This window comes from Pecten maximus, chromosome 10 (assembly GCF_902652985.1).
Source record: "Pecten maximus chromosome 10, xPecMax1.1, whole genome shotgun sequence".
NCBI classification, from domain to species: Eukaryota; Metazoa; Mollusca; class Bivalvia; order Pectinida; family Pectinidae; genus Pecten; species Pecten maximus.
In genome coordinates, this window is record NC_047024.1 from 3,724,086 (window position 1) to 3,846,097 (window position 122,012).

The window sequence follows — 122,012 nt, forward strand, 5'->3', positions numbered from 1 at the left end:
CCATTTAGGAGTAATTAATTAACTCGGCTTCCGAACCAAGTTAATAGTCAACAACAGAATAGGTCTGAATGTTCTGATACACAAAGACTCTCACAAGAACCTCATATCAACGCGGATACATGTCAGACTGCAGGTTCATATGATTTGTATGATGCGGATGACGATACGACACAGAAGGAACAAGACGATCCGTTGGATGAAGTGGAAAGGTTTTTTTCCAGTCGGACAAACAGACGGCTGATGACATATCCCCACGGTCAGCGAAATTGGTCAACAGCGCGATCGGGGTAAGAGTACACGAGAAAAAGAGATTGGAACTTTTGGAAAAGTACCTTCACCCTAAAAACTGTGGATTAGTGGTGACCTAACTAAACAAAGGCGTCTGGCACAATTTGAAAAAAAAAAACCTATGAAGGAAATGTGATGTAAAATTCCAGGCAACGCAACAAGCATTGGCGAAAGGGATGTTCCCGATTCTCCCACTTACGGACATACTCATAAAGGCGAGAAGTGATCCAGCCAAGATCCTTCTTCCTGTCGATTTGAAAAATTGCATGAAGCTCGCGAATGGCAGCATAAAACTACTGCAGATGTTGTATACTGACATGTCCTACCGCCAAAGGTATTTATTGAAACCTGAAATAAACAAAGATTTCCGGGATCTCTGCGGCTTTGATCATCCGGTGGGAGAAACTTTGTTCGGAGGTGATCTGGATCAGACAATAAAACAGTTGGAGGACGACATGGAAGTTTCAAAGAAAGTCGCAGGCTGGACAAAATCTGATGCGAGGAAATGGGGAGAGGACAAAACACGGAATATGTATCGAAATGGGGTTCAGGACTACGTCAACAAGGTGGACACCAGTACTCGAAATTCCACCCCTCCCATCAGCGTACTCGTTCATATCAGCGGTTCAATCTATATTAGCGACCACAGGGACAACAAGTTCCAGAAGAAAAGCAATGAGGCTTTTCATGGAAACACAACGTCAAACACGGGAAGTTGGGCTAATAAATTAATCGGACCCTCCTCAAGACAACACTGTTGCTCAAGTACATTTGTACGTGGAAACCAGTTTTATGTGAAAATGTACCTGGACATTTTGTGGGAGGTAAAATTAGATATTTTATGAGAAACTGGACGAAGATTACATCTGATGTGTGGATTTTGGATGAAGTGAAAGGTTATTCAATAGAATTTGAGTCAGAACCTAGACAAAATCGATTGCCATGAGTTTTACCTTTGAATGAGGCAGAAAGGTCAACCATTCAAACAGAACTGCATAAATTATTGGACAAAAAGGTCATAGAGATAAGCCAAGATGCTGGTGATGCTGGGTATCACTCGAATATTTTTGTTGGATCTAAATCAGACGGAACTCATAGACTTATACTCAATCTAAGTAATTTGAAAGAGTCTGTAAAATACCATCATTTCAAAATGGATACACTGAAGTCAGCCATTTACCTTATCAAAAAGGGATGCTGGTTCGGTTCTTTGGACTTAAAAGACGCCTATTACTCAATAGGGATAAGACGATGTGACAGAAAGTATTTACAGTTCCTTTGAGAAGGGCATATTTATCGATGTGACAGAAAGTATTTACAGTTCCTTTGAGAAGGGAATATTTATCGATGTGACAGAAAGTATTTACAGTTTCTTTGAGAAGGGAAGATTTATCGATGCGACAGAAAGTATGTACAGTTCCTTTGAGAAGGGAAGATTTATCGATGTGACAGAAAGTATTTACAGTTCCTTTGAGAAGGGAATATTTATCGATGTGACAGTATTTACAGTTTCTTTGAGAAGGGAAGATTTATCGATGTGACAGAAAGTATTTACAGTTCCTTTGAGAAGGGAAGATTTATCGATGTGACAGAAAGTATGTACAGTTCCTTTGAGAAGGGAAGATTTATTGATGTGACAGAAAGTATGTACAGTTCCTTTGAGAAGGGAAGATTTATCGATGTGACAGAAAGTATTTACAGTTTCTTTGAGAAGGGAAGATTTATTGATGTGACAGAAAGTATTTACAGTTCCTTTGAGAAGGGAATATTTATCGATGTGACAGAAAGTATGTACAGTTCCTTTGAGAAGGGAATATTTATCGATGTGACAGAAAGTATTTACAGTTTCTTTGAGAAGGGAAGATTTATCGATGTGACAGAAAGTATTTACAGTTCCTTTGAGAAGGGAAGATTTATCGATGTGACAGAAAGTATTTACAGTTCCTTTGAGAAGGGAAGATTTATCGATGTGACAGAAAGTATTTACAGTTCCTTTGAGAAGGGAAAATTTATCGATGTGACAGTATTTACAGTTTCTTTGAGAAGGGAAGATTTATCGATGTGACAGAAAGTATTTACAGTTTCTTTGAGAAGGGAAGATTTATCGATGTGACAGAAAATATTTACAGTTCCTTTGAGAAGGGAAAATTTATCGATGTGACAGTATTTACAGTTTCTTTGAGAAGGGAAGATTTACCGATGTGACAGAAAGTATTTACAGTTTCTTTGAGAAGGGAAGATTTATCGATGTGACAGAAAATATTTACAGTTCCTTTAAGAAGGGAAGATTTATCGATGTGACAGAAAATATTTACAGTTTCTTTGAGAAGGGAAGATTTATCGATGTGACAGAAAATATTTACAGTTCCTTTAAGAAGGGAAGATTTATCGATGTGACAGAAAGTATGTACAGTTCCTTTGAGAAGGGAAGATTAATCGATGTGACAGAAAGTATGTACAGTTCCGCTGAGAAGGGAAGATTTATCGATATGCCAGAAAATATTTACAGTTCCGATGAGAAGGGAAGATTTATCGCTTCACATGCCTACCAAATTTACAAAATTGCTAAAGCCTGTTTTCTCCTCACTAAGAAAATTTGGACATAGCAATGTCGGCTATATCGATGATAGTTTATTGTTTTCTTACTCTTATGAAGCATCCATGACTAACATTCACGATACAGTCTACTTGTTCGATAGCTTGGGATTTACGATACTCCCAAAAAGTCCGTTCTGAAGCCATGTCAAAAGATAGTTTTCTTGGGATTTTTACTCAGTTCTGTAGACATGACGGTTCGATTGACTGCCGAGAAGGCGGACATGATACCGGAACACTGTAAAATGATGTTAAAGAAAAGAGTGGTTTCTATCCGGGAACTCAAGCAGGTTATTTGCAAGCTTATCGCTAGAGAGCCATTGGTAGAATACACTTCTTTGCATACCAGGCCTCTATAAAAGGAAAGGGACAACGCATTGTAAGCCGGCAAAGGGCGATATGATGAGAACATTTATCTTTCCGTCGAGGCGTTACGCGAATCGCAATGGTGGATTTACAACATCAAAGTGGCAAATAAAAAGTTAATCAGGGCCGACCCATCGGTAGTCCTTACGACTGATAGTTCAGGACACGGCTGGGGAGCAGTGATGAACGGTTCTGAGAAATCTTCTGGTGGACACTGGTCGTATTCTGAGAGACAATATCACATACATTACATTGAGCTTATGGCTGCTTTTCTAGCTCTGCACGCCCTTTGTTCAACATTAACTGACGTTCATGTTCGGTTGTATTTGGATAGTGTGGTAGCTATCGCGTACATTAACAATCAGGGAGGCAAATGTGATAATTTGGATAGGTTAGGAAGGAAAATATGGCTCTGGTGTATAGTGAGAAATATTTGAATAATTTCGGCTCATATTCCAGGCGTTGCAAATGTCCAAACAGATACTTTGTCTCAAAAACTTAATGACGATATGGAATGGGGATTGCAGAAACGTATTTTTTAGGAAAATCCAAACAAAGTATGGTGACATTCATACGGACCTTTTTGCATCTCGATTAAATCATAAACTAGATCGATACGTGTCGTTTCTGCCTGACCCAAATGCTTATGTAGAAGATGCATTTCCCATGCACTGGGGAAATAATAACGAAGTACATTATATCTTTCTACCTTTCAGCATTATCGACAGGGAATTGAGGAAAATTCTTGGAGAGGACCAGTCAAGAGCAGTAATGGCAGCTCCTCTGTGGACAACGCAATTATGGTTTCCAGAAATTCTCAGACTCGTGTCCGGTCAGAGTTATGTCTTACTGCCTGTGAACCACACGTTTATTCACAGCAGCAACCCTCATCTAATTCATCCATTACAAAAAATGCGACTTAGTGTATTTCGGTTGTCGGGGAAAAGCTCAATGGCACAGGCATTTCAACCAGGTTGCAGAACTCATACTCTCATCGTGGTTGGACTTAACAAACCGCAAATATGTATGGGTCATATTTCTAAAAATGGACGTTTTGTGAGTCAAGGAAAATTGATCCATTTGAACTACCTATAAATGACGTGTTAGAGTATTTGACTGATTTGTTTAACAATTGCATTGTATAGAGTGCTCTTAACACAGCAAAATCGGCGATATCCCCAATCATCGGAATTATTGTAACGATAATATTGCTAATAGTCCGCTAATTAAGCGGTTTATGAAGGGGGTGTTTACAAATAGTATTAGATTACTTGAACACACTTTCACGCGCAAACGAGTTGTCCTTACTTGACCTTTCATTTAAGGTGACCATGCTTCTCGCGCTCGTAACTGGACAAAGGGGTCAATCACTACATTCACTCTCATTAAAAGATCTAGACTTTCAGACTGATAAATTGACTATTAGGTTTTCTTCTCTCATGAAAACTTCTTAACCTGGGCAGCATCAGTAGCAATTCAGGAAATACCAGAAGAGGCATTATGTGTAATTAATCAGCTTTTTAAACATGAATCAATTGTTGAGGAAAGGGGAGGAGAAGCTATTCGTCAGTACAGTGCCACCTCGTAAAGCGATTTCGCGGGGAAACCTTATCGAGATGGATAAAGGTTATTCTAGACAAAGCAGGAGTGGACACAAACATGTATACAGTGCGCATAGTACCAGATCAGCTGCTTTTAGCGCAGAGGCGAGGAAAGGATTACCGTTACAGACCATTATGCAAGCGGCAGGTTGATAAGAGGAAGGCACATTCCGGAAGTTTTGTGACCGCCCCAGAGGTGTCGCTCGGGGCTATGATTGGCCATTAATGATGGCAATAAACCAGAATAAAATGGGGAATTATGGAGTTTTAGACTGGCCTCGGTTGATATGGGCATCCTACGGAAGAGTGTGAACACGTGTATTGATATGTAAATGGTAAATTACACTGTAAATATTGTAGACCGGCCTTGGTTAATTAGGGCATCCTACTGAAGGGTGTGAACACGTGTTTTAATATGTTAATGGTACATTACACTGTAAATATTGTAGACTGGCCTCGGTTGATATGGGCATCCTACTGAAGGATGTGAACACGTGTATTGATATGTAAATGGTAAATTACACTGTAAATATTGTAGACTGGCCTCGGTTGATATGGGCATCCAACTGAAGGGTGTGAACACGTGTTTTAATATGTTAATGGTAAATTATACTGTAAATAGTGTTGACCGGTGTTTTGTGGTTGTTTGTATTATTTTCTCAAATATCTATTAAATTCATCAGCTCTAAAATCTCGTTTATTGCCTCAGCCTTGTTGATAAGAGAAAATAAAAAATTAAACGAATTGATAAAGTTTGATGTTAATTTTCTCTTAACTAAATGCTGAGGGATTAAATGCCCTCCTCGCCCATCCAGTGCCGTCTGAAGTCACGTGATTATCGACGTCATGTCATTTAATCCTTCAGCATTAAGTTGACAAGAGAAAATTGTTATCAAACTTCATATATTTGTTTAATTTCTAATTTACTTGGTTGCCTTTTGCACACGTCAATGAAGTTGATTCACATGGCTGATGTTGGTGGAAACATCGTACACACAATTGGATGGATGCTGTCATTGTGTTTTCTATAGTTTAGGACTGAGCCGTGTGAAACATTCAGAATGAAAAAGAACAGATCATGTAGAAACAATGAATTAGTATAATGTTTTTATTTTTTTACCCGTGTGGCATAGGTTTTTGGCGATGACGCCGTTTTTCGAATTCCCAGCGGACCATTCATGATAGACCAAATAATCAAAACCTATTAGCTATAATAGATTTTAAAGCCATTTTGATTATTAATAAATACAACAAAATTACAAAAAAACACCTTCCGTGACAATACATTAGACAGGTAGAGGCACTGATATCAGAATAAAATGATGATTAATTATTCTATAGTTGAAATAACATGGTGCTGTAAACAACTTGTTTATCCTCACAGTAAGTTGGTACCACAAACGTGACACAAACATAAACAGGAAAGTAACATTCACACGGAACATTCCTCCATTTCTCCCTCGTACGGTAAAAACATTTCTACCTCATACAGTAATAAACCAATCTCCCCAACACCACAAAAGATGGTTAAAACATTCAGATACAAATAAGTTCGGACTGTGAAACTCTACCCTCACTGGAGCGCAGCGATACAGATACAGACTTGATGAGGAATGCTAAAGAAGTTGTTGTTTTTTCTCACTCGGTCGTGTGGGTTGTTTACCTCATTCCATCGTTTAAGATGTTGGTATCATTCCGCCCTTTGACAGGTTAGTCTATTCTGCCATGTGAGATGTTAATCTATGCGGCCTTGTGAAATGTGGCTATCGTACTTGTAAGTCTCATTCAATCAACTGACTTGTTCCCCTCCGGAACTGTAAAATGCATTGTGGATCAAAATACTTTTATACGCCAACCCTACGGAAGTGAACGGATCCCCCTTTTGCATGAAGAGTGCATCCAGGACGACTCCCTGATTCCCCAGTAACTCGTCGAGCGTTGAACGGACGGAGGTGTTTGTGTAGATATGGGACAACATAGAACACCTAGATATGTGACTCATCATCTTCATAACTGCATGGTCACCCATGGCGCCTCGATACCAATGTATATCAACGTTGCTATCCAGGACCCGGGCCTCCACCGGTCTCTGGAAGAACTCGTTACTGTTTGGACTTAGCTTCTGTAGGTACTTCGACAGGCTCTGTACAGGACACCTCGGACTATCAGTGACCTCATACATCCGTGAGAACCAATACCAGTCCTTCATTTCAGAGTAGACTTCCTGTTTTGGGAGCTCCGTGTCATGATTCAGATGGTAGTACCGTCGGCCAGCCTCGTCTACCTCCAACAAAAATGAATTCTTGGTTAGGGACCACATCGCCTTGTTACCACGAAGACCGAAGTGAAGAACAATGTCCAGCCACACCTTCTTCTGCAGTCCTACTGGGAACGAGGTATGTAGAATCTTGGATGACATCAACTTCTTCAGATCATCTGGAGAGATAGGTACAGTCTTTGGTGGTCTATCTCTGTTCCTCTCTTCCGTAGATTTCCGACTCATAATTTTGTTAGATGAGGCAAACGCTGGATGTTTGAGTATGGATCTCCACTGTTTCCTTTCAGGTGGAAGTGAGAGGAGGTAGCGGTTTAGACTAGCCCGAAGTCCTAATAGGCTGGTCCTGGTAAAGGGTTTATCATCCTTTGTTCGGGCATCGAGGTAGAATCGACAGAGTTGCTCATTCAGATCTGTCTCGGACATCGTCTCGAAGTCTGGTAAACACCCATTTGATCGGAACCATCCTGAAATATATAATACATACATTTGATTTTCTGTACAATTTTATTTTGCACAATTTTGATGTTGGTACTGAATAGGAAACACGTGTACAAATTGTCTAACTGAATTTCGTTTATAGTGTACTACAGTATCTCATAGGATGAAGAGTAGACGGATGGTAATCATGGGCTACCAGAGACGAAGAGGTGTAGGCGGATAGTAACCATTTGCTAGTAAAGATGGAGAGGAGTAGGCGGATCGTAATACTTGGCTAGCGAAGGTGGAGAGGAGTAGGCGGATCATAATCCTTGGCTAGCGAAGACGAAGATGAGTAGACGGTGGTAACCGTTGGCTAGCGAAGATGGGCCTACATGTTCTGCTTCACTGACTGTCGTCTGACATTTTAACGAGAATGCACATTTTAGAGATAGTGTATATAACGTGATGCTGCATATCACACGAAATATACACGTAGTTCTAGAATATCACCTTAAAACAAAGTGGCGAAAATATGTTTGAATAGCATCTAGGTTCTTTAATGCTTCGAGCTGTTATCGGAATGAGTCAAGTTCGTTTATGTCGTAAAGATAACACGGACTTAATGAGATACATAATACACCTGATTTAGTTTCAGTGTCATTAAAATATCAATTAACAGCAAAATTAGACTTGATTACCTGCCGTAGTACCGTATCTCTCCGCTAGGCTGCGCTCATGAATACAAAGTTAAGCCTAGTGGAGAGCAGAAAAGACACTGAATGGAATGCAGTCTACAGCAGAGTGTTATCCTCCTCAGTTACCTCCCTTGCGTAAGCTGCAAAGCGAAGCGCTAACGTTAGCGACAGTAGAGAACTATGGGAGGGAACCAGTCTAAAACAAATTATCCTTTAATTACCTACCTTTAATGAAATTGACGTCCCGGACGGTTCTCTTGCGTGTGCCGACCAGGTAACGGTGCCCGGATGGAGACATGGTCAGTTCAGGTGTCTGTGACGTCACATCAGTCAAGGACGTGTCGTAATGATTAAGCATGGCCATCTCGTCATCTGTTACAAGATTCAAGGAAATGTTACTATTTGGAGTAATTTACCGAAACAAGAATTACCATTGAGTTTTACAGAGTAATGACGACAACGATTCGATCAAAGTAGTGTCATTTCCAAAGACAATGTAATTAGCGAAATTTATACTGTATTGTTTGGGAGATCAGTTACAAAGAATAGAATTTAAACAAAGTACACTCCACATGCTTTAATGATACGGAACGGCATTGCAAACCTTGTATATATATACGTTCTGTTAAATGGTGGCCGAGGATTAAACAATTTCATCGAAAATTCAAAAGCGTCTGAAACATAATCCCGAGTAAACTTCCAAATACACTCCTCAACTACTATATCTACAAGGTGTAGAATTTCCATGGAGCCCGGTTACAAACGAAGAGTGTTTCCTTCGAGTACAAAACTCCCAAAGCGTGACCCCTGCATCTACTACATGTAGAATACTTTAGAAGCCTGGATACAAAAGACAGAGTTTTCCTCTAAAACCTTTAAACATCGCAAGTACCTCTCCATTGACATTTCATTGGGAATATTCCTGAAGCCTTACTACAAAGGTCGTCATTCATTAGAGACGTGAATCTGCTTAGTATCTGTTTAAGATGAAAGTGACCATTAACATCATATACAGTCTATAATGGAAAGTCTATATAAATATAGGTTGTCTAATACAAACTTTTATAACAAATGGTCCTCCATTAAACACTATCGGCGAATCATATGATTAAATTTTATATTGTGTAACGTCCTATCAACAGATGTGATCATTTTAGGACGGTCTACGAGTGTTTTTATCGTTTAATGTTCTTTAAACAGCTATGGCCATTTAAGGGGGACGTTAACGTCCTATCAACAACTATGGCCATTTAAGGACGGCCTACCTGTGAGGTTCGTTTTGTTTAACGTCCTATCAACAACTATGGCAATTTCAGGGCGGCCTACCTGTGTGGTTCGTTTTGTTTAACGTCCTATCAACAACTATGGCAATTTCAGGGCGGCCTACCTGTGTTGCATGCGTGTGGTGAGTGTGTGCGTGTTTTGGGAAGCTAGAGTAGTTCGTGATTGTCTTCTTGTGATAGCGCAAAACTGATGCCGACTTTATAGTGCGATCTCACTGAAGCCTGCTGCCGAAGTTAAAGGTCAGTCGCTGTTTTAAAGGTCACCTGATTGAAACATCTTTGCTTTGTGTAAAGCTTAATAGACCAAAAACACCATCTTTATGAGCACTGAAATCATAGATTTTAGTTTATTCAGAACACACGAATCTGTGCACTACCCATGCCTTCCGAATGACGCTACCGCTCAGCACATGTATAGTATACTTCCCCCTATTCTACAATATCGTATTCCCTAGTCTTACAGTAGAACATACCTACCGCTCTTTATATAACATATCTAATTATGTTTCTATCGTTTCTTTGTGCTGCCGGACGAAGCCGTCAAAAACAACTAGACATTCAGCACAATGCTGCAGTGCTGTTTTCAATTTTCACGAATTACCCAACATCGTAGTGACGCCCTACTGGCCAGTTTTATCAATATTCTCTTACTTAATCTCTCCATAGGAACGTAACAAAGTATTTACTTAACTAAGATTTTCCCTATGTTCTGTAGTGCTTTCATATGCAGAATTTTAAGTCAAGGAACGTGGACGAAACTTGGTCCTAAAACTTCGTTTACATGAAAGTTGGCGAAAACTTATCTGTTACACAGTTAGACTTTGAAATACTGTATCATATTGTTCCCTTTTGTTTGAGTGGAACGTAAAGTTTATAACAAAGACATACTATAATTACCTTTCTGGGTTACCTATATGAAACACTAGTAGAGACAGAGATCTACTGGTATTACTGTATATTGATATATGATGATGTAATTGATGAGTGTAAAGATGTCTATTGTACCTACACTATCTATCATCATCAGTATCACTGTAAATAACTTTAATATTATATCACAGAAGGACCAAACAGCTGTATGATTTCCCTAACATCACTGACGAGTCCTAGAAGGACAAAACAGCTGTATAATGTCCCTAACATCACTGACGAGCCCTAGAGGGACCAAACAGCTGTATGATTTCCCTTACCTCACTGACGAGTCCTAGAGGGACCAAACAGCTGTATGACGTCCCTAACATCACTGACGAGTCCTAGAGGGACCAAACAGTTGTATGATGTCCCTAACATCACTGACGAGTCCTAGAGGGACCAAACAGCTGTATGATTTCCCTAACATCACTGACGAGTCTTAAAGGGACCAAATAGCTGTATGATTTCCCTAACATCACTGACGAGTCCTAGAGGGACCAAACAGCTGTATGATTTCCCTAACATCACTGACGAGTCCTAGAGGGATCAAACAGATGTATGATGTCCCTAACATCACTGACGAGTCCTTCAGGGTCCAAACAGCTGTATGATTTCCCTAACATCACTACCGAGTCCTAGAGGGACCAAATAGCTGTACGATGTCCCTAATATCACTGACGAGTCCTAGAGGGACCAAACAGCTGTATGATTTCCCTAACATCACTACCGAGACCTAGAGGGACCAAACAGCTGTATGATTTCCCTAACATCACTAACGAGTCCTAGAGGGACCAAACAGCTGTACGATGTCCCTAACATTACTGACGAGACCTACACGGACAGCCTTGTGTTGCAGTAACATGGATCAAACTCTCTGTTTGTATCGATAGGTACTTGTCTTTAATTGTACAATACTTCATGCTAGCAATAATTACCAACAAACTATCACATTAACTTTTTTATTTCAATTTCAATGTTTACAGTCAATATGATGAAACATTCTGCCCAATACAACACAAAAGCATAAGTATATACCTGCATTTCTTACCAACAATAATATAATATAAATGGTGTAACCTACCAGTTATACAATCAAATATCTAATATTGCACTCTAAGAAACATACTGCAAACGTGGTTATTTCCGCTGGGGTTAATTTCGTGATTTAGATAGAAAAACTATACCCATATGGGGTTATTTTCGCGGGTGTTAATTTCGCGATTTAAATAGGTATACTATTATACGCGTGGGGGTTATATCCGCGATTGTTTCCTTTTCACCTGTTCCATAAATATCACGTACGTCACAAAATAATACGCGTGACGGAAATTTTCGCGTTCGCGTATTTAATGTAAATTTACATTAGTTCAACATCACATACAGGACCGATCATATAATAAAACAAAGGACGAGTCCACCTCTAAACATCAAACACAGATCTAGAGGGTATTCCGAACTGTTTAAGATGTGCCTGTACCATTGACTATTATTTCTGAATAGCTAACACAGGGGAGTGAAAAACCACCCAGTTTTTCTGTAACTCTGAATAGCTATATATAGTAACACGCATGTCTTCTTATTTCTAATAAGGTCCTCCTATCCTGGACTTTTGACATATATGGCGTTATGAACCATACAGCTTCTCTGAAACATTTCTTCTGCTGTTGCATGTGCTTGGTTGAAGCCGAGCATGATGTCTAGGTGTCTTGTCTGGTGCAAGACTTGACTATTGATAGTTGCCTTGACACACGTGTTTGTGTATTTATGGGACAACTCGGCCTCCGCGGACATATCCGCCATCATACGCATGACGACCTGGTGTCCCATCGGTCCTCGGTACCATGGTAACTGCTCCTCTAATCCCTGCAGAAACTTAGCGTCAACAACTCTTTGAAAAAACTCATTTCCCGCATCACTGAGTTTGTTGAGATACATTGACAAACTTTTAACTGGACAGTTAGAATCTTCAGGCAGTTCATATAGCCGTGAAAACCAACACCAGTCTTTCATCTCGGAGTATATTTCCTGTTTTGGAAATTCAAGTTCGTGATTAAGACGGTAGTACTGTTTCCCATTTTCGTCTGTCTCTAGAACGAACGAATCTTTTGACAAAGCCCACATGGCTTTATTACCACGGAGACCGAAGTGGATGACGAGGTCCAGCCACACTTTTCTCTGTAGACCGTGAGGACACGCAGTATTCAACACACCGGATGTCATCAACTTCCGGAGGTCGCTCACAGAGATGGGAATGCTTTTGGGTGGTTTGTCCCGACGTCTCTCCTCGGTTGATTTCTGCGCCATAATTCTGTTTGAGGAAGAAAACAAGGGATTTTTCAGGATTGACCGCCACACCTTTTGATCTTGAGGGAGAGACAATAGATAGCGGTTAAGGCTGGCTCGTAAACCCAGAAGACTGCTTTTTGTAAACTGTTTTTCCTCTTTAGTGCGAGCATCTGCGTAAAATCGAGTGAGTTGCCGATTCAATACTGATTCGTCCATAGTCTCAACATCAGGAGACAGTCCGTTTGCACTGAACCATTCTGAAAAGAAATCAGGAAGGGAGTGAATTTTAATGATATGGTATTCCTGTAAGCTACAAGATAATTTAACAATGTAGCACATTAAGTCAGGGACTGAATATATCAGGTCTATATAAATCATTTATAAAAAGATATCGATAAATGAAAACAATATTTTAAAGCTAAACAATTAATTACTTACCCTTTATGAAGTTGACGTCCCGGATGGTCCGCTTGCGTGTGCCAACCAAGTACTTCTGGCCAGTCGAGGAGGCGCCGATGTCCGATACCGATACAGCGAGACTCTGTTGGTACATATCGTAGTGACTGAGCATGGCCATCTCGTCCTCTGTGGTGACACATAGAACAGGAATAAGTATCATACAACAAACACAAAACATACTAACGTATAACTAAAACAGTAATTCTAACTAAGTCAGGAATACCGAGGTATAACCTAAACAGTAATACTAACTAAAACAGAGAATACCGACGTATAACTAAAACAGTAATTCTAACTCAAAACAGAGAATACCGACGTATAACCAAAACAGTAATTCTAACTAAAACAGAGAATACCGACGTATAACCAAGACAGTAATTCTAACTAAAACAGAGAATACCGCCGTATAACCAAAACAGTAATTCTAACTCAAAACAGAGAATACCGACGTATAACCAAAACAGTCATTCTAACCAAAACAGAGAATACCGAGGTATAACCAAAACAGTCATTCTAACCAAAACAGAGAATACCGACGTATAACCAAAACAGTAATTCTAACTCAAAACAGAGAACCAAAACAGTAATTCTAACTAAAACACAGAATACCGACATATAACCAAAACAGTAATTCTAACTGAAACAGTGAATACCGACGTATAACTAAAACATTAATTCTAACTAAAACATGGAATACCGACGTATAACTAAAACAGTAATTCTAACTAAAACAGAGAATACCGAGGTATAACCAAAACAGTAATTCTAACTAAAACAGAGAATACCGACGTATAACTAAAACAGTAATTCTAACTAAAACAGAGAATACCGACGTATAACCAAAACAGTAATTCTAACTAAAACAGAGAATACCGACGTATAACCAAAACAGTAATTCTAACTAAAACAGTGAATACCGACGTATAACCAAAACAGTAATTCTAACTAAAACAGAGAATACCGACGTATAACCAAAACAGTAATTCTAACTAAAACAGAGAATACCGACGTATAACTAAAACAGTAATTCTAACTAAAACAGGGAATACCGACGTATAACCAAAACAGTAATTCTAACTAAAACATGGAATACCGACGTATAACTAAAACAGTAATTCTAACTAAAACAGAGAATACCGACGTATAACTAAAACAGTAATTCTAACTAAAACAGAGAATACCGACGTATAACCAAAACAGTAATTCTAACTAAAACAGAGAATACCGACGTATAACCAAAACAGTAATTCTAACTAAAACAGAGAATACCGACGTATAACTAAAACAGTAATTCTAACTAAAACAGGGAATACCGACGTATAACCAAAACAGTAATTCTAACTAAAACAGAGAATACCGACGTATAACCAAAACAGTAATTCTAACTAAAACAGAGAATACCGACGTATAACCAAAACAGTAATTCTAACTAAAACAGGAATACCGACGTATAACCAAAACAGTAATTCTAACTAAAACAGAGAATACCGACGTATAACCAAAACAGTAATTCTAACTAAAACAGGGAATACCGACGTATAACCAAAACAGTAATTCTAACTAAAACAGAGAATACCGACATATAACCAAAACAGTAATTCTAACTAAAACAGAGAATACCGACGTATAACCAAAACAGTAATTCTAACTAAAACAGAGAATACCGACGTATAACCAAAACAGTAATTCTAACTCAAAACAGAGAATACCGACGTATAACCAAAACAGTAATTCTAACTAAAACAGTGAATACCGACGTATAACCAAAACAGTAATTCTAACTAAAACAGAGAATACCGACATATAACCAAAACAGTAATTCTAACTCAAAACATGGAATACCGACGTATAACCAAAACAGTAATTCTAACTAAAACAGAGAATACCGACGTATAACCAAAACAGTAATTCTAACTCAAAACAGAGAATACCGACGTATAACCAAAACAGTAATTCTAACTAAAACAGTGAATACCGACGTATAACCAAAACAGTAATTCTAACTAAAACAGAGAACCAAAACAGTAATTCTAACTCAAAACAGAGAATACCGACGTATAACCAAAACAGTAATTCTAACTAAAACAGGGAATACCGACGTATAACCAAAACAGTAATTCTAACTCAAAACAGAGAATACCGACGTATAACCAAAACAGTAATTCTAACTAAAACAGTGAATATCGACGTATAACCAAAACAGTAATTCTAACTAAAACAGAGAATACCGACGTATAACCAAAACAGTAATTCTAACTCAAATCAGAGAATACCGACGTATAACCAAAACAGTAATTCTAACTAAAACAGTGAATACCGACGTATAACTAAGACAGTAATTCTAACTAAAACACAGAATACCGACATATAACCAAAACAGTAATTCTAACTAAAACAGTGAATACCGACGTATAACCAAAACAGTAATTCTAACTAAAACAGAGAATACCGACGTATAACCAAAACAGTAATTCTAACTAAAACAGAGAATACCGACGTATAACCAAAACAGTAATTCTAACTAAAACAGTGAATACCGACGTATAACCAAAACAGTAATTCTAACTAAAACAGAGAATACCGACGTATAACCAAAACAGTAATTCTAACTAAAACAGAGAATACCGACGTATAACCAAAACAGTAATTCTAACTAAAACAGAGAATACCGACGTATAACCAAAACAGTAATTCTAACTCAAAACAGAGAATACCGACGTATAACCAAAACAGTAATTCTAACTAAAACAGTGAATACCGACGTATAACCAAAACAGTAATTCTAACTAAAACAGAGAATACCGACGTATAACTAAAACAGTAATTCTAACTAAAACAGAGAATACCGACGTATAACCTAAACAGTAATTCTAACTAAAACAGGGAATACCGACGTATAACCAAAACAGTAATTCTAACTAAAACAGAGAATACCGACGTATAACCAAAACAGTAATTCTAACTAAAACAGAGAATACCGACGTATAACCAAAACAGTAATTCTAACTAAAACAGAGAATACCGACGTATAACCTAAAACAGTAATTCTAACTAAAACAGTGAATACCGACGTATAACCAAAACAGTAATTCTAACTCAAAACAGAGAATACCGACGTATAACCAAAACAGTAATTCTAACTAAAACAGAGAATACCGACGTATAACCAAAACAGTAATTCTAACTCAAACAGAGAATATCGACGTATAACCAAAACAGTAATTCTAACTGAAAACAGAGAATACCGACGTATAACCAAAACAGTAATTCTAACTAAAACAGAGAACCAAAACAGTAATTCTAACTCAAAACAGAGAATACCGACGTATAACCAAAACAGTAATTCTAACTAAAACAGAGAATACCGACGTATAACCAAAACAGTAATTCTAACTAAAACAGAGAATACCGACGTATAACCAAAACAGTAATTCTAACTAAAACAGAAAATATTGACGTATAACCAAAACCGTGATTCTATCTCAAAACAACACTTTCCCCTTCTGCAAACACGTAACGATATAAAGTTTGGAGAGACAGCCATTCTCTGTGGACAGTTATATGCACCAGATAAAGATTCAACTATCTAGGGTGTTTAAGATCAGAAATGCCAAATGAAGTGTGCTTTACTTAACTCTTCAGTCAGAAATTTTCTTTCGAACCCCATTATCGACATGCAATTGTACCATGAAAATCATTTATTTGCCTAAAAGCATGACTGTAAAGCCGGCCTAATCCATCAACGAATTAATATCGTTTGTAAATATTATCAGAAACTTCTTCCTAACGACTCCTGGCGTAGATTAGCATTCACTGTATTTAACACAGCCGTTTGTTACAGTTCTAACAGAAACGGTCCATACTAACTATGGAATGTTACGTAACATACCACACTATTAGGTTAGGTAGCGATATCAATATCGGTTGTAAGATGATCAGTAACATACCACACTATTAGGTTAGGTAGCGATATCAATATCGGTTGTAAGATGACCAGTTCTAGACTCACTTCTAACAATTTCTCCACACTGCATGCCACCTTTTCTCGTGCTGAACGCTATTCAACCCTCTAAAATCGGACGCATCTCTCAGTATAAACCTCGCAAAAACATCATTTTAAATACAAAACTACCACTCAGTGAGGGTATCATAAAGGAATCCTATAGATGTGTGTCATTTGTACAACAATATTACTCCTGGCTCCATTTCTACTCCACATCCAAGTGTCAATGATGTGAGGATTATACGCAAGAACTTATCAGAATAGCCATTTTACATGATTTTAAAATAGAGGTTAGTGCTGAATTACGACTTAATGCGGACCATACAGCCGTCCCGCCATCCCTTTAGGGTCGGTCCATCAGCGACTCCTCGGCCAACCATGAATCAAGGAAACATAAACTGGCTCACACTCTCCTGGATTTTGGATGACAATACGTGCGCCACAAAAGGTAGTTGTAATCGGAGGTTTTCTGTGACGGTTCAGGTAATGGTGTCTAGGTATATGGTTAATGTGTGCTGGCGATGTAGTATATACCTATTCTCCTTGTTGTAAATACTTATTAATGGTGACTAGCCCATTTTGGTTGACAACTGCAACTGTAGTCGTATTAAATATCGGTATACTATATACACTATATAATACAAACCAGCGTCACACTATTATTGCATTATTAGCCGGAAGAAATGTTACTGACCACGGAGTGTTCATTTGAACCAGTGTCGTGTAGAGAAACCGAAATAAATAACTCGACATTGGAGAGTTTATGACAATATTTTACTTTAATGGAATTATCACGTGGAATGTTTGACAGTTACAGTACAACACCAATCTGATTGTACCAGAATCATGTAACTCGCTGTACATGTCTGTTACCTGGAAACATTATATCATTTTATCTTGTTTTACCTGTAACTCGCTGTACATGTCTGTTACCTAGAAACATTATATCATTTATCTTGTTTTACCTGTAACTCGCTAATGTGAATTATATCATTTTATCTTGTTTTACCTGTAACTCGCTGTACATGTCTGTTACCTGGAATCATTATATCATTTTATCTTGTTTTACCTGTAACTCGCTGTACATGTCTGTTATATGGAAACATTATATCATTTTATCTTGTTTTACCTGTAACTCGCTGTACGTGTCTGTTACCTGGAAACATTATATCGTTTATCATCTTTTACATCTGTTGAATGAAAAGTGTCAAACCTGGCATTTGTGTATTTCGGAGATAAGTCTTTTCCAATGACAAACAGATGATGTATCTGATGTTTACACAATCTACTGGTCCGTTAGGAAAGTCGGCGACCTACCTTGACTCCATATACACCAACTGGAACGCTATGATCAACGACATATGATACATCTTTCTCTTTTCAAATACTGTTACATTTATTAAGACATCCCGCCAAAGAACGCTAATGGATTCCCAGGATTTCTCTCATCACTGACCCACCTCAGAACTAGTCATGACGAAAAAGAAAGCTCAAAAGCACAACTCTTCGATTGGTTCCAAACATCAAGACTGCCTTGCTAAAAATGTGGTACATTTTCTTTGATGATTATAAAACAGTAACTAGGATATTAATTAGTTAATTTTAATCAGTACAATCAAGGATGAGGATAACAATTGATTTGTCACTTGTGGAACATGGGAAGAAATTTTAAGCCGCAAAAATTTTGAACAACAGATGTATAATGTCGTCACACATAGTAGTCATTAATTGATCTTACCAATCCGAAACATCGGTACACAAACGTAAGGATGGTTACCCTGACAACTATCGTCCAGTAAGTAACGTGAACATCGGTCGCCAGGAAACGCGTCTGTAAGTATTAAATGATACCAACTAACACGTAGTATAAAGGTAAGGCTCACCAATCCACCTAATCTAAGCAGATAACAGCATCACTTGAGTCGTATCTGACTTTATAAAACGTCTTGTGAAGACGTGTGCTGTGTTTTTCCAAGACATTATCCTCGTGGTGCACAGGTCGGGAATACGAAACAAGCTTGACGTCCATGACCAAGCCTAGCTCGGTCATCATATCCTCTCCTGTAGCCCGCAGGCAGATGTTCGTGTACACTCGTGACAGGCCGGCTCTCCTGGAGATGCCCGCCATCATCGTGACTGCCCCTTTATAACCGAGACCTCCGCTATACCACATGTGGTATCGCCGTAAATCCTTCTCGTTCACCAAAGGTTTCTGGAAGAATTCAGAGTGTCCAGAATCTAGTTTGGACATATATAACGATAGACTTTTTACTGGACAATGTGGACTGTCTGGTACTTCATACATACGTGAATACCAGTACCAGTCCTTCATCTCCGAGTGTTGTTCGACCTTGGCGATGATCTGATCCATGTTTAGATGGTAGTAGGTCTTCCCATTGCCGTCCCGTTCCTGTTTAAACGTCTCTCTCGTGATAGCGCCGACAGCAAACGAACCTTTTATTCCGAAATGGAGGACAAGATCTGTCCAAACCTTCATCTGTAGAGACGTGGGGTTATCGGTTGTTAATGCGTTCGAGGTAACCAGTTGTGTTATATCGTCTGCTGTCAGAGGAATCTTCTTGATTACCTTCTCTCGTCCTTTTTCATCTGCCATTAGCTTTTCAAGGATGCGATTTGACGACACGAAACTTGGATCTTTGATCATGGATATGTCTTTGAGATGCGGACATGCCGATTGCAGATAGCGATTCAGACTTGCTCGTATGCAGACAAGGGTATTCCGAGTGAATTTCTTCTTGTCTTTGGTTCGCCCATTCTGGTAAAATTGACCAATGATTGAGTTGAGCTGAGTTGCGTCCATCTCTTCAAGGTTAGACGGCAATTTTACAGACTGCAGCCAATCTAGAATCCAACAAAATTATGTGTGACCAACATTTTGACAAACAATATTCCGACATCAATATTTCTTTACGCGCGTGAGCAATTCACGGAACATATATTTACATATATTTCGAGTTATCAATCGATCGGGTTTTTTTCTGTAGATATCGATGAACGAATACAATAAATGTAGATTATGTTTTTCCCGAAAGTTTATGTTGTTTTTTTTTCAAAGCAATCGTTTATAACAGAAGAAGGGAAAAAAGAACAGAAACAATCCAGTTCTGTACACCTTACCTTTGACGAATTTGACGTCTCGTATGGTACGTTTCTGAGTAGCAGGTAGGTATCGTTGTACAGAGGCTGGGTTCGGGATAACTGTCGGGGTAGTTGGCGCTGTTAACGGGCTAGCTGGCGGAGCTGATAGAGATGATCTGGGGGAGAGTTCTTGTGATACAACCCCTGTTAAATAACCGAACACACAGTCTTAGATACCAAATAGTTCTTGCGGCAAAGTCTTACCAACCAGTTCATCCGGCAGTGTCCTAAGTTCTTACGAAAATGCCTTAGCAACCGATTGTTTTTATGGCAATGACATACCAACAAGTTCATGCGGCAAAGTCAAAGCAACCAGCTCTTACGATAACATCCTAGCAATCACTTCTTATGGCAGTATCCTGGCAACCACTTCTTGTGGCAATATCCTAGCAACCACTTCTTATGGCAATATCCTAGCAACCATTTCTTCAACAGATAAATAACCAAAAGCAGTCTTTGGTATCTGATCTATATTGCGACTAAAGCCCACACTAATATCTATAACCAAAACCTGATTTACGACAAAGTTTCTCCTGATAATAATACAATCCAATTTTAGTTTCAGTCCCTTATTATCAAGGTTAACAGCAACGTGCCGTCACGGAATACTTGAATTCCCAATGACTGTTATGGTTAACTTATATTCAACTGGTCCAGAGGATAAGGCTTTACAACCTAAAATCTAAATAGTTATAGGACATCAGGTTATGAACTCTCCAGGAGTATAGCCATACTCCTGAGACAAGTGTGATGGCCAAGAGCTCTCGACGTTTCAGTTACAAGGGATATAGCCAGACTCCCGAGACCAAGCATGATGGCCAAGAGCTCTCGACTTCTCAGTTTCCAAGGGGTATAGCCAGACTCCTATGATAGACCAACCGTTGCCATGTAATGATCGAGGTACTAACCGTCAGTGGGGACAGGACGCGCCATGCCCAATCCTGATGAGAATAATAATGTTGCATTTGACAAAATCTCGCCCGGATAAAAGAAACCTTTGAAATGTACCTATAGTGAGCTAATGATAAATACATAGAATATATAAAATCTTGGCTTCTTTGGTTCTATATGGCCTGTTCCAAGAACATAGTTTTGGGAGGACAAACTAAAAGTTGGCATTAATTGTATTGAAATGTCGAAATGAATGTCTACTAAAGTGGTTATGTTGGAGACAAAAACGAAAGTGTACGGATTATTTGTTTTTATTATATATTTCATGCTATATCTGAACTTAGTGTGTGTTGGCCCAGGCATATTACAGGGGGCAGTTTTGTAGGGATATACTAACATGGACATTATTCTTTCATTTTTTTTTCATATCTAAGTACCCTGGATATGTACCATGTGTGGTATCATTATGTTCTAGCTTATCAGTGATCAGACAAACTGGACTTCCGTCAAACTGGTTTAAACAGTAGGGTCAAGTATAATTTCAAAGTAACACGAGTCATCTGGCGGGGTTCACCATCCCATGCTATCAAAAACAGTTGTGGTTAAGTGCTCTGCCCAAGATCAAAATCACACCAACAGAAGACTGACTATGATCTCAACTTCTCGAGAAATGTGAACCGCCCGGGTAGGAATGAAATGTGAACCGCCCGTGTAGGAATGAAACGTGAACCGTCCGGGTAGGAATGAAATGTGAACCGTCCGTGTAGGAATGAAATGTGAACCGTCCGGGTAGGAATGAAATGTGAACCGCCTGTGTATGAATGAAATGTGAACCGCCTGTGTATGAATGAAATGTGAACCGCCCGGGTAGGAATGAAATGTGAACCGCCCGGGTAGGAATGAAATGTGAACCGCCTGGGTAGGAATGAAATGTGAACCGCCCGTGTAGGAATGGAACCACACGTTACATCTTCACCTGGGACAGTCCTAAGATGGCCTGACGATGAAACACATACAACAGAAGTTGATTTCTGTACCATATTGTGCTCCTTCTCTGTGAAACTATGTACTTATTAAACGTATGTGACCTCTTGTAACAGGGTGTGTCAGAGTGATTGTATAAAGCCTTAAACTTTAGGAGGAAACAATGAACAATGTCAACTTTTATATCTTTATTTCTGACAAAAGTCAAAACATCACCGATATCCTACAGGTAATTATTCTCAGAGAAAAAAATACTGGCTTGCGTGTTTGCTTCATGAACAAAGAAACCTAGAAAACATAAAGAGAAAGTAAACGATATACATACAATAGCTAGACGATATGTCAGACATTTATATACAAGCTTTAACCCAGTCACCATCCTCTTAATAGGCTAAACGCCCAGTTTCCAAACTTAACTAGGCTAAACGCCCAACTACCAAACCTTTACTAGGCTAAACGCCCAGTCACCAAACTTTTATTAGGCTAAACGCCCAACTACCAAACTTTAACTAGGCTAAACGCCCAGTCACCAAACTTTTACTAGGCTAAACGCCCAGTTACCAAACTTAACTAGAGTAAACGCCCAGTTACAAAACTTAACTAGGGTAAACGCCCAGTTTCCAATCTTAACTAGGTTAAACGCCCAGTTTCCAAACTTAACTAGGCTAAAAGCCCAGTTACCAAACTTAACTAGGCTAAACGCCCAGTTACCAAACTTAACTAGGGTAAACGCCCAGTTTCCAAACTTAACTAGGGTAAACGCCCAGTTACCAAACGTAACTAGGCTAAACGCCCAGTTACCAAACTTAACTAGGCTAAACGCCCAGTAACCAAACTTAACTAGGCTAAACGCCCAGTTACCAAACTTCACTAGGCTAAACGCCCAGTAACCAATCTTAGCTAGGGTTAAAACGCCGAGCTACCAACTTAAGTAGACTAAACAAAAAAATAAAGCTATAATACATCTATGATCAGGAAAAATGTCAGTCTTGTGTGAAATTTGAGAATGAAACGATAGTAAAACCTTTGAAATCGGAGTATAGATTGTTCTTTAATACAATGTTTTGGTATCGAAAAGAGGATAAAAACATGGTCAATGGCTAACGAACTGGCAAAACCATACACAGTTTGTATCTAAATTGCAAAAGATTGAAACAACTTTGAATTTCCTACAGGTGCTAAAGGTCATCGCTACCACTGTGAATTGATTCTCCACGAGTTTGAAAAATCATCGCTATTACAAGGACAGTCAGAATAGCTATCAATGTAAACGGATTCCTTGTTAGTTAGAAAGTCAACCAGTATCGCCTTGTACATCGCAATGATATGAACTGTGAACAGATTCTCTACATGTGAGAAACTCCACCAGTATCGCTTTGAACATCACAATAACATGCACTGTAAAACAGTTTGTGGATGGTATGACTGCTCGCCTTCTGTTCATCATCTGAGAATGAGAATTTCGGTCCAGCGTGGGACAAATTGGGGAACATAGCATCAAAGGTGAGGGAACATTGCAGCAGCAGTTCGTTGACGGTTGAACGAACAGATGTATTAGTATAGACACAAGACAGATCGCCATCCTTTGAGATATCGCTCATCATACGCGTTATCGCTTGCAGTCCAAGCGGCCTCTGGTACCAGGTAGGTAAGACGCTCCACAGACCAGTCTCCAGGGGGCGCTGGAAGAGGTTGTTTTCGTTGTCACAGAGTTTTGAGAGGTACCATGTCATGCTTGTTACGGGACAGTACGGGGACTGCGGTACTTCATACATACGGGACGACCAGTGCCAGTCCCGCATCTGCGTGTAAGTAGAAGCCTTCCCTATCTCAGCGTCATAGTCAAGCATAAAGTACCGCAGTCCTCGACTGTCGGTCCGTAGGACAAACGAGTCACGGCTCAGTAGCCACATGGCGTGGTTGCCTTTCAAACCGAAGTGGAGAACCAAATCTATCCACACTTTCCTCTGTAGTGCTACAGGGTTTGTCATGGCGGTTATGTTGCTAGAGGTAAGTTTCGCTCGGTCATCAGTAGAAAGGGGTATAGATTTAAGCAGCTTCTCTCGCTGTCGTTCCTCAACGTTTCGCTGGTCCAAAAGATCGTTCGATGAAGCAAATGCACAATTTCGTAATAGGTTTTGCCATCCGGCCCGCCTTTCTGGCAAAGACACGAGATAGCGATTGAGACTGGCTCTGTAGTTAGCTAGCGTGTGTCTGGTGAACTGCTTGTTGTCTCGGGTTCGTACCTCACTGTAGAACCGCATCAGAGCATCATTAATTTCCCGGTCAGACATATACTCAATGTTGTCAGGGATTCCATTGGATCGGAACCATGCTGAAACAGATACAAGGTCACATATCACCAACTTGTTTTTGAGGATAGAACTAGAATATGACTTCTACTCATCAAAGAAGTTAACATGAATTATTATCCACAAGAATTGTATAACAATGGAAAGTAAATTATTACGCACAATTACAAGCCATGACCTTGGAAAATAATGCGTCTTTTGGGAAATGAATGAATCATTCTGGAAATATTTCAGTCTTCATTTTGTGAATTACATTAACTAATCCAGTACGAATCAATTGACTTAAATATAATGTATAACTATTAAAGAATGTGGATATTGTAAATTAAATATAATGTATAACTATTAAAGAATGTGGATATTGTAAATTAAATATAATGTATAACTATTAAAGAATGTGGATATTGTAAATTAAATATAATGTATGATTATTAAAGAATATGGATATTGTAAATTAAATATAATGTATAACTATTAAAGAATGTGGATATTGTAAATTAAATATAATGTATAACTATTAAAGAATGTGGATATTGTAAATTAAATATAATGTATAACTATTAAAGAATGTGGATATTGTAAATTAAATATAATGTACAACTATTAAAGAATGTGGATATTGTAAATTAAATATAATGTATAACTATTAAAGAATATGGATATTGTAAATTAAATATAATGTAAAACTATTAAAGAATATGGATATTGTAAATTAAATATAATGTATAACTATTAAAGAATATGGATATTGTAAATTAAATATAATGTAAATTCCTCTATATATCGCCAGATATTTATTTAACCTATGGAAGAAACAACGTTTAAAAGTATTAATATTTGAGAAACAGCATTTTCGTGAAAATTACCTTTAATGAACTTGATATCGCGCTCTGTCCTCTTCTGTGTTGCCGGAACATATTTCTGTACTGGCCGCTGGATACTGCCTGGAGTGGGCACGAGCTCCTGGTTAGGCAGAATAAATGTGAAATCCTCGTCCCCTGTTAAATGTCATGAATAGCATCAGGTTTCTGTTATCTTAACATCTAAGTATAATACTTTATCGGCTGTCGGCTACATCATATACATCACAAACCAGGCTTATGTCAATACCGACTTACCCACTCGTACTGACGCAATGTAAACAGGTCCTAAGACAGTGTGGACAGAGATAATGATGTAAAGTACAGTAAACGGAGGCTTCTATCGCAATGTAAACAGGTCCTAAGACATTATGGACAGAGATAATGATGTAAAGTACAGTAAACGGAGGCTTCTATCGCAATGTAAACAGGTCCTGAGACAGTGTGGACAGAGCTAATGATGTAAAGTACAGTAAACGGAGGCTTCTATCGCAATGTAAACAGGTCCTAAGACAGTGTGGACAGAGATAATGATGTAAAGTACAGTAAACGGAGGCGTCTATCGCAATGTAAACAGGTCCTAAGACAGTGTGGACAGAGCTAATGATGTAAAGTACAGTAAACGGAGGCTTCTATCACAATGTAAACAGGTCCTAAGACAGTGTGGACAGAGCTAATGATGTAAAGTACAGTAAACGGAGGCTTCTATCGCAATTTAAACAGGTCCTAAGGCAGTGTGGACAGAGCTAATGATGTAAAGTACAGTAAACGGAGGCTTCTATCGCAATGTAAACAGGTCCTAAGGCAGTGTGGACAGAGATAATGATGTAAAGTACAGTAAACGGAGGCTTCTATCGCAATGTAAACAGGTCCTAAGACAGTGTGGACAGAGATAATGATGTAAAGTACAGTAAACGGAGGCTTCTATCGCAATGTAAACAGGTCCTAAGGCAGTGTGGACAGAGATAATGATGTAAAGTACAGTAAACGGAGGCTTCTATCGCAATGTAAACAGGTCCTAAGGCAGTGTGGACAGAGATAATGATGTAAAGTACAGTAAACGGAGGCTTCTATCGCAATTCAAACAAACTTTACGAAGCAACCTGTAAACAAATATTCAGCAAAGTGAACAGAGCTTGCATTACCATACCATTTTAGACTTACAGTTAAAGAGGAGTTTGTAGGTTGACTGTTAATTAGACTGAACGTTACAGTGGAGTCCTAGTTTGACTGTTTAAACCTTTCAGCCATTTTGGCATCCCATTTCGAAGAGCAACAATCAGTGGACCGCACAAGAAAGATCAGAGACACACATAGCTAATGGAAACAATTATAGAGACCATAATAAACACTCATAAACTCCATTGGAAACCAACTTCTCCTTAGAGGATACAAATTTCATCCAACGTATCATACTTGTTTCCTTTAAAATTCAGTAAAGTATTGTGCATCGCTGAAGAGTCTGTATACTCTGAGGAACTAAAATCGAACCGTGAAATAAACTTACCAAGTTTGCTATAGAGTTTAGGAATGCGATGACCGTTACTGTTTACTGAACGTCTGGATATAAACCTATTCATGGACAAAACATCAGTGTATCTGAATGTGTAATGAAAGGATCAGGCAAGCGAATAATCCCTTTAATAAACAAATACCGGGGTTCATAGGAATGCAAAAAACATATCAGAGCTCCAAAGTTGGTTCAGATCACAACAGGCAAAGCCTACTTAAGTCTGGAGTATCTATACAGAAGAGACAATCTGTTAATATTAGTTAGACTGTCTGTGTCGGTAAAAGTAAAGATCACATTTACTGCATCCCAATGTATGGTTCTATACTTCTGTAGATGGTGATCAATGGTGGTTCTCTTATCTGTCGAATTCGAAGTTTTTGGCTTTTCGTCGTCTACTTTTGAGACAACGCAGGAACGACACAATAGTGTACAAATACAGGTGGACAGCATCATAAACTTATGATATGAATGCGGATGTGTTTATGATTGTTGATATGGCCAGTGTTTTTGTTGTTTGGTTGATTAGGTTTAACTCCTATCGACAACTATGCTTATTTTTGGCCAAATAATATTGAGCTTGGGAATATAGAAATGCAAAAAGGTTGGAGTATTTGTTTTTCCGTTATCACTACCCTAACTCTCATCTGAGATTGTGGCCTAACCCGGATTCGATCTAGATTTGTATGACGGTTGTCGTCGATGAATCTTGAGACGCTTACTCTCCCGGAGCGCATGGATTCTTTTCAATGAGTCTCCATACAAATCTATAGTTTTGTTCAAAATTGGCTCTTGTTTAGTCGATTTTGAGTTTGAATGAGTTATGGTTTTGTAAGTATGTCGTTAAACTTTGTTTTAATAACACAGTATAATTATGGTTTTGTTATTATGTCGGTAATCTTTGTTTTAGTAACAGACACAGTATAATTATACTTTTGTTATTATGTCGGTAATCTTTGTTTTAGTAACAGACACAGTATAATTATACTTTTGTTATTATGTCGGTAATCTTTGTTTTAGTAACAGACACAGTATAATTATACTTTTGTTATTATGTCGGTAATCTTTGTTTTAGTAACAGACACAGTATAATTATAGTTTTGTTATTATGTCAGTAATCTTTGTTTTAGTTACCGACACAGTATAATCATACTTTTGTTATTGTCGGTAATCTTTGTTTTAGTAACAGACATAGTATAATTATAGTTTTGTTATTATGTTGGTAATCTTTGTTTTAGTAACACAGTATAATTATACTTTTGTTTTTATGTCGGTAATCTTTGATTTAGTAACACAGTATAATTATACTTTTGTTATTGTCGGTTATCTTTGTTTTAGTAACACAGTATAATTATGGGTTTGTTTATATGTCGGTAATCTTAGTTTTAGTAACAGACACAGTATAATTATGGTTTTGTTATTATGTCGGTAATCTTTGTTTTAGTAACAGACACAGTATAATTATACTTTTGTTATTATGTCAGTAATCTTTGTTTTAGTAACAGACATAGTATAATTATAGTTTTGTTATTATGTCGGTAATCTTTGTTTTAGTAACAGACACAGTATAATTATAGTTTTGTTATTATGTCAGTAATCTTTGTTTTAGTAACCGACACAGTATAATTATACTTTTGTTATTATGTCGGTAATCTTTGTTTTAGTCGGTAATCTTTGTTTTAGTAACAGACACAGTATAATTATAGTTTTGTTATTATGTCGGTAATCTTTGTTTTAGTAACACAGTATAATTATACTTTTGTTATTATGTCGGTAATCTTTGATTTAGTAACACAGTATAATTATACTTTTGTTATTGTCGGTTATCTTTGTTTTAGTAACACAGTATAATTATGGTTTTGTTAATATGTCAGTAATCTTTGTTTTAGTAACAGACACAGTATAATTATACTTTTGTTATTATGTCGGTAATCTTTGTTTTAGTAACAGACACAGTATAATTATAGTTTTGTTATTATGTCAGTAATCTTTGTTTTAGTAACAGACATAGTATAATTATAGTTTTGTTATTATGTCGGTAATCTTTGTTTTAGTAACAGACACAGTATAATTATACTTTTGTTATTATGTCGGTAATCTTTGTTTTAGTAACAGACACAGTATAATTATGGTTTTGTTATTATGTCGGTAATCTTTGTTTTAGTAACAGACACAGTATAATTATGGTTTTGTTATTATGTCGGTAATCTTGGTTTTAGTAACATGACACAGTATAATTATAGTTTTGTTATTGTCGGTAATCTTTGTTTTAGTAACAGACATAGTATAATTATAGTTTTGTTATTATGTTGGTAATCTTTGTTTTAGTAACACAGTATAATTATAGTTTTGTTATTATGTTGGTAATCTTTGTTTTAGTAACAGACACAGTATAATTATGGTTTTGTTATTGTCGGTAATCTTTGTTTTAGTAACAGACACAGTATAATTATAGTTTTGTTATTATGTTGGTAATCTTTGTTTTAGTAACAGACACAGTATAATTATGGTTTTGTTATTGTCGGTAACCTCTGTTTTAGTAACACAGTATAATTATAGTTTTGTTATTATGTCGGTAATCTTTGTTTTAGTAACAGACACTGTATAATTATACTTTTGTTATTGTCGGTAATCTTTGTTTTAGTAACACAGTATAATTATAGTTTTGTTATTATGTCGGTAATCTTTGTTTTAGTAACACACACTGTATAATTATACTTTTGTTATTGTCGGTAATCTTTGTTTTAGTAACACAGTATAATTATAGTTTTGTTATTATGTCGGTAATCTTTGTTTTAGTAACACAGTATAATTATAGTTTTGTTATTATGTCAGTAATCTTTGTTTTAGTAACCGACACAGTATAATTATACTTTTGTTATTGTCGGTAATCTTTGTTTTAGTAACAGACATAGTATAATTATAGTTTTGTTATTATGTTGGTAATCTTTGTTTTAGTAACACAGTATAATTATACTTTTGTTATTATGTCGGTAATCTTTGATTTAGTAACACAGTATAATTATACTTTTGTTATTGTCGGTTATCTTTGTTTTAGTAACACAGTATAATTATGGTTTTGTTATTATGTCGGTAATCTTTGTTTTAGTAACAGACACAGTATAATTATGGTTTTGTTATTATGTCGGTAATCTTTGTTTTAGTAACATGACACAGTATAATTATAGTTTTGTTATTGTCGGTAATCTTTGTTTTAGTAACATGACACAGTATAATTATACTTTTGTTATTGTCGGTAATCTTTGTTTTAGTAACAGACACAGTATAATTATAGTTTTGTTATTATGTCGGTAATCTTTGTTTTAGTAACACAGTATAATTATACTTTTGTTATTATGTCGGTAATCTTTGATTTAGTAACACAGTATAATTATACTTTTGTTATTGTCGGTTATCTTTGTTTTAGTAACACAGTATAATTATGGTTTTGTTAATATGTCAGTAATCTTTGTTTTAGTAACAGACACAGTATAATTATACTTTTGTTATTATGTCGGTAATCTTTGTTTTAGTAACAGACACAGTATAATTATAGCTTTGTTATTATGTCAGTAATCTTTGTTTTAGTAACAGACATAGTATAATTATAGTTTTGTTATTATGTCGGTAATCTTTGTTTTAGTAACATGACACAGTATAATTATAGTTTTGTTATTGTCGGTAATCTTTGTTTTAGTAACATGACACAGTATAATTATACTTTTGTTATTGTCGGTAATCTTTGTTTTAGTAACAGACACAGTATAATTATAGTTTTGTTATTATGTTGGTAATCTTTGTTTTAGTAACAGACACAGTATAATTATGGTTTTGTTATTGTCGGTAATCTTTGTTTTAGTAACAGACACAGTATAATTATGGTTTTGTTATTGTCGGTAATCTTTGTTTTAGTAACACAGTATAATTATGGTTTTGTTATTGTCGGTAATCTTTGTTTTAGTAACAGACACAGTATAATTATACTTTTGTTATTGTCGGTAATCTTTGTTTTAGTAACACAGTATAATTATAGTTTTGTTATTATGTCGGTAATCTTTGTTTAAGTAACACACACTGTATAATTATACTTTTGTTATTGTCGGTAATCTTTGTTTTAGTAACACAGTATAATTATAGTTTTGTTATTATGTCGGTAATCTTTGTTTTAGTAACACACACTGTATAATTATACTTTTGTTATTGTCGGTAATCTTTGTTTTAGTAACACAGTATAATTATAGTTTTGTTATTATGTCGGTAATCTTTGTTTTAGTAACACAGTATAATTTTAGTTTTGTTATTATGTCGGTAATCTTTGTTTTAGTAACAGACACAGTATAATTATGCTAAACACTAACTGTACCATACAGCTGTTTCATCCTGCTTGGACGACTAAACCTTTGATAAGCTCAATACACGCCTTTAAACTTCATCATGTAAGTAGTTTACTTAACATCTGACATGATGGTGGTATTGGAAATCACGTCTGGTTCCACTGACTAAATAAGAAAACTAAAAATGTTCTTTTTTTAGGAATTTAATAAAACACTGAGATCATTAAAACAGTATTGTTTTATATGTATTAATCACATGTCAAAATCTGCATAAACAGCCCAATGATATATATGTATAATATACCAAAGTAATACATTACACCCAATACAGTGAACGTGACCCTTATCACCATGTTTGATCCTCAAATCCTGCCCATGTAGGGGTGGTAGGTGACATCACGTCATGTCCATGTACCTGTGGTAGGTGACATCACATCATGCCCACGTAATTGTGGTAGGTGACATCACATCATGCCCATGTATCGGTGGTAAGTGACATCACATCATGCCCATGTATCGGTGGTAAGTGACATCACATCATGCCCATGTATCGGTGGTAAGTGACATCACATCATGCCCATGTATCGGTGGTAAGTGACATCACAACATGCCCATGTACCTGTGGTAAGTGACATCACATCATGCCCATGTACTTGTGGTAGGTAATGAAGCAGTTCCTGGACTGACAGAGAGGCACATCGCAGGCCTCACACTTGTGTGTTGTGTACACGTACCAGCCTGACTTGGTCTTTACCTTGTTGAGACTGCAGTAGACACACAGTCTCAGCTTCTTGCCTTCCGTGTGGATCATCCTGTGTGCCAGGCCCTGCGGTACACTGGACTCGGTCGAAAACATGCCACTCACCGTTTGCATGTATGGAGGTTCGGTAGCTTGAGCATCAGATCTAGGCTGCTGGCCGGCTTGAGGATCCATGTATCCCATTCTGTGCTGCCCTGTGGTCATAGGCAGAGTGAAAAACTCTGTTGGCATATAGGATATTTCGGGTTGTTTTCTAACCTCTTCAATGTACATCTGTTGTTGTGATCCGAGGAGTGCTCTGGTTGGGAATGTCAGCCCTGGCTGATCCAACGGTAACAACCCCTGCTGACCGTATGTTTTCATGGCTTGTGTCATTGTATTGTGCGACATCCCTTTGGCATCAACTTTTGGTCTCCTTGTCTTATGTGCTGAACCTTCTGAAAAATATATTGCAATCCTTAATATATGCTCAACACACACATGCATCTACATGACTTTTAATAACAAGCCCAATCTTGTTTGGTCAGCAACTCTACCCACTGTGAGGCAATTTAGTTCATTTGGACAGCGACACAGTCCGGAATATACACATGTACACAAATTTCCTTTGAAATCCAAAATCGATAATAATGAAATTTATTTGAATTATTGGGGTAAATGCATTTCGACATCTACATTTTGACATTTTTTGGGCTATTTTGAGTTTCTGTCATCGCCTGGTACATGTAGGTATCAACACTTTAAGCCCCTTACATCATTGGCGTGTCCTAGGAGGACAAAACAGCTGTATGGTGTCCAGAACATCACTGGCGAGTCCTAGAATATTATAACAACTGTATGGTGTCCCTAACATCACTGACGAGTCTTGGGAGGACAAAACAGCTGTATGGTGCAGTTTTATTGATATCTCATTTTACTGTATCTAACTGTAAAAGTGTTGTAATACTGTGTCTTTGTACGATCCTTCATAGATACAAGAGGCCCATGGGCCTTAACGGTCATCTGACAAACACTTACACTTACAGCAGGGACACACCCCTCAATCCAGCATTATTACCATAAATCATTTATCGCAGCCAGTTATGTTTTAGATCAAATTTGGTTTTTATCCATTTAGCTTGTCCAGGAAGAGCAGCATCATAAAGCAAAATTTTAGCCAAGTTCCCATTTTTGGGGCATGCCCCTCTGTGTCCCAATGGGTCAGACAAGACTCATTTATATCAATTAGGATTGCCTTTCCCCAATGATGTTTCATGCTAAATATAGTTGTAATCAATTAAGGCATTAAGGAGGAATTGCATTTTAAAGAAATGTTTAACCTAAGCGCTCCTTTTGCCCCATCTTTTTTTCCCCAGGGGTCAAACCTGTCTCATTAAAAAATATGATTGCCGTCACCTTATATTTCACATCAAATTAGGTTGTAATCCACCAAAAGGTTAGGGAGGATTAGGATTTAACAGAAAATATTCACCAAAGTTCCCCTTTTGGGGCCCTGCCCCTAAGGCCCCAGGGGTCTCACTAGCCTCGTTTATATAAAATATGACCACCCTTCCCAAAGGATGTTTCACACCATATTTCGTATTAATCCACCCAAGGGTTAGAGAGAAGTAGGATTTATAGCAAAAATTCACCAAAGTTCCCCTTTTGGGGCCCCGCCCCTCTGGCCCTAGGGGTCAAACCAGCCTCATTTATATAAAATATGATTGTCCTCCTCCAATGATGTTTCACACCAAATTTGGTAATAATTCACTATGGGGGTTAGGAGGAGTAGTATTGTAAAGCAAAATTTCATCAAAGTTCCCCTTTTGGGGCCCTGCCCTTCTGGCCCCAGGGGCCACACCAGCCTAATTTATATAAAATATGACCACCCTCCCCCAATGATGTTTCACACAATATCTGGTTGAAATCCACCAAAGGGTTAAGGACGAGTAGGATTTTATAGCAAAATTTCATAAAAGTTCCCCTTTTGGGGCCCTGCCCCTCAGGCCCCAGGGGCCACACCAGCCTCATTTATATAAAATATGACCACCCTCCCCCAATGATGTTTCACACAATATCTGGTTGAAATCCACCAAAGGGTTAAGGAGGAGTAGGATTTTATAGCAAAATTTCATCAAAGTTCCCCATTTGGGGCCCCGCCCCTCAGGCCCCAGGGGTCACACTAGCCTCATTTATATAAAATATGACCGCCCTCCCCAAATGATGTTTCACAACATATCTGGTTGAAATCCACTAAAGGGTTAAGGAGGAGTAGGATTTTATAGCAAAATTTCATCAAAGTTCCCCATTTGGGGCCCCGCCCCTAAGCCCCTAGGGGTCACACCAGCCTCATTTATATAAAATATGATCACCCTCCCCAAATGATGTTTCACACAATATCTGGTTGAAATCCACCAAAGGGTTAAGGAGGAGTAGGATTTTATAGCAAAATTTCATCAAAGTTCCCCTTTTGGGGCCCCGCCCCTCAGGCCCCAGGGGTCACACCAACTTCATTTATATAAAATATGACCGCCCTCCCCCAATGATGTTTCACACCAAATTTAGTTGTAATCCACCCAAGGGTAAAGGAGGAGTAGGATTTTATAGCAATATTCACCTAAGTTCCCTTTTCGGCGCCCCGCCCTTCTGGCCCCAGGGGTCAGACCAGCCTCATTTATATAAAATATGATTGCCCTCCCCCAATGATGCTTCAAACCAAATTTGGAAGTAATCCACCCAAGCGTTAAGGAGGAGTAGCGTTTTGAAAGAAAAAGTTTACGGACTGCGCACGGCGCACGGCGGACGGCGAACGACGACGGACGAAGCACAATGACTATAGGTCATCCTGACCCTTTGGGTCAGATGACCTAAAAATATGACCGCCCTCCCCAAATGATGTTTCACACCAAATTTAGTTGTAATCCACCCAAGGGTAAAGGAGGAGTAGGATTTTATAGCAATATTCACCTAAGTTCCCTTTTTGGGGCCCCGCCCCTCTGGCCCCAGGGGCCACACCAGCCTCATTTATATAAAATATGACCACCCTCCACCAATGATGTTTCACACAATATCTGGTTGAAATCCACCAAAGGGTTAAGGACGAGTAGGATTTTATAGCAAAATTTCATCAAAGTTCCCTTTTTTGGGCCCGTCACTCTGGCCCCAGGGCTCACACCAGCCTCATTTATATAAAATATGACCACCCTCCACCAATGATGTTTCACACAATATCTGGTTGAAATCCACCAAAGGGTTAAGGACGAGTAGGATTTTATAGCAAAATTTCATCAAAGTTCCCTTTTTTGGGCCCGTCACTCTGGCCCCAGGGCTCACACCAGCCTCATTTATATAAAATATGACCGCCCTCCCCAAATGATGTTTCACAACATATCTGGTTGAAATCCACTAAAGGGTTAAGGAGGAGTAGGATTTTATAGCAAAATTTCATCAAAGTTCCCCATTTGGGGCCCCGCCCCTCAGGCCCTAGTGGTCACACCAGCCTCATTTATATAAAATATGACCGCCCTCCCCAAATGATGTTTCACAACATATCTGGTTGAAATCCACCAAAGGGTTAAGGAGGAGTAGGATTTTATAGCAAAATTTCATCAAAGTTCCCCTTTTGGGGCCCCGCCCCTCAGGCCCCAGGGGTCACACCAACTTCATTTATATAAAATATGACCGCCCTCCCCCAATGATGTTTCACACCAAATTTAGTTGTAATCCACCCAAGGGTAAAGGAGGAGTAGGATTTTATAGCAATATTCACCTAAGTTCCCTTTTTGGGGCCCCGCCCTTCTGGCCCCAGGGGTCAGACCAGCCTCATTTATATAAAATACGATTGCCCTCCCCCAATGATGCTTCAAACCAAATTTGGAAGTAATCCACCCAAGCGTTAAGGAGGAGTAGCGTTTTGAAAGAAAAAGTTTACGGACGGCGCACGGCGCACGGCGGACGGCGGACGACGACGGACGAAGCACGATGACTATAGGTCATCCTGACCCTTTGGGTCAGATGACCTAATAAATCCCAAAAACTACAAGTACATCATCAGGACAAAGACTGGAAAGAATTTGAAATACAGCAACAAACTATTCCAAACAGATTTACCTCCATTTCATCAGGTTTGTTTGGCTTTAGCTGCGTGATGTTATATAAAATTTATGGTTGCAGTCGATCCAAGCAAACTTTTGATTTTGAATCTGAGATTACCATGAAGATGTGTTGTCGATGCTGCCTAACACCTAATATTTTTTCTCTGTTCCTGTAACATCATCTCTACCTAATAGTCTGTCTCTGTTCCTGTAACAACATCTCTACCTAATAGTCTGTCTCTGTTCCTGTAACAACATCTCTACCTAATAGTCTGTCTCTGTTCCTGTAACAACATCTCTACCTAATAGTCTGTCTCTGTTCCTGTAACATCTCTACCTAATAGTCTGTCTCTGTTCCTGTAACAACATCTCTACCTAGTAGTCTGTCTCTGTTCCTGTAACAACATCTCTACCCAATAGTCTGTCTCTGTTCCTGTAACAACATCTCTACCCAATAGTCTGTCTCTGTTCCTGTAACAACATCTCTACCCAATAGTCTGTCTCTGTTCCTGTAACAACATCTCTACCTAATAGTCTGTCTCTGTTCCTGTAACAACATCTCTACCTAATAGTCTGTCTCTGTTCCTATAACAACATCTCTACCTAATAGTCTGTCTCTGTTCCTGTAACAACATCTCTACCTAATAGTCTGTCTCTGTTCCTGTAACAACATCTCTACCTAATAGTCTGTCTCTGTTCCTGTAACAACATCTCTACCTCATAGTCTGTCTCTGTTCCTGTAACAACATCTCTACCTAATAGTCTGTCTCTGTTCCTGTAACAACATCTCTACCTAATAGTCTGTCTCTGTTCCTGTAACAACATCTCTACCTAATAGTCTGTCTCTGTTCCTGTAACAACATCTCTACCTAATAGTCTGTCTCTGTGAGTGTAACAACATCTCTACCTAATAGTCTGTCTCTGTTCCTGTAACAACATCTCTACCCAATAGTCTCTCTCTGTTCCTGTAACAACATCTCTACCTAATAGTCTGTCTCTGTTCCTGTAACAACATCTCTACCTAATAGTCTGTCTCTGTTCCTGTAACAACATCTCTACCTAATAGTCTGTCTCTGTTCCTGTAACAACATCTCTACCTAATAGTCTGTCTCTGTTCCTATAACAACATCTCTACCTAATAGTCTGTCTCTGTTCCTGTAACAACATCTCTACCTAATAGTCTGTATCTGTTCCTGTAACATCTCTACCTAATAGTCTGTCTCTGTGAGTGTAACAACATCTCTACCTAATAGTCTGTCTCTGTTCCTGTAACATCTCTACCTAATAGTCCGTCTCTGTTCCTGTAACAACATCTCTACCTAATAGTCTGTCTCTGTTCCTGTAACAACATCTCTACCCAATAGTCTGTCTCTGTTCCTGTAACAACATCTCTACCTAATAGTCTGTCTCTGTTCCTGTAACAACATCTCTACCTAATAGTCTGTCTCTGTTCCTGTAACAACATCTCTACCTAATAGTCTGTCTCTGTTCCTGTAACAACATCTCTACCTAATAGTCTGTCTCTGTTCCTGTAACAACATCTCTACCTAATAGTCTCTCTCTGTTCCTGTAACATCATCTCTACCCAATAGTCTGTCTCTGTTCCTGTAACATCATCTCTACCTAATAGTCTCTCTCTGTTCCTGTAACAACATCTCTACCTAATAGTCTGTCTCTGTTCCTGTAACATCATCTCTACCTAATAGTCTGTCTCTGTTCCTGTAACAACATCTCTACCTAATAGTCTCTCTCTGTTCCTGTAACAACATCTCTACCCAATAGTCTCTCTCTGTTCCTGTAACATCATCTCTACCTAATAGTCTGTCTCTGTTCCTATAACAACATATCTACCTAATAGTCTGTCTCTGTTCCTGTAACAACATCTCTACCTAATAGTCTGTCTCTGTAGGTTTACATTTGTATAGTTATTACATGAAACTGATAAATAAATGCCTAATACTTATCAAAAACAACAAACAGTAACATTTTGATGATGATTTATTTTCTACAAACAAAAGCCAACATATTTACATCTATGATACAACATGGATACATATAAGTACTGTCACCCCAGTCCACCATGAACTATAACAGATATTGACAAGTAAACCATAGCACAAATCTAATACACACCCGACATCTCTCTCCAATAAAAAAAAATCCAAGCACCCGCCCCCTCCACTCAAAACACCAGTACATTCCCCATCCACTCAAAACACCAGTACATTCCCCCTCCACTCAAAACACCAGTACATTCCCCCTCCACTCAAAACACCAGTACATTCCCCCTCCACTCAAAACACCAGTACATTCCCCCTCCACTCAAAACACCAGTACATTCCCCATCCACTCAAAACACCAGTACATTCCCCCTCCACTCAAAACACCAGTACATTCCACCTCCACTCAAAACACCAGTACATTCCACCTTCCACTCAAAACACCAGTACATTCCCCCTCCACTCAAAACAACAGTACATTCCCCCTCCACTCAAAACACCAGTACATTCCCCCTCCACTCAAAACACCAGTACATTCCCCCTTCACTCAAAACACCAGTACATTCCCCCTTCACTCAAAACACCAGTACATTCCCCCTCCACTCAAAACACCATTTCATTAATCTTCCACTCAAAACACCAGTACATTCCCCCTCCACTCAAAACAACAGTACATTCCCCCTCCACTCAAAACACCAGTACATTCCCCCTCCACTCAAAACAACAGTACATTCCCCCTCCACTCAAAACACCAGTACATTCCCCCTCCACTCAAAACACCAGTACATTCCCCCTCCACTCAAAACAACAGTACATTCCCCCTCCACTCAAAACACCAGTACATTCCCCTCCACTCAAAACAACAGTACATTCCCCCTCCACTCAAAACACCAGTACATTCCCCCTTCACTCAAAACACCAGTACATTCCCCCTCCACTCAAAACACCATTTCATTAATCTTCCACTCAAAACACCAGTACATTCCCCCTCCACTCAAAACAACAGTACATTCCCCCTCCACTCAAAACACCAGTTCATTCCCCATCCACTCAAAACAGTACATCCCCCCTCCACTCAAAACACCAGTACATTCCCCCTCCACTCAAAACACCAGTACATTCCCCCTCCACTCAAAACACCAGTACATTCCCCCTCCACTCAAAACACCAGTACATTCCCCCTCCACTCAAAACACCAGTACATTCCCCCTCCACTCAAACCACCAGTACATTCCCCCTCCACTCAAAACAACAGTACATTCCCCCTCCACTCAAAACAACAGTACATTCCCCCTTCACTCAAAACAACAGTACATTCCCCCTCCACTCAAAACACCAGTACATTCCCCCTTCACTCAAAACACCAGTACATTCCCCCTCCACTCAAAACACCATTTCATTAATCTTCCACTCAAAACACCAGTACATTCCCCATCCACTCAAAACAACAGTACATTCCCCATCCACTCAAAACACCAGTACATTCCCCCTCCACTCAAAACAACAGTACATTCCCCCTCCACTCAAAACACCAGTACATTCCCCCTCCACTCAAAACAACAGTACATTCCCCCTCCACTCAAAACACCAGTACATTCACCTTCCACTCAAAACACCAGTACATTCACCTTCCACTCAAAACACCAGTACATTCACCTTCCACTCAAAACACCAGTACATTCCCCCTCCACTCAAAACACCAGTACATTCCCCCTCCACTCAAAACAACAGTACATTCCCCCTCCACTCAAAACAACAGTACATTCACCTTCCACTCAAAACACCAGTACATTCACCTTCCACTCAAAACACCAGTACATTCCCCATCCACTCAAAACACCAGTACATTCCCCATCCACTCAAAACACCATTTCATTAATCTTCCACTCAAATCACCAGTACATTCCCCCTCCACTCAAAACACCATTTCATTAATCTTCCACTCAAATCACTAGTACATTCACCCTCCACTCAAAACACCAGTACATTCCCCCTCCACTCAAAACACCAGTACATTCCCCCTTCACTCAAAACACCAGTACATTCCCCCTCCACTCAAAACACCAGTACATTCCCCCTTCACTCAAAACACCAGTACATTCCCCCTCCACTCAAAACACCAGTACATTCCCCCTCCACTCAAAACACCAGTACATTCCCCCTCCACTCAAAACACCATTTCATTAATCTTCCACTCAAAACACCAGTACATTCCCCCTCCAATTAAAAACACCAGTACATTCACCTTCCACTCAAAACACCAGTACATTCCCCCTCCACTCAAAACACCAGTTCATCATTTACAAATAAACACCCAAGCACCCTCCCCTCAATAAACACCCAAGCACATTTCCCTCCACTGAAAACACCAGCGATTATAACCCACACCCCTGACACTTAACACAGCATTCTTGTACCCTTCCACGCCCACAGGCAACCACTTATTAACCCCCAACCTCCTATAACACTGTCTACCCTCATACACCCATACACAACCAACTACACAACCTGTCTACCCTCATACACCCATACACAACCAACTACACAACCTGTCTACCCTCATACACCCATACACAACCAACTACACAACCTGTCTACCCTCATACACCCATACACAAACAACTACACAACCTTTTACAATTCCCATATACTACAATTCAAAAACAAAATTATGTACACATTTCAGCTATCTTACAGCCATATTATAGAATATATTTATGTATTTATGGTTACGGGAGGAATGGACATGTTCAGAGAATATGGACGAAGGAACATAGATAGAACAGTATATATGCATTGGGAGTTCTATTTATTCAGTACAATCATATTTTTCTTTGAAGAATGAACACATATACATTATAGTAAGACTTTTTCCCCATTACGATAAAACCAAACATAACATTTTTTTTTTTTTTTTTTTAAATGAAAATCAAGAGAAATAAGAAAAGTCAAAACACTGAAGAAAATACGTTTCTCCACAACAGAAGCTGATGTTGACCTGTTACCTGTCAGTTGCTGGCCTGTCAATATATATATTTTGTGTATTGTCGAACGTAGACCTGTCACCTAAAAGATACTGGTCTGTCAATATATATATTTGGTGTATTGTCGAACGTAGACCTGTCACCTCACAGATGCTGGCCTGTCAATATATATACAATTGTATGGTGTATTGCCATGAACTATTGGAAACAAATATTTCTTTAAACTAGCAAAGTGGTGCAATGCTGCCTATCAGGGGTGTGATTTCTGTAATACAGACACACACTGCGTATGTGATTCTTAAATCGGTCCATTTTACCTGCATCATCATAGGTATGAAGTTAATTACAACTGTACATAGGGATTCCATGGCATGAAGTGTATTGTACATGAAGTCACATTATAGATTTGGGATGATAACCTTGACCTACATTAATTCACAATAGTGTAACAACCTTAGAGATTTCTAACATTTCTGGTGGTAACATTGACCTACATTCCAGGTGGTAACCTTGACCTACATTTCCATTGGTTACCTTGACCTAGATGGTCAAAATACCATAACCACCAAAGAGATTTCTGGTAGTGACCTTGACCTACATTTCTGGTGATAACATTGACCTAGATAGTCAAAATACCATAACCACCAAAGAGATTTCTGGTGGTGACCTTGACCTACATTTCTGGTGTCTTAATAATGTCTTAAGTTAGGATTAGAAGAGTTAACCAGGAACAATTAATTCAGGTCTTTTATCAGGGTTAAGTGACTGTTCATGCTTTATGGTGGATGTTTAAATGTAGATCAGCACATTATCTGCTATATCCATTATGTTTATGTTTTAAAGTGAATTTTTAAATATAAACCTAAGTTTGTACATGTTTTCATGGCGGAATTTTGGATGTAGATCGCCAGTTTCCTGTGAAGAGGATCTGGTGGTAGGCCCCGAAGCAGTTCCTATTATTTGTACAAAGAGCAACCTGACACTGACTACACCTGTATATTGTGTTAACACGCCAGCCTGACTTGGTTTTTGTCTTATTGGCCTGGCATAGTACACAAAGCTTTAGTCGACGCATTTGAGACTGAACAGGCACGTGCCGCATCCGCTCAGCCTCCGAATCGTATGGTGTGACATAGGTCAAACACTGCTGCTGCATCAGAGGGGGTGCGAACGAGGAGTTGTCACCTAAATATGAACCCAAATCAGCCTGTTCCCGTAGGCCTGAAAGGACAAAGGGAACAAGTAATTAGTTCAAATTATTGATTTGCACACTAAATTGTTTGTTAATTAACTAAAGGTAGTAGAATCATAACCCAACAATCTTACCAAAGATGGTGTTTGCTTTGCCGGAGATAAGTCTGAATATATGCAAACTATACACAAGGCTGCTGTTTACCCTCAATGACAACAAATCTATTGGGAACTATCCTAAATACAGCACATATTAACCCCTCCCCCCCCCATTTCACCACACCCCACCCCCAGGGGTAACACCAGAGATGGCATTTCCCTGCACTGCATCCTTCACACCAGAGGTAGTAGAGTACCGTTCCTGGTGGTAAAGGAAAAAACAGCCCCTTCCTCGACATAATGGAACCCTACACACAGAACAGTGGAGGCGGGTGTCTACGTGTAAACCTGTCCGTGTGCGAATATTGTGTGTCCTGCAGTAAACACACTTATATCTCTTCGATTTTGGTGTTGTCACACTTTCGTGGACAATGTTATTGACGATAAGATCACGTGCATACTGCCGTCCATCTGAGCCAAAGAACGGACCACTTGCCATTGGAAAGTATGGCTTCGTAGAGCGACCATCTACATACTGACTTCCAACACCTGAAACGGAGTAAAAGAGAATTGTCACAACCTTGAATCACAAATAAACATAATACCCTTGATCAATATCTCCTGGTACTAATTTCTTGTGGGCAGACATTAATAAATAGTGATTTAATGCAGTAATCTCCTTGTCTAGACTGTGTATTATCAAACTGAAATTGCCAGCTTAAAGTTGGATTTTTTCTGATACAACAAGACTCCGAAGTCCAGGTGTCTGAGCCACTCTCTGATCACATGACCCAACAAGAATGATTCACCAATCACATGACTCCACTAGAATGATTCACCAGTCACATGACTCCACTAGAATGATTCACCAATCACATGACTCCACTAGAATGAGTCACCAGTCACATGACCCCGCCATATTGAGTCACCAGTCACATGACTCCACCAGATTGAGTCACCAGTCACATGACTCCACCATATTGAGTCACCAGTCACAGGACTCCACCAGATTGAGTCACCAGTCACATGACTCCACCAGATTGAGTCACCAATCACAGTACTCCATTAGATTGAGTCACCAGTCACACGACTCCACCAGATTGAGTCACCAGTCACACGACTCCACCAGATTGAGTCACCAGTCACACGACTCCACCATATTGAGTCACCACTCACATGACTCCACCATATTGAGTCACCACTCACATGACTCCACTAGATTGAGTCACCAATCACATGACTCCACCAGGTTGAGTCACCAGTCACAGGACTCCACCAGATTGAGTCACCAATCACAGTACTCCACCAGATTGAGTCACCACTCACAGGACTCCACTAGATTGAGTCACCACTCACAGGACTCCACCATATTGAGTCACCAGTCACATGACCCCACCAGACTGATCTCTGGTGTTAACAGACTGTAGTTGTTGAAGGAACTGCTGATGGTAGTGGAGGAAACACCCCCTACCCCGACACAAGGGGACGTCACAGACAGAACACTTGAGTCGTGTATCTACATGCCAGCCGGATTTGGTGCGCACACCGTGTATCTTGCAGTACACACATTTAAACTTCTTTCCTTCTACTGTAGGCACACTGGTATGGACCACTTTGTCGATGACAAAGTCACGGCAATAATGCTGTCCCACTGTCCCACCCAACTGACTGGCCTTGTTGAGGTCCTGAGGAAAACCTTCTAAATAAGTACCTCCAAAATCTGAAACGGATCAAAAGAGAAGGTCAGAACCACTGTTTGTTTGCCAGAATTCAATATATGTATCAACCTCATTGACAATACTACAGGACGGACACAAACTTTATCAATGACCCACTGATGTGTAAGGACGGTGTAGAGTTTATGGATCTTTATCTATTCATGTGTGTCTGATGTTCTATCACTTCTTCACCAAAAGATTTACTCCTATATCCTTTAACTTGGTGATCAAATCTCTCTCATATCCAGGATTTCTGGTTTTCTCACCTTTAACTCGGTGATGAAAACTCTCATAACCAGGATTTCTGGTTGTCTCACCTTTAGCTCGGTGATGAAAACTCTCTCATATCCAGGATTTCTGGTTTTCTCTAATTTAACTCAGTGATCAAAACTCTCATATCCAGGATTTCTGGTTTTCTCTAATTTAACTCAGTGATCAAAACTCTCATATCCAGGATTTCTGGTTTTCTCTAATTTAACTCGGTGATGAAAACTCTCATATCCAGGATTTCTGGTTTTCTCCCCACACACTATATATCATGATACCTCACTAGAATTAGGGGGCGTGTTAACTAGCTGGAATCATTATTGAAATAAATGTTTAGTTTAAATTTGGGCTTTGCATTGTAGAAAGCATTGACATCATCATTATTATGAAACATATTTGACTCTGGAAATAATAGTTTACCCCCACAGCAACCAAATATTAGAACTCTAGCATAATTACAAACGGGTTTACTGCTGCCTTTCAACACTTGCACCAAAAACTGAACATCAAATTTGATATGAAAAGGTCGCAAATGTTAAAAACAAACTTTTCCACCAAACATTATTCATTCTGACTCCGGACAGTACTGTAATACATGTAGTAAGCATCTCGTCATCAAAATATTGAAAATGCTCTAGTAAACATCTTGTCGCCAAATTATTGAAAAAGCAATAGTAAACATCTCGTCATCAAAATATTGAAAACGCCATGGTAAACATCTTGTCACCAAATTATTGAAAACGCAAAAGTAAATATTTCGTCATCAAAATATTGAAAATACAATAGTAAACACCTCGTCATCAAAATATTGAAAATGCTATCTTATGTCATAAAAATATTGAAAACCCAAAAGTAAATAAACATCTTGTCACCAAATTATTGAAAACGCTAGAGTAAACATTTCGTCATCTGAATATTGAAAACGCTTTAGTAAACATTTCGTCATCTGAATATTGAAAACGTTATAGTAAACATTTCGTCATCTGAATATTGAAAACGCTTTAGTAAACAAAGACAGTCTGTCATATTGAAATCTTGAGTAGCCCTACTGATGATCTGAAACAAACCCACAAAAGATTTCACAGTTAAAGTAATACTTCCCTCAGTGCTACAAAATTAATGGTTCAGCTATGTAGCCCTCTATACACTTTACAACAATACAAGTTAAAACAAAAAAATTATAGTACAAAATATCATAATAATGAACCAAACCTCAATCACTGTTTATCAAATAATGAATATAGTGTAAAAGAAAAGGATTTCTTAACTCTATATACATATGTACATCACGCCAAGTTCTGTCCAGAATGAAAGTATTCACAGAGAATGCTTAATTGCAATCAAAATTCACAAGAGTCAATCAATTCATTCAATCTTCGTTACTGCATCAGAGATTTTTCACCAGGTGGGACCTGATTGTTTGACCTTGAGGCAGCAAATTCCTCATGGAAACGCTGGAAGCATCCACGTTCTCGACACAGGGCCACGTTACAGATCGAGCACTTGAGGCGTGTGTCGACGTACCAGCCAGATTTGGTACGTACACGCTGGATTTTGCAGTAGACACACTTGTATTTCTTACTACCGATGGAGGACACACATCTGTGCACTAAAGAATCATGTACAAATGTTAGCTCAGGCCCCGACTGTCGTGTAGAGGCCTGGCTCACAGTCGGGTAACTGGAACCCATACCCGGGAAACTGGCAAGGCTAAAATAGGGGTCATTAAAATCCCGTGTAGTATCCGATAAATACATATCTCCAACATCTGAAATCAATCAAAAGAGAAGATCAGCACCAGTTACATGTTTACAGAACTTAATACAGGGCAGTTGTTTTATAATGCATCAACAAATTCCTTATGTTCAAGTCATTGAACAAAAGGAAATAATCAAACACGTGAATCAGAATGCGTTCTCTGTAAACCAATGAAAAATAAAGAAATCCTTAATGTTGGTGGAATCTAATATCATATATATATATAAATATATCATGTTGACACCCCACCTGCTATGTTAGAATGGCATTGACATCCTCCTTATTGATGGTAGAATCGTATTGTCATCCCGCCCATTGATGTTAGAATCATATTGACATCCCGCCTGTTGATGTTAGAATCGTATTGACACCCCGCCTGTTGATGTTAGAATCGTATTGACACCCTACCTGTTGATGTTAGAATCGTATTGACACCCTACCTGTTGATGTTAGAATCGTATTGACATCCCGCCTGTTGATGTTAGAATCACAATGACACCCCACCTGCTATTTTAGAATCACCTTACAGCTCAATCAAAATCTCATCAGAACAATCAGAAGCCTCTTAAATTTTATTTTCAAACACAAACTATTACAGTTCCACAGGAACAAGAGGCTCAATCTTGAGCATTGTGGAGCCTTGTATACACCCCAGATATATTGGTGGAGCATTGTATACACCCCAGATATATTGGTGGAGCATTGTATACACCCCAGATATATTGGTGGAGCCTTGTATACACCCCAGATATATTGGTGGAGCATTGTATACACCCCAGATATATTGGTGGAGCATTGTATACACCCCAGATATATTGGTGTAGCATAATACATAACACTTGTTAAAATGATTCCGACAATTTAATATTTGAACAGTAATAGCACTTTCTAATGGAATTTTAATTGTTTTATCAATAGGATATTTAACAGTTTCATGTTGAATACCAAAAGCATCCACAGATCTAAAAGAGTATGATTTTGCTTTCATAAAAGAACCTTCACCAAACACAGTGGTCTGGGAAAATCAGGTTTGTTAGGTGAGTAACCACCCAGGTAACAACCAGGCTCATTTGAGAGGAAGCTCCCTTGTAGTAGCTGATGGCTACCTCATTGAATATATATAAGCCCGTAGCATGCTCTCCAGAGGAATTGGGGGAAAAGGGTCTCCCCCAAGGACACAACCACGACAGTACACGGCTGTGATTTCATCTTCCCACCCGGGGTAGGGATTGAACACTCATCTCGTTATCTTCACCTGAAGTTATATTGCCATGTGTTCTACCGACAGATGTCGTATAACCAGATCACCCGTACCACCAGAATCTGTTTAGACAGAGTTCAGGGGAGAAAGAGTTGATGACACAGAGATCGCACCGGAACCAGGAACACCAGACAGGCTTGGTCAGTAGGTGTTCTCTGTAAATGCTGAGTGTGGCAGTCGTGAGGTTTGGGTGTAGTTTTATACATGTACAAATAGAATGAACTACATTTACTTGGTAAATCTAATAAATATATTATGGTACAGTGAAAGTTGGGCAAATTTCGTTTCACAGTGTTTTGCAAAATAGTCACACTTTCAGGAGATTCCATGGAGCACTGCAGTCATATTGAGCAGAATATTTAATGCATTATTTTCAGGAATTAAATCATGTAATTAAATGTTGGTATGATTGTCTACATATCTTAACCCAGACAATTAATTTACAGTGTTTTAATTTAGTTAAACATTGCATGGTTTTCATTATTTTGTACAGGTTATAACTACAGACTGATATAGCTGTATCAAGCGACAGGGATTAACAATATCTTAAAGTTATCTCAAGTTTTAACAAATGTGGGAGACATTATCCCCAGCAAGGGAGTATGGTTCAGGTATGTGTATTGGTGATGATCTTGACTGCATGTACATGTGGTGTCCCTGTGTTGTGAACTGGGTATGTGATGTTTATATATATGTACATGTACTTTTACGTTCTGTTTCAATAATCCGTCAGAGTTATGACGTAGACTTTGAACTGGTCCCTTGCACAAGTAAAACACCCTATATTCCTGCCACTATTCTGACTTCTGGGTAAATACTTATTGCCCAGGTCATTCTAGGGAACAACCAACCAATTACATCCCCTGTGCCCCTGTGTATAGAAAGTTGAGCCAAGGATAAAATGTCTGGCAGCCACTGATTGGGCAGTATATGTTATGAAGTAAGAAAATAGATATGTAACCTGATAGGTAACTATCCATAAGAAATGTTGATGTAAATTTTTGTAAGTCCGATTGAATTTTTTTCTAAAAGTTCATGTAATAATAATTAACAGGTAAACATTTCAGATTTTTGAGAATTTTTACTGCGAAATTCACCCATTTTCAAAATGGCTACCCCGGAGAAAATTTGAGCAGAAGGACCCAACTATTTTTTTGATTATGTGTTATATGAGACACTAAACTTTTGTTATAAACCATAATTGTCATATTGAATTCAAGAATTTGAATGAAATACTCCAAAACGTTAACACTAAAGTCTATGGAAAAACAATTGGTTGGTTGGTCCCTTCTAGCAATCCTTGCAATGGAAGGATCTGCTACGGCTGAATGCCAATACCACTTAAGAGAATGTATAACCAGTACAGGAGCAGTACATCGCTGTATTTATCAGAGGTCTGGTACTTGGTCAGCGCAAGTTGTCTTTGGTCATTATATGTGAATGTGAGAATGAAAATGTATTTTATCGTATTTGTAATTCTTTTTGTGGAATGATAAAGAGCAAATAAAACACTTCAGATTGTGCTGTGAATACAGAGCAACTGGTGACATTTCACTGACAAGTAGGATCTTATGGGAAATGTTTCTAATAAAATGTTCAGTATTCATCAAACTACCTTTCCATGGTCTGGTCAGTTTAACATAAGTTACCTGGTCCCAAATTCATCAACATTTCTTTAATTTTCCATAGGAAAGCATGACAGAATTTACAATTAGTTCCTTCAGTAAGATTTTCCCATAAAACCCCAATAATACTTCCTAAGGAAATGGTAAGATTTCCCCCTAGAACCCCAATAATACTTCCTAAGGAAATGGTAAGATCCCCCCCCCCCCCTAGAACCCCAATAATACTTTCCAAGGAAATGGTAAGATTTCCCCCCTAGAACCCCATAATACTTCCTAAAGAAATGGTAAGATTTCCCCCTAGATTTCTCCCAAGATTTCCCCCTAGAACCCCAATAATACTTCCTAAAGAAATGTTAAGATTTCCCCCTAGTACCCCAATAATACTTCCTAAGGAAATGTTAAGTTAAGGAATTATCTAAAGTTAATGAACTTTGATGAAATTGAGGCCAGATAATATAGGGTCTGGTTTATACAGGTTACTAAACTGTAGAAGGATTGGCTCCGACAGAAATATACACTCATAATTATGAACTCTGACGGGTTGTAATTAGAAAACACAACATCTAACTCTGTAATGTGAACTATTAGATTTTATTTACAAAATCACTAACAGTAATAAACAGATACTGCAGGATGAACTCGCCAGTAAACTATCAACTGTATTTACACAAATTTGACAAAAATCTTTTTTGATTAGCAGTATAATCAAACACCTGTATTTACAACATTACATATAGTTGTTTAAAGCAAATCAGACATACAGAAACTCACATTTACATCAATCAATTATGTACAGACAATATGATTCATACTTATTTTAAAGAAACTAAACTTTTACACAAAATTTTTAACAGTATTGCATCATTATGAGAATTGTTTTATCTTGATTAAATTTTCATGAAAATAGATTGGAAATACAATGATTTATTGCATACCATGTTTACCTAAATTAGTAGCACCCCAGGGCAGCTGAAAGAAAGTTTGGTTTGGTTCGTGTTGCTTAACGTCCATCAACAGCTGTGGTCATTTAGGACGTGTGCGAGATACATGTGGTGAGTGTGTGCATGTTATCTGGAGGCTACGATATGTACATATTTGTCTTCTTGTAATAGCATAGCACTAGTGCCGACTTTATAGTGCTACCTGACTGAAGCACACTGCTGAGAAAACCCAGCAGGACACCCCACCGGGTCATATTACACAGACAGTTGAGAGAAAGGTGGGGTGTTATTGAAGATTTGATGAAGAATTTATAAGATATTTATTGGGATCAGAAGTGTACTCTCTGTTTTACTTTTGAACTGTTTCAAGGCTGATATATATTATTAATGACACACTCACAGAAGCTCAAACTGAAGTAGGGGTGCTCATTAGATAATACACAGTATCTATTAATTAAAGGAAGAAGTAGGTATGCTCATTAGATAATACACAGTATCTATTAATTAAAGGAAGAAGTAGGGGTGATCATTAGATAACACACAGTATCTATAAAGAGAACACAAATAATATGTATTATTACAAATGTGTCTCGTGATGAACCTAAAAGGGCGTCCATTCAAACTCACTTCCACACTGATTGTATAAGACTTATGAGACTTTACCATTCAACACACTTTTACCTACGTATCATTCTCTCTCATTTCTAATGGAAAATGAAAACATTATTTACAATAACATGCAACACTTCATAATATTACATGGTAAATCCATATACCTTTGCTATACATGTCAATAAAATTCAATTTCAATTTTTAATATGGTGAAATAACACAACTCAACTGAAAGAAAGATTTGCGGGCCATCACAACTTGATGATGAAACAATACTAGAAAAGACAATTATGTACTATTAGACACATTTCTGTAATTTTCATTCACATTTGTCAATTATTCTTCAGACTACAGTATCTCACATCAGAACTGATCACAAGAGTAAATGTCAACGGTAAACCACTGTCAGATTAGATGTTGGTTCATCTGAAATCACACAGTTGCATCTACAATTTTCAGGGTGCAAGATAGCCCCAACTGTGTCAAGGGTTGAGACTAGGGTATGCCACTCTCAAATCATACAAGCATCAATATTGTCAGTAGTAATGTCAATAATGTCAGTATTGATAACAAGCGTCATCCTTGGTACATTAAGTATCTTCCCCCGTACAAATTTTAACAACTGTTAACTGTTGCAGTACAACTGATGATGGGAAAACCACCAATGATTGACCCAGAGTATACACCAAGTATCTCTTTACTGATAAATGTAAATTGGAAAAAGGCAATAAAATTGTCATTGTCGTCCGGGATATAGAGGTATATACAATTGTACCAGGGATATTGACTGGAACTTTGGGGGTAAAACTACCACCATCGTCCGGGATATCGAGGTATATACGGTATTGAGGATATCGACTGGAACTTCAGGGTAAAACTACCACTGTCGTCCGGGATATAGAGGTATATACAATTGTATCTGGGGATATCAACTGGAACTTCAGGGTAAAACTACCACCGTCGTCCGCGATATATATACAATTGTATAAGGGATATCGACTGAAACTACGCGTAAAACTACCATCGTCCAGGATATACAGGTATACAATTGTATCGGGGAATATCAACTGGAACTTCAGGGTAAAACTACCACCGTCGTCCAGGATATACAGGTATACAATTGTATCTGGGGATATCAACTGGAACTTCAGGGTAAAACTACCACCGTCGTCCAGGATATACAGGTATACAATTGTATCTGGGGATATCAACTGGAACTTCAGGGTAAAACTACCTCCTTCATCCAGGATATACAGGTATACAATTGTATCAGGGGATTAACTGGAACTTCAGGGTAAAACTACCACTGTCGTCCGGGATATACAGGTATACAATTGTATCTGGGGATATCAACTGGAACTTCAGGGTAAAACTACCACCGTCGTCCGGGATATACAGGTATACAATTGTATCTGGGGATATCGACTGGAACTTTGGGGTAAAACTACCACCGTCGTCCGGGATATACAGGTATACAATTGTATCTGGGGATATCAACTGGAACTTCAGGGTAAAACTACCACCGTCGTCCAGGATATCGAGGTATATACAATTGTATCTGGGGATATCGACTGGAACTTCAGGGTAAAACTACCACCGTCGTCCAGGATATACAGGTATATACGGTATTGAGGATATCGACTGGAACTTCAGGGTAAAACTACCACCGTCGTCCGGGATATACAGGTATATACAATTGTATCTGAGGATATCGACTGGAACTTCAGGGTAAAACTACCACCGTCGTCCGGGATATAGAGGTATACAATTGTATCCGGGGATATCAACTGGAACTTTGGTGTAAAACTTCCACCGTCGTCCAGGATAATGAAGTATTAACACTTTTATCTCGAACTTTAAAGCTGAATTAAGCTGAACATATCTTACTCTGGATTCTTATTACCTAAGCAGTTGCCAAATATTGAGAAAAATATCTCAGATTTAGTGGGGAAAACTGCCAGAGGCTTGACTATAGTCCAGTCCAGGGTTAGGATTATGTCCAAGGTTAGGATTATGTCCAGGGTTCTGTCCAAATAAAGACAGAGACATCTCAGAACCTAGAGCCTTGTGGAAAGCCACAAAACATCCTCGGTCGAGACACAGGGGGACCTGGCAGATATTGCAGCTATGGCGCGTGTTGATCTGCCATCCAGATCGGGTCCGAACCTTAAGCAATTTACAGAATTTACAGATGCGCTGTTTCTTGTTTTCAGCCCTGACGCTACGGTGGATCTGACCGTTAAACACGACCTCGGTAATGGGAGGAGGTTTTTTATAACCGGGGACATGGTGTGGAGGCAGGTGCTGGTAGTATTCACCTGTAACAAGAAGAGGTCAGAGGTTATTGACACGGATTAATGCATCCTTTAATTACAAAATCATATTCTTCACAAATTGTCTTAATGAGGTCACATGTCTCCCCTAAAAAAATCAATATTGAGGTCACATGTCTCCCCTAAAAAAAATCAATATTGACCTATCTTGCTAGAAAAAATTAATCAAAAAGGACAAACTCTACAATATGTCCTAATATCAGGGATGATAATACACCTTGTTCAATCAGGTATCTGAAAGATGTTGATATTGTTATTCCATGTTCAAATAGCCACATCTACAAGACTATTAATGCAGACATATGACCACAATTAATACAACCAGGTAAAACATACACAAATTATCTGATTGGTCACCTCAAATACACCCAATTTACACCTTGATCTACCTGTACAACAGATATCATCAAATCTCATTTTCCGTTTTATGTCAATCTTCAGAATACCTACAGTTGTACAGACACAATTCCAATGCCCTGTGTGTTCTAACTATATCGGATTCGTTTACTCAGAAGTCACAACAGTGGTGACAAGAATTTCTGTTAAATGTGACCATGGCCTTCATCTTGACACCCCAAACACAACCATTCTCGTACTTCAAAATTAACATTTTTCTGATACACAATTTGTACCAGTCCATACACGATCACAAGACATTTTACACCGAGCCAAATACCTGAAGGTTCGAATTATAGTCAGACCCTATAGATTATCAGTTGACTAACCACCACAGGTGACTGCTAGGGATGAACCTTTACACAGATAAGTCTCTAATATGCTGCATCTAGATTTAGCTGGACTAAAGTCATTACGACAATTTGTCTAGTCCAGTTTTGATTTGATCAGCTTAGATTTGGATGGCCAGTAGAACTGTTGTGCCAAGAAATGGCTTGAAAGCTATGCAGTTCAGCCAATATGAGGCTGAGATTTTCAGCCTAGATTGGGATTGTAGGGGGAGCTATGTTGCTTGGCAGGCATGGCTTGCCGGTTGTGATGATGAAACAGCAGAAAGCAGCCACGCCTCTTACACAGGGGCACTTTACATACGGAACACCGGAACATTGTTGTGACGCGGTGTCCTGCCCTAGTGGTCACTTTTTGTAGCTTACAGTAGAGACATTTTGTGGTGGTCAGACTTTCTGACTGGACACACTCATGTATCACGCCATTCACGTCTATCTTTGTGTGAGCATCTGCATATGCATCAGATATCAAACGTGAATCAGGTTTGGGTTGCAATGCCCCCTGGTGCTGGAAGGGGAGATAACTGTCAACAGCATGCCAATCTAGCAAATATCTGGAGTCTTCCATTTGTGTGAACCCTCTGGGGTCTGAAAGGAGAGAACACAGGATATAAGGCCTCAACAGACATGTTTAACTATCAGACACTCCAAGGTTTAGCAGTATTACACAACCAAAACGACTGTACAAATATATCAGTGTATCTCGTTCAGATTGTAGGATTTATACTTGAACAACATTCAATCATTATTATAGCACTTCTCAGTGAAAATCTGTTCATTTGTTAACAGAAACAAAGATTTCTGTTATGCTCAACATACGTAGTCCTTAATATTACCATAATAAAATAATATTACCATAATAAAATAATGTTTATTTGAATGAAGTGCCACACACTTCTCACATTCGTAACTTAAGACTGCATCAATTACAGAAATCTTGAATACAGACATTCGCAACTCAGACGGCATCAATTGTTAAGAGTTAAACACATTCACAACAGATTTTTTTCTGGATCCATCTTCTTCAGAAAATGTCTTAATTATAGCCCATTTTAATCAATCTCCATCTGTTTTGTTGTGTGTTCCAGTAAATTTATTACTTGACCAGCTAGTTTCCATTATCCCCTGACATCATCCTCGAGTGAAACTGTACAAAACAGCCACGTTCCTTACACAGCGGAGTAGTACATACGGAACACCTAAAGCGTGTGGTGACCCGATGACCGGCCTTCGTACGCACCCCAGTGTGTTTACAGTGCACACACATTGTAGTTGTGTAGCTTTCCGATTGGACACAATGGTGAGCCACGCCCCTCACCATCATAAAACATGGTTCCTTAATAGTCGGTCCAAAATGTAGGCGCTGTGGCATAGGAACACCATTCCGTGTGGTATTCAAATCTATCATGTCTGACCGGATCGTACTGGGGGGATACCATTCTGAAAGGGACAAAGCAAACTTTGAGTTATCTTCCCTTGGATAAAGCAAGCTTGAATTACCTCCCCTTAATATCAGAATGAAACCAAAAAGATATGTTTTTGTTATTTTCGAAACATTTCTTCATTTCATATATGTTTTATTATAAATGGAAGTATGTAACACTAATTAAGAATCGCAGATGACCCTGAAGACCCTGTACATTGCCATCTCTTCGAGTAACGGACTAACCTTCCGTTGTGACTTCCAGCTTTTTCTGTATCACACACAAGATACAGTGACAAGAAGTAACATATGGTCCTTGAACATAACACGGAAACAATTGTGTATCAAAACACTGCTGTATAGAACACCACACTGGAACAAAAAGAGTTCACAGTCAGAACCACAGAAAACACTTGAGCATGAGTTCTAACCACCACAAAAACTACAGGATACTTGGATATGAGAGACAAGGCTTACATTGAAGTTCCACATAACACACTTCAATGGTTCACCATAAACAATGTACCTGACAAGCTAGACAAAAAACTATGGTTTTCATTTGGGAAAGTAGAGTGGTAGGCTGTTTGGTTTAGCTTCCACCCCGTCCACCTGACACGCCTCCATGTGACACTTATACTCGTACTCTGAAGCAAACTCCTTCTCACATTTGGGACACTTCTGGTTTAACATAGCGTGAGTTGCCATGTGTTTCTGTAAAACTGAGTTTTTGATAAACCCTTTCTTACAGAATCTACACACAAACTCATACTCGAACGTATGGTATGCTATCTCATGTCTCTTCAGACTTTGCTTTGTTGTGAACGATTTAAAGCATTCTGAACACACATGAGTCTTTTCAGTTTTAGATAAATTTTGCATGGACACTGTTGGAGAACTTTGGTTCCAGTTTTGATTCTGAATTTGCTCCTCCATCATGGCCGCCCAATCCAAAGTTTGGGGTGAGGGATCAAAGGTCCCCGGTCTGTTTGGCGTCATCACCATGGAAACGTTCCCTTGGTCCATAACCATGGTTGTTTGCTGATGGCTTCCCTCTACTTTTGGAAAATCAGTCCTTGGCACTGAAAATAACATGTTACAATTGCTTTAGAAATCTGACATGAAGTATCTTCAGGAAAAAGCCAACATGCTAAATTACATAGATGATGGTATAGTGTGTCCCCTTTTATGCAATAACAATACAAACAGAAACAGTGTGTTCTATAGAAGTTGTATAGAAGCAAAATTGTCATGGACCCTAAAGGGCTCAATACCCTTAGTATCTATTACTCTATAAATGTTGGATTTAATTTTCATATGTGGCATGCTGGGAAATGATACTAAGGTGGAATTGATGTAAATTTTAAAATTTCACAACTTGTAATAGATTGAATTATTATTACACAGACTGACAGGATACTAGTTATTACTTAGTAAACATCACTAGTATAAACCCCAGTTGTTGATAACTGTGGTAACTAGTCCAGATAACTTGGTTTTTGTTTTATTTTGTTTAACGTCCTATAAAACAAGAGTCATTTAAGGACATGCCTGGTTTTGGAGGTGCAGGTAAGCCAGAAAAACTGGAGAAACTAGAACTGTCACCAGGATGGCTGACTAATATCCCCGCAATCTGCACGAGTCAATGGTGAATTGGAACTGTTAATTAGAGGCTAACTAAGATAACCCAGTAATATAGTGACCAGTTGCCATAGCAACCATAATTTTGAGAAAAAGAAAGCGGCATGCACATCTACACATGGTCCTCTATATTTGTGTGAAGTTTCATTGAAATCGGCCCTTCGGTTTAGGAGAAGTTGTCCGGACAAACTTAAGTTATGGTTCTTATGGGAAAACCTGTTGATAGTGACCAGTTGCCATAGCAACCATAAATTTGAGAAAAAGAAAGCGGCATGCACATCTACACATGGTCCTCTATATTTGTGTGAAGTTTCATTGAAATCGGCCCTTCGGTTTAGGAGGAGTTGTCCGGACAAACTTAAGTTATGGTTCTTATCGGAAAACCTGTTTATAGTGACCAGTTGCCATAGCAACCATAAATTTGAGAAAAAGAAAGCGGCATGCACATCTACACATGGTCCTCTATATTTGTGTGAAGTTTCATTGAAATCGGCCCTTCGGTTTAGGAGGAGTTGTCCGGACAAACTTAAGTTATGGTTCTTATCGGAAAACCTGTTTATAGTGACCAGTTGCCATAGCAACCATTAATTTGAGAAAAGGAAGGTGGCATTCACATCTACACATAGTCCTCTATATTTGTGTGAAGTTTCATTGAAATTGGCCCTTCGGTTTAGGAGGAGTTGTCTGGACAAACATAAAGTTATGGTTCTTATCGGAAAACCTGTTTATAGTGACCAGTTGCCATAGCAACCATAATTTTGAGAAAAAGAAAGTGGCATGCACATCTACACATGATCATTAATATTTGGGTGAAGTTTCATTGAAATTAACCCATCAGTTTAGGAGGAGTTGTCCGGACAAAATGTGTCTACAGACAGACGGACAGACGGACGGACGGACGAACAACCTGATTCCAGTATACCCCCCTAACATCGTTGCGGGGGTATAAAAATGCAAACCTACAGTCAGTACCAGGCAATTGCCCCAAGTGGGTTTCCAACCCACAACCCAAAGGTGAAGGGTGATAAATTGTTGGGAAACCTTAACAACTCGTCCCCAAAGATAAAGCATCCGCAATCACAACAAAAACTTCCTTAACACTAAACATAATCTGTCTAGACAGTAGGCCATATAACCTGTGTATCTGTCTTGACAGTAGGCCATATAACCTGTGTATCTGTCTAGACAGTAGGCCATATAACCTGTGTATCTGTCTAGACAGTAGGCCATATAACCTGTGTATCTGTCTAGACAGTAGGCCATATAACCTGTGTATCTGTCTAGACAGTAGGCCATATAACCTGTGTATCTGTCTAGACAGTAGGCCATAAAACCAGTCCATCTGTCTAGACAGTAGGCCATATAACCTGTGTATCTGTCTAGACAGTAGGCCATATAACCTATCTATCTGTCTAGACAGTAGGCCATATAACCTGTGTATTTGTCTAGACAGTAGGCCATATAACCTGTGCATCTGTCTAGACAGTAGGCCATAAAACCAGTCTATCTGTCTAGACAGTAGGCCATATAACCTGTGTATCTGTCTAGACAGTAGGCCATATAACCTGTGCATCTGTCTAGACAGTAGGCCATATAACCTATCTATCTGTCTAGGCAGTAGGCCATATAACCTATGTATCCGTCTAGACAGTAGGCCATATAACCTATCTATCTGTCTACAGGATGTGTCTTAACACTGTATCCTAACACACCACAGGATGTGTCTTAACACTGAATCCTAACACACCACAGGATGTGTCTAAACACTGAATCCTAACACACCACAGGATGTGTCTTAACACTGTATCCTAACACACCACAGGATGTGTCTTAACACTGAATCCTAACACACCACAGGATGTGTCTAACCACTGAATCCTAACACAACACAGGATGTGTCTAAACACTGCCTCCTAACACACCACATGATGTGTCTAAACACTGTATCCTAACACACCACATGATGTGTCTTAACACAGTATACTAACACACCACAGGATGTGTCTAAACACTGTATCCTAACACACCACATGATGTGTCTTAACACTGTATACTAACACACCACAGGATGTGTCTAAACACTGTATCCTAACACACCACAGGATGTGTCTAAATACTCAATCCTAACACACCACATGATGTGTCTAAACACTGTATCCTAACACACCACATGATGTGTCTAAATACTGTATCCTAACACACCACAGGATGTGTCTAAACACAGTATCCTAACACACCACATGATGTGTCTAAACACTGTATCCTAACACACCACATGATGTGTCTAAACACTGTATCCTAACACACCACATGATGTGTCTAAATACTGTATCCTAACACACCACAGGATGTGTCTAAACACAGTATCCTAACACACCACATGATGTGTCTAAACACTGTATCCTAACACACCACAGGATGTGTCTAAACACTGTATCCTAACACACCACAGGATGTGTCTAAACACTGTATCCTAACACACCACAGGATGTGTCTAAACACTGTATCCTAACACAACACAGGATGTGTCTAAACACTGTATCCTAACACAACACAGGATGTGACTAAACACTGTATCCTAACACACCACAGGATGTGTCTAAACACAGTATCCTAACACACAACAGGATGTGTCTTAACACTGTATCCTAACACACAACAGGATGTGTCTAAACACTCAATCCTAACATACCACAGGATGTGTCTTAACACTGTATCCTAACATACCACAGGATTTGTCTAAACACTGTATCCTAACACACCACAGGATGTGTCTTAACACTGTATCCTAACACACCACAGGATGTGTCTTAACACTGTATCCTAACACACCACAGGATGTGTCTTAACACTGTATCCTAACACACAACAGGATGTGTCTAAACACTGAATACTAACACACCACAGGATGTGTCTAAACATTGAATTCTAACACACCACAGGATGTGTCTCAACACTGTATCCTAACACACAACAGGATGTGTCTTAACACTGTATCCTAACACACCACATGATGTGTCTTAACACTGTATCCTAACACACCACAGGATGTGTCTAAACACTGAATCCTAACACACCACAGGATGTGTCTTAACACTATATCCTAACACACCACAGGATGTGTCTTAACACTATATCCTAACACACCACAGGATGTGTCTAAACACAGTATCCTAACACACCACAGGATGTGTCTAAATACTCAATCCTAACACACCACAGGATGTGTCTAAACACTGTTTCCTAACACACCACAGGATGTGTCTAAACACTGTATCCTAACACACCACAGGATGTGTCTAAATACTGTATCCTAACACACCACATGATGTGTCTAAATACTGTATCCTAACACACCACAGGATGTGTCTTAACACTGTATCCTAACACACCACAGGATGTGTCTAAACATGTTTAAACACTGTCTTAACATATATCACAGGATGAAATGTTTTACTGAGTTACACAGGACAAATACAGCACCAGTTATCATTGATAATTTAAGTGTCATGTTGTAATGAAATTGAATTCATCAATATATTTCAAAAATTGTTTTGTGAATTTGGATTTTCTACCTTGTCTAACAAAACAGTCTCAGCTCTTAAGTAATGAAACAAAGGACATGGAACCTTAACAATCATTATTTCTTCACCAAAACTCAGTAAGGACCTATACAGAAAGTATAGATAATAGATATCAAGATGTTTTCCGTTTCTTTAAAATTAAATCCACTCAACCTGGTTGTAAAAATTACCTTCTTTATTAAGTACTTCAACATCCCAGCGAATCTGGTCACAGATTAATCCTAAATTTCATTAACAACAATGTGTCATATACTTAACAAGATAGGACTGTTACGAGTATGAGAACAGAAAACATACTTTTAAAATGCACCTCTTCTGGGAATCCAAGTGACAATTTACAGTAAGCAATACCTCCTAGAACTTTTCTTGTGATATCGTATATCTATTTACAGAGTGCTAGACATGCTATGAACATTCTATGTTGAAGTAGGTAAATCAGGGCTACATTTTTTGACATGAGCCCTCAGTGTGTATTTAGAGAAGAAGCCCTTAGCACACACTGGACAGGTCTCTGTGCGGATGTTAGCATGCCTGCGTAAATGTTGCTCTAGCAGATAGCGTTTGGTGAAGCCCTTCTGACAATGATGGCATTTGAACTTGTACAAGCCGGTATGCTGCGAAATATCATGGAGCTGCATGCTCTGTTTGGTGGAGAATGTTTTCCCACATTTCATACAGCCAAATTTTTTGCTCCTTGTTTGTGAACACAGGCTGACAGGATCATCCGTTTCCAGTGGCATGTAAGTGTATTGGTTGGCCATCAAATGTCCTTCACCATGCTCAACTGCAAACAACACAACAAGGTGTTAGTGTGTTACAGACCGATTTGTGACAGGTAGTTCTGTAAGGAGCACTTATACAATATTTAAGTGTTTTTTAACTTGTAGTTCTGTTGTGAGCATGCGCACTTATACAAGATTTAAGTGGTTTATTTTAACTTGGTGTAGTTCTGAAGGGAGCACAACTAGTAAACTAAGAAAACATTTTAAACAACTTCAGACTTTGTGACAAATTGCAATTTAGGATTCTTCATACTATCATTCTCATCCTAATTATCCTACAATTTTTGAAATGCACCTTAAGACCGTTCCATCTATGTAGAGTATTTGATCCTAACTTTTGTTGACCTTTGGCCATGAAAGGTTTCTGCATAATTTCATTTAAATTGGTTCAGGGGTTTCTGAGTAGTAGAAAATGTAAATTTACGGATGGACTACGCATGACGACGGACAAAAGGCAATTTCTTCCAATCTCTTTGTTTATAAGTAAAACAAGAAAAAATGCTTCACACAATCACCTTAAAGGTCAATTTGATTTGATAGTTTTGATGTGCTGATAAGGTTACTTCATCAAAAAATTTTTATCTCATTTACGGTAAAGCGTCTCGAGCAAACAACTGGTTTCCATTCATTAAACCAACTGATGTACTATACAGTCAAACTTGCATTAGCGGACACCCTTATATAGCGGACACCTGTCCATAACGGACACTTCCAGGAATCCCCAATGAAAATCACTATATAAATATCATGTATATAGCGGACACCTTCCTAATGCGGACAGCGGACACTTAGTTTTGTCCGTAAAGTTGTTAAAAATTCTGTATAACGGACACGTGAAACCATATCCGTGTTGATATTTGTGTGTAAAACGTTTCTAAATAACAAGCAGAGCCTTAATTACTCAACTCCCCTGGCAGCAATGCTAACTTGGGAAGCCACTTCATCAGTCACTAATTGTCCTGTTACCTGTAAGTTGCTGTAACAATGGGCAGTAATTACAAGAGAGTGACCGATCGCCATCGGCAGAGGTGTTTGTTTACTCAACCGGTGACCGCTAAGCTTAGCCATTCAACCATAGCCTAGACAGCAAGAATGGTCAGGGGGTAATTAAATCATTATCAAGACCAACAAAAGAGGGACAAAGCAATAGTTATGTCTGTCATAATTGTTTTACTTACAAAATCCACCGTATGCAAATCTGACAGGGCAGGCACATGGTTGTCAGCCGCCATTTTCTCACACTCGGAACTCCTCGGAATATGACTGCGTAACCTATTAAGAACAGCCGAAGAGTTCCGAGTGTCTTTGTATACACTATACTTATTTACTGAACCAGAAAACGGTATTTATTAAATTAAATCCCTACATGGATTTCAGAAAATATGTCTCAAAATAAATGCTTAGGGATTATAATTATCAGAGGAAAATGCACTTTCACTTATAAAGAGTTAATGTTGTAATAGAAAAGATATTTCAAACATATTTATTTTCCAAAATATTGAGGATTAATGAAAATTATTTTACTATGATAAGAATTACCTTTACATTTTTGACTATGTTGAGTATTTGTCTGAATAGATATTCAGTATAGTATGATATTGTGAAGATTGTTTTAAAAACTATAGGCTTAATATAAATTATTAAAAATATCAACTTCAATTTTTGTGTCAGATGAATGATTGAAAATTAATTAAGCATTTATCTTTAATTATTTGTCTTTTATTCATTTGTTTAAGTGTTTAAATATAATAAATCAGGAGACATATAGTGTACTATAAACAGACTTTGGTTTGTTTCTTCGTTTATAAGGGACATAACTCATTGAACCTCTATATAAAGGACACCTCTCTATAAAGGACAGTTTTGTCTTGTCCCTTAGGTGTCCTTTATAGACAGGTTCGACTGTATATACAAACGACAATGAAACACTTTTCATAAACAAATTAATTTTTATTATATATTCAAAGACTGATGCCAGTTATACTAATAGTTTATACAAAATATTTACAATGTGTAGACCTGTACAAAATGCAGATATTACTTTCTGTAAATCTTGAAAAAATGACAAATGTTGACTTTCTAGTCCTGAACAAAAGCACAATGTTAATTATCTGTAAATGTTAACAAAACAAGATATTTCAGCAAATTACTCTCCCCTACTGGATGTGAAATATTAGGCTAAGAATGCACAGTGCAATGTAGGCAAGAGATCTAAAACCTTTTGAAACATAACATACCACTTCATCGAGGTAAAACCATGTTCCAAGTATGAAGTTTCAGTGACAAGCAATGTAGGAGACTGAGTCAAGAACAAGATAGCAGAGGAACAGATGGGCTGACCCAACACAAAATTATAGTCCCCCATGGTTACCGGTGGGGAACTAAAACACAAAATTATAGTCTCCATGATTACCGGTGGGGGACTAAAACACAAAATTATAGTCCCCCATGGTTACCGGTGGGGAACTAAAACACAAAATTATAGTCCCCCATGGTTACAGGTGGGGGACTAAAACACTAAATTATAGTCTCCCATGGTTACCGGTGGGGAACTTAAACACAAAATTATAGTCCCCCATGGTTACCGGTGGGGACTAAAACACAAAATTATAGTCCCCCATGATTACCGGTGGGGGACTAAAACACAAAATTATAGTTCCATGGTTACCGGTGGGGGAACTAAAACACAAAATTATAGTCTCCATGATTACCGGTGGGGAACTAAAACACAAAAATTTATAGTCTCCATGATTACCATGGGGGACTAAAACACAAAATTATAGTCTCCATGATTACCATGGGGGACTAAAACACAAAATTATAGTTCCATGGTTACCGGTGAAGGACTAAAACACAAAATTATAGTCCCCCATGGTTACCGGTGGGGAACTAAAACACAAAATTATAGTCTCCATGATTACCATGGTTGACTAAAACACAAAATTATTGTTCCCATGGTTACCGTGGGGGACTAAAACACAAAATTATAGTTCCCATGGTTACCGTGGGGGACTAAAACACAATAAAAGAGTTATTTCTAAACTAAACAACTGTTGACCCTTCCAATGGGAGAACACAGGCAAATATTTATAGCCTAAAATTAAGTCAAAATTATCAAAACTGTCACATTCCTGGAGATAAACCCATCAACATGTGTGACCACGGACAGAATCAACATAAACAATATCTTTTTGGAGCCCATAAAATGATTCTCTTTGAAACAGCTGAGCCAATCAGAACTCTGGATAATGAACAAAAAACTTTGTATCAAGAACAATGAAAATAAAAGATTGGTTATAGAGTATAATATTGTACTTGTTCTGACGAACTCCAGAACTCCATGAAGTCAGCATTCAAAACTTTCCACAATAGGAATGGCTACATACATGCTATTAGAGATTCAAAACTTTCAATGACAGGAATAGCTATATGCTTTACAGAGTCCCAAGGCTGGTTATATTTGTCCTTTTATAAATTAAAGTTATCTTATAACTTCCAAAAACTTTTATCAGTTCAAGACAATCATTTGTCTTAAAAAAAAAATTCTTTGAATGACATCAGTATATTGGCGAAGATTGTGTGTTGAATCCTTTTGATAAATTGAGTAATTTTGAATCCTTTTGATATACTGAGTAATTTTAAGTTTTCCTTTTCCTTGTAATGGGTGATCCTCTGGGAGCGCGTACACCATGTTTGGCGACATGCTGTCTGTATCGGTATTTCTGGTAGAAACCTTTACTACAATACTGACAGCTGAAGGGATAACTCTTAGTGTGCTGTGATATATCATGATACTGCAGATTTTGTTTGTAGGCAAACCATTTTCCACATTTTGGACAAGCGTAACGTTTTTTCCCCTGGCCAGGAGATACTTGCTTAACGGATGTTGTGGGTTCTGCTGTCTTGGCGAGGATGTTTTGGTCAATCATGTGGCTATATTGCTCCCAATTATTGTCCACTGTAAATGACACAACATTGAACTTAATTAGCTAATGCCCAACTTTCTACAAATACACACACCGGGTATACAAATCCATTGAAATGACAGGACATTAGGCTGAGGTGATGAAACTGCTCGGGTGTAGCTATGATGAGGGGGGGAGGGGGGAGGGGGGAGGGGGTCATCTGAATATCTCACTGAAGTACAGTCTGAACTTGTAAAAAAAAAATTTCCTTTTATCTAATCTAAAATTAGCCATAATTTTATGAGTGTCAATTATTCACATCTTTTGTGTTGATTTCACTTATGTAGCCATGGAAACAGCACAAGAATTATAGCCGCTAACATGAATGTTAATCTAGTATCAGATATTGTCAACTCACACAAAGATGAAGTGAAAGTGCTAACAGATCTGATTTGACTTCTCACAAAGATGTAAATCTTATAACATCAACATCAGTGACCCTTACAATGGCACACCGTCCACACAACACGCTTGTGGAGCGTTATCACGCTATAGATACTGCCTCCATGTTGTCGTAATAAACAGCAGATTATTTACTGGCTAGGTAACGTGCGACGGGGGTACAATGGAGCGGTCGTCCAAGAGCTGGCCAGGCTCGACGTTGCTTAACTTCGGTACAGATACGACACTCAACCACACAGCCACAAAAGCTATCTTTTGTATTATACAGCTAAAATACCAATATCGGTGAACCATCACATTACCCCCTTCATCGTAAGCTTCGTCTCAAAGCCTTCCTTGGTTCAACTTGGCATCCTCAGCAAACACAACTGTCCCTCTTGTTGTTATAGCGGTGCCGCCTCATGACCAGACCCCCAAGTCACCAACAAGTCTCCAGGAACATTGTGCTGGACACGACACTCAACTGAAAAGCACAAAACTAACTATTGGACTATGCAGCCGAAATGCCCATATCCCTGAACCATCACAATTACACCTGCGGCTCAGACGACATGAGGCATTTTCTTTACGTATGTTTAAACTTTGAGTGATCATATTTGCACTCTGCCTTATGATAAACCATTGCTGCAGCTGTGGTAAAGAATTTTCCACAAGTAGCACATATTTCATTGTTGGAGTGTCGTATCAAATGCCTCTTCATCAGATTCTCCCTGTGGAAGCCTTTGGGACACATGCGACACTTGTATCTGAAGTTGCCAGTGTGGATTGCTATATCATGGGTTTGAAGGTTTTGCTTGGTTGAGAAATTATGGCCACATTTTTGACAGAAAAATGGTTTAGGCGCAGGGAAGATGGTAGCATAATCGACCCCTCCTATACCCGCCTGGTAGGCAGCAGAACTGTTGGACTGGTTTCCGTCTGGTGTTGGCCTCATTACACCCAAAGCTGCAAAGGACATAACATTGGCTAATATTAGACTTGAACCATAAGTACAGTTTGTTTCTTGATTTTATAATCAAATTGTTATATACATTACCCATACAGCATCACAGAAATTTTTTTTAACATTATAAGTATTGTCAAATCAAATTTTAACTAACACAATAGTGTTCTTACAATAAATCTGTACAGAATTTTATTTCTCTGATTAGTCTACAACAATGGCGATTGATTAATAAAACAAAATATATAATTAAAACCAGTGAAAATGCCCCCACCTCTTTATGAAATCAGGAATTGAAAGAACTTAAACAAGCAATCTCATTCTCAAATCGTCACTGTTCAATATTGCAGTCATCGTCTTACAAGTGTTTAGTACTCAAATTAGTCTAAAGGCTCCCAAGCAACTTGTACAGTACAAAATCTTCTATATGAAAATTTTAAAGGGTGTAATTTAAGTCCAGGAACCAACACATCATCCATCCATACAAACTGCCTTTGTATACCTAATTAATAACAATTTTAAGTCCTTATCAACAACTTAACAAAGCTGTATCGAAAGTTTCAAAGTGGCTCTTAAATCATAATCCGTGGCTATCGGGCCTTTTGCTACCAGCCATTGTGCTCAGCAATTAACTCCCTTGGACGCACACTGCTGGAGCTTACAGCCTTTTTACATCATTTCTAGAATTGCTCAATCACATACTCATTACAGCTGAGTCAAACTCATTACAGCTGAGTCAATCTCGTTACAGCTGAGTTAACTGGACCTAACATCAGAATGCATATTCCAAGTTGCATTTTTTCAAGTGATATCTCAGGGCATCTTTTGAATAGAACCCTTTCCCACAATTAGAACAAATTTCAGAAAAAATGTTGGCATGTTTTTTCAAATGTTCTTCGTATCTATATCTTTGGTAGAATCCCTTGTGACACTGTTGACAGGAGTAGGTAAATGACCCGGTATGTTGGGAGATATCGTGGTACTGCAGATTCCGCTTTTGAACAAAACTCTTGCCACATTTACGGCATACAAATTGTGACTTTCTACTGGTAACATCAGGTTTCGCAAGGCTAAGGCCCGATTCTGCAGCCATGCAACTCGTGTCGTACACAGTCCTAGTGTTTGGTGCACGATTCCCCTCCACTGAAAACGACACAAGATCGTATTAGTGATTTATAAACTAATTCTGATAAACAGGAAAACTTCATATATCTATGCTGATATCCATGTTAAGTCTTAATTACATTAAAGAAATTTAAATTCCATGGATCTTTTCTGAATCTGGTATCATGTCAACACTGTTCCGGTGAAACAGAAATGGCACCAACCTTCTTAATAATTCAATATTGAAACTGAAATTCTTAATTGAAGAAATAACTGAGATTGTTAGTTTGCTTGCTGAGTTATCACCCCGTGAACAGCCATGGTTATTTAGATACAGGGTCTCCTTGTAGTAGTTTGTGACTACCTCACTGAACAAAATACAGGAGGCCTGTCATGCCATCCAGAGCAATTAGGATCAATCGTCTTGCCCAAGGAAAACCATGACATTACAGACAGCATTCTGAGAAACACAAACAGACACAGGAAGGGAACGTCGGACCACACACCTCAAATCTTTACCCGTGGTTATGTAGCTGGCACTTTAACCATCTGAGCTATCACAGCCCCGTGAAGTAGGCGGGATAATGATCACAGCCCCGTGAAATAGGCGGGATAATGATCACAGCCCCGTGAAGTAGGCGGGATAATGATCACAGCCCCGTGAAGTAGGCGGGATAATGATCACAGCCCCGTGAAGTAGGCGGGATAATGATCACAGCCCCGTGAAGTAGGCGGTATAATGATCACAGCCCCGTGAAGTAGGCGGGATAATGATCACAGCCTTGTGAAGTAGGCGGGATAATGATCACCGCCCCGTTAAGTAGGCGGGATAATGATCACAGCCCCGTGAAGTAGGCGGTATAATGATCACAGCCCCGTAAAGTAGGCGGGATAATGATCACAGCCCCGTGAAGTAGGCGGGATAATGTAGGTGTATTGATAAACTACTTTGAGGAGTACCTTAACCTGATTTTGAACCGATCATTTTGAAAACTGGAAATTCCTTCCATAGTTAACTCTGTCATATTTTGCCTCGTCTTCCTTACATGCATTTTTCATAATCATTTTCCAGCTTAAATCACATGTGAAAAGATATAAAACATCAAAGTAGAACAGGAGTCTGCAAATTCCACACCATTTCTCTCCATTTTAAACTCATAAAATGTTTTAATATCCAGTTTCACACCAAGATGAATTCATTAAACCTTCCGTTGTCAGATCCATGCAGGAGATATTATAGCAATCCAAACCTGAATCTGTCAGTGATATTGGACCACTGTGATAAACACGTCCGGAGTAATATACACAAGGTGTACGTGGGTTAATATCATTCTACGTTTTGTAGCTAGATATAGCACTGATGCCCTGCCCCAACAGTTAAAACTGTCCTCACACATGAGTGGGAGTGTATACTTTCAGGTTAGTAGATTTAAATGTCCGCAAAGGATCCAAGGTAGATCTGGATTTATGACTTTGGGAAAATGAATTCAGGGAGAAATTCCCCACATCATGGGCTTGGTTTTATTTTGTACCAGCATAACTGTTTATTACAATGTTAATTTTAATTGATAAATGATCCATGAATTTTGTGAATTAGAATTGTTTTATAGCATTATTCAACAAAGATGCATTTTTTCAAGTGATATCGCAGGGCATCTTTTGAATAAAACCCTTTCCCACAATTAGAACAAATTTCTGAAAACACATTGGCATGTTTTTTCAAATGTTCTTCGTATCTATATCTTTGGTAGAATCCCTTGTGACACTGTTGACAGGAGTAGGTAAATGAACCGGTATGTTGGGAAATATCGTGGTACTGTAGATTCTGCTTATGGACAAAACCCTTGCCACATTTACGGCATACAAATTGTGACTTTCTACTGGTAACATCAGGTTTCGCAAGGCTAAGGCCCGATTCTGCAGCCATGCAACTTGTGTCGTACACAGTCCTAGAGTGTGGTGCATGATTCCCCTCCACTGAAAACGACACAAGATCGTATTAGTGATTTATATCAAACTAATTCTGATAAACAGGAAAACTTCATATATCTATGCTGAAATTCTAAATTCTGGGTTTCTTATCTGAATCTGGCAACACAGTTCTAGTGGAAAAAGAAATGGAAAAAGCACCTTTGTACTTCAATATGCAACAACTTTTTTTTCATTATAGAAATACTGCAAGTAGGCAGGATATTATAAAGGTATCCAGTTTCACAAAGAAATCTTCACATTTTGTTTACGTAAGAGACATGTCAAAATATGACCCCTCCATTCCAAACTTGAATCTGTCAGTGATACAGGACCACCATGGTAAACATGTCTGGTGTAGATGTACACATTCTACCTATTGTAGCTAGATATTGTGTTGATGTCCTGCCCCAACAGTTAAAACTGCTATCATGAGTGACAAAAGTGCTGTATAAATTCAGTTTTGTAGAAGTGTATTAGGATCACTGACGGATGTCTGCCTAAGATCCATGGTAGATCTGGATTTATGACTTTGAGAGGAATTCCTCACATCATGGGCTTGGTTTTATTTTGTACCATGCTGTCAGCATTACTGTTTATTACAATGTCAAATTCTAATTTATAACATGATTTATGATCACTTAAATTTTGTGAATCAGAACATTCATATTCTAGTGTCATTCCACAAAGTTGCATTTTTTCAAGTGATATCTCAGGGCATCTTTTGAATAAAATCCTTTTCCACATAAAGAACACATTTCCGAAAATACGTTGGCATGTTTTTTCAGGTGTTCAATGTATCTATATCTCTGATAGAATCCTTTACGACAATGGTGGCAGGAAAAGGTGAACGAACGCGTGTGTTGAGAGATGTCGTGGTACTGGAGCTTCTGCTTGCGGACAAAACCCTTGCCGCATTTCTTACAAACATATTGTGCCTTTTTATCGGAGACCTGTACATCTGGGATGTCTGGTTTTAGGAGAGAGCCTGCCGCCATATAACTCATGTAGTACTCACTGCTAGTGTTTGGCACAAGGCTTCCCTCCACTGAAAACAACATAAGATTACATTAGTGACTTTTAAAACATCAAACTTAATCTGAAAATTTCACATACAGGACACAGGTATTCAAGATATGCATCAATGCATGTGCCATGCTTTTGTTTTAGGAACAGGAAAGTTTCAGTGACCTCCAAAAGAAATCCTTTATCCTGGAATATACCTACACCAAAGTACCTCAAATCTTTTTTTGTATCAATACAGTAACCAATTTCTGACAGCACTACAGAAAATCCCAGCTTCTCCCACCTGGAAATAACATGCTGCCCTTGGTCCATTGAAGGTCTATGTTAGAAAGTTAGCATGTACATGCTTGACATGATACTTTAAATCAGTCTTTGTGAAAAATCCTTTGTGACAAATTGTACATATTTCTGATCTAATGGACAAACTGTGCTTTTTCACATGTTCTTGATAGCGATGTTTCAGGTAGAATCCTTTGTTGCATATGTGACATTTGTATGTAAATGATCGTGTGTGCTGCGATATATCGTGGTAACGAAGATTTTCCTTGCGAGTAAAAGACTTTCCACATTTATGGCAGACAATGGGAGACTTCCCTGGCCCATCTGTTACACCAAGGCCCCCTACCACCATGTTTGTTGCGAAGGACTGGTAGTCACCCATATGGTCTCGGTTTTCTTCCTTAAATCCTTCCACTGAAAAGGACATAATAATGAATTAATCAGCGGAATTATCAATGATCCAAACTACTTCATTTAGTCACAGCAGCCTTCTTACACTCGTGATAAAACATGTCGAGCTATGTACTCCCTTCCACCCATGACCTCTACAATGAAGCCTTCTTACACTCTTAATAAAACATGTCGAGTTATGTACTCCCTTCCACCCATGACCTCTACAATGAAGTTATTACAAAGCGACCACAGACCACAATGACCTCTCTACAGCAGGACCTCCATCTTGGAGGCCATTTTGAAAGCGTAACTACCGCCAGCCTTGACAGTATGACTGCCCCCTCTCAGCATTTTGACAACAAAACCACCACCTGTACACTTCAATTTGATGGCCCTTGACAGTGGCATATCATGGCATTAAGACAGCATTACTGCCACCAGTAACCTCTTAGCAGCACATTCATCACTAGTAATCACATGACACTAACACTTCAACCAAGTGACCTCTTTGACAGTGCAACTGCCACCAAAGTCACTTAACACTAACAACTGCCACCTGGTGGTGTCTTGACAACATGACTGTCATCTTTGGCTTCCTGACAGTATGACTGTCATCTATGGCTTCTTGACAGCATGACTGCCATCTATGGCCTCTTGACAGCATAACTGCCATCTATGGCCTCTTGACAGCATGACTGTCATTTATGGCTTCTTGACAGCATGACTGCCATCTATGGTCTCTTGACAGCATGACTGCCATCTATGGCTTCATCCCAATGGCCTGGTAACAACATAACTGCCATCTATGGCCTCTTGACAGCATGACTGTCATTTATGGCCTCTTGACAGACTGACTGCCATCTATGGCCTCTTGACAGCAGGACTGCCATCTATGGCTTCATCCCAATGGCCTGGTAACAACATGACTGCCATCTGTGGCCACTTGACTGTAACACTGATGCCCAACATCACTATCAATTCATAACAGACACCTAGGTGTCAAAGGTTTCATTCATCTTTTTACATTAACAGTTTTAACAAGACAAATCCTGGTGTCGCCCAAAAATAGTTATTTTTGAATATGCACATGCCTAACATGAGATCTTAAATCAGATTTGGTGAAAAATCCTCTCCCACAAACTGTACACATTTCAGATCGATATTTTGAGGTGTGTTTCTTCATATGTTCATGAAAGCGGTATCTTTGGTAGAATCCTTTGTTGCATTGATGACATTTATAAGTGTATGATTGCGTGTGCTGTGATATATCGTGGTAACGAAGGTTTTCCTTGCGAGTAAAAGACTTTCCACACTTATGGCAGACAACGGGAGACTTCCCCGGCCTAGCTGTTACACTGAGGCCCCCTATCATCGTGTTTGTTGCCAAGGGCTGGTAACCACTTGTTAGGTCCAGGTTTTCATCCAAAAATCCATCCACTGAAATTGACATAATAACAAATTAATCAACAGAAATTATCAGTGTCCAAACCAATCTAGACTGCTGTTTTCACAGAAGTCTTCCAATCTAATGCTACAAATTGAAAAAATTATTCCACAACACCCAACACCTCCCATCAAACCTAATGCAACTCCCAACAATCCTGCATCACTTTGACAATCCTGTTTCACCTTGACAATCCTACATCACCTTAACAATCCTGTTTCACCTTGACAATCCTACATCACCTTGACAATCCTGCTTCACCTTGACAATCCTACATCACCTTGACAATCCTGCTTCACCTTGACAACATCATATCACCTTTACAATTCAACATTACTTTGACAATACCAATACCTTGGCAACCTCACGTCACTTTGACAATTTCCCATCAACTTGACAATACCACTTTCATGATTACAGATGTCCTTTCCTCATCAGGCTCATCTTAAAATGTGCATATGTACAACTTTTAGACAGTTTAAATGTGATAACAATAAAACATTTAGCATGCCAATCAGGAGAGTCAACCCTTATCTTAGAGTATTGTATTGCTCATCATGGAGAATTCACACTTTTTTGTGTGGTCCCGTAATGCGTCCAGAGAGAAGAATCCTTTGTGACAGTGAGAACAAATGTACGACCTGATATTTGCATGTTTTCTTAGGTGTTGTTCGTAGCGGTACTTCTGATAGAAGCCCTTGCCGCACTGCTGACATGTAAACTTGTAGGAGCCAGTGTGTTGTGATATGTCATGATATCGCAGTGTCTGTTTATGGGTGAATTCCTTCCCACATTTCACACACACGTATGGCTTCGACCACGTTCCTTGTGATAATGTATGAAACGGATTCAGAACTTCAACACCAGTTTCTTGCATCAAATCGCCTAGTTTGGAGTCACTTCCGAAGTTTGGCTCAACAAGACCCGTCGCTGAAATTGACATAATACTGTATTAATGACTAATTATATGAAAATTAGGCTTACTACTGAAAACCTGCTCTAATTAATTCACTTTTGCTTGGTCAATACTTCTGATCAACCATGTGGAATATTAGTACACAACAGCCAATGGGGTGGCGATTTAACCATACTGGTAATACACAACAGCCAATGGGGTGGCGATTTAACCATACTGGTAATACACAACAGCCAATGGGGTGGTGATTTAATCATACTGGTAATACACAACAGCCAATGGGGTGGCGATTTAACCATACTGGTAATACACAACAGCCAATGGGGTGGCGATTCAATCATACTGGTAATACACAACAGCCAATGGGGTGGCGATTCAATCATACTGGTAATACACAACAGCCAATGGGGTGGCGATTCAACCATACTGGTAATACACAACAGCCAATGGGGTGGCGATTTAACCATACTGGTAATACACAACAGCCAATGGGGTAGCGATTTAACCATACTGGTAATACACAACAGCCAATGGGGTGGCGATTTAACCATACTGGTAATACACAACAGCCAATGGGGTAGCGATTTAACCATACTGGTAATACACAACAGCCAATGGGGTGGCGATTTAACCATACTGGTAATACACAACAGCCAATGGGGTGGCGATTTAATCATACTGGTAATACAACTGTATACCAGACATCTCACATTATTTTACACCAATGTTTTCAGTCATCCTTCATATTTAATGAAAAAATATCCCAATCCAAATTGTGATAGAACATTTGGATTTAAACCATTGAAGCAATAACCATACAAAATATTTCAGCTTGGTTAACACAACAATTGTACTTCAACTCATCTCCATAGAATTGTCACTATTTAAACTATGTACAACGAATTAGTCCATAGATCAAGTCATGTTCACAGAACTAGGTCATTGATAAAGACGTGTTCAATAAAACTAGGTCACTGGCTGAGGTCATGTTCACAGAACTAGGTCATTGATAAAGTCATATTCAATAAAACTAGGTCACGGCTGAAACTGTATCCGACACCGTGACAAGACATACAAATACTGCCTTCACAGGGGTTTACTGAGAACGCACTTTTTCCTGTGATCCCGTAATGTATATTTAGAATAGAAGCCTTTCCCGCACATGTTACAAATCTCCGACCTGATATTGGCATGTTTCCTTACATGCTGTTCGAGCATGTACCGTTTATGAAAACCCTTGTAACAAAGCTCACACTTAAACTTATAAGCCCCTGTATGTTGAGATATTTCATGAAACTGCATATTTTGCTTGTTTGTGAATCTCTTTCCACATTCTGGGCAGCTAAATTTTTTTGCTCTGCGGTTAAATGACACACCCGGGATATGATGGCCTTCTATACTGTCTGTTGTCAGGGTAGAGAAGCTGATGTTGCCGTCGACTTCTCCTGGAACTGCAAATGACACAATATTTCATAACGTTAGACTTGAGAAATAATGATACAACATCTTTTACTAACAATACGGCTTTATTTCAAATTAAACGAAAGCTTAAATAGTCATGCATGAAAGTCTGATAATTTTACAACGGCATTCTGAATTGATAAACCAGTATGTTTACAGACAAGAGGTGTCAATGAATTCACATAATCAAAACATCTTGTCAAGTGCTTACATAAAAATGATATTTTTGATAACTTCCCCAATGTTTCTGGTACATGTATGGGAATTACATTTTTTGATAACTTTCCGTTGTTTTTGGTATATGTATAGGAATTAAAATTTCTGTCTCAATCACCCATCACATTTTCAAACATCCACCACAAAAAGCTTCCAATTAGCTCTCCTCATTCATAAATTGTTCTACCTGTGTCACTACAATCAACAGGAACAGTAATTTAAATCATCAACAAGAATACAGAACTCAAGTATCCATACAAAAAGTCTTACACGTTACACTTAAATGATTCTCCATTTGTTTATACCATTATATAATGTATTGTGTACTCCACACTGACAGGGATATATAGATATATTTCTGTATTATACACCGTACAGGGATGTATAGACATATTTCTGTACTCCACACCGTACAGCGATATATAGACATATTTCTGTACTCCACACCGTACAGGGATGTATAGATATATTTCTGTACTCCACACTGTACAGCGATATATAGACATATTTCTGTACTCCACACCGTACAGGGATGTATAGATATATTTCTGTACTCCACACCGTACAGGGATGTATAGACATATTTCTGTATTATACACCATACAGGGATGTATAGATATATTTCTGTACTCCACACCGTACAGGGATATATAGACATATTTCTGTACTCCACACCGTACAGGGATGTATAGATATATTTCTGTATTATACACCATACAGGGATGTATAGATATATTTCTGTACTCCACACCGTACAGGGATATATAGATATATTTCTGTACTCCACACCGTACAGGGATGTATAGACATATTTCTGTACTCCACACCGTACAGGGATGTATAGACATATTTCTGTACTCCACACCGTACAGGGATGTATAGACATATTTCTGTACTCCACACCGTACAGGGATGTATAGACATATTTCTGTACTCCACACCGTACAGGGATGTATAGACATATTTCTGTACTCCACACCGTACAGGGATGTATAGACATATTTCTGTACTCCACACCGTACAGGGATATATAGATATATTTCTGTACTCCACACCGTACAGGGATATATAGATATATTTCTGTACTCCACATTGTACAGGGATGTATAGACATATTTCTGTACTCCACACCGTACAGGGATATATAGATATATTTCTGTACTCCACACCGTACAGGGATATATAGATATATTTCTGTACTCCACATTGTACAGGGATGTATAGACATATTTCTGTACTCCACACCGTACAGGGATATATAGATATATTTCTGTACTCCACACCGTACAGGGATATATAGATATATTTCTGTACTCCACATTGTACAGGGATGTATAGACATATTTCTGTACTCCACACCGTACAGGGATGTGTAGACATATTTTTCTGTACTCATTCAGAAATCTATCTTTGAAAGGTAACACCACATTTTTTCATATGAGCGTTGAGTGTATATTTAGAGAAGAATCCTCGGCCACATACGGAACAGATCTCCGTACGAATATTTGCATGCCTCATTAAATGCTGATCCAGTAGATATTTTTTCGTAAAGCCTTTTTTACAGTGTTGGCATTTCAACTTGTACGAGCCTGTGTGTTGTGCAATGTCGTGAAATTGCATGTTTTGTTTCGTGGAGAAGGCCTTTCCACATTTTCCACAGATGAACCGTTTGCTTCCTGATGATAAATGCGCTTTGGTATCATGACCATCAACACTTGTGTGCGGAAAACCATATCGGATATCATCGGTGAACACCTTTTCCTGCGTTAGTCCAACCACTGAAAATAACACAGCATTGTATTAAAACAAATTTGTAACAATTTCTGTAAAAAAAAATAAAAATCTGCTGGAACTAATTCCTATGAACAATAATCTGTTCTTCAACAGGAAAATATCCATTTTATCCCACAGACTAACAACCACCAACACATTCAACTTCACAACACTTTATACTGGACAAAACATACAACACAAATTTGTATAAGCCCTACACTACATTTTCTTTCCTATTCTTTATAACTTACACAGCTGTGTGAATTAGCTGTGAAGAATCATCATTAAGTCAGAACCGTGAGCACTCCTTGCATACATTTTGTCAAATTAATGAGAAGCTGAGTATCATATGACAGAATGCCAGAAATATTTATCAGGAACACAAGGTGATGTTGAGAGTATCACCCAGATAAATTTGCCAAAGGCAGCCAATTAAAGGTACCACATATAATATACAACAAACCCTGTATGTACTAGCTAGTAAATACAGCAAAATACTTCTATTTACAACAATAAAGTTATCCAATGCTGGATGTGACAATATGGATGTTAATGAAATGTCAAAAATATCGCCACTTTTAGACCACTGATACCAGGTCAGGTAAACTAACAAGGCTGGAGTACTACATGTCAACCTCGTTGGTCCATCGAAGTTTAATTCCTAAATCCTAAAACAGGACATCCTCAACGCCATCATTTCGCTGTCTGAATCTACTGTTCTGTCACATCAGCTCAACAAATCCTAACAAGGCTCAAAACTTGAATAAAATATTGCACAATTCCTTGTTGAACATCAAACAATTATTATTGTCTTTTGTCAAGGTGAATATAGATGTTTATTATCCTGAAGATCATCAGATGTTCATGGAGCTAAATGCTAAAATCTTTATTCATTAAACCAATAATAAATACAACACCTTCACTAAGTGGATTTCCCTGATCACAAACACGAAATTAGAGTCATATCATACAGGAAAATGATTCCTAATCAATTTACATGTCTTTATCTCTTTCTTGGCTGAAAATTAACTCCCATTACCAAAACGGTTCATGGCACTAGGATACAGGAAATTCATCTCCTTCTTGCAATTGGCTGAACATAAACTCCTATTGAGGAGTGATAGAGTCCCTGTGACCAATAGGGTTCATGAATTTATGATACGAGACATTCGTCTCCTTCTTGGCTGAACATAAACTCCTATTGAGGAGTGATAGAGTCCCTGAGACCAAAAGGGTTCATGGCACTATGATACAAGACAAAACAGCCCCGTTTGCCACACAGAGGAACTTTACACACGGAGCACCTAAACCTTGTCGTGACGGCCCATCCAGCCCGTGTCTTCACAGAGTGTATCCTACAGTAAACACAAGGCGAGGTTTTGTACCCCCCGGACGGCACGCATGTGTGCTCCACAGTACCCATGGTCACACTTATGTGGTCCCGGGGGGTGTAGGTGCGAGAAATCTGCAGCAGACTTGTAATCCCAGAGGATAAGTTTTGTCCAAAATCTGTCTTATGAGAGTCTGAAAGCAGAATAGCAAAGGATTAGCCTAACACTTTTTTTTTTTAACTTTTCCAATTTTTTTTTATACACAAAAAAAAAAAGGTTTTGATTTTTTGTTCATGCTGATGTTAAAAAATCTAATATTGGGATTGCGTAAGGGTTAATGACCACACATCCGAGGACCATGTTGAGATCCATGTCCAGCTGTTCTAGGTATGTACTTCGCCTACATCAAACTAAATCAAGATGAATATGAAGGGTCACCCAAGTTCAGGATAGTGTTATTCTAATTCTTTTTTTTACAAAATACTGACAGTCCCGTAACAACTCAACACCATTCAGATTATGAATAATCGTACTGAACAGTCAAAATGATTTCTTCATTCACTGGGAAAATAATGACTGCAAACAGGTGATCTTTGACCTGTAACTGTTAATTCTTACATTAACAAATCAAACAATTAAAATATTAGAAATATGAAAATTTATTTGAATCTGATTACTATACACATTTCCAAACTGAACATCTCCATCTCTAAGACTGATACAGAGAGATATAACAATCCTCACTTGTGATGTCAGGTCACCCAAGTACAGTCCAACTGTTACCATGGAGATATCGTCAGTCCGGTCTAAATACTGTCATCATTTGTACAACGAAATATTGGCATGAAAGATGTGGCAATATATTGAGGGATTATATATATATATATATATATGAATGAGTAAGAATGCAGAAAAAGGAACAGAAATATTTAAAGGAAAATGAAAATGAAATCAGATGTATAATACTGAGGATGGGTGTAGGCATGTAAAGTACGACATGATGTTATCATCCTATATGGCCGTCAATCTTATTGATATCATGTTCATATTCTCCATTCCTATCCTAGCCACGCTTTGGTCATTTTATCACAAACTAAGTGTTGCATACAGTCTTTTTTCTGTACATATACACTGGTGTTATAATACTGCTACATCTGATGTGATTATAACTATATACATATATATTTGTCATCGGTTTTATTTGTTTTCCTTCAGTAGTTCTTTTCACTCTGTATTTCCAGCGATATTAAAATCCTGCTCCTCATCGTTTCCCAACTTAAACACTTGTTTGTGGAAGAGATTAAAACAACCACGTTTGCTACATAGCGGAACTTTGCATACTGAGCAGCGCGCCCTGGTGGTGACGGGCCATCCGGCCTTCGTCTTGACATTGTTTCGTTTGCAGTATAAACAGTTGGTGGTTCTATAGGGTTCCGAGGGCACACAGCAGTGTTTCTTGTTATCAATGGTTATGCTGATTGACTCCCGCGGGATCACAGTCCCCTCCCCCCATGGCCCACTTGACGGCATGCCCATCTGGAGGGAGGGGGCCTTGTACAATGATCCCGGTGTCGGATATAAATAGGGGGCATGTTCCAGGGACCTGAAATAGTCCAAGGACCTTAATGCAGTGTCTGAAAGGTAAGAGGAAAACGACATTAGCCTATGTAGACACACAGATTCAAGGAACGAATAAACATAAAACATTTTGTGTTAGGAGATCTTATGTCTACAATGGCCAATGTGATCATCTTATATAGCTGTGGTGTTTCCATGTTTGGGAAATGTGTGAATATACTGAAATCTGATTATGGTCACGTGTGATTTCCATTTTCTGTTTCACTTTCCACTTAGTACGCCCACCCCTTTCTCTGTTAGCATGGATTCTTCAACTTGGTTTACGACACAGGACGTGGCCCACCCCCGTTCTCTCTGTTACCATGGATTCTTAGTCTACGACACAGGACGTGGCCCACCCCTTTCTCTTTCTTAGCATGGATCCTTAGTCTACGACACAGGACAAACTGACGATCATCATTCTGTGCATCACTTTCACATCTTTTTGTCAATGTAGATTCTCAAGAACACAATTGTCTGTATCAATATCTTGAAGTCTTTCACTTCAGATATTATCCAAACATAACGAAAACACAAGAATTTAATGAAACATTTAATTTTGAAAAGCAGAACATATATACATTTTTTTTCTAACTTCAACAGTCTTCTTGACATGGTATACTTCTCATTCCTATGATTGCCAGCAAATATTTACAAATACTTCTTGATTCATATACATGATACCAAATAAATATCTAAAGCACAATATACAATCTCGAATAACAGTAATTAAGACACATCTTTCACTCCATAACACACACTAATTTTCACCAAGACAAGCTCTCTTGTGTTGACAACAGCGAGAGTAACCAAGGTGGCATGTACTCATTTTCACCAAGTTCAGTTCTCTCATGTTAGATACCTCGGAGAGTAACTCATCAACTTTCAGACACAAACACACTACTATTAACACTAGTGTTAACCTTTAAAGCTAAACTGTTCTGTCCAAAAACTGCCAAAATCACACAAATTTCATGTTTTATGGAGATAAAACCCACAAAGCAAGATAATCACAACAATTTCAACACCAAGGATCTAAATTTCTCAACTTTAATGAAAATATGTATCTAAACAGACGCATCCATTTAATCAGAGTTTATTTGTTAGTGCTACGAACTCAGCACCGAAAAAAGGTGGATAGCCACATACAAACTCGGCACCAAAAACAGGTGGATAGCTATGTATGAACTCGGCGCCAAAAACAGGTGGATAGCTATGTACGAACTCGGCACCAAAAACAGGTGGATAGCTATGTACAAACTCGGCACCAAAAACAGGTGGATAGCTATATGTACGAACTCGGCGCCAAAAGCAGGCGATAGCTACATACAGCTGGATAATTAACCAACATCAGTCAGATAGAAGGTTTTGCCTGATAGCCACACCTGTAAGTTTTCTTTGTATAATATAGATGTCAAGTCAGGTAGATCAAATGTGGTATGATGTATAGGTGGATAGCTTAAACCGTATCTTATTGAGTGAAATTGAATGTACCAGAAGTTATCCCACAGCTATGTTGGGTTTAATTGAGGGTTAAATTGGGTGCTGCTATCCCCTTCACTATTATCAACTCCTATATTCTGGTGGTAGAGGCGGAAACAGCCGCGTTTCTGACAGAGGGGAATGTTACATTGTAGACACTTGTGTTTGGTCGTAACCCGCCAGCCTGACTTGGTCTTCACCTGCAGCATATTACAATAGGCACAGTTCTGGGTCTTGTTGCCATACGTGCGCACAAGCAAGTGGCGACCATCACCAGTTAAATTGGCACCCACAGACTTAAAGTAAGACAGGCTTGGGCTTCCAACCACACGACCTTGATCCCTAGATGGATCAAGGGCATAGAAATTTGAGAAAAGGTCAGAGTGTTGCACAGCTTCTCCTGAAATAGTAAAGGAAGACCTAGGTTAGGTATGTTGTAAAACCTTTCCTCAAACATATTAATATGAAAATGTCCGATAAAATCCGACATCCAGCCGATACAATGAAACAACCCTACAACGGGTTGTCTTAATACAGTAATACGCATCATAAACCTGGAGTGGAAAAATTAATCACATACTTCATGTGTTGTTCTTCCTCATCAGGAGAACTGTGCAACGTTTTCTCAACTTATAACAGCTGAACAATTGATCAAGCTTGCAGAGAAACAAATATTTTTTGCTGGAATCTGGCAGACAGATACACAGGAAACAAAACTTGAAAATCAATCAAACACTTTGAATGATAAGTCTGTTGTACACACATTAATATATATAAATATTCAAGTGCCTTTGGCAGCAATTTCCAACTTTATAGAGAAACACAGACACAATTTCCAATGAAAACCAGTCAGTCATTCTCACACTTAGACCCCAATCCATTTATTCCCAAAATGTTGTTTAACATCAGAAACAACATTTAAATATTTCATTGTTTACACCATCTGCCACAAAAGGAATCCTGCTTTCTAATATTCTTGTAGAAATTCACAATTTGTTTAGTTTGAAAATAACGTTGCCATTGTAATCTAGTGTGGAATGTGTTCAAGCTGCGGCAAGACGCTGGGCCTATATGTGGCCGCTTGGAAGGGCTTCCTGTATCATCTGGTGGAATTTTTCAAAGCAGTCTCTCATTTTAGCACTACACAGAGCCACATCACACTTTTCACACCGGTACCGTGTATAGATCGGAAAGCCAGACTTGGTCTTGACTTTGTTGTAGGAACAATTTATGCATATTCTCGTGTTTCCTGAAGAAGTCCGCACTAGCCGGTGTTCTAATGGTAAATTACCTTGTCTGCAGTTATCTATTTGACTTTTATTGTTACCATAGCTACCAGTGTATGAACTTTGACCTTGAGTGGCATTGTCATACTGATACATGTGACCAAGAGGATTGTACCAGTGGGTCTGGTTGCTGTACAACGGATAACAGGGATTAGCCTTACTACTGTGCACTCCTGAAAGTAAACAAACAGCCGTATTACAACAGGTCACACCCTAACTGTATCATGCTTCCCTCGAACCATAACCAAACAATAAGTACACTGTTATATCATTAAAACCACCCTATTTACAGTATCTTAAATTTAGGTGATCCAGTCCATCATACAAATGATAAACCTCATATATATGGAAACAAGATTGAGGACATGATAACACTAAACTCCACTAAACACTGACAGAGTACTAATATTACAGTCCATGTTAGACCTCAGAGTCTAACCTGTGTCCTAACCATAATGATATGTTCTAGTCTGACACCTCATCCAGATCCCTTAAAGACGGCTACATTGCATCATCCCTCGAGTCCTGGCCATACTGGTCTGGTTTTGATAATGTAATGTCGGGATCGTGGCCATACAGATCCGTAGATCTAGGCAGCTGCATCACAGCACTGCTGGAGTCATGGCTATATTGATCTGTTCTTGGCGAACGAGATTCGTAGCTGTATTGGGATGGTTTAAACTGAACAGGATTAGTGTCCAACCTATCCTGATCAGCTGTAGATTGAATGGTAGAGATGGCATTGTTCCTGATTACTTCCTTTCTGGACAGCTTAAATGGACTGTTTGTGTCCTGTGCTTGACTGGACATTTCATACTTGTACCCAAACACCCTGTGGAATGCCTGGAAGCAGTCCCGCTTTCCCTTACACAGAGGCACAGTGCACGCCTCACACTTGTGTCTGGTGTACACACCCCAGCCCTGACCGTGTCTTTATCTTATTGAGGGAACAGAGTGCACAGGTTCGCAGCTTATTGCCCTCAATAGATACCATTCTGTGAGTGAGACCTTTGGAAGGATAGGGTGTTGTGCTACCACTACTCAATTCAGACTTAACATTCGGGTCCTGCCATGATGGCATTAGGCCCGGCATTCCATAGTGAGGCGAGGCTGTCATAGACACTTTGTCATAGCCACCCATCTCTGAAAACATAAGAAAGACTTGTATTAGACAAATCCCTGAATAAGGTTATGTTTTTACGGTCTTGATATTAGTTACAGAAATTTAATACTTGTTTCCAGTATCACGTACAAAGCAGAGATACTGGCACCGAAAACCAAACAACCCAAAATTGACTTGTGTAGGCGGGGGAACAAGACAACCATTGTAACTTTCCTTTAACATGTTTACTCAAGGATTTTGAGCTTTTTTACCTTTTACCTTTTTTACTTAAAACTTCTAACTTCAAAGAATGGTACTACAGCACTTCAATTGCACAACAACTTGGCACACGGTTTCGCTTGATTGGTATCACTTCCTAATGAACTGGAAACTTCATTGAATGGTTCTTCCCCATCTAGTTTCACATTTCTACTATCTAGTTTTGTAATCTATAAATGTTCAATTTAAATGTAAGCGTAATTCAGTAAAGTCAGCAACCAAGAAATGTTTTATCATCTAGGAACTGTTTACAATTACAACAATTAGAGTCAACAAAACTCTGCATAGACAAATCTTCACTCCCTGATATCAAAAACACAATCTCCAGCACCTTTATATATCTTTATACTAGATCTCATGACACATACACAAGGTCATGGTCGTGTCTGTTGTCATGCCAACAAGCCAGTTATATCTTTGTCACTTTGCCCAGTGCTCTGGGCATCTGAACCCATATTTTGTAGTAGGAGATGGTAACGCCTGAAGCAGTCTCGCTGGCGTGGTCGGCACAATGGAAGATTGCAGGCAGTACATTTCCAGTAGGACTTGATGGGCAAGCCTGTGGTGGTTTTGATACCTCGGAGCTTACAGTAAACACAAGGTTTGTTAGTGCTGTTTGTGGATCCGCGATCTGGTACCAGAACGTGGTCACCAGATGATGCCTGGTCACTATCCTCGCACTCTAAATATCCATAATTATCAATCTGGCCCCTGATAATGGGAGGGATGGTCTGGCCAATATGGCTCGGAGGTAGAGCACCACTAGAATGTGGCATGTAGGCCGACCCTGCAAGGATAAAGAAAGGCACAGATCACAAACACAGAAAAGAAATAACCTACCTAACACAGACCCATGTAACTCCAGTACAATGTTACATAAACATGTCCGACATGCTCTGTCAAATACGTAACTCCAGTACAATGTTACATAAACATGTTCGACATGCTCTGTCAAATACGTGCAAAAACATCAGGCAACTTATAGACAGTGCCGTCAGTTTATGTACAAGTACAGCACTACATGTATTATCTTCCTATGTTCGAGGCAGAATGAGCTATATTTCAAGTTGTGACCTTTCTTCTCCTTCACATCAAGAAACACAATCTAGAATCTTACAGGAAGAAGACCGACTAGCTAAGACAGCTTATCCAGATTCGCGGAAGGATATGAAATGACAGGAACACAATTGTGCTCCTTCAGGTTTTTCTTGTGTTTGTACGAGCGGCCACATGTTACACAGACGAAAGGTTTGTCCTCCGAGTGACTACGTGCATGGTACACAAGTCTACTGTTACTCGGAAACTGCTTTCCACACACATGACAAGTGGGTAATGACTGCGAGTCCGACTCGTGCATTTTCCTATGAAGATGTAGCCCAGAAAACGATCTAAATCCTTTGCCACACTCAACACAAAACCCCACAAAGTCGTTCTTGTGTGCATCATTCATATGTTTTTCAAGATTTCTCAAATCATCACATCGCAGGGAGCATATTTTACATTGACCAGGGATTGAATAGGGACTTGCTGTAAACATTGACAATCCATCAGAGCTGCCCACGCCAATCTGCTCTATATCATAGAGGGATAATGAAGAACTGCTGCCATCCACGCCTTTCTGTCCTATTCAAAATAAGAGAGAAATTATCAGAACCTTGATGATTTCGCACTACTAATATATCTATTAATACTAACAACAGGTGCTTGTGTACCAACCAATCATGTATATTTGTTCAAGTTTGATGATTTCGCACTACTAATATATCTATTAATAATAACAACAGGTGCTTGTGTACCAACCAATCATGTATATTTGTTCAAGTTTGATGATTTCGCACTACTAATATATCTATTAATAATAACAACAGGTGCTCGTGTACCAACCAATCATGTATATTTGTTCAAGTTTGTATCATTTTGTATATTTGTGCTTGAAAACAATTGATGGAAGCATTTATCAATAAAATAGCCTTGTTTCCATAATTAAGCAAAAAATAATATCCTCTGGCTTAGACATCCCTTAACATACGAGAATTCTTGAAGAATGTGGGTTTCAAAACTCATACCTCGATATCAACACTAAACACAGAATGCTGATTTCTATCAAGCTTCTAATCCAATCAGAACCAGTAATTCATCTATCAGTAAAAATACTACAAAAACAAATATTCTCAGATTTTTAGGTTTTCACACCTTGAAATTGAGACTGAGCACACAAATGGCCTGTCAATCAGCAAGAAGGTGATGTTGGCCAGAACACCACTTCTGGTCAACTGCAAGTGGTCAGATACTTTGCATTGCTGCAATGTGTTTGGTCAGGCAGTATGCACTGCTTGATTGTGATTGGCGAAGACATTGCATTGCTGAATTGTGATTTGTCAGAATGCTATATATTACTGTATTTTGAATGGACAAAAAACACAGCTGAATTGCGATTGGTCCGACATTATTAACTGCTGAATTGTGATTGGTCAGACACTATGAATTGCTGCGATTGGTCAGGACCGGTGCACACTTTAAGGTGTACATTTAGGTTCCCACGATACTTGTAACACCTGCCACACTGTGGACATTTGAACTCCTTCACCTCGGAGTGCATTTTCTTGTGTCTTTGTAAGAATGAATCAAACTGAAACCTTTTGTCACAAATGTCACAACGGTAGTTTTTGGGGTATATAGGCTTGGTCGGAACAGTCATACTGGGAGCCTCCGCAGTCTTGGAGAAATGACATGAGATACAGATTAGGACCTCGTTATAAGGATAAGAAGGATTTGTCTCTATTTGTACAGGACGACCCACATTTCCACAAACATAACATGCATTGCTCAGGTCCATCGTCTCTACACTGCTCTCCCCTACAGAAAAAAAAGAAAATCCAATATAAGAAGAAAATCTAATATTTTTTCCCAAAAATACAAGGAATTTTTCTCTTCTTTTCTATAAAGTTATAGTAAATTGTTGTTTTCTGTAACCTCTGGCTTAAAATCACTTCCCAGAATTCATTCTCAAGTTCTACTAAAGAACATGTAAATGTAAACCATGTTTTAAAACCATTGAACTAATAACTACTTATTTGAATCACTTCTTGTTGGCCTGGATTGAAGCATGTGAGGGGTCTTACAATCGGAAGAAACTGGATTAACCAGAGAAAACCCATGTGGTCGTCGGGCAGGTGACCCCATACCTTTTCACATCCGATCGGGGAATCAAACCCTGGCCACCTAGATGAAAGCCAAGTGTGTTACCATAGTGACACCAACCACCCAAACACTAAAGAACATGCAACTTATGGAGGGAATACTTCCTGATAAAATCATCTAAAACTGGGCGAAATTTCTATCAGCAGATTTGAACATAGAATGAAGTCAGTCAACCATCAGCAATCATTCTAATTATTGGTTTGTTATCAATAACGGAACAAGAAAACAAAATCCAAAACCATCTTCAAATGGTTTATCAAAGCATTGTTTTAAATTTGTCTATGGATTTTCTATTGGTAGGTATTTACAGCTTCTCATATGTACATTAAGATGTGCTTGGTGCTTGTACCTCCTGTCACATCCAAGACACATATACTGTTTGATGGAGGAGTGAGTCTTCAGGTGTCTTCGTAAATAAGAAACAAATTGAAACACCTTGCCACAGTGATGACATTCGAAGTGTTTGCTGTGAACTTTGGTTGGTCTGGGCATATTCACGTTAGGTTGAGACATTGAAGACTTGCACTTTGTACAAACAAGATTGTCTTGGTGCATGTCGGACAGACAGACTGACATATCTACGGAATGAAAGGGCATCTTGCAACACACACAGGCCTCGATCTTCTGCTCCTGCTCTTCTTCGCCAATTCCTAGAGACAGAAGAAAGACACCCTTATCATCATTGCTTGCCTTCTAGTCAAATTGCTTTCAATCTTGAATATTATCAAATTTTCCCCAAAAGCAGTTGGTGCCTAATTGGCATGATTCTCAACATCAGTGTGGCTATGATTGCTTCAGTGTTGTTTGATTTTATACTAACTGGTACTCCCCTATATATGACAAATTTCACCACAAACACAGTTGGTACAAATTTGATACACAGGATTCTTAACATCCAAAATAAAGATGTCGGTGGCTTGTATCTGTACACGATTTTGCTTTTGTTAATTAATATAGGCTGTTTCAATTTTGTTTCCAAATTCCTTGCATGTCTTCATGTGAAAGTTGAGATGGAAAGCATATTTGTAACATCTTCCACACCCCCAACACACAAAAGGTTTAACGGACGAATGTGTCCTCAAGTGTCTCTGTAGCAACGAATCGTACATGAAAAGTTTGCCACACTTAGGACAACTTAGATGTCCTTTCGAGAGTGTCTTGCATTGCGAGGACATTTGGCAGTGTTTACACAGGAGTGTGTCACTGGAAAAGTCGGTGGAGGAGGTATCTGAGAGGTCACAGATTAGTCCACACACGGAGCACCTTACATCGGTAGTGATCCCTCGGTGGGCCCCTTCTGTACCCTGAACCCCTACAGAAGAGAGGAAAACAGTTGATGAAAACGTGCCGCTGTGGCATTTTTATCTGTTCTGGTGGCAAAATGAAGCAAGCTCTTTGTATACAAGTCATTTATGTTGAATGCAGCCATTCAGTTGTAGACTGATCTATATTTACTGCAGGGAAGATTTCTAACTCGGCTATGTGGACACAGTCTTCATAGCACCAAATATTGTTATCATGCTTATGTGTAATGGCAACAAGAAAGAAATATATCAAAGATATACACTGATTTATGTAAATATGGATTTTACCAGGTAAAAGGTGAATATAGGTCTTAATGGAAAATTGTGAATATTTCACAAGATTCAAAGTGAGACTATCTCCCCACTACCTACACTGGTTAAAACTTCTAAAGTTCGTTTTAAATTTTAAAGTTCCCCTCCCTCCTTATCAAATCACCTAACAAACTAAACAAACTAAACCATGTGAAACTTTAAACTTTATTCAAAAACACAATGAATCAAACATACAAGCTTCTATTACAGCAACATACAATTTAGTTAGTGCAACATTTCAAAATAAATTTAAACCAATTAATTGGAGCTATGAACATTTTTACACATATTAACATTTACATAACAATTAAATCTCTTACATACAATGGAACTTTAATCTTCCTATTTAACATATATGTCCACAAGAGTTCTCACTCGTACATATGAACACATTCTCTCAAGGTTCTGTATGATCAAATCCAATTTAGTTACTTTTTTTTACGACTCCATATACAAATCCCTAGACTCTTAAATTCCTGATCCTTCATAATGGTCCATCTAGATTGATAGAGGGTCCATGTTTACAAACACGCATGTGTCTAGTAAGGTCAAAGTTGTGTTTGTAGCAGCGGCCACAATCTGGACAGACACAAGACTTGACTGCTGAATGGCTACGTAAATGACGTTTCAGATGTGCTCTAGACTGAAAGCACCTCATGCATACCTCACATCGAGGTAGCGATTCATTGCCCTCGTGCATTTTAAGGTGGAACTCGTGACCTTTGTCAGATTTGAACCCCTTCTGACAAGGCTCACAATAAGCTACATAGTCATGCACAAGTTGTTGATGAGTTTTGAGCTCGGCCTTATCCCGGAGAATGGCTCCGCAGTCTGAGCATACACACCAAGCAGACATGGGGTGAAGGGTCAAGTGATTCTGTAGCAGGTCAAGCGAGGGAAAGGTCAGTCCGCACTCAGGACAGGGCTGCGTTGCCTGCTGACTAGTGAATGCCTCAATGGCCTCGACTACATGGCTCGGGGCTCTGGGCATAGGGGCAAAATGTAAGCCTAGAAAAGATAACAAAATACCAAGTTGTAAATTAAAAATCTTCTTTTTTACTTAATTTTTTTCAATTTTTAACCCACACTTTCTTCATGGATAAATATTTGCATTCGTTTCATGATCAGTAAGCTGTAAAAATGCCCACTTAGGTACAAAACAACGGAAGGGACCAACTTACGAACTCAAGTGGTCTTTAAAGTTTCCCCTTGAAAGGACCGAGTTAACAAATCAACTAGATACACGTTACTGTTGAGCAATTAAAAATAACCCAGCATCAGTTGATATCACAAACTGTGTATTTATAATACAAATGGCATAGCAATTAAACACTGAATCTGAATCGTCTAATTTGATTTTAATAAAGAATGTCAAAGTATAACTTTTTCTAAGTTTTTGTATTCAATCAGAAATGGTATTGCTTTGAGTGAAGGGCAAGGTCTTTCCTGTGCTTGTAGGCTCTGCTACAGATTGGACAAACATGAGGTTTTTCAGACGAATGACTTTTCATGTGACGGCGAAGGTGAGCAGATGTCTGGAAATGTTTCTCGCAGATTCTACACTGCGGACCATTTATGCAACCTTCAGTGTACAAGTGCATTTTCCTGTGAAGGTTAAAGCCACGCATTGATCTGAAATTCTTCCCACACACATCACATTTAGCCACAATGGCACTGCCATTATCTGAAATTTTCAATCGATCATAAAGAGGATTTCCAGAAACTACGGAGTCAGTGACTGTTGATTGATAGAGTAGCCCCCCCTCAACACTAGGACTTAATCCTCCATCAAATGATTTCAACCAGTTTTCCTCATTCTGGGAAGAAGAGGCCATCCCTAGAATGAAACAAAACACGCCATTAGGTGGAATACAGGAAAACCCGTTTTAACACCAATTATGAAATTGAAATAAATCATTTTCTTAACTGTTTAACCAACCAATCCCCCCAAATGATGAAAAAAAGTGTTAAAGCTCAAATGTGAGATATCTATCAACCATTTAGGGTAGTTACACTATACGGAAAATGAAAAGGAAAGCATCTAGTTTTCTGGATCAGTTAATTTCAACTTCATTATTTATAAAACAATCTCAAAAGAACTGCATACAACTCAACATTTTCTCGATCTCATTTGTTCACCACATTTCTATGGTGCTGGATTCTCTTTTATCCTCACTCAGACATGATTCGTGCTCTCCTTGTGATAAATTAAGTCTTTCTTATGTTTATAACTCTTTAAACATATCTGACAGTAAAAAGGCTTCTCCTCGGAGTGGCTCCGCATGTGTCGCATTACGTGAAAATTGCTTTGGAAGAATTTTCCACAAATAGGACATTTGTGTGTACACTTGACACTTTTAGTACCAGACGGTTTCAACTCGGAGCTTTTTTCTAAGTGAGTTTTAAAATGACGTTGGAGAAGAGCATTAGTTTGAAAATGCTTTCCACAGTGGTTGCATTGTGGACCAACCCCTTGACCTTGAGCAGACAGGTGCATTTTCCTGTGAAGGTCGTAACCTTGTCTGGACTCGAAATTCTTTCCACAGATATCACACTGGATCAGGCTATCATCTGGGCGGGCCTGGTATAAATCAGCAGCTAGCGAATCATTGATCAGAGACTGATAAATACCCCCCTCTGTCTGATCTCTATCTTCAACCTTAAGATTAAATCCTGCCTCGTACGATTTCAACCAGTTTTGGTCATTCTGGGAAGAGGAGGCCAGCCCTAGAATGAAACAAAACACGCCGTTAGGAGTCGTCAAATAAAGCTATTCTGATGAAAACTTAATTCTAGACTTCAAATGTTTTACAAAAAAACATATTTAGCAGATTTTGAGGAAGGTCTTGTATTAAAATACTCTTGAATATGTAGCTCTGATGGTAGTAGGTGAGCTACAAGATGGGGTGTGTAATGTTTCAAAGTCACCTGATGGAACCCAACAGTGCAGGTTAACTCAGGTATGACCACTGGTTTCCTTGTGATAGAGCAGGTCTTTCTTGTGTTTATAACTTTTAAAACATGTTCCACAGAAAAACGGCTTCTCTTGAGAGTGGCTTCGCATGTGTCTCGACAAATGGGCATTGCTTTGGAAGAACTTTCCACAAGTAGGACACTCTGGACTGTCTGAAATTCCAATCTTTGAATCATGAATTCTCATATGAAACTTGTACCCCTGAGGGGGAGAAAAAACCCTTGTCACACTGCTGACAATAGGCCACCATACCCGAAGAATGGGCTTCCATTTCATGACGTGATTTTGATCTCCTATCATTGAACAAGTCGCCACAGATTTTGCACTTGGTCTTCACAGGACTTTTTTTGTGCTTTTGATTTGACACTTGGGGGTTAAGAAATAAATGTGCAGGGATATCGGCTCCTCCCTCACTTATAGTACCCAGTGAAGAAGAATCAAGCAGGGAGTCCATGCCTATAAAGGAAGAGAATAAAGGATGTTAAAATCTAAATATATCCCGTCCTTAGTGATGATTAAACAACTCATTACATGTGGAGGTATGAATATGTGCTTCATGTAATATCAAATCTAAATCAAATTAATTTAGGATATGTATCTGTGCATTTTAAACCATTCAAGCATGAAGCTTGTTTGACTAACAACAGCAATGTGGGACTTCAATAAGGAAAACAATCCCTAGATTGTGATAAACACATCTTTATGTGTCTTTGTATATTTAGAGAACACAATGTAGAATTTTCTGGTATTTGGTTTAATTTGATATTTAACAAAATGTAGTTAAATCACTCGAGTAAAACCCCAAGATAATACCTTTACAAGTCAACATGCGGAACAACACAATTAAGTTTACGCTGGTGTTTCTGGAGGTCTTGTTTACGTTTGTAGGACCTCCCGCATATGTTACAGATATTTGGCTTCTGTGCGGAGTGACAAGTCATATGCCGCTCAAGATGAGAGAAAAATGAAAGTTCTCTTGTACAGTATTTGCACTTAAAAACTTGTCTGTAGCCTTCGGAGGCTGGGTGATTCATCATATGTGCTTTGAAAGCATCCTGGGAATAAAGGTCAGTACCGCAGTGAATACAGACACCGACAGCATTTATTGAATGAACCAGTAGGTTATGAATATTCTTCTTATTTTCGTCATCAAAAACATCTTTACAGATATTACACCACACCTTCCCAGTAGGACCGTCATAGTTCATTGAAAAGGTTGGATAAACAAGATTTTTCTGCTCTCCTGGACTTAAAACACACAAGTGACTTTCTAAATCTTCTACGCAAGAAAAGCTCTGGCCACAGGAATCACAAGATTTGTCTGCCGTGAACTTTGACCCCCAGGTTGACGGTCCTCCAATACATTCCTTGTTCATGTCAAAATGTACTGGATTACCACCTACAATAAAATAAAATTTTGTTTAAAATATTTAACTTTTGACAGTCTTAATGGTCTTGCATTGTCGCAACATTGTCTTAATACACCATCGACAAAGCTTACAGGAAACCAAATCATCCGTAAACAATGTGGCACGGCAGGATGCAGGACTGATTTCATATTATTACTGTTTTTTTTTCTTTTCTGTTTACCAAATAATAAAAGTTACTGAATACTAACAGTTTATTTTCAATATTGGGTATTGAACCATTGTTACAGAATTGCCTCTGTGCCCGACATGGCTGCTACTGGACAGTTTTTACGTTTGTGTCGGTTAAGGTCGGACTGATGTTTGTAAGACTTGCCACAATAATCACATATTTTCTGTTTCTCGAAAGAGTGTCGATGCATGTGTCGCTCCAGGTAGGAAAAGAACTGAAATGCCTTGCCGCAATACTTGCACTGCAAGGATTGCCGAGAATTATTAGAGCCGTCCGAGGCCTGGTGACACTGCATGTGAAGTTTAAAAGCCTCGTGAGATTTGTACTCTTTACCACAAAGACTACACACACCTACAACTTCCTCAACCGTACTGTTGTTTCTCGAATGGCTATGGAAGACAGAATCGTGATGATCTTTACTGCTCTGGCTCTCCAGTAATATTTTACAAATTTCACAATAAAACTTTTTTGAACCCAAACTTGGTTTTAAAGCTTGATTTTCAAGAAAACCCTGTTCTAGAGTTCCTGCTTGTTTACATGAATGACCTTGAAAATCTTCCATACAAGGAAAGCACTGGCCGCAGGAAACACAAGACTTGTCTGTTGTGAACTTTGACCCCCATGGTGATGGTCCTCCCAAACACTCTTCTTTTATGTCAAAATATACTGGGTTACGTCCTAAAACAAAACAAAAATGTTTTGAAATTCTCATTTTTCTTTTAAAACTTAATTTAAGTGTCAAAATGGGTATTTTTGGTCCCTGCTTACATACTAGTAACTTCAGTATTTTTGGTGTCCTACACCTGGGTCCTACACCTGGACATTAAGACGGCCAGTACACCAAGAGAACTCTTTTCAATGATATTGGGTAACAAGTTTTAATTAGATATAAAGTAGGGGAAATTAATCGCAACAAGGACAAGTGTCACCAGGTAAGTGGGTTACTTATACTTTATTTGCCTTTTAAGTTTTAATTAGCATTGTATAATGTAATAGACCCTTTAATGTGCTACTAGTAGCCACATTTTTTTTATTTCAAACTTAGAAGTTCTAATACGTGACCAACAGTAAGCTACTAGACAATTCTCAATTTTTGAATCCTTCCACCTGTATCACTGGCATCCCATCCTCAGAGGACAAGAATGCATTTTAAGGTCATAATTTTGCTTGTAGGATTTTCCACACTTTACACAAACATATGGTCTTTCCTCTGAATGGTTTTTCATGTGTCTACGAAGATGGGAACCAGACGTGAAAAACTTTCCACACTGAAAACATTCGTGACAGTTGTTGGTGTTACCCAGCGACCTTTCGTGGCTTTTTTGGTGACACCTAAACCCCCACATGGACTTGAATGTCTTACTACACACACCACACGTAGCTACAATACCACTATCACTTGTACAATAGTTCTCATGGGATTGCTTTTCAGCTTTGGTGGAAAATTGTAAATTACACTTTGAACAATTAAGAAATGGCACTTGATAATCAACATTTTTGACACAAGGATGTTCTTGAAAATCATCCATACACAAGAAGAATCGTCCACATCTAAAGCAGGGAATGTCTGTACCATGCTTGCTTGTTGGGTCATTAAATAGTCCAAGGGCCATGTCTCTGTCAGGGACAGATAACTCCTGGCCTAAAAAATAAACAAATATAAGTGAGTTGTCTACTTTGACACGGCAGACAGAAAGAGTATAAGATCATGCAAAAGTGGTTAAGATTTTTTTGTTTTTAATTTGTTAAATATATGCATTGCAGCGAATGTTGTAACTCACCAAATTCCACATCAATGACCTACATACACCTCAAACAACTCTAAGACTATTAAATTCAACTTCCTGTCCCATATTCCAATCCAGGGCAAGCGTGTTTCTTTAAAGCATATTTATGTTTGTACGCCCGTCCACAGTCTGGACACGAGAAGGGTCGTTCAGACGAGTGACTCCTTAAATGTCTATCCCGGTAGAATGAAGTCTGGAAAAACTTGCCGCAAATTTTACATGGATAGCTAGAATCGGTTATACCAGCCGACCTTTCGTGTAATTTTATGTGGTACCGATACCCCTGGACAGATTTGAAACTTTTGTCACAGGTCTTACAAGTGCCTGCAATGTAGTGATCTATTTGATGTACTTGTGTCTCGTGTATCCACAGTAAATCATCATTAAGGAAACTAAGCCCACAGATGGTACAAATCCTTCTGAGGGACTTGTCTATTAATCCTTCTATAACACTGGGTTCCAAAGCTCCGCCTTCCAACGCACCTACAAAGATACCAAACAAATGCCCTGTCAATGATTCTGTTTTATTTTTTTATTATTTTCTTTTATAATTTCTTAACAATTAATAACAGGAGAAAGAAAAAAGGCAGAAAAAGAGATTTTGTTCTAATTGGAAAGACTCAAGTGTCCTCTAACTTGTCAAAGAGGCAGGAAATTTTCAAACTCATCCAGAAAATTCTGAAGATCCCCAAATCACCACTGAACGTTTCTGAAATAGTTTACTACATCCTCTTGTATGGTAGAAAAGCACGGTGACATATTCTAGTGATAATAAGACTGTTCTCCTTCTGTTAAATGGTTAGCATTAAAGCTATTTTGGTCAAAGTTATCAATTTTAGCTGTCCATCTGTGTCACTGAGACACCAAGTCTTTTCCATGACAAGAATGCTTCTTTAAGGCGAATTTATGTTTATACGCTCGTCCACAATCTGGACATGTGAATGGCCGTTCTGACGAGTGACTTCTCATGTGTCTCTCCAGATAGGACATGGACTGGAAGAACTTTCCACAAATCTGACAGGCACAGTTAGAATCTGTCAATCCGATTGATCTTTCATGGAGTTTCATATGATACCTATAACCCCAATTAGACTTAAAACTCTTCTCACACGGTTTACAAACTCCTGCAATATTCTGATGAACTTGGGCTTGGTGTATCGACATATCATCTTCGCTAACAAAACTTAGACCACACACATTACAACTAATCTGTCCACAAGGCGGTTCTAACAATCCATCTAGAACACTGGACTCTAATGTTCCATCCGCCATCGAACCTAGAAAGATACAAAGTAATTCCCTGTAAGTATCTCCGACAAAGTGTTGGAAATCATTGTTAACGACAACAAACACTCGTAACACTATTTTAAAGCTGGGTGAATATTTAATGGATGAAGATGAGAGAAGTAATTAAGCAACTGAAATAGGTCATGGACAGAATGTGACCAGTTAATTTTGAGGCTACACATCACCTTTAGACCCTAAGGTCACTCTTTTAAGTATTGTATAAATTCTTTATGAACTTATGGCCCCCATGTCGATGAATGTGAATATGTTTGTTTCGAACACGAAGCTTGGTGCATTTTGAGGCCACTGCTATGTTTATAAGATCGGCCACACCTTTGGCAGGTGTGCGGCCTTTCTGTTGAGTGGCTCTTCATGTGTCTCTGGAGGTAAAACAGAGACTGGAAGAATTTGCCACAGATTTTACATTGACAGCTGCCACTGGTTTTACCAATGGACCGCTGGTGACTCTTCTGGTGGTAGCGATAGCCCCAGATCGATTTGTACGTCTTACCACAGATGTTACATGTGGCCACAACATTCTTACTCGATTTGTGCACTGTCCTATCATGTGTGAACTTGTCTGTCTCCGTGTTAAACACAATATTACAACTTTCACAAATAAGTCCAGAAAATTTCAACTGTTCATTTGTTGATTCTTGTTCAGATCCATGAACTTCAGAGAAGTGTCTCAACTTTTCATTTTCACTATTAAAAAAATTGCCACAACTTTCACAACTTAATCCGGATAGATGACCCGTTGATTCGAGCATCCCTTCGATAACATAGGAGCCAATCGTTTTGTCATCCATGTAACCTACAACGATACCAAACAGAGATCGGTAAATGTTTTCTCTCGATAGCACACCACAAGCAGGCAACATCATACAATTAGGATCTAATCACAAATTCACATGCTTTCCCTGCAAGACTAAACAACGAATTTCCCTTCGTAAGTAAACAACGAATTTCCCTTCGTAAGTAAACAACGAATTTCCCTTCGTAAGAATAACCAACTAATGTTCTAACCGTTATCATTTATCATTTGAAAAGTTCTTTATATCCTCTGTCATTCTCCAGTTAGGATCTACAACATCACTTGGAACATTTGAAATGCGACATTGGTGGACTTTGAGACCATTATTATGCTTGTAAGCCTTCCCACATTTTCCACACTTGAACGGTTTTTCCTCGGAATGACAGCGCATGTGGCGACGTAGATGAGATAAGGACTGACAGAATTTCGCACACACGAAACATTTAAAACAGTCATCTGGTTGACCAAGAGATATGGCATGTATCTTTTTATGACACTTGAATCCCCAGAGAGATTTGAATCCTTTCTGACACAAATGGCATGTCGCAACCACTGACGTGTCTGCAAATTTTGATTGGTCACTTTTTGATTCAATTCCAAAAGTTTCATGGACATAATTAGTGTATTTGGTTTGAGGACCGGACAAGTCCAACATGCCCATATAGTTGTCCACATTGAGAGAGCTGCTTTCCAATTCTGGCATTAAGTTCTGCCCTACAAATACAAGAATAAAATTCTTTTAATGAATTGCTACGTACTGCTTTAAGCCTCATTTCCCATAAACATTCAGTTTCCCTTATTTAAGGTTGCTAAATACAATCAAATAACCTTCCTTTCTTTCATTTTTATCGAAGTGTTTTAATTTTTAAACTCTGGATAATGAATCGTATCAGTTGAAATATCTTAAAATGCAACATATTAAGGTTTATTTTCCGCAATACAAGAGTGAATTTTTAAATCACAGTTGTGTTTGTAAGCACGTCCACATTTATTGCAGACAAATGGTCGAAGATCAGAATGGCATCTCATATGTTGACGAAGTCGAGATTGGGTAGGAAAGAAATTCCCGCAGGTCTCGCACTTAAAACAGTCATTGGTCTTCCCCAAAGATATATCATGTTGTTTCTGATGAGTCTTAAACCCCAACGAAGTTTTAAACCCTTTTCCACAAATCTGGCAGAATGCTTTTACACCATGAGCTTCTGCATCGTGCTGTGATTTAGCAACCTCAGTGCCAAAATCTACTCCGCAAATTTGACAAAACGAGTGCCTAACGTCCAACTGTCCAAACTGGTAACCTATTGCTTGTCCCGAGTCAGAAAAGGTCTGCTGATTCCCTACAAGTAAAAAATAAAACGACAATTGTTTGAAATTGTCAATGATTTTCTTTTATTAAGAAAATTCCACAATACATGAAACCAAGTACAGGCATTTCAGGTGTAAATGAATTTCAGACCAAGTAAATACATGTACAACTAAGTTATCAGTTGTAAATACTAGGTGAATCTGACAATTCTTGTGAAAGTCATTTGTTACTGGCAGTAGAACATGTATGCATCTTGAGATGACAGTTGTGTTTGTAGGAACGTCCACATTTGTCACAAACAAATGGCCGTTCTTGAGAATGGCAACGCATGTGCTGACGCAGTCGAGCGTTAGTAGGATAATAATTACCACATGTCGTACATTTAAAACACTGGTCAAGTTTACCGAATGAAATGTCGTGAATTTTCACATGACATCTGTATCCCCACACGGACTTGAATTCTTTCTTACAAATATCACAAGTTGCTACTACAGGGCCTTTCGCAAACTGATTTTTATATAACAAACTTTCATCAAACTGAGAATCTGAGAATTTAGAATTGGCTTCATCCAGAGATCCTATCAAGCTTCCTCTATTGAAATACGATTCCACGTCTTGGATTACATTCTGGCCTACAAATACAAGAATATACTTCTATAATTAACCATATAATTTGGTGGTGTTGATCAAATTTCAAAACACAACACATAAATCTTTTTTTTAAAGTTTGATATTTATTCAAACGAGATTAAATCAAAACAAATCAATGACAGAAAAACAAGAAAACTGTTTTTCATAAACAAACTATGCAACACTGTAAACTGAACACTTTTGTCTCCATTATTTTACAAGAAACAAAATACAGATCAACATGTTTATATCGTAACATTTTTAACTGTCTTTTCATATATATATATATAAAGTCATAATATTTATGCCCATGTTTACTGTGAAGTTACTCCTGGACACGCATGTATTTTCAAGTCACACTTGTGTTTATATGACCGTCCACATTTATCACATGTATAAGGTCTAGACTCGGAATGACAGCGCATGTGACGACGCAGGTGAGACACAGACTGACAGAACTTTCCACATTGCACACATTTATAACAGTCATCAATTTTTCCAGCAGTTATGTTGTGAATTCTTGCATGACATTTGTATCCCCAAAGAGATTTGAAATCTTTGCAGCAAATATTACAAGTAGCAACAGTGCCCTTGTCCGACATAGGGTCCTTTGTTTTTAATTCAGTCAAAAATTTATCGAAATAATCTGCACTAACATGTGGAGTGCTGGTGGAATCCACTGTTCCAACATAGTTATATTCCGTATAGAATGTGGACACATCTGAGACTGGAGTTATGTTCTGTCCTACAAATACAAGAATAAGAATTTTTAAATTCAATTCAACCTATAAAGGTAATTTTACACTCGGAATAAATCCACAAGTGTTAGTATAGGTGTAGTTCTTCTACTTTGCAAGTTATTACTTGACAAAATACCTCCGATATTCATGTACAATATATACAGTTCTTTCATTCTCTACGAAGAACATGTATGCATCTTCATGTCGCCGTTCTGTTTGTAAGCACGACCACATAGTTTGCAAACAAAAGGCCACTCGTTGGAATTATTACGCAGATGTTGGCGAAGTCTTGCCATTGTTGGTAATGCACATTTGAAAGAATCATCGTGTATCCCCTGCGATATTTCACTGTCCTTAATATGGCTATGGGACCTGTATTCCCACAAAGATCTGAACTCTTTCTGGCATACTGGGCAAGTAGCTACACTTCTTGGACGCCTACGTAAATTCTGAGAACATTTCAAAACCCAGAGCTTTCAGTCTTGTCAGTAGATGTTTGAGGATTGAAGTTCATCCCTACAAATAAAATAAGAGGCTTTTTATAGAGAAGTTTAATTACAAGTCAATCTAAGTCATGCTCTGCCAACTACAGTGTTTGAAGTCATGCTCTGTCAACTATTGTGAAACACTATGCCAGTAAAATCCTAAGATTTTTGTTCATCTTTAGTCATGCTCTACAGCCACTCGCTACTCTGATGAACCAGTGTACTTATCACTGAACACCATCTCCAGCACAGGTATGCAACTTGAGACCACAGTTATGTTTGTAAGCTCGTCCACACTTATTGCAAATGAACGGCCTGTCGTCAGAATGACATCGCATATGTTGACGCAGTCGTGCTGTCGTAGGATAAAAATTTCCACACATTTTACATTTAAAACAGTTGTCAAGTTTACCATAGGAAATGGCATGTATTCGAACATGACATTTGTATCCCCAAATTGATTTAAATCCTTTCCGACAAATAGAACAGGTAGCTACTATAGGTTTATCCAACTCATTTCTACTTTCATTTTTGTTAAAGTTTTCATTAGAATGACAGACACCCATGTTTGTATCCAGCTTCCCCATATAGCTGTCTGCCATTAGAGTGGAGGATTCCATGTCTGGATATATAATGTGTCCTACAAATAAAGAACAGATTGTTTTTAATAACCAAAACATTTCTTTTTTTTCTTTTCAAAGCAAGTCCAAAACCTAGTACAAGATAACCCATGCAATTAACACTAAGTCAGAACAAGACCCTTGTAGTCTATTGAAGTTGACCCCTAAAATGTCTCACTGCCGTAAGCTTAGATTTTCATGACGCCAAGTTTAACATGCAGTCCTTGTCCTCATCGTAGTTCTCGTCAATTCGACCTTGTTGATAGTTGGATATCTCGAAAATTCTCCACAAGTTCCCTTTATCAATAGCAGTTTGCTTTAGGACAGTTGTGTCTGTTGAGTACATTTTTACACTTGTATGCACGTTTACACTTGAAACAGATGTATGGACGCAGCTCGGAGTAGTATTGCCCACACAGGGCACACTCAAATGTAGTGTCCTTTTGGCCCTTTTTGTTATATTTGTACCCTATACCTTCTCGACAAGTACCACACAAAGATTTCACCGCATCCACCTCTTTCTTGTCACTAGATTTCACCAAAGCATTTTGCTCTATAAGAATTCCACAGGTATCAAAATTCACATCAGTTGGTTCAAAATTCTGGCAATCTATTGTTGGTGCTGATCCCTAACTCATCTGGTAAACCCTGATAAACTGCTAAAAAAAATAAAATAAAAATCTTAAGATTGGATGTTTACTTGAAAAATTACAAATAACGAAGATATTAGATTTCCTCAATATAGAGCACATTGAACAGGATGTTTTAGTAGTTTTATATGTATCACGTGCTACATATCTGGTTAGGAACATTGTCTATATATTAGCCCCATGACATGTGTGTATTTTGAGTCCGTTGTTGTGCTTGTATGCACGTCCACATAATTTACATGTGAATGGTCTGGCTTCAGAGTGACAACGCATGTGCTGACGAAGTCGTGATACAGTCGGGTAAAAGTTGCCACAAGAGGAACACTTAAAGCAGTCCTCCGTTAACCCATATGATATGCCATGCTGTTTCATATGGTATCGATACCCCAACACAGATCGGAAACCCTTTCTACACGTCCCACAGAATGCCTTTACACCGTGTATTTCTATATCATGCTTTGATTTAGCGTTTTCGTCTGAGAAAACTATGCCACAATTTTCACATCGCAATTGGTGACCATGTTGGACACTCTGGAAATCAAATCCCTGGCCCGACTCGAGTGCAAGAGAGTCTTCACACTCCCCTAGAAACAAACAAACAGAAATCTTTGAAATGACTGTTTCAACTGAATTAACAGTGGTCAACCAAATATTTTTACACAAATGTGAATATTACTGCACAAGTTTGAAGTTTAACAATTCTACCTCCTATATCGCAGTGTAGCCTCATTGAATATTTAATTTCGACAGACATGCTTAATCAGTGCAAAATTGTGCTTGTATGATCTGCCACACTTGCTGCAGGTGTAGGGCCTCTCCGAGGAATGTCGTTTCATGTGTCGCCTTAGATGTGATGGTGACTGAAAGTATTTCCTACAAAAGTAACACTCAACACAGTTGTCAGTATTACCATGTAGTATCTCGTGAGTTTTCATGTGACTTCTATATCCCCATACAGATTTAAAACCCTTTCCACAGACTTGACAATAAGCAACAAGATTTTCCGACGTTTCATGACATTCCTGTTCATGTTGTAACTTTGCCATTTCATTTTCAAAAGTTACTCCACAGTTGCTACAGGTCAAAGCCTGTTCTGAACATACACCCTGACTTTGACCTTTAGAGGTAACCTCACTTCCATCACCTCCCAAGGTCACGACCTCCTCTACACAACCTTGAGAGGTCTTGGCCAGTTCTGGCTTTACGATGACCCCTACAACGAGAGAAGAATGGTGGTTTTACTCTTCAACTACCTTTTGTTTTTTGCCAAGAAAAGGAAACGAAAAATAAAACTAGAATAACATCTTACAAGTTCATTTTCTTATGACTTTATTCAAACAAATGCCCAAAACTCAAATGTAAACCATTGTTTTAGTGCCATACACACTAAAGTTCCATTCTTATCAATCCAAGAAAACACAAATCTATACCTCTTGATGAAGACAGAGTTGAACTCTCTTCAGTTCAAAAGAAGTTTTATAATACTTCATCAATCAGTTCACAACAGTAGAATCAGTGACAGTTATGAGTACTGAGAGCAGTCTTGTACTTGTATGACCTTCCACATGCATTACATGTGAAAGGCTTCTCAGAGGAATGACTTCGCATGTGCCTCTGCAAGTGAGCAAAGGTCTGGAAGTATTTTCCACAGTGGGCACACATTGGACACTGCGGATTACCCTGCATGGACTGGTGGATCTTCTGATGTACCTCGTACCCCCAGGCCGACCTGAACCCCTTATTACACTCCATACAAAACGCCACTAAGTCTGAGCTATGTTTCTCTAGGTCATGTTTGTCCTTTTCCTTCTGATTCTTTAAGAATATTCCACACTGTTTACACTTTGTCTGCCTTTTCAAACTAGTGCTCATACTAGGTCTGTGGAATCCACGGAAACGGACATGTGACCTTTGTGCTGTAGCCAATGACAGATCAAATGGAACTATCCCCTTGCCAGCATCACTCCCTAACTGTTCATTGCCAGAGCCTGTTTCAGTTGCTATAAAGAAAACAAACAAATTTAGTCCCATGAAACTTCATATTTACTACTCTAAAAATCTTTTTTTTTTTAAATCAAACTTGAAATCTCCACTTTAACCCCTTCACATGAAGTTTCACCTTGTCCATGCAGGTTGTCAACATGTTAGAGCTAGCAATGTCTTTCAGTTTGGGTGGGGGTTAACAACAAACAAGTTTAACATGGAACACCAACAGCTAACAAGCTATCAAGTCTATAGTTTATAAAGGATCACCATCATTACAGTGTTTGGCTTCATCAATGTACACAACTGGACAATCCTCTAAAACGTTGGTGTTTGGCCGACAAGAATGACTAATCAAACCCTCACGATGCTTGTAGGACTTTCCACACACACCACAATAGAAGGGTCTAATGGTTGAATGACTCTTCTGATGTCGTAACAAATGAGCCTCGGTCTGAAATTTACGTCCACACACGTCGCATGAAGCACATTTGATACTGTCATTTGAGGAGTCGTGCATTCTCTCATGCAAACTTAAACCCCAACCTGAGTAAAAACTTTTGCCGCAGTGCTTACAGAATCCTATAAAACCACAACCATGCACAACCATCTGATGCTCTGCACTCTTCCTCTTTTCTGCAAAGGTCAGTCCACATGGCTTACATTTGAAACCCATCTGGCCAATGCTCATATGCATTTTTTTGTGAATCTGTAGTTTTTTCTTGGACGAGAACAAATCACTACAATGTAGACAGACGTACTGCTTACTTAACTGGGACTGGTCCTGTTCTGAGGTCAAACTAAGGTCAACCGAGGTCATACTTAGATCAACCTGAGAATCCCACGTGGAATGGGCGGGGCCTACAAAACACAAAAATAAACTGGGATCATTCAAATATCTCCGAGGACCACCACTTCCTTCATCAACTGCAGAACCCTTCCCCGAATTATGTCATACAAGCACACAATACAAGTTAAGTCTGACCCATTACTTTATCTGTTGAGGGGTGAAGTGAACCCCTCCTCTGAAAATTTTGAGGGGCACATGCGGAAATCTAGGGGTACAAGCAAAAACTCTTAAATCAAGGTTACTTTTTCAATTCAATACTTTTATTTGCTCTTTTGTAACTATGAAGTAGTTTGAAGGCAAAGTAACATAACAAACAATACATATAAATCATATCAATACCAAAACCATTTAACTATAATTTAGAAACAACTTGTACAGTATATATATATATAATCATGGCCCAAGTATTCTTCATTTTAACATCTCCACAAATGTAAAGTCTTTGATCTCTTGGTGTATTTTTAGGTGTCACACAGCTAATTCCAATTATAGTTTATGATCACAAAGCAGAAAAGATGCAAACAGCATCTTTAGGTTGCTATTGGCAAATGTTACTATTTTTCTGTGGTGTAACCCTTTTGAATGTTATATGCATAACAGTTTAGATGAGTGAATCATATACAGCTATATGTAAGTTCAAGGTTCATGGTATTCCAGGTTTATTTTACACTACCTCACAAAAATGGATCTGAGCCAAATACATTTTCTACATCCATATATACAAACATAAACATCCCTTTCCCTATCAGAAAACAATTCACAAATGTCAAGAATTTGAGTTTTTCAGGCATTAGTTTAACTGCTGTGGTCGACATACATGCACATCAAAGCCCTCCTTGTGTTTATATGACCTTTGACACACAGCACACACATATGGCTTCGAGCTAGAGTGACTTTTCATGTGTCTCTGCAAGTGTTTCTCAGTCTGAAAGTGTTTGTCGCACACAGTACACATGGGGCACCATTTATTCCCCTTCGAGTCGGGGTGTAACCTCTGGTGAAGACTAAGGCCCCCACTAGACCTGAAACACTTGCTGCAGTGTTTACAGAAAGCCACATACCCCATACGATGAGTATCCATCAAGTGTTTAGCTCCAGAGATTCTACACGGAAAGTGTTCATTACAAACAACGCAGTAGAAACCGTTTTCTGTCAGGTGTGAAGACAAGTGAACATGAAGGTCGTTTGCAGTGTAGAACCTTTCCCTACAAGCTGGACAATCGTATTTACTCAACATATCCTGCTGCGAGCCTTTCAGATCTATAACATTACTCTGAAAACTAATATCCGGACCCCAGCTCGCGTAGCCTAAAAAGATAAATAAAACGTGTCAGGAATCGGAACCGTTTTTAACCACACTATATTTAGATCACTATTCTGGCAGAATATCCAATTTCATCAATAGCATGTGTAAATATTTCACCAACCCTCAACTGAATTTCTTTCATAAAACACACTTTTTGCCTCAAAGCATGGACCCTCCAGCGAAGTTTTGATATGCAATACTCAAGCTATTGTTTTGTTTGGAGCACTTCAAATAAACAAAAGTGTCAGATTAACTGTTACTCGATACTGGAGCACAAACGTGACTCTGCAAGTTTTTCTTATGTTTGTAGGATTTTCCACATGTCGTACACAAAAAGTTTCTGGCATCAGAATGAGATCGTTCGTGAATTCGGAGTAGACTGAGACAGGTGAAATACTTTCCACATGTCTGACACTGGTCCAGGGCTGCCTTGTCTTGGTGGGTGCGGCGATTGTGGTGGTTAGCTCCAGACTGGGACTTGAATCCCTTACCACATTCAATACATATAGAAACAAACAGGCCATCGTGTTCGCTCTTTAAATGCTGCCCAAGGGAGAGCTTACTATTAAAGTGAACACCAACACATACAGGACAGGCAGATATGGGTTGAAATACAGCTTGACTTTTGTCATATGCAGACTGGTACAGAGTACTGAGAGAGACCGCTGGGTCCTGCCCATACAAGTCTTGTCTGTCCGACTCGTATTCCCCGAAGTAATTCTGGCCAAGCTGTGGTCCTAGGTAAAACAAGAAAGAATTTTCTACAGTAGGACATCTTACACCCGACTTTTATGATGCACCAGTTTCATAAGTAAAGTCATCACAAAGGACTTTACACAATTTATTGCACTGAAAAAAAAAGGTATATATTGGGTTTACAAAACTCTTTCCAATCAATGAATGGCTTGAAAATAACCCTTTATTCCCAGAAAACAATCCAAGGAGGTGTTTCTATCCTCGATTACTCAGATTTAAAACAACAAGTTTCTTACACAAAGTCTGAATCATTTTATTGTGTAGTCTTTATTTTAGATCACAGAAAACATTCTTATTTTGCTTGTTTACGATAAAGCCATAACAGATTACATCTACACTTCAGTTTTTTTTGCTTCTGCAATTGTGATTGAGTAAATCATGTTTTTGTTTGTAGGATTTGCCACAGGCCTTACACAGAAATGGGCGTTCTCCTGTATGTATTCTTTCATGAATTATCAATCGACTCTTGCACAGGAATTGTTTTTCACAATATTGACACTTGGGAAAGTTGTTTCCAGTTTTGCTGTGGTACATCTTGCAATGCATCTTGTAGCCGTGCACAGACTTAAACCCCTTCGCACAATGATCACAAAAGGCCACATACTCTAGACTGTGAATGGTCATAATGTGCTCCTTGTAACCATCTTGGTCTTTGAATGCAACAGAGCAGAATTTGCAGACATAACACTGGCCAAATGTTAGATCATCGATCGGTCGGAAAGCGGAAAACTGTCTAATAGAATCGTCTGAGCGTACTTCTGGTTTTTTCTCCAAGCCTATATAATAGAGAGAAAATCAGACTCAGACTTTTTAACTTTTACTTTAAAACACTTGTCAACTATTTTAGAGGAATTTCTGCTTATTTCATGACAAACCCTCAAGTCATTTCATCACAACATCAATACGTTATTACAACAGTAAGCCTAGCTTCACTTCCCTCCTGGTATTTTCATAAACTTGCAATTGTGATCAAGCAAATCACGTTTCTGCTTGTATGATTTACCACAAGTTTTACACAGAAATGGACGCTCTCCCGTATGACATCTCTCGTGAATAACCAACCGACTCTCACACGGAAACTGCTTGCCACAATATCTACACTTAGGGAAGTTGTGTTCGATTGTGCTGTGGTACATCTTACGATGCGTCTTATACCCATGTACAGACTTGAACCCCTTCGTGCAATCATCACAGAAGGCCAGATATTCTAGACTGTGAACGGACATGGTGTGCTCCTTGTAACTCTGCTTGTCTTTGTACAGTAAGGAGCAGAACTTGCAGAGATAGCACTGGCGTGCAGTAACATCACCAAATGGACTAACATTATCATCTGAGGACACTTCAGGGTACTTCACCGCCCCTATATAATAGAGAGAAAACCAGACTCAAACTTTATTTCTTTTTGTAAACTTTTTTTAATCTTAAACACAGTAACCTTTTTTTTCTGAACAAATTCCATTTACAAATCTTTTAACACTCAATTACAAAACTTTTAACATTAACACGCATGAATTTACATTTCAAGTCGAAAAAAGGAGTTTTAATTTTGCTCGAACCAGATGATATAAAGGCCTTTATACAATCCACAATATACTTACACCGAATGGTGATAGCATAAATCACTGGATCTTCTTAGTAATACATTTCGGTTCCCTCGATTTAAAGTTAACACATGGACAAATTTGTAACAGAGGAGTCTGTAGTAACATCAGTATGACCACTAAGAGGTACTATTCCCCCTCGTGTGAACCTCGAGTCTGTAGTAACATCAGTATGACCACTTAGAGGTACTCTTCCCCCCTCGTGTGAACCTCGAGGCTGTAGTTACATCAGTATGACCACTAAGAGGTACTTTCCCCCCCTCTTGTGAACCTAGAGTCTGTAGTTACATCTTTAAGACCACTTAGAGGTTCCCCCTCGTGTGAACCTCGAGGCTGTAGTTACATCTTTATAACCACGTAGAGGTACTATTCCCCCTCGTGTGAACCTCGAGTCTGTAGTGACATCAGTATGACCACTTAGAGGTACTATTCCCCCTCGTGTGAACCTCGAGGCTGTAGTTACATCTTTATAACCACTAAGAGGTACTATTCCCCCTCGTGTGAACCTCGAGGCTGTAGTTACATCTTTATAACCACTTAGAGGTACTATTCCCCCTCGTGTGAACCTCGAGGCTGTAGTTACATCTTTATAACCACTTAGAGGTACTATTCCCCCTCGTGTGAACCTCGAGTCTGTAGTGACATCAGTATGACCACTTAGAGGTACTATTCACCCTCGTGTGAACCTCGAGGCTGTAGTTACATCTTTATAACCACTAAGAGGTACTATTCCCCCTCGTGTGAACCTCGAGGCTGTAGTTACATCTTTATAACCACTTAGAGGTACTATTCCCCCTCGTGTGAACCTCGAGGCTGTAGTTACATCTTTATAACCACTAAGAGGTACTATTCCCCCTCGTGTGAACCTCGAGGCTGTAGTAACATCTTTATTACCACTTAGAGGTACTTTCTCCCTCGTGTGAACCTCGAGGCTGTAGTTACATCTTTATAACCACTAAGAGGTACTGTTCCCCCTTGTGTGAACCTCGAGGCTGTAGTTACATCTTTATAACCACTTAGAGGTACTATTCCCCTCGTGTGAACCTCGAGGCTGTAGTTACATCTTTATAACTACTTAGAGGTACTATTCCCCCTCGTGTGAACCTCGAGGCTGTAGTTACATCTTTATAACCACTTAGAGGTACTATTCCCCCTCGTGTGAACCTCGAGGCTGTAGTTACATCTTTATTACCACTAAGAGGTACTATTCCCCCTCGCATGAACCTCAGGGACTACTAATCTACACCAACTTGGTTTTGTAACACACATGAGTATTGAGATCCTTTTTATGCTTATAGCTTTTCCCACACAATGTACAAACAAATGATTTCACGGTTGAATGGCTTCTCATATGAATCTGCAGGTGAGCATTACTTTGGAAGATTTTCTCACAATGTGTACACCTGGGACAACTGGACTTGTTGTGCATTTTTACATGCATGTTGTACCCTGACCAAGACTTGAATGTTTTATCACACTCGGGACAGAACGCTACAATGTCTAATCCATGAACCTGGATCAGATGCCTTTCATATGACCCTTTATCAACAAAGTACTGTAGACAAAGTTTACACACAAATGTTTGTAAGTTCACATTCATCAAATCTGTAGACCTCTCGGCTCGACCTGGACTAGAAGTGGTATGTAAATGACTGGTCTTAACATCACCACTAAAATAATGTTGGGCTTGGAGATGGCCATCACCACTAGTTTCTTGTGTTATTAACGGTAGAAGTCCGTCTGGGAAGACTCCTAGAAAGAAAGATAAACAACACTTTCTGTAGTGGAAATCTTGAAACCCCATCCGACCTAATACCAACTCGACAATACGACAACTTCAAACAACAGATCATTTCAGCAAATAAAAACTTTTGTTAAAAGAAATATCAATTAGTGATGTATACAAACATCATTGTATGCATTCAAATCTTATTTTGTTTTATTATTTGTTAATCACTTTTATTCTTCGTTCAACTCTTACACTATCCAATAGTTAACCTTTTAAAAAACACTTAATCAAAGACCGCCTCCTCTTGTGACTCAATCCAATGTAAACAAAATAGTACTAACAAACCACGGCCAAGATCATTAGCCGACAGCTGATAGCTGTAATCGTTAACAAGAGATCCCAGAGGGATCTTGGCGCCCACCATTGAATGTTCTTCATAGGTTCCATGTCAGATTGATCTTTTCTCTACTTTTCTCTTCTTCTAAGTCTTACTAATCTGTGTAAATTCAGAAGAAACCTCTAGTACTTTTCAAACAAGGGAAACCTATATATAAAATTTAAGATTTAGGCACCAAGGGGAACCTATATATGGAATTTGAGAAAGATTCCTTCAGTACTTTCTGAGAAATAGCGATAACAAACTTCAATTGTCAAAATCCAAGATGGCTGCCTGTCGGCCATGTTGTTTTCCGATTGGTCTCAAAATGCAATATGCATAACTAGGCACCAAGGGGAACCTACATATGAAATTTCAGGAAGATCCCTTCAGTGCTTTCTGAGAATTAGCGATAACAAACTTCAATTGTCAAAATCCAAGATGACTGCCTGTCGGCCATGTTGTTTTCTGATTGGTCTCAAAATGCAATATGCATAACTAGGCACCAAGGGAAACCTACATATGAAATTTGAGAATGATCCCTTCAGTACTTTTTCAGAAATAGCGATAACAAACTTCAATTGTCAAAATCCAAGATGGCTGCCTGTCGGCCATGTTGTTTTCTGGTTGGTCTCAAAATGCAATATGCATAACTAAGCACCAAGGGGAACCTACATATGAAATTTGAGAAAGATCCCTTCAGTACTTTCTCAGAAATAGCGATAACAAACTTCAATTGTCAAAATCCAAGATGGCTGCCTGTCGGCTAGGTTGTTTTCCGATCGGTCCCAAAATGCAATATGCATAACAAGGCACCAAGGGGAACCTACATATGAAATTTGAGAAAGATCCCTTCAGTACTTTCTCAGAAATAGCGATAACAAACTTCAATGGTCAAAATCCAAGATGGCTGCCTGTCGGCCATGTTGTTTTCCGATCGATCCCAAAATGCAATATGCATAACTAGGCACCAAGGGAAACCAACATATGAAATTTGAGAAAGATCCCTTCAGTACTTTCTCAGAAATAGCGATAACAAACTTCAATGGTCAAAATCCAAGATGGCCGCCTGTCGGCCATGTTGTTTTCCGATCGGTCCCAAAATGCAATATGCATAACTAGGCACCAAGGGAAACCAACATATGAAATTTGAGAAAGATCCCTTCAGTACTTTCTCAGAAATAGCGATAACAAACTTCAATGGTCAAAATCCAAGATGGCTGCCTGTCGGCCATGTTGTTTTCCGATCGGTCCCAAAATGCAATATGCATAACTAGACACCAAGGGAAACCCACATATGAAATTTGAGAAATATCCCTTCAGTACTTTCTCAGAAATAGCGATAACAAACTTCAATTGTCAAAATCCAAGATGGCTGCCTGTCGGCCATGTTGTTTTCCGATCGGTCCCAAAATGCAATATGCATAACTAGGCACCAAGGGGAACCTACATATGAAATTTGAGAAAGATCCCTTCAGTACTTTCTCAGAAATAGCGATAACAAACTTCAACGGTCAAAATCCAAGATGGCTGCCTGTCGGCCATGTTGTTTTCCGATCGGTCCCAAAATGCAATATGCATAACTAGGCACCAAGGGAAACCCACATATGAAATTTGAGAAAGATCCCTTCAGTACTTTCTCAGAAATAGCGATAACAAACTTCAATTGTCAAAATCCAAGATGGCTGCCTGTCGGCCATGTTGTTTTCCGATCGGTCCCAAAATGCAATATGCATAACTAGGCACCAAGGGGAACCTACATATGAAATTTGAGAAAGATCCCTTCAGTACTTTTCAGAAATAGCGATAACAAACTTCAATGGTCAAAATCCAAGATGGCTGCCTGTCGGCCATGTTGTTTTCCGATCGGTCCCAAAATGCAATATGCATAACTAGGCACCAAGGGAAACCTACATATGAAATTTGAGAAAGATCCCTTCAGTACTTTCTGAGGATTAGCGATAACAAGAATTGTTTACGGACGGACGGACGGACGGACGGAGGGAGGGACGGACGGACGGACGGACGACGGACCACGGACGCAGGGCGATTTGAATAGCCCACCATCTGATGATGGTGGGCTAATAAAACAGCTGCTGTACAGTCCGGTACAACACAAAAGCCAGCAATATAACCAACCAGCCTTCAACCAAACCCATGTTCAGCCAGAAAATGTAATAGTTTCAAACAAACCACAATATGTTACACAAACGAGGAAGTTTATTTATATAAACAAAAAATATCACATACCGCAGTGTAATCCAAATAAACATGTCATAAATAACATCTAACATTTAAGTCATAAAAAACACCAAATTTAACTAATCCCACGGTTCAATTTTTCATTTAGTCCCACCACATTCAGAAAGTGTTAAACCCTGAGTGCCATCCAGTTTCATCAAGAAAGGTATATTTCAAGATTGGTTCAAAGTTTGGAGCCATGATCATACACAAAGTGATTAAAGTCAAATGTTTTCACTAGTTATACAACCTACTGACAAATGTCATTTTGGATCAATTATGAACTTGATCAGACCAGAAGAAACAAGTCTTTGAACTGGTTGTGATGATCAGGAACATCCTGTCCAAGTTTTTGTTTATTTTCAATTGCAGTTTTTGTGGATGACTGTTTTTATGATGAGCTTTTATGAGGAGTTTTTGTGTATGTTTACGAGTCTGTACCATCAAGAGTATTCCGTCTCTGTTTTTGTGTACGATTGCGAGTCTGTTTGCGAGGTTTGAGGATATTCGGACTGGTTATCCTGTACATAGCTCAAATAACTTTGGTATGAGGGCAACTGTTGCTGACTGGAGGAACCGGACTTCATATAGTGACCGTGTATGGTATTGCGGATTCCCTTATCAATGGCAACTGTACAGTCAGACCACATCCTCTTGGCAGAATCTTCGGATCCCAACGGGAAGTATTCAAACACCAATTTGTGAATCATGTTCAACTTTTTAGAACAGATTGCCTTTTTACCTTTCCTACCAAAACAGTTTCTACCTCTCATTTCATCGTTGTTGTAAAAATATCTAGCCAGTCTCCAAGCAAAGTTTGGCCGTGATGAGGACGACCGGTTAATTTCAGAGATAACATTGTAATCCAAACTTGAAAGATCTGGTGACAGGCGCGAGAGATAATTTAAGGGTTGCCCTGCCCGGCTGTAGAGCGTCAGCATTCGAGGAGAACTACCAGAGTCGCTGTGAGCGCCTGCCTTTACAGCGTTAGATTCCAAAGCGTTTTCAAGGTAGGACTGACAAAGCGAGTACTGATCATTGCTTGCCCCCGCCCCAGGTAGATGACCTGAAACAGGACACAAGACTGGATCACTGCATGTGGAAACTTCCTTTCCATTCACCCTAACATGCCATCAGTAACTGTCTCTACATCAACAACTTACATGCAGATCTTCATTTCATATTTTAAACCCTAACTTCAGGACTTTTACAATGGGCTATCAAACTCTAACTTATAAACATCTTTCTTGACATTTTTTTTTTTTTTACTATGAACAGTTCAGTATCTCCTCTCCTTTATTGGTGTACACCTGTACATTGATTGCCAGAAATTACTTCATTGAGCAACAATTCCGAAGTATGTTTTTGCACATTAACAGATGCTACAAGTTCCTGAATCTAATACAGTTAAAAGTCAATAATCCTATATCATTCCAGTATCAATAAAAATTACTCCAATACAACTGCATAATTCCAAAACCAGAATCAATTCAATCAACAAGACCGATCATTCAAAATATCCTTGGACTCTTAAAACATCACAACAACCCTAACATTGTGTCCCCGACACACGATATATGGGTACACATACATGTGTAACAATACATGTATGATTTTAAGTAATATCTTTGCCCAACCCCCAAACAACTAATTGTTTTATGCCTCGGTCCAATTCCAATGGATTTATGAGGTATCCGGGGTTTATAAATGTGTTTCACCAAAAACTGACCAGGGTGTGGGTTGTCAGTTATCGTTATCTTTTCCCAACAAAGGTAGACAAAATATCACATACAGATCAGAGAATCAAGCCTCGTTATCAAACCTTTCCTTGCCATATACCATTAATATAAATCACCAAATTGATTTTATATTAGAAATACTGCATAGATATTTTAGTTTCATTTCTCGAGGACTTTGATTCTTCTGATCTAACTTTACGTGCATGTAAACTCTTATGTGATGGTGAAGATTTTGTATATTTAAAATTTGATATTTCAGAATTCCTGAAATTATGTGTATTATTGTCTTCAATACCACACAGTGTTTACATGAACAAACATGCATGTTTTCTTGTTGTTTAACTTACCTGCATCAGCCATTCCTAATCCCTTGCCAAACAGTCTGATTTTTCATATTTATCGGATCACTTAACTCTTTACCTGTTGCGTTAGTTATCTCCCCTTCCCCATTTGATGAATTAGTTTTTTAGCATTTTTTTTTTCAAATTCAACAAGTTTTCTATTTCTAAAGCTCAAAAGAAGCTTTGACTTTAAATTGTCTAAAACTGTGGCAATCGGTCTATTAGCAATACAATACCATGTGTTGTGAAAAACTTCCCTGTAAATTTTGGTGCTGTGTACAAGATTGTCGGGTTTTTTTCCCTGCATAGAAATTTATTGTAATAATGCAATGCCACTTTATTTCAAGGTTCTAGTGAATAGCAAGAGTAAGCAAGATCAGCATGTGTCAAATGTCTGGCTGGAGTCAGGCTAAGAATTAATCAAATTCATGAATGGCTAATATCCTTTAACAATATTGATTGTTTCATAAAGACAACTAGTTATTTTGCCTATCTATTTAACAATATATGCAGTATTTCTTAACTTGATTTTAACATGGTTTTCAACACATAATTATTTCAAACCAGATGTTCAGATTATTGGCAAGGGAAGGAAGATTGTTGGCTTGGTCCTCTGCATTCAGGTGTGTATTTATCAGACAAAGCATAGGAATGGGAAATTAACATTTTAAGATTTTATCATAATCATAGGCCAAAATCTTCATGGTGATTCATATGCTTTGTTTGAATTTGTTAAAAATGTGTATCAATAAATGCAAGTACAATGATTTCAACCTTTGATTTATTAACTTCATCTTGAACTTTACTGCATTAGATTTCATCATACACAAAAATTTATTAATCTATATATTTCTTGTATATTATATATATAAAATGTTCAAAGGTTGAAACATATTGATCAAATGACCTCTTCCATCCTTACTGGGAACCAACATGTCAGAAGTGATTAACACCATACATTTTGGCAGTTATTCCAATACCAATAGAATTTTAATTTTTTAATTACTAGATGTTGGTTCTCAGTGTACAGTTACTTAAAAACATCATTGGTACAATTAGTATTTTCATGGAAGATCATCTGCATGAAGAGAACGATTCCAAAACGTATCATTTCATTTTGAAATTCGCTTTACTTTTGATCAAATGATCTTGTCCGCTGAAAATATTTTTTCTTCTTCAAAATTTCATGAATACTCAATTTCATTTACCCAAAAGTCTTGAAGCACTAACATTTTTTCTTTCTCCGAAACCAAAAGTCCTAGTACTTCAATTTTATGTAGTAAATGAAATTGAAACAGCAAAACATTGTAATATTTCACATTTCAAATTTCCTATTGGATGGAAGAGTACTTTGTTACCTTAAATGAAATCTACTACAGCCCAAATTATTTTTTTTATACAAACGCAATTAACTGGTTCACAATACATTTGATGAAAATTATTTTCTCTCAAGTAGATTTGAAAAAGGTAACAAAGTTCTATACAATCACTACATCTTCAACTTGTTCATCAGTGTCTTTTACATTTTAGTTGGAGTTAAAATAACTATGGTCAAATAATTTGACAGGAAGAATTCCGTCTCTTTAAAATATTGAATTCCCTTAGAATTTTAATTTGATCCAATTCCCCAATTCTTCAATCAAATTAAATCTTGATAAGCAACATGGACACTGATGAAAAACATTTTTTTTTCAAAATGTATACAAAACCAGTATGAACTTTTTGATGTATGAACAAGTATAATAGAATTCTTATGATCCAATTCAAAATTTATTTTGGAAAGAATAATTGAATTGATTTATTTCATTGTGAAATTTTGTGTTGGATAAAACGAAATTGGAAAATTCTTCACCATAGATTTCCTCTGTATATCTTGAAATTTACTGTTTCTCTAAACTAACTGTTTTCAAGTTTTCTCATCAAAATATTTTTTCATTTGTGTACTTTATTCTTCTGATCTTTAACAATTGGTACACCTGGTTCATTTTGAATTTCATTTAATCCATAACCGTTTAAGAGTTCTGCTATGAGGTAGATAGAATAAAATTAAGGGAAGTAACTCCCAAGATATTAGAATGTTTCTTTGACATAATTTTTAGTCTTCACTACACAATATGGTTTGACCCATGCCAAAATGACATTATTGTGAGATCAAAGAGAAATTGACATTAGTCTTGCTTAATAGTTATGATTTTACTATAGCAAATATGAATAGACCAGGTGTCCTCTGTTCCCAACATGTGGGGGAAATAGTGATAAAACTTGTGATTCCAATGATTCACAATTTCAGTTCATTCTGGTTTTGATACGAAACAGATTTTAAAAGACTTCTGGAGTACAGTGATGTCCCTACTGATGAAGCAGTTAAAGAATTTGTCTTTCATATCCAATTTCGGAGTTGACAAAGGAGAAATTCCCCTGGGATTTTTTTCTATTTGTAGGCTTTTTTTGTTGCAGTACCTTCTGAGCTGGTTGGACTTAAAATAACATCTTAAATTTGTAACACACAACAGAAGCCAATCTCAAATATGAATTATCAAAAACACTTAAAACCACCTAAATACTTATGATTCTGAATATTTTGCGTCAATTCCACATCAAAATTTGGAGTGAAGTTAAACTAACTCTAGTGTAAAATCAATTCAAATGGCCAAACAGAAATTTTCATAGAATAGCAAGTCTCAAATTTTACTTTGTTAAAAGCTAAATAGGGAGTTCCCAATAATTTGATCAGAACTACAATATACAGATTATATGCCCAATTCTTCTATTTCGCAGGAAAACATCAAGAAGCCTCCAGAAATGTTTTTAATCTATTTCAGCAATGATTAAATGAAAATCCGTGTGAAACCTACCTTTCATTGTATTGAGGTACCATGCGTTTTGATCTCCACTTAAGTTGCTGCCTTCGTTTGAGCCTTCCATTTCCCCAGGAGGTTCTTCGACATCATAGTCACTACCCTCATATGTCTGATCACCATCGCCCTCCATTCCATGGGGATGCACCTCACCATCATCTCCAGTGTCTACATACATATCTAATGCCCCTGTCTCATCCTTGTCTGTTGACTCAATCTTTACTATGCTAATGTCTGGGCCAACTAAATCGACTTGTGGAGGCCTGTGAAAACATAAAACAGAGGAAAGTTCAAATTGATGCTACTTCTTACATATTGATTAAATTAGTTCTCTTGTTTTAGCTTCCACAAAAACTGAAAAACATTTTGGGAAATGTACATCAACATATAATCATTACTGGATCATCTATATATATATATATACACAAGAGGCGATCTTTTTGAAAACTCAAAATATTCTTGTAAAATGACTAAAAACTTTTGTAATAGTACAATATATAACACTGACCTTTCCTCCTTCAGACGTTCACTGGAACCTGGCCTCTCCAAGCTCTCAGATCTCGAGGTGGATGGTTGTGATGTTTTGGGAGAGGAGGCAGACAGACTGAATGAAGTATCTGGAATGATGGGGGAGACAGGAGGTAGACTTGTAATGGGACTACTTGAAGATGATGAGGTGTTGATATGAACAGGGACCGACTGGTTGGCTTGACCAGCACTACCCGCAGCAAATGGTTTTGACTGTGCCACTTGCGTGCTGTTTGGCTGACTGCTCATTGACATCCCTGGAAACGTAACATCGGAGGGTTTTGGCAAGCTAGTTGGGAAAGAATCTGTAGCTTTTTGTAGACTTGTTGGGAACACATCAGAGGATTTTTGTTTTGCCGCTGAAAAATCCATGTCTATAAGAGCTTGTGGAATAGATGGATACTGTGAAGTGGATTGCTTTTGCTGTTGCTGCTGTAATTCAAACTGATTTTGCATGGATCTCTGAATGTCTGAACGAGGCATTTGGGGCATTGTTCTATCGGATGAAACTCGTGATGAACTTGGCATAGGAATGTCATTTCTCATGGATTGGGATGATTGTTGAGATGAAAATGAGGAATGTGAAGATGGCCCTCGTGAATCACGAGCAATGGGCGTAGATGTGGTATGTGTAGCTGTTGACATCTGAGTACGAGATAATGTACTGTCTTTCATACCAGAAACATTAACGATTTGAAGATCTGGGTCACCACCAGTGACCTGACTTGCTACAGATATGGCGACCGTTTTTTGCACCGGTGGTCGCGAATCTATAGGTCTTCCTGTAACAGGGTCTCTCTCAACAGGCTCTGTTTGCACCAATTCTAGACTGTCCTCTATCACTTCAACTACACCTGGCTGGAGATTACGTCCAGCAGCACCTGGAAACGACCCTAAACCGAGTCTAGGAACTCGATCCGAGTCGGAATGACTAGAATGTCCATACATATTATCGCCACGTGGACCATCGGAGGGACTTCCTGGTCTGTGCATTCTTGGTCTCTTTGATCCGGGGCTGTTTGGTCTTTGGAAATCTGAGTGACGTTTCATCATTGTGTCCTGAACAGTCTTTTGAATCCCTGATACCCTAACGTGTTTGAATTCCAACATATCATGTGACGAGTACTTATACTGACCAGCAGAATAAACGGACAGCCCAGTTTTTTCATGTAAACTCTTACAAAAGTCGGCACAACATTTGATGACACTGTCGACCTGCAACAGTCTGGCGATTTTTTCAATGTCTTTGTGATTGTCCTCAGTAAGCATCATAAAGCCCTCATATAAGTATTGCAGAAACATGTTAACAGAATCCTGCTTGATTTCAGATGCCAGGCGAACTTCTAAGTGTGATCCAATGGATGCATTGTCCATGGATTGTAACATTGGACAGGCAGCTACCAAAACTAGCCTGTGTGCCTGGAAAACAATACATTAATGAGATTAAAACTGAAGAACAATACAACAGAATGCCACACTTAACTGGTTGTGCAACTTGATTGATACACATAACCTCATTGATCACCCAACACTTTTATTATACAAACATTGTACACTGCTTTTTCTTAAATCTCAATGTTGAAAATCTGGGTATCTAGTTAACTCAAAACAAAGTCAAACATTTCCCTTTACTCCCAGAGTCAATCTTGTTTGAAGGAGTCAAAAACATTAATATCAAATGTCTACTGGATGCAGTGAAAATGCATGCGTCACCTGTTTAAACTCAGTTTTCATCTGGTCTAGAATCCAGATTGGTACAAACTTACCTTTGTATTGATGTTTCCTGTTTTGATGATGGCATCACACAGTGTTTGGGACTTCCACATGGTGGCCAGCTGACAAAGTAGAGAACTGGAGTGGATCCCATTTGTGTAGAATTTTTGGTAATTCATGATGATTTTGTGGAAACTTTTAATGTGACAGTGATAATGATGACAAAGACTTCTTTCTGAAAAAAATAAATAAGTAGTTTTTTTATCATACTGCTGTGAAAATTCAATTATCAGGTAGTCAAATCTTGTAGCCAAATGGTATTGATGAAAATAATCACATTGAAAAGTTAAATGTATTATAGAGTTAATGTGAAACTCAAACCTGAGTAAGACGAAGCAATATTTTTTATTCCAGTTCATCAACTGGAACGCCCTAAAATATAAACTTTGTTTTACTACAATTGGGAAACAAGTTACATAAATTGTTGGCCTGGATGGAAGTGCGGAAAGAGTCTTTTTGATGTTGTTAATAATAATATTTACAAGATACCAGTTAAGGCTTGTTTTCATCTGCTGATGTAAATGTTTCAGATGACCATATGATGTCAAGTTTTAACCATTTTTGTGACGGGTCAATTGAGATAGGGAAACACAAGGCCATCACAAACAACCAGTATGAATTGGACATGAATGTATGATTGCTGTCAGGATATCATAAAGCGTCCATTCAAAATCAGATAAATTAATGGCAAAGTTAATGTGTGTTTCATTGTTTATTGATCCCCACTTTATTTCCCTGGTTGTGTACATTTTTGGAATGTCAGAAAACTTGAATGCAGTTTTCATCATGTTTTTACGAGATTTTAGCTCAAGATATTTTGCCTCTAAATGACAATCAGACGATAATGATATATGTTATTTGACAAACTGGTTGGACGATTTTTGATGTGTAATTGAATGTATCGGACATAAATCGGTATGGTCCTTCTGACACAGGCCCTTTAAAGTAGAAGCCAATGCTCAGTAAAACGAGAAAAAACAATCGTCATTTTAGGGATAAATGTATATTTTGCCTCATCAGTAACGTAAAGCCTGCATTTGTTTTCCTTCGATATATTATCCACACAATGTTTATATTTTATGAAAGCAGTGTTTTACTATGACCCGCACATATTCAAACAGGTGCGCGCATTTGCCGGAATGGCCTTTGTGTGAGCAGCGCTCAGTCGCTATCTGAACTATGAACTATAGTTAATTAATTTGGATATAACATCTTTACTTACCCGTGTGTACAAATTTCCACAATTTTAAACAAGTGTAAGCTAGCAAACGAATACAAATAGCAGAAAAAAATTAATTTGCATTAACGAGTGTCCCGCTCACTTCCCGGCAGCCATAGTGCTGCCGTCCTTTGTTCGCAAATAAATTCGATTTCGCCTAACCGGAATGTTTGAATATTTCACAAGATTAATGTAAATCATCAGGAAATGCACAATTATATATAATCCATTATACCATGGTGCATAACATAATGATGAAAAACAAATGAATATTAACAGGTACAAATTCACCGCCAAATGACCCCTCGTTGAAAATGACCACGAGAAAAACGAGTCTACCCGGGCGCTAGATGCCCGTCCACATATTTCGGCCAAATTAGAAGATAAAAATGCATGCAAATTGCACAAAAGCATCTACAACGGTTACAGTATATATAATTATTTTTAGTTATATTTACATTGTTTCGATCCTCTTCTGAAACCAGTTATTTGAGGTATTACGTGTTCGCCTAGGATTCCACTCTACCGGCCGCCATTTCCTTCTTCTTCGTAATGGGTTGCGGTGCGCAATTGGTATGCGCAGAAGGTTTAACAGTCAAGGGCTCCCCAAAGGGAAATTCGAACATAAATTATCAAAGTCATCCTCGCCAATATTCGCGATACATGTCGTGGATAAACATTTACAACATACTAAACATAACATTTATTTAACAATTTCAATTATAGTTTTATTTTCACCCCCTGTTTTTTTTAAACGCATTTGTAACAAATATTTTGGTAAATTATTTAGGACTTATGTGGAAACATTCGTATTTGTATACAGACATTATTGGGTAGGTTTTAAGTAATCATCAAAATATTAACAACCAATAGTTATGTAAAAACGGATTTTTTTTATAAAAATAAGTATTACACAAACCAATTGAGTTATAAAAATGAACAGTTGCACAATATATGTAACTTCATGGACTATCGTCTACAAAGTGTA

At 38.5% G+C, this 122,012-nt stretch overlaps 1 protein-coding gene across 21 annotated transcripts; it reads right to left on the reverse strand.

The window, feature by feature from the left end:
- Positions 1–6,488: 6,488 nt before the first annotated feature.
- Positions 6,489–121,587, reverse strand: LOC117336489 (B-cell lymphoma 6 protein-like). 21 transcript variants are annotated; one of them, XM_033897040.1, is made up of 6 exons: positions 121,483–121,587; positions 119,799–119,980; positions 118,013–119,451; positions 117,502–117,767; positions 8,469–8,615; positions 6,489–7,592 (listed from the first exon to the last, which is right to left on the reverse strand). In XM_033897040.1, the coding sequence occupies exons 2-6, from the start codon at positions 119,922–119,924 to the stop codon at positions 6,640–6,642; spliced, it is 2,931 nt and encodes a 976-aa protein (XP_033752931.1). In that variant the 5' UTR covers positions 119,925–119,980; positions 121,483–121,587; the 3' UTR covers positions 6,489–6,639. The 21 variants fall into 21 exon arrangements, 20 of the variants coding, with proteins under 20 accessions (XP_033752931.1, XP_033752932.1, XP_033752929.1 ...); XM_033897041.1 differs by lacking the exons at positions 6,489–7,592; positions 8,469–8,615 and adding exons at positions 11,384–12,981; positions 13,163–13,309; XM_033897038.1 differs by lacking the exons at positions 6,489–7,592; positions 8,469–8,615 and adding exons at positions 18,775–20,048; positions 20,325–20,489.
- Between the last annotated feature and the right edge of the window lie 425 nt (positions 121,588–122,012).

Bases quoted from the DNA above. Each gene is read 5' to 3' on its own strand.
- LOC117336489 (XM_033897038.1), bottom strand. From the start codon at position 119,924: ATGAATTACCAAAAATTCTACACAAATGGGATCCACTCCAGTTCTCTA. The intron at 117,768-118,012 runs GTCAGTGTTATA...ATGTTTTCACAG, and splicing joins GAACGTCTGAAGGAGGAAAG to GCCTCCACAAGTCGATTTAG. The intron at 20,049-20,324 runs GTAAGGTGTACA...GTTGGATTCTAG, and splicing joins AGACGTCAAATTCGTCAAAG to ATTGGCTGCAGTCTGTAAAA.